The sequence below is a fragment of the Melanerpes formicivorus genome, unplaced genomic scaffold (genome assembly GCF_026170545.1).
Source record: "Melanerpes formicivorus ecotype bairdi unplaced genomic scaffold, bMelFor1.0.p_v2 SCAF_16, whole genome shotgun sequence".
Taxonomy (NCBI): Eukaryota; Metazoa; Chordata; class Aves; order Piciformes; family Picidae; genus Melanerpes; species Melanerpes formicivorus.
Window position 1 is genome coordinate 7,008,968 of NW_027142368.1, and position 117,816 is coordinate 7,126,783.

The 117,816-nt window shown below is 39.3% G+C and overlaps 3 protein-coding genes and 1 long non-coding RNA gene across 12 annotated transcripts; 3 read left to right on the forward strand and 1 right to left on the reverse strand.

The window, feature by feature from the left end:
• The first annotated feature begins 2,174 nt into the window (after window positions 1-2,174).
• On the forward strand, window positions 2,175-4,623 carry PTH (parathyroid hormone). 2 transcript variants are annotated; one of them, XM_068148590.1, is made up of 3 exons: window positions 2,175-2,225; window positions 3,342-3,432; window positions 4,183-4,623. In XM_068148590.1, exons 2-3 carry the CDS (start codon window positions 3,347-3,349, stop codon window positions 4,442-4,444), a joined length of 348 nt encoding a protein of 115 aa, XP_068004691.1. In that variant the 5' UTR covers window positions 2,175-2,225; window positions 3,342-3,346; the 3' UTR covers window positions 4,445-4,623. The 2 variants fall into 2 exon arrangements, with proteins under 2 accessions (XP_068004691.1, XP_068004690.1); XM_068148589.1 differs by lacking the exon at window positions 2,175-2,225 and having other exon boundaries at window positions 3,202-3,432.
• Window positions 4,624-7,845: 3,222 nt separating this feature from the next.
• On the forward strand, window positions 7,846-35,160 carry BTBD10 (BTB domain containing 10). Of its 3 annotated transcripts, XM_068147949.1 has the most exons (9): window positions 7,846-7,951; window positions 15,028-15,186; window positions 26,310-26,503; window positions 27,150-27,435; window positions 29,680-29,782; window positions 30,488-30,608; window positions 31,624-31,821; window positions 32,731-32,841; window positions 34,031-35,160. In XM_068147949.1, the coding sequence occupies exons 2-9, from the start codon at window positions 15,086-15,088 to the stop codon at window positions 34,339-34,341; spliced, it is 1,425 nt and encodes a 474-aa protein (XP_068004050.1). In that variant the 5' UTR covers window positions 7,846-7,951; window positions 15,028-15,085; the 3' UTR covers window positions 34,342-35,160. The 3 variants fall into 3 exon arrangements, with proteins under 3 accessions (XP_068004050.1, XP_068004051.1, XP_068004049.1); XM_068147950.1 differs by lacking the exon at window positions 15,028-15,186 and having other exon boundaries at window positions 7,848-7,951; XM_068147948.1 differs by lacking the exons at window positions 7,846-7,951; window positions 15,028-15,186 and adding an exon at window positions 20,425-20,742.
• On the reverse strand, window positions 35,092-80,488 carry BMAL1 (basic helix-loop-helix ARNT like 1). 6 transcript variants are annotated; one of them, XM_068147945.1, is made up of 19 exons: window positions 80,305-80,488; window positions 57,999-58,122; window positions 57,528-57,675; window positions 54,883-54,903; window positions 53,843-53,881; window positions 53,138-53,179; window positions 52,244-52,401; window positions 50,823-50,902; window positions 49,731-49,823; window positions 48,554-48,671; window positions 46,396-46,545; window positions 45,277-45,520; window positions 42,482-42,588; window positions 41,986-42,136; window positions 41,296-41,384; window positions 39,618-39,726; window positions 37,803-37,896; window positions 36,424-36,526; window positions 35,092-36,117 (listed from the first exon to the last, which is right to left on the reverse strand). In XM_068147945.1, exons 3-19 carry the CDS (start codon window positions 57,665-57,667, stop codon window positions 35,957-35,959), a joined length of 1,899 nt encoding a protein of 632 aa, XP_068004046.1. In that variant the 5' UTR covers window positions 57,668-57,675; window positions 57,999-58,122; window positions 80,305-80,488; the 3' UTR covers window positions 35,092-35,956. The 6 variants fall into 6 exon arrangements, with proteins under 6 accessions (XP_068004046.1, XP_068004048.1, XP_068004042.1 ...); XM_068147941.1 differs by having other exon boundaries at window positions 35,094-36,117; window positions 45,277-45,523; window positions 80,305-80,487; XM_068147943.1 differs by having other exon boundaries at window positions 35,094-36,117; window positions 45,277-45,523; window positions 80,466-80,481.
• On the forward strand, window positions 45,424-48,565 carry LOC137445851 (uncharacterized). The gene is made up of 4 exons (XR_010988502.1): window positions 45,424-46,679; window positions 47,070-47,323; window positions 47,667-47,994; window positions 48,476-48,565. It is a non-coding gene; the product is annotated as an uncharacterized lncRNA (long non-coding RNA).
• Window positions 80,489-117,816: the final 37,328 nt, after the last annotated feature.

The window sequence follows — 117,816 nt, forward strand, 5'->3', positions numbered from 1 at the left end:
AGTTTAGGAAATAAAGATTACATTGGGCAAGTTGTTAGTGGCTACATTTGCAAATGACATAATTTCTGGATATCAGAGACAATAATCCAAATCAAATAAGTTTGTTTTGGTTTTTTGTTTGGTTGTTATTGTTGTTGGTTGTTTGTTTTTTTTTTTATTAGTACATATCCAGATAAAGTTATAACAACTTTGAGCTGTAATTTAAAGTTTCTTTAATTACCATCACAGGCTCAATTTGTTTACAAATAGTAGGGTATATATTTTATTTTTAAACAATTTTTGTGTCTTCACTCCTCTGAGGCAAACAGTGCAATTCCAATGCCCTCTGTATTTGTTCACATTAATATTTTTAAATCCTCAAGTTTAGCCATCTTTTGATTTAGATACAATCTATTTAGTACCTTTGAATAAAAGTGACAATTAATAAGAAATTCTGTTTCATATTTGTTTTAAACCTTAGCTATGCAGCAAATAAGCTAAAAATACATATTGTTTAAGGGTATCTGCACTATCACACTGTAAGTTATGTGAACTGAACTGAATATTTTCATTATATCATGCTCTAGTGTTTTCTTCTGTCTCAGTTTCATGCAAAGCTCCAGTCTGGGATCTCTTCTAGATTTCCCTGTGTGTTGCATGAGATGCAACTACAAGAATAAAATCAGCAGCTCAAGTCTGCTATTACTTATTCTGCAATTGCTACTAGTGGCTTTTTGCCAGCTTTTGCTATCAGTGGCTGCCAGTTTATATGAAAGCATGATTTTTTAATCTTTTTTTGTGTACATACACTAGATATTCTAATGCTTGTCCTTTAGTTAAGATTTTGCTGTCATGCTAAAGGTTCCATCAGTGCCAGGCCTCTGTATAAATACTAGCTTCAGGCTTTGTGTGAAAGAGTTATGGTAAAATCTAAAAACTGGAGCCTTTCCTTACCAACTCTATAGAGACTTTTCAAATCCATCTGTGGCGTGTCATGTCTATTGTACAGTTTTAGTCCCTAAAGCCTTCAGGTTAGCATCCCTAGTGGCCACATCAGATAAAAATGTCCTAACAAAACGTATTATCCCTATAAACCTCTGTATGCTTTCTTTTTGTAGGAGCAAGAATATTGACAACTGCCAGAAGAATTCTGAAAGTATTACAAATATATTACATATGTATTAAAAATACATAAATATATTATAAAATACCTTTTTTGCCTCTTGGTGAAATACAACAGGTATAAAGAGCAAAAAAGGCATTCATGGTAAAAGTAATGATAGCTTCCAAATGGTGTGTTAAAATGTGCAGATGTAGACTTCTTTTTTTCTGGAGAAATACGTTGAAACTCAGAAGAAGCATCTAATGTAGGAAAAATATCTTGCAGCCAAAAATAATCTTTCTTCTTACATATGGGAATGTATTGCTGATTTACACACTTCACTTTTTAGAATGTAGGCAAAGTGTTCTATATATCTTTTCCAACATTTATAAAGTACTAATTTATATTGCAGCCTCTTTAAATGTCTCCATTTTATCTAGTGCATTTGAGACATTTGGGAATATTTATAAATCCAGGTATAACAGAACAGTGATGGACTAATGCTGTATTTTAACAACTTTTCAATATCATAGTCTCTTCATAAAAAACATAATTCTATATCATCTTGAGGCTTCTGCTCCTTTCCAGTATATTCTTTCACAAAGAAATCTATTATCTGACCTGAATTCACTATTCTTATTCCCCAAAAGTTTTATAGATGTTAGTTTTTCAATATTTTGTTTTTATCTTGCATCTGTAGATGACTAACCTCCCTGCCTAATTTAAGTTTTACCTGCCTGTATTTAACAACATAAAGTTTTCCTTGCAAATCCTTCCAAAAGCTTCAGAGATGAAGTTATCTTGGGCACAAATCTATGAGTAAAAAGAAATCTGATTTTAAAAGATAAACTTCTTCGCATCTGCTCAGGATACTTTCTTTTTTGCTGAGACCTTTTCTTTTCCCTGCAAATGCCAAATTAACAGAAGCATCTGAGGGTGGGTACGTGAGGGTCAGGAGGGTGTGTGTTGAGAGTGACATCAACTGAGACAATAAAAGGGCTTCCAAGTTACTTAGGAGCCCTATTTTAAAGTTACATTTAAGGGGTTCACTAAACCAATTCAGTAGTCTTTAAATATACTTGACATCAAGAGACAGTCATCTGCCGACATACCCAAAGCAGAAATCTGTTGAAGATACCAACTGGTAAGTATACTCTATTTTATTTCTCTAGGAGACTCACTAAGAAAACTTTATCATTGATTGTTTATTCATGTATACATAAGCTTATTTTCAGACTATCTTAAAAATAAAGTGAATATTAGAAAGATCAGTCTTTTTTATTATCTGAACCAAAGCTGTGAAATTAAAACATGTGAGAGAGTGAGTTAGAAATATCCTGAAGTGAATCCAAGTCCTGAATTTATATTATTGGGTTATATGGACTGCTAGGACCACATTCACACTATCATGAAAGAGTCCGCTTAATAAATCCTTTTCTGACCTAGAGTAAAGCTGGAGAAATTACTGAAAAAATGGCAGTGCGAAGTTTTCTCTTTCTTAAGTTTCAGCTACTCTGTATCAAATTTCTTAAGCTATAACAAAAAGCTGCCTTTTCTGGCTGCCAATACTGAAAATCCAAACTGGAAACAGTTTGAACTGTTTCATTTTTGCCTACTGTAGCATCATCAGTAAAAAATATTTTTCAATATGCCAAGTGGCAGTTTTGTTGATGATGCACAAAGCAGAGCAGAATTCATACTGGCCATGCAGGTTTAGCACTGAAAAACCTAGGGGCTCAGTAGTGATTTCTCTGATGTAATTAAACAAGGAATGACAGAACTCAGGAAAGTTATGCCTCTATGGAAAATTGTCAAGAGACATGTCAAACCTTGTATTCAAAAGAATATGCAAAAGAAACAGACGAAACAAAACTTTTCACTTGCAGTATTTCAACATAGCTGGAGCATATAAAGTATAAGTGGTTTTTTTAATGATAATAGCAACAACCACAACAATAATAACTGTAGTAGAAGAATACGGTGCTTTTCACCCAGGTATCCAAGAGATGGCTACTGAAGGCTGCCCAAAGTTCTTAGACTTGCCTACAAAGAGTAAGCTGCTTGCTCACAAAATTAGCAAAATTTAGAAATAAGTTCCTCATTTGCATCATTTGTTCTAATCTATTTCACAACAAAAATATTTTCAAAAATAATTTTTCTGATGTCTTTCTTCAACTTTTTCTACTAAAGTAAATTTCTTTGGACATAACGTAAACCTTGAAATAGAGATTTATGCATGTATTCATCTCTATCTTTGTAGACAAAATGACTTCCATAAAAAATCTGGCCAGGATTGCAATCATTTTATACACCATATGCTTTTTCACAAACTCTGATGGAAGACCAATGATGTAAGTACATTATTATACACTTTCAAAGATTGGAGGATGACTTTAGCTGTTATTGAGAACCTGGTTTATTTGTCCATATATAAGTTTATGCATATGCCACTCTTTCTGTCCCTGCTTTTGAACCCTTTGGCCAAGTTGGCCAAATTCAGTCCTCTAGATATAGCTGTGGAGATCTCAGATACTGAGTTCTTACACAATTTTCAAAAACAGGCAGCTAAGCAGAAGGAGAAAAATCAAACAACTGTTCTCCTGTGAATATCAATGGTTAAACTGCATTTCTTATTAGACACTTTTGGGGGTCTAGACAGGAGAACATCTTTTCTACTGTGTGACAATCTATCTGGAGTTGAAACCCAAATCCACAGCTAATCATGCTTCTTTAACTCTAGCACTCACCAAAACCTATGTCTGAATATAAGCCATAGTTTTATTCATCAGTTACCTATTATCTTATGAGCCCTAGGCTAATCTACAGCAGCTAAAATAAATAATAAATGTGTAGGCAAAAAATATTGTCACAAAACTGGACTGCTTCCCATTTTTAATGGCTTCTCAGCAATATATCTATTACTGATAACAAATCACCATCCACCCTCCTCATCTCCAGATGGTATTTCTATTAGAAAGGTGGGTTCTGTGTCTCTGTGTTGTGATACCTCTTGGAAGTTCCCAAGCCTGGGGTTTTGAGTTAAGACCTAGAATTCAAGGAGGGCCACTGTGAGACTCTTAATTTACTTTTCTTTTATGCAGGAAAAGATCAGTGAGTGAAATGCAATTAATGCATAATCTTGGAGAGCATAGACACACCGTGGAGAGACAGGACTGGCTTCAGATGAAACTGCAGGATGTGCACAGTGCCCTTGAGGATGCTCGGACCCAGAGGCCTCGAAACAAGGATGATATTGTCCTGGGTGAGATAAGAAATCGGAGGCTGCTCCCTGAGCACTTGCAGAAGAAATCCATCAATCTGGACAAAGCTTACATGGATGTAGTCTTTAAAACTAAGCCATAATGAAAAAAGCCAGAGCATTATGTCTGTCCAAGTAAGCATGTATCTGCATATCATTGATCAAGTAGAGCATTTTATTATTATTTATTCAAATTGCAATAAGGTTTAAAGGCCACATTCAAGATTATAGCCCCACTGAGTTAGATTTTCACAATCAATTAATAAAACGTATTTACAGTCCACCCATGACCATTGCTGCTAATTTCCAAGTATCTTTTAAAATATACCATAAATTTCCAGCACAAAAAGAAACCCAAAACAGTAAGAAAGTTGAAAATCATTTAGGACCAGTTTTACTGTTCTTACATGGACAATATTTGCATGTAATCACTGTTAACCAACAATGAATAAATGCAGTAGAACCTGTCTCCAGAACAGGGCATCATTTTGCCTAGGGTTAAATTTTGTTCAACTTTGTACTAATGAAAATATGTAATCTTAAACCCACATTTATTTTCAGAACAAGGCCTAAAATTAGTTGAACATTAATTACTTAGCAAAAACTGCATGATAATAATTTAGGATTAAAGAGTGAAATAAATGAATGAAAAATAATAAAGTAGGGAGGCAAAGCATAAGATTAAAATACAATGAGATAAAATGAAAGTAAATTTGGTATGACATAGAACCTATAATTAACTGCAGAAACAGTGGAAGCAAATATGGTAGCAAGTATCTTAGCACGGCCCTAACTATAGAACTGTATCAGACAATTACAACTGAAACAAAAATCTTCCAATATACATTTTTGTCCCTTATTTTCTCTGTAAGATATCTGTCTCTGAATTTCTGTATGTTGCATTAGATCTGATGTGTAAGTATCTTTTTTTTGTGAGACCAGTGACTCTCATAAATAAAATTACTCATTTTCATATGCAATTTTTCGTGCAACTGGGATCCCAGTTTGCCAGATCCCAAAATAAGAACCATTAACATGCAGAAATCAGCCTGGAGGAGGAACCACTAGCTGTAATACATTCAAACTCTAAGCAAGACTCAGAAAGAATCAGACATAAATATGGATGGGAAAAAAAAAGAAAAAGATTATGTTAATTTTTAAAAAGTAGCAAACACAAAGTTATTTTGAATTATATATGCACATATGTGTTTAGGACCATCAATCATTCCTGACTACTAAGAATGTTTTCTCAGTAGGTAATTGCTTCCCTATTTGTCATTGACAGAGCTCAAACCTAGACAAATTGATACTCAAAGCCAAAGTGTCTATTTGGATGCTCCCATATTGGCTTTCACTTGTTTAATGTCCAGCACACCTTGGGAAACTTAATAGAAAACTCATAAATCATTACAAATATAAATGTAATCTGCTGGAGGCTAGAAAGGTACTTGTAACTAGGGAACTGCAGTTCATAATCCTGGCTATACTTTTAGTAATGTAATGGCCCTGATGCTGCAAGCAGAAGGTATGTGCATGTGTCTGTAGAACTGAGGCCTTAAAGTGCACTTTCTATTTATTCCTTTATCAGACATCTGTGCTAACTTAATGAAATAAAACTGCATTTTTATACCTATGTCTCACTTATGTATTACCAAATAAAGTGGACCAAAAGCTCTTGGAGATTATTTCAAAGCATAATAACTGACTGACCTGTAACTTTTCTCGTATAATCTAACATTTGCTAGCAATTTTGCTTTCTTGGCTGCTTCTAACTTTGGCTACTGTACATATTACTGTTTGATATTGCTCAGCTCCCTGTTAAACAGCACAGAGCATCTGACTCCTCGCCTAGTTAGCGCATTCTCACAGCCTTTGTGCAGGCTGCTTGGCTGTCATTGTTCTGCTAGCAGATTTCCAGAACTGCATGGTTTATCTCTGTGGTTGTTGTTAAAGGATGGAAAAGAGAATCTGTTTAACAGATTCATGTTTTGCTGTATATTGTAGCAAAGATTCTGTCTTGTATCAGGCATTTCAAAGACACAAATCTTTGCACTCTTGCCCCCTCTTTCCTTCCTCTCCTGAATGAGGACAAGGTGTACAACTTACCTAATGTTCCCTGCCCGAAGCAGTCAGGCAAGTCCAGCGGTGAACACTCACTGAATCTTCAGCAAATCTTTCCCCTGAAAGTGGAGGATGCTCTGCAATATATATAAGAAGCACATAAGAGGCATTGACTATATAGTTCCACACTCTGGAATCTGACATTGAATTTGTCAACTGGTCTAACAGGGGCTTAGAATACCATTTTTTTGAGACTCAGAAAAAAGGATCTACCATACACAGTGGTAGATCTTGGAGGGACTACAGCAAAACATGTACCAGACAACCTGACAGTGCAGAGAACACATAAACATTCAAAAGTCTTGGCATAATTTTTTCTCCTTATCATTCTCCTCCCCATCTCTCCACCAATTTCAATTTGCTTCAATATATTTATTGCCTTATATGCAGTCCTTTCACCTTCTATGGAAGTCAAGCTCTGCATGTATTTAATAATGAAAGCATATCTTAGATCTGTCTTCAGATCTGAATACACCTGGAGCTTGGTAGTGGTTTATTCTCCTCCCATGAGGTGTGCAAAGGGCTTAAGTGTCAGCATAGCAACTGTGTCATTTCAGTACACTGAAGGTGCCAATGCTGTGGGACATCGCATTTCTGCTGGGGTATCATAGAATTAAAGCCACAAATCACACTGCAGATTACTAATCACGTTGCAGATTGTAATTTACAGTGTTGTGCAAACAAAAATTAGAGCTGTAATTTAAGTCAAGAATCAGTTTTAGGATGAAGGTTGAGGTAGCAGAGACGTCAACTCGTCCACATAAACTGTTATACCCTTCTTTGGCTTTTTCATCTGTGCCAGTCACGGACAGGCATATGCCAGAGGATCGTGGGGCTGTGCTAGAGGCCTGGGTGCAGGGTACGTGCTGCCATGTAAAAACTCTAACGGGTATTCCTCAGAACACTTTGGGTGTGAACGCAGACAGAGCTCTAGAGGAAAGACGCCTCCTTCGCCACCATCCCCTCAGTGCAAGTCCGGGGTGGAAAGCCTGCCCTCACCTTCTCCCAGCGCTCCGCGCCGGCAGACTGGAGCCCGCCAAGCACACCTCTTCCCGCCGGCGGGCGGCGCTCGCTCTCCAGCGCCTCCTCCCAGGCCCTCATACCGGCAGCCTCAGCCGCGGCGGAGGCTCCGCCTGTTTGTCCGCACGCTCTGGGGCGGCACCCGGCGGAATTGCACCTGGCCCACGCTCGCTACCCGTGTCTGGGACCCCGGTGGCGCGGCGGCGGCCCTCAGGCAACCCCGGGCTCGACCCACCGCCAACAGTATTGCAGAAACCGCTCCTGAGAGCGCCGACCCGCCCCTAGCAACGGCGTCTTCTCGCGCCGCCTCATCCCGCCCCTGCTCCTCAAGTGTCGTGAGATCTCAGCGCCGCGGTTGTCTACTCTGCGTGCTGGGCGGCTCTCGCGAGAGGTGGTTGCGGCGGTTGCCGGGCCTGGGAGCAGCGGGCGGTTGCGGCGGTTGCCGGTGGCTCGTCCGCGGCCCCGCGTCGGTGAGTGGGGGACGGGGGCGGCGCGGCGGGACGCGGAGGGGCCTGGTGAGGGCTGGGCCCCGTCGGGTTGCGCGAAACACCGCTCCGCGGAGGCCTGTGCCAGGGCTGACAGGCCGTTTTCCCGAGCCACGGTCGTTGCCGTTGCGACCGACCCGGTGAAGGGTGCGGGCGGCGACCTGTCTCTGCGGCCCGGCTCTCCGCTGCGGCTCCTGGTCTGTGCCGTCTTTGGTCTTGCGACAGAGCCGGCTCGTTCGTGGCCGTGCTGTTCGAGCGACTGCGGCCCCTACCTTTGGGAGGCACCGGAGCGGTGTAGCACTCGCCCACGGGCGTTTCATAGTGCTTCAGTCGGCCTCGTGGGCCGTGCCTCGGGTTTCCCTGTCGCCTGAGAGCTGTTACGCTTTAAAAGCATCGTACGGGCTCTGTGTCTTGCTAACCGTGTTATGTGTAGTGTCATGAGCAGACTGAACACTCCATGAAATACTAGTTTCACTCGTGTAATGTGTATTGGTAAACCCTGCAGTTGCTACGAGGGCTGTAGAGAAACCGTATTATTGATTAGGACTGCCTGACAGCTATCGTGTAATCCTGGACATCCTTTTTTCACAAAATGCCTGAGCTTTAATTTACTTCTTAAGTGATTTCATAGTGAGTTCAATATCTTTGTAGAACTTTTTCCACATAACCGTATTTTATTTGCAGAAAATATCAATTGCTTATATGATAAATCTGTGATAGTGCAATTATGTGTTGCTGTTGCTTAGCATTACTTAGTTTTCTTTAAATTCGCTTTTGTTCCTGTCTGTTATTTCTGTGTCTTTTTCCCTTTTATCTTTGATCTCATCAAATGTGTCACTTCAGAACTCTCTTCTTTCAGAATTTGGATCCAGCCCCATCACAGACCTTTTTCAGATTTGTTTGTCACTTGTCTGGTTCCTTTCTACAAAATATTGATCGAGCATTGCATCTTAGTTCTCTACTGCTGGCCGCTGCTTACAAGTGCTTACAATAAAGTAGAGGGATACATGCTTAAAACCTGGCTTCTCAGTAGCCTTTTGACTGTCATCTCCCTTCTCTTTAATTTTGTTTTGCCTTTTTTACTTCATGAATAGTCTTCAATAATCCATTTAAGGAGTACTCATGTCTGTTCTTGCTTCAGCTTTGGTGATCTTTTCCCTGGAAAACCCTCTCTTTCTTTATTCAATTTACTTCAATTAGATGATCCAGAAATACAGATCAGATTCTCAATTCCAGACTATTCCTATTTCATAATTTCACAGTTCATGCTCTTTTTTCTTTTAGCTGAAATAAAAATCTTTCTCTGCATCACCTAGTGTAGGTTACCATTAAGTCCTGTAGCCTGAACACAAGTATTGTCAAAAGAAAGTGGCTGGGTTTTTTAATGATTTCTCTGTAGTTAAGGAGACCTGTGCCACTATATCTGTTTTGCAGGTTTGTCAGTGTGGTTTTGTCTTTCAGTAGGTCTCTCTCTCTCACAAAAAGTCACAGAGAATTTTCAGACACGCAAATTTCCTGTCAAAAGCCTTTTGCATTTTACCTCTTGATTTGTACCATTTCTGTCTCAAAACCTCATTGTAGTCAATTACATTCTACTTGTGGTTGTCATTGCTGTCTACTGATGATGCCATTCTTTTGAGACTATTCTTAGCTTTTTCAGCACATTTTTGTGTTTGAGCTTTTGCCCAGTGTGTTAATGCCAGGGAAACTGGGGATTAAGAAAGACAAGTTAAAGCAGCTCTCCTATCAAACACTGAATTCCTTCCTGAAGCCCAGTTTTCCTTTTAGGCCCTATTGTATTTGAAAACCCTAAACAGCTGATATGTCATGAAACTGCTTATTGAATTAGTCACAAATATCATCACTGTTTGGTTTCCTGTCACCTTTTGTTATGAACTGTCGTGATTTTGTACGTTGTACCTTTGAGGCTGTGTGGCTGAGGCTGTATGCACACACAAAACACAGTCTCATTATGTGCCAATTTCTTTCAGCACAGCTTTCCTTTAGCAGTGTTGTTTAAATTTTGGCCTGGTGTTGTTCCTTATCAATAAACCCACGTATCTCTTTAAAATGCATGTAAGATCCAAACCTAATTTAGAATGCATTTAAAAGATGAAAAATTATTTGGGATTTTCTTACTGAGTTGTATTGATACTGCTGATTACAATCATGGGATAGATCCTGAGTGTTTCTTCAAGGAATCTACCTCTCTTTTCATGCTGTTCATCTTGTCACTGATGCTGAGTGTTACAAAGCTCTGTTCTGTGTTCTGTTTTGTATTTTGGAGCCACAGGGGATGAGGCTAGTAGTATCAGCAAGAAATTAGCTCTGCACCTTTTTCCTGCAGTGATAACCACAATTCTGCTGTTGTGTGGGAGAAGTTGCTCAATCCACTGAGCTTTTTACAGGTAGACCTAGCCTGATTTAACGTGATGAATCCTAATATGGAGGGGGAGTTGGAAATCATCTGCCTCTTCCTTTTTAAGCTTTCAGTATCAGATGTGTGTTTTATCATTGCATTCCATTTAGGAATATCATTTGCTTCTTGTGACTGCTCTTTTATTTATTGGTTTATTTCTACTGACTTCTTACTTAAGAGATGCTTCAGTCCTGACCTACTGTGTTAAGGTTACGACCGTGTTGCAAAGGATGCATTGTGGCTGATGTGTGCACTAGTTTGCAAGAAACTCACCTGCCATGCATAGGTTTGTGTGATATATGGTGTTTGCATTGTGAGCATGTGTACTTCGAACTGTACTTCTTAATTAGGATGTAATGTTTGCATTCCCACTAAATCTTAAGTTAGTTGTTATTGTTGCTGCTTTGTGCTTTGGTGACTAGAAGCAGTGAACAGCAGGCTGTTCACCCTCACTGAAAGTCTAACTAATCTTAATCTTTGAATTTCTCTGTCACAACTAATGCCAGGTTTGGTCCAAGCTGGTTATCTGTCTACTGGATCTTTGCATATATCCTGGTTCAACTTTACACTGTGTTTCACTGAAGGAGCAGGTTAAAGCCTATGAGCTTCTGAAACCTGTCCTGCTTTAGAAAATGCTTCTGACCAAAGCTTAAAGCTGAGGAACTGCTTGAAATATTGCATGTTACCTGAATGTTGTCTTCTGTACTGACAGCTGGAGCATCAGTTTTGTTCCACCTGATGAGCTGGTATCCAGAACATGGCATCTTGGGCCTTTGCCTCAAAACTTCAGGCTGTTTTAATAATGTTTTTCAATAAGACTCCGGAACTTTGCAGCCTTACATGTATTCCCAATAAATATGATGTGGCTGACTGGTATGGAAAATAATGATATTGCTAGAGATAAGCTTTACTTTAAATCTTTCCTGAAAGATTTCCAAAGAATGTTTGCATTCCCCACCCTCAGTACCTTGAGGAGTGCAAGTTCTGCCTCTCACAAAAGTATAGATCCACTCTGTCCAATGTCTGGTATTGTCTAAGTCTTGTTTAATCTGCTGTACATCTTTTGTTAGCTGTGTTTTGTTATGGCACAGAACTGAACATGCTTTAAGTATTATTTAACATAATCTGTTCTGCAGCTATCATAAGTTAGTGCATGATACATCCTTTCATGAGTGGTGCAAGCATGTTAATTAGTCTATTTTGCAACACCTGGGCTGACTACTACATCAACTGCAGGCTTCTCAAACTCAATGTGCATCTGTCTTTACAATTCCCTTGTATTCAGAAGTCCACAACTTTCATAAATTACTGATGATTCTAGCTTCAAGTTGATGTTAGCAAGTCTGAAGTGTTCTAGCTGTATGTGTTAAAAGCTTTGAAAATTAAAGTGCTTCTTGATTATCTGTTTTGCACAATTTGTCCTGTGATAATTCTCTGGAGTATTAGCTTTCTGCAGAGGGGTAAGAAATCATTCTTTGCACCTGGATACTTGCTTATTAGCTAATTGGAATGGCAGTCAGTTTGGCTGATATGGCAAATATTGACAGTATTCTGTGATTTACAAAGTATAGTTGGATTTGTTGTTGTGGTTTGTCTGGGGGTGTTGTTTGTTTGTTTGTTTGTTTTGTTTGCTGTATGTGTTTTGTTTGGTTGGTTTTGTTTTGTTTTGCTTTTTTCTGTATTTATGTGCTCCCAGTACCTTTCTGCCTTTGCCATCATTTCAAAAGCAGTTTCGTGGGAGGCATTGAATAGTATTTGGGGCCATGTACTTTTGCAAGTTTTTTTGTTTTATATGCAAGACCAGAATGTGCAGGAAAAAATGCTTACTTTATTGCCAACAACGTGAATATATTATAGAAACAAAAATTTAAAATATCATTTGATCCATAGTTGAAATGTTCACTTCTACTGCAGAAAAAAAAGTGGATTTGCAGAAGTGTTAATCAGGATTAGTTAGTTACTTTACAGAATTTATACAGCATTTGCTAATGGAAAATTCCTCTTCTCAGTAGAGAAGAGCATCTAAAAGTATTCCTTATTTGTAGTCTTAGATGTTTAAAACCTCAAATAAAATTGATAAATTACATTTGTTTATAATCCACACAGAAACACTATCACCAATGGTCAAGAAATAAAAAAAGAGGCTGTGTTGCAGCTAGTTGTTTCATAGGAAGTGTTATTTGTTAAGATCCTGTTAAGCAGAGGCTGGAGGAAAAACTTTCTTATTCACAGGTTCATAGAATTATGTTTGGAACTGCATTAGAAATCTCACAGGATGTGACTTTGGGCACTTCAGATTGTTTTGAGTTGTGTGCCAGTTTGGTACTTCATCGGTGACACTGCTGGGGATCCTTACATGCTTTAAGCTGGGAAAAGTGAATAGTGTTGTTCATGAGAAGCATTCCCATTTGTTTCTGTTCTGTGTCACCTATTGTTTGTAAAGGCTGAACTGTGTAGCTGCATAGCAAAGCAGATTGAGAAACTGATCCTAGCAGAATGAGAAATTTACACTCCATGAAACAGTCTGGGGAGAAGGCAGATAGTGTACGGCAATTTTAGAAGTGACTCTAAATTGTCCTTTCCAGTCTATTTCTCATAAAACCAGCTGTTGATTTCCTAGTACAAAAGCTAAATTCAAATGCTGACATCTCACCTCAGTGAAATGAATAAGAATTAACTCCCAGATAACAACCTGTTTCTGATAAGGCACCTGTTTTGGTCCATACCTGAGAGGAGGCTGAGGTGTTTAGAGATGATTTTAAATTGTTTTAATGTTTTAAATTATTTTAAAGAGAAGAGAGTGTTTGTGGGGAAAAAAGACTTGAAAAGAAACATGGTGATAAATTAGCCTGTCGCTATGGTGTTTCAGTAAATACAGGAGGGAAAGCAAGACCCAGCAGCAATCAGTAGCTGGTAGTGATTTCAGAATGGGAACTGTGGTATTCCTCTGGGAGATGGCTCATCTTTGCTGCTTATTCTAAGTCATGTTGTTGCCATGAGTAGCAAGACTGACTGAATCTTGCTCGGGTGACTCAGTCTAATGAGCACGATTTGTTTCTATTCAGGATAAAAGGTGTCTTTTTTATTGCTTTTGTGTGAAAATGATACATCATGTTACACCCAAGTTCTGAACGGCTGCTGCTGAAGTAACTCATGACTGGATTTATAAATCAGCCTTCCTTCCCCTTGTCTGATAATAATACTCTTTCTGTTCTGAAATAGGTTGTAGGTTTTTCTTTTATAAGCATCTGAACACACCTGATGTGTGTAAATTCTGTAGCCTTCTGTGTTTTTGTAGTATTATCACATGTTGACTGTGCTTTGATAATCTGAATTTCCACATAATACACAATGAGGCTTTATGGTTGTTTTTTTCACATAAGATATTTGAGTATTTCCTGTAATTTTAAGATTTTTTTTTTTTTTTTATACTTTCCTGACTCTGTATGGATGCCTGTCCATGAATCTTCTAGTCAAAGTGTGTTTAATTAAAGAAACTCTTAACAGGAAAAAAAACCAACCCTGTGGCAGAGATTGTATACTTGGTATAAAATGTATTTTCTTTGTTTGAGCTGAATATGAAGGAAAGATGCATATGGAACTAACATTTTAAAGTATGCTCTGTACTATTCCATTGTTATAAAAATGTTTGGTCCTAAATTTAGCCAAGAGAATTTAAATTCATCAGAAGAATTTTTGTTTTCCTGGACTAGAGTGGGACAGCTTTTTAAAAAAGAAGTCTCAATTCCTTTGGGACTCACTTGTAAAAGAGATAAATTCCAATGAAGATAATAATATAATAAAGGAAGGGGGGAGAGGGTTTCTGACATATTTAGCCTAAAATTTTACAGAAACATAATAGGCATATTTTTCCTTCATGGATAGATAAGCCTTCTAAGTAATTTGATTTATTTTTTGACTCCAGATGCTCTACAATTGTCAGCCGTTCACTTGTGGCTACCTTTTCTTTTTTGTAACCATGTCATTCTAAAGTATACAACTCTCTTGATACAAGTATCACTTATAGGTGTGACCTGAGCATCAGTCACTTAAGATTGGCCTTCTTTATTGACAGACATAACTGTTTTATCTATGAATGGATTTTAGTGAGAGTTGAACATAGTAGTGTCAGGAAATGATAGGCTTGTAATGGTCAGTGAAACTGAGCATTTCTAAGGATTGCTATTGATTGCCTTTTGAAGTAAGGACTCTCATATAACTATTTCATAAAGTTAATTCTATTTTCCTCTTGGGCAGCTATTCAAACAGTAAAGCTGTTGGTCTGTCTAATACAGTTGGGATCTTTGTTTGAACTAACTTTATACACTTGAAAGAAAATTATGATGCGTTTGCTTTGTGTTTTATAACCAGTGACTTTTCTGCTTAGATACAGTGAAATTAACTGGTGAAATCAGTTGTCTGCCAACTTTTACAGTTTATTTTGTTAGTGCAGGTATCAGCAAAATGTGTACAATATTATTGTCATGCAGTTTAGAGGTTGTGGTTCAGTATATCCTAATTTCTGTGCTCATGGTTTAAAAAAACCCCAACACCTAACACACTAAATTCTGCATGCCTAATTTTTTTAATCTTTTTAAATGTGTGGCATTATTTAAAGGTAAACACTGCTCTCTTAATGTAGGTTGTGAGTGCTGCATGTGTGCTTTTCAGAGCAGTAGTGTGAGGAAGCTGGCAGTGGAATGGCAGGACGGCCTCATCCTTATGACAGTAACTCCAGTGATCCAGAGAATTGGGATCGGAAATTGCATAATAGACCTCGTAAACTTTGTAAACATTCAAGGTAGGTGCTGTGTACCATCTGTTGCATCTCAAAAACTACAAATTACAGTTCCTTCTAAAGGATGCTGTATCTGGTTGTGGCAAGTCCTGTCATAAATTTTGTAGTTCTTAAAAGAAATGTTTCTTAATTCTCTGAAAAGGTGTTTTCTAAGCAAACTGGTTTGTCAGCTTCCCTAATCTGTGCTTAGATTTGTTTTCCTGTGTGTGGGATTTTAGTCTTTTCTAATAAACCTGAATGCCTTGTCTGTGTATCAAGACACCAGCTGAGTAAATAAGTAAATTATTTTTTGGGGGTGCTGTTAGGAGTTACTTCCCATTCATCACATTTTAGTTGTTGGTGCTCTCCATTTAAGTAGTGTACTTAAAATGTGCAACTTGTTCATGATGATAACTATTAGCTAATAGTTGCTTGCATGGAAGGAGAACACTCTATTGCCCTTTCTTTGTAAAGCTGTGTGTCAGATCTGGTTTTTGCCTGCATGTCACACTGTAAGAATGTTGTTTTTCCACTGCTTCTTGATTTGAGGACATTATGAAGTTAAATAGTGGGTTTCTTTCCAGCATATACTTTTCAAAAATGAACTAAGTAAGGCAGTTAGTCATCTAGCAAATGTATGTGAAGAAGCATGTTGCTGGAAATATATATAAGCATCCAAATAAGTGTGTATCTTCCAAGTACATTGCCCTTTTAGATTTGTTAAATATAACTAAAACATCTCTGTTCGCTAGCTAAATTTGTTAGTGATTTAAGCTTTCGCACTTGTGAGATGATGGTAAAAGAGCTAAGGCACACATTCAATTACAGCAGCTTAATTCAGTTTTTATTGTATAGATTTAGATAAATTGGACAACTGTTGCTCGAAGTATTCTGTGGGCAATTAATATTGTGAGTTATTTTCTTGTCATTAAGTCTTGGATAATTGAGAGACAGCCAAGAAGGCAGGAAAAAAGAATACACCAATAATTAAAAGGCTCACAGGGAGACCCATGTAATTATAGCCCTCTCTATGGTGTGAATAATGGAATGGTTAATGCAGAACTGAAGAGGGTGGCTGGTGCTTATGGTCAGCTATGGAGTATAGCTTTCTTCAGTTCATGGTTTTATTAAGATGATGGTATCTGGCAAATGCTTGATTTGTGATTTCTTATTTAGGGTCAGAATGTGACACTGTATCAGCAAATGAACAATATAGATATAATAGGGCATTGTGTGCTAGTTGAGGACTATTCACTACCAGGTCTCGGAGTGTGAGTAAAATGGGTGATTCATTGCTGAGTCTGGTTCACGTAGTCATCTCTGATCTCATGCTACCTCCCATGACTGGTCATCTGGAATAAAACCTGAAAGATGCAAATTACCTGGAAGCTGAAGCTGGGTAAATCCAGTCCAAAGAAACAGTGTACATGTCTTACCATGTGTGTTCTCTTGTGGATTATCTGGCTGGAGAAATGTTTAAATAAAAAGCTGAGCAGCTTTCTGAAAAGATGATTTGATGCAGATAATAGTCTCAACAAACTCTGTAGGCCATGCCTTTCAAAAAGGCTGCTGTTGATCCCTTTGATATGGAGCTATGAAATCTGTGCATCTAAAATAATTGCAGCTAAGTTGAACATAATTCTGGCAAAACACCATTTGTGTTTCCAGTAAATTATCAACAGCTAGTGTTTTATGAAAGCTTTTCATGTCTGTGGTCAAGCTAGTATCTGAACAGAACTGCTTTGTTAAAATTTTAAGTACTTGAGTCTTACTTGATTGCGCTTGTGAAATATGCCTTGTTATCTAAGGAAAAACATAGTTAATGTCTGCAAAAGGTAATGGTGAAATAACTTTATGAAAAATCTCAGCAAGGAAGTAATATCTAAGATAGATGTGTAGCTTGTCATTTCATGGTGCTCTGGAGTGTTTAATCCTCTAGCCTTAACATTCTTAAAATAGCTTAGATAATTTTCTAGACTCGTAGAAAATGTAATCTAGGACTGTGAGCTGTCCTCTGATGTGTAAGACTTATGCAGCAGCAAGGAGAGCCACAGGGCTTGGCTTCCCTCACTGTGCTGTCTGTTTAGAGCAAAGGATACATGGCAAAACTAACAGGGTGTACATTTTAGACAGTTACACAGGTGAGCATGGCATCTTTTTCTCTCTAGTTTTTGTGTCCCCTTTTTGAAACCTCTGGCAATTGCACTGTCTTTTTTTCTTTGTTTTTTCTTACTTGTTCTGAGATGGGCAATGTAATGAGAAACTCACAATGGAGAGATGCAGAAAATAAAGACTAAAAATACAATGCAAACTATGCCTGGTATAAATCTAAAGAGCCCAACAGGATGAAATTATATGGTGTCAAAGCTGACTGTAATAAATGATACAAACAGTCTTGCTTCTCCGAGCTATTACAAAAACCTTTGAGATGGGTTTTATTTAAGTACCCTAATAAGAGAGAAAAAAACTTTGAGGAAGCATATGTAAACTAAACTGTGACTAAGGTTAAAGTAAATGGTCTCTGAATGAATGTTTTCATTATTAGGTATTGCTGTTCTGACCTTTATTTTTTATTTTTCATTGGTTGTTAGCTTCCCACATATATTGTATAGTGCTGTATTTTTTGTTATTGTTGTAAGTCTTTAATTCTAGTGCTCTTGTACAAAGTACTTTCTCTGGAGTTGTGGATAAAAAAAAATCTGCATCTTTAATTTGCCTTTTCCTTAAGGTTTTGCCTGGATTAAATTTTCTAAAGTACTTCTGGTTTAGTCCCATTTGGTAGTTCCTTGCTTCTTCGTTCTGTTTAGGTAGTATTAGATTCAAAGTCCTGCCTGCCCTAGTGCATTAATGAACAAAACGTGGCTGTGATGCGATTCTGCTGTCATGACTCTTGAATCTTTGAAGATCTTCAAGATCTTGGAAAATTTTCCCGTATATGACAACGTATTATGTAGATGCCAAATACTGAGAACTTTTTCCCTGATATTTTTTTATGCTGGGAGAATGCATTCATGGGCTGTGAATTGAAATGCCACTTGCCTCAGCAGAACATGAAGCAGCCCCAGAAGGGTCCTTTTCTTGTATCTGGAATAATATCAGAATGTAAAATCTGTCCTTGACTTCAGGACAGGTTTTATTTCCCTTCATGTAGATTTGGTTTCTGCAGTTGAACATTTTATAGTGTGGAGCAGGCCTACAGAATTTGCAATGTGTAAATAATGAGGCCTGCTTTCGTCATGAACTTGGGTCATAGTCTGTGAATTAGTCTGCATCATCATTAACTACAAACATTCCTGCTCTTCATTGCAACCTGATACTGGCAGATCAAGAGCTCTCCATCTAGATTTTATTGGCACTGGGGTGTAAATTCCTAAGGAGAAATATGACTCTGAGTTTCTTAAACTTTGATTTTTAACACTCTCATCCATTTTCCAAAATTGAGTAGGAATTGGTGTTCATTTATGGGGGTTGTGTATTTGGATAGCTTGCAGAAGTCATAAGGTGTGAATGTATACCTGCCTAATGTCAATTCCTTGCTACCTGAAAAATCCCTTTGACAAATGAACACTCATGGGATTTCTCTGTTTCCTTCCTGAAATGGAACCGAATTACTGAGAAATATATTATTCTTGGTTGAGAGAGCCCTCTGAAGACTAAAATTGTGTGAATATGTAACTATTTTGGAGCAGGAGAGCGTTCACAGAGTTGTTGTGTTGAGCTCAGGGAAGATTCTATAGCACTGTCCACGTTTAAGTGGAGAGAACTCTTTCTGAGGGCTTCCTTATTGGAGGTGGAGCCCCAAGTTGAATGTGACTGCTGGTCTGTGCTTCTACAAGATTTTGATGAATGCATGTCCTAGCTTGAGGGGCAGTTTTGTGGGAATCTGGAGCAAATCCATCCATGGTATGTTCTTTCTACTTGAAATAGGAGTAAAGGAGAACAAAACATGCTAATTCTGCTACAAGAGAAGACCCTGTGTAGGAAACCAGTGCTGAAAGAACCTGAGTGTACTTGCACTTTTTCTTGCTGCTGGGGAGACAAAAACATACCTAAGAAAGAAGGCATGCTGGGAAGAACTTCTATATGATTTATTATAGCCATGTCTCCATGGCTTACTATGAAGAGAAGATAAGGCTTACAAGACTGTGATGGTTATTCTACCCTTGAGGCACGGGGGCTGTGGTTGTGTGAATCCTACCTCACAAGACCCTAAAAACAGGAGAAAATTCACTGACTCAGGCAGCTGAAAGTGTGTGATCAGAAATTTTTCTTCTACGTCTAAAGAGTTGACTCTTCAGTCTGAAATGCCAATGCTTTCCTGCCTTTTTAACCACAAGTGCCTTGTTTCTCTTACTGACTTCCTCTTTATAAAACATCTTTCGCTGAACAGTTCCCCTTACTCCTTCAGCTTTCATCGTATTTTAATTTCCACTCTACTGCTTATGACATCTTGATTTTTATTTATTGTAAGACTAGCTTTTAAACTATGCCTCCATTGTTTTATGACTCCTTAAAACAGCCTACAGATGTTCTAAAAAGAATCATTAAAACCTCTCAAACTGTACCATAATGCTTACTTATCCTCCCTCATAGAAAAATCGTATCCTACTGTGTATTAATTTGCGTGTTGTCTTTTTTGTGCTTGGTGGGCTTTACTTGTTAAGCATTTCATCAGCTATTGATGTGAAGATGTAGGATGTCAGGACTTGGTGAATGGATTTCTGATCAGTAAACATACAGATTAGTATAAATAGAAACAAATACTTAGATTGCCACAAAGTGTAGTACGCTTTTCCCTGGCTTAGACTTGCTGAAAAAGGGGATGTTCGTAGGTAAAACATGGAGGCTATGCTGCCTTGTTCTCAAAAGCTATTGCTGTACCTGCTGATGACTTCAGTGAAAGGTGAATTCATTTTAAATATTAATCCAGACAGACTTTACAGGAACAAATGAACTGTCCCCTGAAACTTGCATGGATTTGTCTGTCTGGAATGATCATGAGAGATGTGACAAGAGAAAGTTAGCAATAACCTTTTCAGATGTGGTGTTTGTGTGCTGAAACCCGACAAGCTGGCAGGACTAGAAATAGCTTCGCAGATGGTACTTGGCACGGTACCGAGCAGCTCTCCTCTCGCACGCTCCCTCCCCTGCCTGTCAATTGCAGTACCCAATGGCTGCTTAGAGATGGGGAAACAGCAAGTATGAATTCAGCTCACAGGAGGCTGTGAGGTCAGACGTCAGTATTGCACTACGCATGGCTGAGTCAGTGACTGTGAGAAATTGAATTGAATTAATATCTAGAGGGGTTTGCGTCTTTGAACACTTAATGGACTGTATAGCTACAATCTCTTATCCTTGAGGGGAAGATGATGGAGGAAAAAGTAAAGCTTGCTGACGGTGCAGTGAACTACTGAAGAAATGATGGAAATACCAAATATGCTGAACTTAACAAGTAATGCCAAAGGATGCTGATCTGGCTTTCAAAGCTGCCTTCTTGGAAGGAACAGAATTCCTTTGTGTTCTGATTTCAAAATTATTCCCATGCTTTTGTGTTTCTTCCCTGATAGATACAAGAGGAAGGTGCGTATCTGTTAACAGGAATAATCTGTGGGCATTATTCAGAACAAGAATGAGGAATAGGAAAAGTACTGTCCTTTGTGTGCACTGGTCAATTGAAACGTCTGCTGACAAAGAACAGACTTCGGGGGGAGGAAGAGGGGTATAAGCATTGTCATTGTGTAAGTCCTAGCAATACGAGCAGAACAGCTTTCTTTTCTTCTAAAGCCTTGGAGCGTTGTATCTATAACTTGGTGTATTAGGTAAAGCTCTGTATTTGACAAGTGTTGATTGTGTGAATCATCCCAGGAAACAATTGGATCTCAGTTTATATTTTAGGAAAATTTAGTTAATGTAAATTTTAGATAAGGGGAGAATAAAAGGGTCTTGGTTAATATTCCACTGCTGCATCATTTTCATTTATATAAGGTGTTAGGGTGGTTTGTGAGGATAATAACTATATTGGTTTAACACCATAATTCTGTGTAGACAAACCAGTTTTATAAACCAATCATCTTTATTGGGAGTGTTCTGTAGGATGCATATGAAGTTTTTGTATTCGAATACATGTTTTGACAGTAGAATTAATTCAGTTTAATGACAACTTTTAATAATTAGTAATATATTCAGAGCAGTATCTTGTTATGTATAAAGACAAACTGAAGCCCTCCTTGCACAGATGACTCCAAAGCATCACTAAACTGATGAGCATTTATGTCTTCTTTTTTTAAAGACAGCTCTTCTCTTACTGCAAAAATAGGAAGCATACCAGTGTGACAAGTGTGCCTTTTAGATGGTACTCTTTTTCCTCCTTTACATCACATTAAATAGGTTTGCTTAAATAAAACCTTGATCTTGGTTTTCTTTGAGGCAAGTGATTATAAAGGGAAGACATATTTTCTTTACAAAGGCAGAGCTTCCTTGGTCCCTGACTTGAGAGGGAAAACGAATTGACTTTAAGTTCTTGAGTGGGTGCAGTACTAGTGTCCCAGTGTTCCTTTGGAGCCAAGAAAAGCTGTATATTGAATTTGTGAAGATCCTCTAGATAAACATTCATAGAGTTGGTGCTTGTGAAGTAATTGATAAACTGAGACTCTTACCTTTCCTGTATAAATTTTTGAGTGCGAGGTGGTTACATACATGAGGCTTTTTCCAGCTTTAGTGAATGAGGCTGGAGGTTTGTTTGGGCTTTTTTTCTCTCATGCAGTTTTAATTTAAATGTAATATGTTGTTAAATATGCAGGGGAAAATTTCACTTGTAGACTGGTATTATGCCTCAGTCATTGCCCATAGTTTCCAGAGCACAGATTGCAGCTGGTGGTCATCAGCTGGGGAAATTAACTGAAAGTTGACATCAAGCACTTATTTTCAGAGTGAGATAGAGTTCTGAGGCTATAATGACTTTCTTGAAGGCTTGAAATCATGCACTGTGCAGAGCAGCATTGGCTGTTGTAGGCTGTCATTACAGATTAATACAGTGTGGTAGCCAGGTGCTTCAGGAATCCAGCGGCTTCCTAGCACTTGTCAGCAGTTCTTTGCTGCTTGAGAAGTATTGCTGTTACATCTGATCTGCATAGTGCTTCTGTGAACCACAATGCTTCCTAACAGTTTGCCAATTCTTGCAAATGGGGTAGCTCTGCTTTGCCATCAGTGTAGGTAGGTAGCAGCATCGACACAGCTGTGGAACTCCCTAGTGACTGCCAGTTTGACTTGCCTGCATTGCTGGGGACAGATACGTAGTTCAAGTCCACACATTGCCAGTATGGAACAAAGAGGTTTTGCATTTCCTGCAGAAACAACCTCCTGTCCACAATGGCTTTGTTAGAAGAAGGGGAAATGCTATTATTAACAAGTCCTTCTGACAAAAAAAAAATAATCAAAATTATTTGGTAATTCTGAGGTCCTAATTTTTTGGAACATTTGCATCTACTTCTAAAACTTCTTTGCAGGAAAATACAAGCCACAGATTTCCTTACACATACTGGCCACAGATGTAGCTCCTTTTTCAGATAGCTCAGTGACAGTTTTCTTAGTCAAATATTGCAGGGTAAAGCCAGTGGCCATCTCTTCTGTTATAGTAGATTCCACCTCTATTTTGTGTGTTGTTCAGATTTAATCTCACTTTAGTTCCCTTGTTCATTGTAGAACAGAGTTGCACTTCAGTGGTAAAACTTATGAGAGTATGCTGAACAAATGGAACCTCAGATTTTGTCAGATTATATATCCAATAAATCAAAGGAAAAAAAATGTATGTGCTGTAACTAATAGTGATGAGATTTAAGATTGACATTTTAGATGGCTGTTATTAAGATAAGATTCATGATGCAGATGGTGCTATTGCAAGCCAAACTGCTTGAATCCTCAGAAATCTCACAACTTTGGCTTTTGACTTGCATCTTCTGGCTAATAGATAACGTGCCTGTCTCATTGTTAGCATTAATCTATATAGTAAAGGGAGAAAAGTACAACAGAAGAAGCAAGCACACAAATGGTGTGCCCAGCTGCAATTTGAGCAGCTCTTTGATGTTATTTTACTAATCTGTTTCAGAAGAATTTAATATTTAAGGATCTTATTGTCCTCCAGCTGGCGGCCTCTTCCTCTTCCCTAGAGTAGTGTAGAATTGATGTCTCATGTGTCTGTGCTCCAAGGGGACATGGCTGGCAGCAGGAGACACGTTAATCCATGCACACAGCCCTTCTCCTCCCAGCCCCACTGGCTGTATGTACCAGGGCAGGTGTAGCTCTGGCTTCCACACTGGGAAGGTGTAGATGAAATTGGTTGTGCCGTGCATGTTTAGTGCTTTATTCAAACATGACTAAGGAGGAAGGATGATGCCAGCTGAGTAAGTTTTTACTTCCTGTAGCACCTGTTTTTCTCAGCTCCCATAAAGAGATTATTAGGGTTTACCCTGCTTCAGTGTGAACTCTGAATCACTGCTTTGAGGGTCATGTGACTTTAGATGGTTTTCTGGATTAAGAATTTCATTTTAATTGCTTGCTTCTTAAAGGGTGATCATGTCTGCTCTGCCAAAATGCACGATAAGCCTGCATATCCTTACAGTGGATCAGTTTCATTTTCTAGTGTTTGCCTTATTTAAAGGAACTAAAGCACTTTAGCTATTGAGAAATAGTGAGTCATACATGTTGATACTATAAAATGTCATACCTGCAAAACTCTGTATTCTCACAGCGTGGTTAGAAATATTATCAGGGCTAGGATCACAGTGCTGCTTGAACAAAGGCCTCATCACATGGGGCTTTATTAGGATTTACTGAGGTATTTTGTCATAGGACTGCTATGTATGTGTTTGAGTAGTCCACATGCCCACACCCCAACCAACCCACCATGTGGGTGGGATAGATGGTCATATCCCAATGTGCAAATATAAATGTGCAGGTCAGATACAGAGGTTCTTCTGAAGGGGCGGGGGGGGGGGAGAAAGGTGAAAACTGACCATTTCTTGAGAAAGTTTATCTGCAGTAGTGGTGAATATCATCATGTATAAGCAGGAATCAGACTTTGCTTTCAAGTCAGGCTTTAATTATAGGTTGTAATCCACATTTCTAATCAGCTTGTGAGTATACCTTACACCTTTTAGAATAGTTCTATGTGAGTGTGTGTGTGTATATATATATATATATAAGAAAAGGTGCAAAAGTTTTTCCTAAATTGTTGATAGTTTTTGAAAGGAAGGTTTGTAGATCTCACTCTTTAAAACTTTTGCACATTTCACTTTCATAACTCAAAATTTACCTTTCTCTAATAGAGAAATAAACCAAGGAAGGAGATACAATAGCCATGCTGAAATGCTGTACTTCTTAATAAATTCAGAATTGCTTTGGGAGTCTTGAGGAAAATTCTGTTTCCTTTTAATGAAAGTGGTTGGATCATCTTTATTCTTGAATTGATCATTCCCAGCCATAAGCGAGGCTTGCAGTTCTTTTGCCTTATTCAATAGACCTTTGGCTGACTTCACATCCTAAAGATGCATGTCTTATTGCAGCATATTTTAAGCTTGGCAGGAAAGAGAATTGCAGTAGTTTCTCTCTGCACCAAACTTCTGCCTTATCAGTTACAAGATCTTTCCCTTATTCAAATGGGGTGGCAGGAAGCTTGTGTTCCTCAGCTGAGAGGTGTATTTCTTATTCTTTGCATTGTGCTAATACTCATTTTGTGCCAGTCTAAATGGTGTAAGTTCTGTCACAACCTTTTTGTTCTGATTTAAGCTCCTCTTCTTTTTGGTTGCTTAAACATGTCATGCTAGATGTTCACTTTTGAAAATGATCTTGGTTTATTTTTTTTCAATAATAAAGGAAAAATAATTTTCTTTCTAGGCAACTTAAAAAGAGGGCATTCTTCCCAGCTTGCTTGTACAGTTCATGCTTTTAAAATTTGTTGTGCTTTGTCTTAGCTAGGTCATTACTCTTTCCTCTTTGTGTTCTTGAATCCTGCAGCATCCCTAACAGTTGTATTTAAAGTCTCATGGTAAAAGTTGTGGGGTTGCTGGATTTAAGAAAATGGGGCATTGAGACTCCAGAGGGAAATAACGACCCTTCTTTGTCAGACCTTGTAGCTGTGCAGACTTCTGTCACAGTTCTTCAGTACCTGAGGCTTTTGGAAGGTTATTTAAACCTGTAAATAAGGAGGGTTGTCATGCCTGCGCTTGAAAGGCAAATAGCAAAGGGACCGATTCGGGAATTCCAGTGGGGTGGGAGGACACAGATGTCTCTGAGTTGTCCTGATACAACTTACTTGTACTCTTTAAAACAGAAATACTTATAAGTATTTTTGGTAAAATTCAACAATAGCTGTTGCAAGAATAGATTTAACTTTTAGGTAGTTTCTGAGAGTGCTGGATCTTGACATGGACTGGGTCTGTTGATAGGTTTAATAATTGCAAAATGTAAACAGTATCTTAAATGTAAAGAATGTAGCACAGCCACAGTCTAAAAATACTGTAAACTGTTACATTAAAATTTGCTAGCTTAAAACAAATGTCCTAATTGTTACTGACAGAGCTCTTGGCTTTAATAATATAGTTGGTGTTTGCTGTCTGGGTTGTGCTGAATTGCTATTGCTTCTTCTAAGAGTAACTGAAAATTTAAAAAAGCATGTGCAGAAATAAACCCATGGCTTGTGTGTATCAACTAGTTAGAGGCTGGCCACTGTTGTGAAGGGCAAGTTGTAAAGTAAAAAGCCTGTGCTCTGAGAAGGGTTTTCCAGAACAGGTTTCTTTAGAGAAATGACCCCTAACTTTTAATTTCCTGCTGGTGATCAGAATATTTAACATTAAGAATCAAAGGAAAAAATGCTTTGTTGTGTTTGACTTGCTTGTTCTGGTAGGGATTTTTGTGAACACAGGTTCACAGGCAGGCTCAACTGATCAGGCAGTGTATCTGTAGATCACATAGCAATAGACAGGTAATTCTTACTGTCTCCTTAACATTCCAAATCATTGTTCCTTTTCATAAATGTAAAATGAGTACAGCAATCTTCCAAACATATATCGAGTGTGAATGCCTTAAAATGGAAATGTATAATGTTTCTGAAATGATGAAATGCTGAATGTTGTTCTTGTTTCTGTTTTCAGCACCTCATCTCGTATTGCTAAAGGAGTAGACTACACAAAAATGAGCCTCCATGGTGCAAGTGGTGGACATGAGAGATCAAGGGACAGACGCAGATCAAGTGACAGATCTCGTGACTCATCCCATGAAAGAGCAGAATCTCAGCTCACTCCATGCATCAGGAATATTACTTCACCAACAAGACAGTATCATTCTGGTGTGTTCAAATCTATACCATTTCAAGACTGAAATTCTTGATCTTAATTTTGCTCAAATAATACACTAAAAACCATTATTGGTTGATGACACAACATACAGACTTCTTATGTGTGCTCTGGGCTGGGAGTACCCTTTTTTAATAGATCATAATATTTTCTTCAGTCTGCAGTGTTCATTCCTACACAACAGTCTTATTGAGTTCAAACCACAAGAAAGCTTTTTTTTTTTTTTTCTATGAATATAATTGACTGAATACTTCCCCTTTATTTGGAAGGGTGTAGGTATCTAGAAATACAGGAAACAAGTGACAGAACCCTGTTTCTTAGAACTAAAGCACTAGCATAGCTTCTACATTTTTATGCTGAGTTGCTTTTTCAGTACTAAACTGCTAATTTTTTCTTGTAAATGCTTTGGGGAGGCAGGGTGGCTTTGATGTCTAAAGGGTGGAAACCTCAGGACCTTATAAATGAGCAGTTTGTGTTGAAGGTTTCTTTAGCTAGATAAGTGAAATGCTTTCAATGAAATCTATCCAAGTTGCCATGGTTTGTGCCTGGAAAGACGTAAGTTTGCTAAAGCTGATATAAATCTACAATTTCATTGCCATTTTTTTTTTTTCCCCTCCTGCCACCTTGTCTTCACTGAAGATCGAGAAAAGGATCACAGCTCATCTCGACCAAGCAGTCCTCGTCCTCAGAAGACCTCCCCAAATGGTTCAGTGGTTAGCATGGGGAACAGCAGCAGAAACAGTAGCCAGTCAAGTTCAGATGGGAGCTGCAAGGCTAGCGGAGAAATGGTATTTGTGTACGAAACTGGAAAAGAGGGAGCTCGGAATGTAAGAACTTCTGAACGAGTAACACTCATAGTGGATAACACCAGATTTGTTGTAGACCCTTCCATCTTTACTGCACAACCTAATACAATGTTGGGCAGGTTGGTTTCTTTCCTTTCTTCTCTTTTCTTTAGTTGCCTTAATATCTAATTGTAGAAGAAAACCATAAATGCTTTAGCTAATGAACTCATCGCTATAGCTGATCTGTTAATGTTTAATATTGCCAGTTTGCAGAGGTCTTTAAGTAAAAATCAGATGTAAGTTCTCTGTTTTTGCAGATGCTAATAGATGTATGTTACCCAGAGACAGAAGAGTTTATAAGTAAACAAACATATTTTGTGATGTACTCATTTCCTTCTATCTTGCTGGACATTGCATCGCTGTTCAGTCTGTCTCATTCCATATCTTATTTTTAATGGTACTTGATTTGTAGAAGTAGTGAGTACAGGTAGTCATTTTTAAAAAAGCAAGCAAAAAACACTGGAAGGGATTTATTTTGCTCAATGGTCCTACCCTGACAACAGTCAAACTCAGCAGATTTATCTTCTGAAATAGGTTTTAGGAGCAGGGGAATGTCAAACAGATAGTATAACAGACCAGAGCCTCTAAGCAAAGAGACCCAGCATTCAAGATGGTCAGTAGTTGAGTGGAAGTCCACAGTGTGTGTGATAATTTGGGTAGAAACTATAATAAGCAACATATTTAACATTTTTATATGATGGGAAAAGATTCAATACCTGCTCAAACACAGGCTGGTTTTGCATTTTCCAAATGTAAAGAATACACTTGTGGCAAGAGACAGCTGAAGTTTTATGCCTGTCTCACTGGGTTTGGCTTTTTCATTCAAATGTGACTGTTTCTCAGATTGTTAATATATAATGATATTTAAAATATAAATAGAGCTGTTGTTTAAAGTAGGGGTAATAAATACTCCTTTTTAAAAAATCTACTTTGTTTAAATCACCACTGTGTGGGATAAATAGTACCTTGGTTCCTTCTTTCGTGAAAAGTTGTGTAAGAGTCACAGTGAAAGTAAAAATTGCTTCTCTGTGTAAATTGTAAATGGAAATAGAATAGAATAAACCAGGTTGGAAGAGACCTTCAAGATCATCGCATCCAACCCATCATCCAACACCACCTAATCAACTAAACCATGCAAATAAGTATAAAATAAGTAGAAGCAATAATTAATAGAATCATTAGAAGTCCTTCAGTGTGAAGTTAGGTAGTTAAGTGGTTAAGTAGTTTGCTTTTCCATGCCCAGTCTCACAGTAAGTAGTGCTGGCTAATGCTCTAGATTTTTGTGTGTGTGTGTTGCTGAGTTGTTCTCCCTTTAGGATTGGTTCATGGAACAAGCCTATTCCTGCTAATTCAAAAGTAGGTTAATAAAGATACAGAAATACTGCTCTGAAACACAAGTTATTTATAAACCCACTTTTCCCTAATGTCAGTTCACAGGGCACTAAACAGGAACAGCTTAGCTGATATGTTCTGGGAGGTAAAAGCAACTGCAATAAGAGTGTATTATTTGCCTTAAACTTATATTCTGTTAGACTGCCTTTCTTCTAAATGTTATTTCTTGTATTGAAGCTTGAACAGAAAATGTGTCATATCATTAAGTGAGAAGTTACTTTGAATGCACACAATACACCAGCTCTTAGTTCTTTGGGTTGTGTATATGAAAGCAAAGCATTACCATCAGATTATATTTGGAAGTAAAACAAAGAGAAGATAGGAATATTTTTTGTAAGCATAGGGTGCAATTCTGTATCAGAGTTGTGCTTTTCAAAAGTAATGCACTGTTTTTGACTTGGAGTTTTCTCTTTAGTCTACCTTTCCTTGCATCCTAGCAGAGAAAAATACGCTGTACATGCAAGCATTCCATTATGTGTACCTTCTGATAATGTTATTTTAACTTTTGAATTAACTAAATCTTAAATTGAGGTGAGTTGCAGGTGCTTGAACAGATGTGTTTAATGAGAATTCCACAGCAAAACTGTTCTGCAATGTCACCTCAAAAACACCAAGGACAGCTTGATTTGGGTTCCTTGCCACCATTGACACTGGCAGAAAATGGCCTGGTCTAACTTGCTTTTTAATTAAAGGATATTGACAAGTTAAGGTTGAAGAATAAAACTAGACTTTCCTGAGTTACACTACCATGCTTCCTGCTTTCTACCTTCTAGTAGTCCTGCTAAACACAAACCAAACTGAGCAGTGTACAATAGACTTTTTTCCCAGCTATTTAAATGCAATTTTTGTCATTTTACTTTCCAGATTTTGGAGGGGGGGGGTGGAAATCCTAGTAAGGAATTCTAACCAAATTACATTTTTTTCTTGAGCAGGATGTTTGGATCAGGCAGAGAACACAACTTTACACGTCCTAATGAAAAAGGAGAGTATGAAGTTGCTGAAGGAATTGGTTCCACTGTGTTTCGTGCTATTCTGGTGAGTTTTCAGGGGCAAGAACTGTTGGGACAAGCAATATGAGCATCCAGAGGCATAACATCTACTTGCATATCTAAAGTTTGGAATAAATATTGTTCTTTATTCTCTAAGGGGGAGGGAATACTTGATGCTCTTCAGTTTTCTAGACAAGTGTGACAGCCAGGAAGAGGGAAATCACGCATGAAATGAACCAAAAATAATACTGCCTGCCAGAAATTGGTTCACTTTCTCCTCTGCATCTAGTTCACTTAGTTCAGATATATTGAGTTCTTCTGTGCTAAAATTAGATGAAACAGTACCAAAAGTTAACTTGCCGCAGGTAACAGGAGAACAGGAACCTTCAGTCAGAAGAAAATGGCCCCTTATGTAATTCCTGTCTACACAAAGAAGTAGAGCTGCCATACTGCTCTATCAGCAGAATTAGAATAGAAAAAGCTGAATAAAGTGTAGGTAGAAGCCAGTATACATGCACCAAAATGGTCAGTATTACTAGTTGTCACTTAACAATTGTAACGAGCTCGCTGCTCTGAAAGCAGCTTAGAAAACTGACAAGTTTGAGGACAATGGCACTTATTTAACAGGTGCTGCTCTCCTACGTTTCAGAGGGTTTGCTTGTAGAGAAAGCATAATAAATGATGTAATGACACATTTCTGTCAGTGAATGTTGAAAAGCATTGTGGGTTTTTGTTTGCTGCATTGCTGCAGGATTATTACAAGACTGGAGTGATACGCTGTCCTGATGGAATATCTATTCCTGAACTGAGAGAAGCATGTGACTATCTCTGTATTTCTTTTGAGTACAGCACTATTAAATGCAGAGATCTCAGTAAGTGCAAACTTTATTATAATAATTTGAACTATGTAGCTAACTTAAGCTGGGAGGAGGTATTCCAAATGTTGCCCTTTATTGAGGCAAGGAGCATGGCTGCATTAGTAAAATCCATTACTTTTTTTACCTTTTATAAAGCCCCAGAGACATGGCTTTGACCTTTTGAAAAAGTGGCTGATTTTTAGATGTTCCCTGCTGGGCTCAGCTTTGTGGAATTCTTAAACTCTGTTGCTGCATTTGCAGTACCGATACAATAACATTAAGTAGTATACTTTTTTGCTGAGGGCAGGGAGGATAATTTATTCAACTCCTTGCAAAGAGGATTAAGCTCTGTTGCTAGGAACAGCAGCACAGCTTTGCTGGTGATGTAGTGTGGGTCATGGTTCCCTGTGTGCAGTATCTCTTCAACTCATTCCTTCCCTGAGCATGGATGAAGTTTTAGCTAGTGTTGAAGTGATCTGGCCTGTGCCTTTGGTTTCTGGGATCTCATGGTGTCTGTGCAGGGCCACACTGTGGCATTCCAGCTCTAAGATCTGAGCAGGGTACCTGTGCCTTCACCACAGCTCAGAGACCTCAGGGCCTTCTTCCTGCTGAGTCACTCTTGATGCACTTTGTCCTTAGCAGGAGGATTTATCAGCTCATGCTGTGAGGGTTTTGAGAGGCTTTGTTTTTAAGCTGCTGCTTATGAGAAGTGGGTAACATGCTTTACTCTTTCAGCACCTGGCTTAAATAATGTTTATTTTAGGAAGCCTGATAGGAGCCTTACTAAGCATTACCAAGTGCTCAGCAGTAGTAAAACATGAAAGAGGTCTCCTCGAAGGCATTTCTGTGTCTGCCCAGTGTTATGTTAGTATCTGCAGGACTGCCCTGGTAGTTTGAATTTATGCTGTTACTTCTTGTATATACTTGATAAAGTGTCCTTAAAGTTGTCTGCAGTAAACACTGCAAAATAAACAGAATTTCTGTTTCCTGCCTTCATTATTTTTTAATCAAGCTTAACATTTTCTTCCAGGTGCTCTCATGCATGAATTATCAAATGATGGTGCTCGCAAACAATTTGAGTTTTATCTAGAAGAAATGATTCTCCCATTAATGGTAGCCAGTGCCCAGAGTGGTGAGAGGGAGTGCCACATTGTTGTGCTGACAGACGATGATGTTGTTGACTGGGATGAAGAGTATCCTCCACAAATGGGAGAAGAATATTCACAAAGTAAGTTCATTTTCTTTGTTTCCACCAAGCCGCACTATGGTAGAACTAGCTGTAAATGTGCTGATGGACCTTACTTTGTATGTATGTAGTTAACAATGCCTTTGCAACATCCTTAATGCTTCACAAAAACACTCTTCTTTAATTTTGGGTAGTTCTGCTTAATATTTTGCTTCTCAGAAGTGTATGTTGCCTGTTATATAAAAAGGTTATTAAAAAGAGAAGTTGTTTTTTATTATCAAGGTCTTGTTAATGGGAAGAAAGGGAGTACTTTTGCAGAGCTTGATGAGAAAAATGGGTAGGAGTCATGTTTACTATGAGTGAACAACTAGAGAGTTTTACTGGGGGAGGGGGGAAGGTGTCTGTTAGTATTCTGAAAGCAGAACAGATTGATGTATAGATGAGTTAAAGCACCTGTGAATGTATGGGATTGATGGCTCAAGGCCCTTCTTTTGAGGTGCTGTAATCTGAACTTCAAAGGGGTCCCCCTTCTGCTTCAAAAGTCTGGGTTTTCTGAAACAGATTTGCAGATCTCTTTCATAATGGCAAGCAGAATGGAAAGGTGTTTTTAATGTCTGCAGGGATTCCATCAGAAAGGGTAAAAAATAGAGATGGCTTTTGTGGAGGTGGGGTTAGGAGCATGTAATGTGATTTGCTCAGTGAATTGTCTTACTGCATTTCTAAATCCACAAAAAAATGTGTGTATAAAACAGATTAAATTGACAGGGAAAGAGATGTGCAACCAACCCATTTCCCAGTGTCAGCCATTTTTCTCAAGAGTTCTTGAGGCTCTGCCCTTATTCTGAAGTAGAAATACTAAAGCAAAACACTTAGAGATAAAGCTTTGTTGTTTCAGAATGGAAAGTTCATATTTTGAGTATACAAATTTTCCTCATTGAACTGTATTTTTAGTTATTTACAGCACAAAATTGTATAGATTCTTCAAATACATTGAAAATCGAGATGTGGCCAAATCAGTTCTGAAGGAAAGGGGGCTGAAGAAGATCCGCCTGGGCATCGAAGGTAGGAGCAGTGTCGCTCAGCTGGGGGTGGGGAGGTGCTGTGCTGCACTTCTCTGCTTCCTGATCATTGCTGCAGTTGAAAAACCCAGAGTTGCTACTGTCTTTCCTATTAGGTTAGGTGATAGAATGGCCAGAGGGGGAGTGGTGCTAGATAAGGACTGGTGCAGCTGGAAAAACGGATTACAGGTTTATGACTGGTCTACAAGATGTACCTAGCTGCTAGACTGTTCAGAGTAACTTAGTTTTTTTCTGACTTAGAGCTTGCATCTCATGCCATTTGCCCTTTAGCTTTCATGCAAAATCTTCTGTACTTTATTTGAAATAACGAGGTGCTTTTACAGCTTTGCATAGTCTGTTCTTTGCCTGGTGTCCTTTTCAGGGCTTGAAATGAAAAAAAACTAAAAAATGAAGTGCCAGGTAAATATGTTGTTTCAGGAAATACAAAACTATCACATGGATCACTGAAGTGCACAGAAATGCTACTCTGAAATAATCCTGGAAGGCAGGAGGCTGATCTGTAAAGCCTTGCCTCTGACTTCACTAAAGACAACTACCTTAAGTAGTCTTAGAATTTTGCCATGAATGTAGCAGCTGGATTTGAATTTAGTTTTCCAGCCTTTACAAATGGCAGGATTTCTGCCATTCACTCACCAAGTTGTCACAGTTTCATTTGTTTAGACCAAGAACTAGTTGACTAAACTTTAATGCTAGTGGCCCATAATAATGTGTAAGGAAAGTCATTACATATTCAGAGGGAAGAGGTAACTGGGACACAGCATAACCAGAACTGCTAATTGGTCTAAACCAGTGCATTTGCATCATGTAGGGAGCTGGGAGAAATGCACTGGGGTTCCACTGGAGAACTTAACCACAGATCAGTCACACTGTTCTCTGCTTCTGAGATCTCATGTCCTGTGTTCCAGGTCATACTGCTTTAGAAGCAGCTGACTGCCTGTGAAGGTTACAAGAGTTGTCATTAGCACTGTAGTCTCTTTCCTTACAACATGCTTGGTAGTTAAGCTGCTGCATTCTCCTCATCCAGACAACATGAAGAGCATGATGGTGCCTGTTTCCATTCAGGAAGTTGATGTGGTGGCAGCTGCTGATTTTTGCTATGCTTCCACAGGCTGCCTTTTTGTAAAAGAAAACAGTGATGGAAATGCTAACTTGGGCCATGCTCTGCCTCCTAGGTTATCCTACATACAAAGAGAAGGTGAAAAAGCGACCGGGCGGAAGGCCAGAGGTGATTTACAACTATGTCCAAAGACCATTCATTCGGATGTCCTGGGAAAAGGAGGAAGGAAAGAGCCGACATGTTGACTTCCAGTGTGTGAAAAGCAAATCTATCACAAACTTAGCAGCAGCAGCAGCAGATATACCCCAGGATCAGCTTGTGGTAATGCACCCTACCCCCCAGGTAGATGAGCTGGATATTCTGCCTATTCACCCTCCACCCAGTAACAGTGAGATGGATACTGAGGGACAAAACCTACCGCTCTGATCCAGACTCTCACTAAAATAAAAGCATGCTCCTTTAAAGTGACTCTGTACTCAGCTCATGCTACACTGCAATTCCAGTGTTTTCCATTGTGTAACAGTGTTCAGGATATTGCAGGATGGACCTTGGAAAAGGCCAAAGGGAGTACCCCATTGGTTTTGAGAGTACAGAGCAAACACCCTGGGGTTACAGTTACATACATGTATGTGTTTACCAGTAGGTTTGTGACATTGGTGATTCGTATGCTGGACTGTCCTCACTCTTAAGGCCACCAAAAACCAGTGGGATGCTGGTGGCTAGTGTACATCAGTGTTGTTCCATGGGGGTTAGAATGCAGAATTGGAATTGATAGTAGCACTTTATAAATGGTTGATAAATGGAATTTGAAGCCATTTTTTATAAATGCATTGCACAATACTAACAAAGTGCTTCTATCAAGTATTAACTGTAAATAGTTTTGCTCTGAATAGACTGACCCTTTTAAAGTTATTGTATATGGTTGAGCACAAAACTACTGTTGGGTTTTTGGATTGAAGACACGATTCAATTACCCATGTAACATCTTGTTAAAGTTCTTCAGTGAATTTTTTCACTTGTTTGCAGCGTGAGCCATGTTCAAAAATTGTGAACGATGGATAGGGGCTTTATCTTCAATTTTGCCTTACCTTACTCTGTTCACAGCTATTTATTTAATACATTTTTCATAAGTGTCATGAAATAGGAAAATGCAAATGGTTCATTCTTCATTTATTAATGATTGTAAACAAGTTTTTCATGCAAATAAAGTTTCCATTATTTTAATGGGTTTGAATTATCAGTGAATGAGACTGTAGAGATGATTTTTGAAAGTACTTGCTTTTTTTTCCTCAGGGAAGGATGGTTAACACTAAGTGAAAAACAAGTATTTCTTAACAGTAAGGTAGGCTGACAGGACCAGCTTTCTCTTTGTTTTTCTTGGTAAGTAATAATAGCTTCTTCAGAAATGTATTGTAGTGACAATCTTGTGTGTGCAAGGTTTTGTTTTTCCTCCCTTTTCTTCTAAGGCTAAAGGGAAAAGGTAGCAACTGCTTCTAGCATGCACCTTTGGCAAGGTTTTATCAAATTTATTTATCAAAGTAAATGCTCCATCTTAGAACAAGGGAAACATTTATTTTAAAAATATTTAACTGTCTAATACATTACACTTTAACAATATTTATAGTAAAGGATTCTTACAAGAAAGAATAAACAGCTTTATGGTACAATTAGTATAAGAAATATCCACATGGGGACTGTTTTGCAGTGTAAAAACACACCATACATCTGAAATGGTCATTTGCATATAAAAGCTACCACTGATGCCAGTGAGTTGCACAGTGATTTAAAAAAAAATCTCAAACAACAGAATCCAAAATATACAAGTATTGCAAGCTATACACAGCTAACCAAATCAACACAGAACACTGTAGCAGGTTATTCCACTTTGTCTGAAGTTACACATGGTAGGATGAGTTGCATTCTGATACAGCTTTTATGAAATTCATACATAAAAGCCTCTCAGTCCAACAGGTTTCACAGACTGTAGAACTCCACCAGTAAATGCACTTTGATATTTGGATGTTGAAGCCAGCTGCATCATTTACAAGGGCCATGGCAAATCACTGAAGTCCACAGGGCCACCAAGACCTGCATCTGCTTCAAGAAGGCTCATTATTACTGCCATTGCTGCTTCATCATTGCTGGGGCTGCTCGATCCTTGATCATTGTCAATCATATCAATGCCTATGTGAGAGTTCTCCCCTGAAAGTGTAAACACAGTTAGCAGAAGGTCACTTTTGTTTTGTTCACTTTATTTGTTGATTCACACCCATTCTGCAAGAATCACAGAGACTAAGGTTTCCAAATACTATCTAAAAAACTATAATATGATATTAAGTAAGCCAGTAAAATAGATTGCCAGGCTACTCTTTTTAGGCAGAGTGGGAGGTTATGGACTGTATGCTTCAGCACTAACCTGCAGATGCTGAAAGCAAGTTACTGCTAAACCCAACCCTCTTGTTAGTTGTCTGTTTAGTTGGTACTGAGCATGTTAGTGACTTCACTTACCAAGAATAGAGGAGTTGTCAGAATATGGGTAACCAGAGTTATCTTGGATTTGCCCAGACAGTAACCCAGCTGAAGAAATGTCTGGAGTGCCACCATTCAAGATCTTGAAAGAAAACACATAAGCCATAAACCATCAGGAAATGTTGCAAAGTCTTAAATTGTCCCATATTGGGATTTTTAATATAGGGAATATGAGCTTCCGGTGGGGGGAAAGGCAACACCTGAAAGCTAGCTAATCAGACTAGCTGTAAAGTAGGAGCTACTTCCTTTGCATTATGCCCATCAAGCAGATATAAGATAGATAGTACAATCCTTAATTTTAGGAGTATCATCCTCCCAGGTGGAGACAGACTGCATGAGCTGAGCATGGCTCCTGGATTGTAAATCTTAACCATTTTTGGTACAGCACAGGAGAGCTGTGTTCACCAGAGCTCACCAGAAACAGAACCACCTTTTATGGGATTCTTACATAGCAAGGGAATAGCTAATCATGAACCATTGAACCGAAGTTTTGAACTGCTCAGATGCAGGGTACTCTGGAAGGTAAGTACTTGAGAGGCCTCTGAGGGCAACATCAGTGCTTCTCTTACAGCAGCCCCTGCGAGAAGTAGGGGTTGAATTTTTGTAACAAGACGACTCCTAGAATTATAACTGTCTGTTCCAACTTGAAGTTCTATTTCAAAACCAAAGAAACACACACAAACATTTACTGTCAACTATAGGTTCCAGCACAAGCAAGTCTGATAGTCACGTTTTTCCCTAGAAATGATGATAATTCTGAGGCAGTGTTCAAATGCACAGAATAAGGGTTGGGGTAAGTGCTCTTGCCTTGCTTATAACTACCATAAGCAGCAATTTTCTGGATGATTTAAGTGCAGTCAGTACCAGTGTTCGGGTGGTTAAGTATTGGTAATGGTATGTGAGTGCTGCTCAAGCAATCACAGAAGATGGTATTGATTTAAAATAAACTGTCAGTGCACAGTAAAGCATCTAATTGTCATACTCTGTGCTACAGCAGTACAGTAAACCAGAGGGGATTCATTTGAGCAGTTGGTGCTCCAACAATAGCACTTCCAGTATTCACCAGTATGTGGTGGTCGAGATTTTCTGGAGGATCAAGACATAGGAGGAGAGCTGTCTCTCACAGCCCTATTAAAGTGAAAAAATCTAAAGAGTAGGTGGATTTCAAAAGCTGCCAGTGTCTCTTCACTTCAGGGACTACTGTAAAGGATTCCAGCCACCAGGATAGTTGGACTTGCTGGTAACTTTTCCAGCCAAGCAGCCAGTAGGAGTGCTGCTCACTCACTTTGTTTTCATCATGTTGTTGATATGTTGCCTGGCACTGCTGCTACAAGACTGTTCATCAAGCTTGTTCTTACCTTCTTGCCTCCTGGGGAGGATGTGTCAGGTGGTGGTGTGCTGGTAATGTTCAATGGACTTGAACCGCAGCTGGAAGGTGACGATCCTCTTATCCTGAAATGGGGGTAAAACAGGGAGTGCATTTATTAGCAATTTTGAGACCTGAGTGTCAGAGGCTGTGTTTCAAATGCTGACTTTAGTATCAAGTGGCATAAAGGTGTTAAAATAATGACCTCTGCATTTTCCTCACTTTTTGACTGTTACTCAGCTCAGCAATAGCAATGGTTTTGTTTGCCACTAGAGAACAGTTGTGTATAAATTGTCCAGCTTGCTCTGTCTGCAAACTTTACCTCCCCTGCTCCTTTATTTGTTCCTGCACAGTCTTCAGAAACAGAAGGAGAAGATCCTGGCTGCTGAGGATTTTGTTGTATTTTGCTTTACTTTAGACCAGTTAAGAATTTGAGCTGTCTGTCACAGTAACCTAGGCTCCTTAAGTGACCTGCTGCTACAGAAGTACACTGCAGAGTTGACCATCGGGTTTTTAGTTTTTTTTAAACTGTCCAAAGCAAAATTTTTCTCTTAAACTTTCTACAGCTTGATCAAACATTTTTTTATTAATGAATAATGTAAACCAAACAAGTCTCCAGACTAAAGGGAGAAGGCGTAGTTCTACAGAACAGCGATGAAAATGGGAATCTTAGCCTTGGCAGACTTCCCCTGGGAAAGCTGTGGAGAAGGCAGCTTTGGAAAATAGTAACAGCTGCTGAAAAAGGACTGGAACTAACCCAGGGTCTTGAAATTAAATTGAAACATGGGTGGCAAGCTATCCCACTACACTCACAAGCTAATTAAGTCTTTTACAGCTACTAAAAGCGTTAGTTAGGTTTTCCAATTTACTGAAAATTGTCAGCTCTGCTGCAGCTTTTTTCTTTCCTCATTATCCCTATTCTTATAGTCAGGAAAGAAGCCTTATGGGATAAGTCTGCTGTTCCCTTAAGCAATGCAGTAAGCAGTCTCTGGCCCGCCTGCAGCAGAAACAAAACCATGGGGAATGGACTGAATGTTTGTCTGAAGAGTATGGTTCAGTTACTGCCACTGAACATCTTCTGGAGGAGATCACTTTTACAGGAAAGAGAACAATTGTCAAGAGGAAATTGATGAAGAATGAGGCTTATTAGCTAGTAGAAATTGATACCCACTTAAAGTAGCTGCTCACAGGTGAGAGAGGTGAGATGGCTGTTCTGAGAAACAGCTCTGTATTTGCTGCCTTCCCTTACTGAAGGATGCTCCAAGACCCCTTGTTTAAACCAGGGACCTACATGTTGACTCTTAGAAAGACTGACCCTGGGGAGTAAGAGTCAGCTTCATCATGCACAGAGCTGTGGGAGAACTGCACAAGCTGAGCTTAGATAGCTAACAATTCTAAAAGCATCTTAGCAAAAGGGATCCCATGAAAACAAACATTGGCACGTAGTCAATACTTGGGCATTTGCAGGTTGTGCCACTTCCACCCTTAAGTCACTGGAAAAAGAATAGCCTGCAAAGGAACTTAAAAGAACAGCTAATGAGAAATAAATCTACTGTTTCTGGTAAACAAAGAATTATCACCATTATAAAAAAGTTCACATGTAGGTTTTACAGTAGGAAGCTGGAAGGCTGTAACTCCTTCATTCTTTCACTATGGGCTTTGGCTCCTTTAGGTATTCCAAATAGCTGTTACTGTCTACTTAAATACAATTGTATCATTCTGTATTCAGCCTGAAAAAAGACTCCCTTGGTTTATTCTTAAAGAATAATACTGAATTTCCTCTAACTTCATGTTATTTTTTTCTCACCTGTGAATCTCCATGATTTCTTCAGCAATCATCCTCCCTATTTTACCTGCTCCAGCTCTTGTTCCACCTGGAATTCCAGGCACAGTAGGATGGATCCTTTTTGGGCCACCTGAAATGAGTGGGTATCTTAAAGTCAGGGAGAAGTTTGCAAACCATTTATTAAAAAAAAAAAAAAAAGGGCATTTATCTTTAGACATGCTTTGACAAGCTGCAGGACCTTCTGAACTGTTTGTTCACAATTCCACTAACTGGTGAAAACCTTCAAGTGTACGGGAAGATCTGACTTGCAGTGGGCCATGCTATGTCTCTTAGACGTTTCTGCACCAGCAGGGAGATGAGATACCTGACACTTATCAAAAGGTGGCTGTTTCAAGCATCTCATAGTACCTCTTGTCCAGATTTGGTAGAAAATAGCTTGTCAGACCTGCTTTGTTCTGTGCCTGAACAGGTTCACCTATGAACATGTTTGTTCTTTGCTTTGTGTGAAGAACAGAGCAGCGCGCATTCCATTCAGTATGGGCTAAGCCTAAGCTACCTGATGAACATAAATAACCCCTCTCTAGGTGACTGCAACTAAAAATGGAGGGGAAAGTGAGGTTTGAAGAGTTAGAAACTCACTGTTACTTTGACATGATTTGACACTTGCACAACAATTAAGATGTAGTCAGGAAGAAGCTTGATGTATTCCACCACTTAGCAAAGAAGAGATACCATGAAAGGCCCAGAAAGCCCTTAGCATTGCTTACCTATAATGGATAACTGCTACCTTTTAGAAATGAATATTTAACAATAGCAACCCTTAGTATCTGCAGCTCAGACCCATCAGGAGCTGAGAAGGTTCACTTAAAGGTCACCAAATCCTTAGCACAGCCAGAATCACTGGAAATTAAGCTTCAATCAATTAACTTTCTTTTCTGGGGACAGGAACGATCAGTGTGATGACATTATTCATCTGGTTTCTTTCCAAAGGCTGTGTTGTGGCAAGTTTGTTCTATTTTTTTCCATTCTCAGACGGCCCAGGCATCACCACCTTACTGCCATTACCTCAGTTACTAACCATGGTGCCTACATGGCAGCTTCTCTTCCTACCCCTGCCAGCTGTCCCGTGCTTTGCTACCCTTCCTCTTCCATGGTTTCACTTAGTGAACCTCACTTTTCACAACAGAACTGATCTACTTGCACTACAGCTACAAAAGCAGAGCTGATAAAAGTAATATCCCGTAAAAAGGGTCTCTAAAAGCAGAGATTCCCAGCTCTTTGGAAAGAATTTCAGTGATAGCACCATCTTTCCCTGTGTGCTGTCAAAGCTTTCTTCTATTCTACTACTTCCCCTCTTCATTATTGAATGAAGTGGCCAAACTGTATTTATGATCTGTTCACCCTCTGCAGTGACCACACAGCTTGAAGTCACTCCTGGATAATGTACAAATAGCAAAGGCAAACATTTCTGTATCACTCCTCCAGCCCTGCTTATACTTGTTTCTTTCAACTGCCAAAATCACTTCTCTTTGACCAGCCTGGCAAAGTTTGTTGTATTTAAGTTGAACAGGACAAGAACTGCTTTTTTTCCCCTAATATTAACAAACTCTCAATGCAAAAGTGCATTGAATTTGGGCATGGAAGATTAGCTGATAACAAGGCAGGATAGCCAATAATTTCCTCACAGTACAGTGGTTACCTTCTCCAGCCTGAAGCACACTGTCCATGCTGTGTGGAGAAGCTGCAAGCTGTGGAAAGGCTGCGTCTCCACTATCAAGTACATTGGTGCTGTGGATTTCAAGAACGAGAAGAATCAGTGATAGAAAACCCTGCAAAACAGTGGTTCTGCCAGCGTGTCAGAACAGAATGCTTCAGAGTTTAAGTAGTTTGTGAGTCACCATCACCTTTGTGAAAGTGCTGTGACTGACACCAAGGCTAGATAAACAACAGAAATAAATCACTATGTTACAACTCAGTGCAGCACCCAAAAAGCTTCTCTCATAAGAAAATTCCTCTACAGCAGTTAGTCTGCTACGAAGTCACTGCACCTCTACAGAACTCTCAAGGCAAAAAAAAAGGGAGTGGGGAAGCCCCTAGGAAAGCAAAAAAAAAAAACTATAATCTCCCATATGTGCCAACAATGACTGGCACCCCAGGTTTTCTCAAAGAAATAAACTATTTACATTGCTGCAGGCTTTCATAAACAGATATTAAACCACTGTAATTACTAAGCTAATTCCCCTCTCCCCAGGTATGCAGTCCTAGGATTTATCTGGAGAAGATGGCTCTTGTCATACAGAAGATGTGCACCTATTTAGGTCAAATCTCATCTGAAAAGAGGGCAAAGCAGCCAGCACTGACATGCATCTGCTAAGAAGGAAATACTTACGAAACGATGGTATTTGTTGAGACAATGTATTCTACTTCTTTGGTCCAAGGGTTCATGAAACTGAACCAGCGACTCCGCAACGTAATAAAAGAGCCATCTTTTATTTTAAACTTGTAGCAGTTAGTTGTAATTTTTTCTCTTGTCTGCAAAACTGGAGACAGGCAGACAGTAAGTAAATCTTGTGTCAAACAAGATACCACAGCTACATAAGCGGAGCCCTTATTAAGGGAAACAGTTCGTTCCTCCCTTCACCCCTGAAGAAGAATGCTGTTTCTGCAGTCATCCCCCTCACCCAACCTGAACCTCAAATGTGCACCAAACCCCTATGGAAGTCTAAGATGATCACATTGCTTGGCACATGCAGTACAATGTTCTCAACTAAAGCATCTGCAAACAGAGAGACAGCCAAATCGTTTCAAGTTTCTTTGTTTTTCTTAATACACAATTTCCCCAATGTTTTCACAAAAGCTCTTTACTGAATTATTAATAACTGTACCTTGTCTATGGCATTCTGCAAGATGTCCTATATCATCTTGATGAAAATATTCATAACATGAAGTACCTAGAAGCTCCTGGGGTAAGTATGCCAGAATTGCTGTTGCCCTTGGGGAAGGGAGGGAGAGGGGAATAAAAAAAGATGAGGAAAAATACTCTTTTCAAGTTGAAGTATTAGTGTCAGATTACCAAAACTCAAGTAATGCAGAGAGGTATTTTCAGCTTAAATGGCAAAAACATTCATTAAGTATATTCTTTTTAGTTCTCAGGTAATTGAGCAGGTAAAAAACCCCTCAGGTATTATATTTGACCTATCACTACTGCAGAGGAAGTACAACTCTCTAAGTAGCTCTGGAAGCATGTTGTGATTTGAGAATTTCAATCTGACAGAGCTGCCTTGGAGCAGCTACAACATAGTACAAACCCTTCTGCATAAAATGCCATTGAAGAATAGACAAAGGTCTGCAGAATCACAGAATCAAAGAATTGTTAAGGTTGGAAGGGACCTCAAAGATCATGCAGTTCCAACTCACCTGCTATGGGCAGGGACAACTCACACTAGATCAGGTTGCCCAGAGCCACATCCAGCCTGGCCTTAAAAACTGCCAGGGGTGAGGCTTCTACCACCTCCCTGGGCAACCTGTACCAGGGTCTCACCACCCTCACGGTGAAGAAGTTTCTTCCTAACATCCAATCTGAATCCTTCTGCACCCACACTGTTGTTGCTGTAAAGGTCAAGGTGTACCCTAACAAGTGTTTCAGGAGCATTTTCTCCCCTCAAGTCACAACTCTTAAGAGTGGGACATAAAAAAAAATGGCCCACCAATGAGCACCCATAAAAGTGAAGGGTCAACAAATAGAAGTTTTCTGAATAAGCACTAAGAGACCTACTCTGTATCTCTGGTTTAAATCAAATAGGAGCATGATGGTTTCATCAGAACCAGCCACAAAGTCAACTCATTTTCTTCCCCATCGGTAATCTTTAGAATGAAAAGGACCTGCAATCTGCAACATGGGAAACACACGGATCTCTGATCTGATTCTCAGGTACTGTTCAAGGAGCCGTTGGTAAGGATAGAGAACATTTGTGAACCCAAGCTTTAAAATAAGTTCAAGAGTAAAAGGCAAAGCAACACTGCAGGTAAGTGGTAGTGGGGTACATAACCAAAGACAAGATGAAAGCTCATTCTTGACAAGGAAGAATCTACAGTGGGCCAGTATGATTAACACTGCATGTTAAAACAAGATGACAAGAATGACTTCCTGAGTTGTTAATGATTTAGAACCTGTAACATTAGTGTAACTGGTCTACCTCTGAATACCAACATGAAAAATAATGTGAGGTTAAGGAGAGGGGCAGAAGAAAATTGCTGTCACCTTGTACATTAAGGATGTATAAACCTGTCTCCAGAAGCTTTCAGAAGACAACATAGGACAGACTTCTGAGGGTATGTGGGTAGGGACAGTACATTACTTCTCCTAAAGGTGCACAGGCACTACCTGGGAAAATTGTTCTAAGCCTTCCTGGTGAAGCAACAAATAGTTGCAGGACAAGCCATCCAGGAAGACCCTGAAATGTGCACCATTTAATTTAGAAGCCAGAGAACGCAGTCAGAATCAAACGTGCAGAAGCCTCAGCGAAACTGCTGAAGAATGTCAGAATAGAAAGTAACACGGATGAATGTTGCCAGTTCCAGATCCTCACCAGAACAGAGGGCAAACAAAATTACTGAACTACAGTGAACTTTGATTTTGGGCTGTTCTTAAAAGTAAATTTACTGAAGGAAAATTAATAGTTCCTTGAAGAAATCAGAGTAAGAGTCACAATTCCAAACTATTCAAATACAAATTAAATAGGAAGGGTAATAGGGGAGTTTGGTAGATCATCACTCCTACCATCTCAAAAAAGCTCAAATTAAGTATTAGAAAGTGCAGAAATTAGTACATATTAATAACAATGAAGAACAACAGGGAAAGCACTGAAGCACAAACCCCATAGTATTCAAAGGCTGGGTATTTTTGTATTTTCCCCAGACACTAGAAGCATTCAGCACTAATCAGGTGGCTTGCACCTGAAGTCCTCATTGACAGGGAGCTCTAAGACTTTGGCCTTGGAGAAGGAAACCTAACAAAGATTCACATGAGAGAAGTTGGCTTCTGTCTGGTGAACCCTATCCTTTAAACTGCTGACAGGTCCAGAAATGCTTTGGTGAATTATCTCTGAGAGCCTGTGAAGAACCATGAAGCAGCAAAATGTAAAAGTCTATCTTTCAAAAGTTAAAACTAGGAACCAAGTCAGCCTTATTCCCATATTTTTCCAAGTACTTTTTTAACCAAACCTTTTAACAGCACTGCAGTGGTGGGTATGGTACATTACCCTGTATGGGTAATAATCAATATGAGCATCAGAAGCAACTTGTCAAACCTTCTTTTACTGCTGGCTAAACCAGGCTTTCTGGAAAGAAGATATACCAAGTCACAGCAGATGTCAAGCAACATCTGGTAAGCCATATTTTGGGAGGGTTTTGGCTTCTTTTGGTGTTTGTGGGTTTTTTTGTTTGGTTTTGTTATTTATTTCATCAGTGATACTGAATAAATACACAGTAATACCTTTGAGCTCAACTCATACCCCAAAGTACCTTGCAGTCAGGCATTAGTGAAAAGCTGAAAAGTCATTTCGTTTTTCAGTAGTATCTACAGTGCTTTAAACAAAGCTGCCAGTAAACAAAGCTGCCAGTAAACAAAGCTGCATGTTGGACAGTGACTTATTGTGGAAGTTATTAGATGTATTCTTACCTCTGATCTACAAAAACAAATTTCCCATCTATTGCATGTCGAGAAACATATTCTGTAGGTTTCACCCTGATCTCGCCGTTGACGGGCTGTGGTACTACATGAGGATGTAGCCGCCCAATCGCAACAAGACAGCTTAAATTACAACCCTCGTTATCTGGCTCATTATCTTCATCGAGTCCCATTTTTGTTGGTGGCCAGCTTTTTAAATATCCTGTACTATGAATAGTGCAAAAGCTTTTGCGGTCTGCTGTTAAAAAGAAAAGAAAAAAGAAGGGGAAAAAAAGGGCAGTTAGGGCGTGGATATTGCTTTGGAGAACTTCATCTCAATTCCGCTAACAACTCCTCTCCTCCTGTTCAGGAAATTTGGGATACGATTCACCAAGGGATTGATTTTTCAACACTCCTGCTTCAAAGCAGCTAATCTGAGATAATTCAATGAACAGCTGAATAGTTTTCTCTGCAGAACCACCATTTAGACTGAAGCACCTCATAGTTCAGACCTGGCTCACTTTTGATAATGTTTAAGTAGAAAAATAAATAAAAGGATTGTTTGAAGAAATTAGTATATTAATAAATGACACCACCTTTTTCATCTTAGCTTGAGGCTAATGCTGAGAACATTATGACCAATGTCAAGACTTTTAGGGTAGAAATGCTCTATTTCCAGTACTTAGGATGTACCAAAACCATAGATGAACTCAGAATACACTAATTTCTTTTAAAGCTGGATATCCATCCAAGTATCACTTGTCAAATGTGAAAGAGAAATAGAAGCAGTAACAGCTCCCCTTTTTTGAGACATTGGCTAGAAAATCATGACTGAATGTGGTATGATCAGTGTCTGAAGAAGTTGGAATTTTTGCAGGCAGTTTGAGGTTATTGCAAGAAAGCAGAGAGGAGAATTTGGCTTTATATGCTACTACAGTGTGTAATAGCTGGGGGTGGGAGAGAATATGAAGAAGTGAGAGACCTAGACACAGTTTAGTATCTTACAAAATACTGACAATGTTCAGTTAAGCATAACAAATTTAACCACTACAAATGAGCAATCCTATTAAAAAACAAATATAAAAAGCCTGACTGCCATTGTATTCAATAATAAAAATGCATAATCATTACCTTTCTTCTTTGAACAGGTTGAAGGAAAGTCCTTGTCTTCTACTTTCACTGAAGGTCTATTGCACTTCATCCTACAAAAGAAGGACCGCCTTGCTCCAGAACACAGTCGTGATGGCCCAGGTGTTATATCAGTTTTAACTGGGAGTCCAGCTGTAGCAAACAGAAGTGAGGAAGCCACCTTGGTCAGCTAAATTTAACCATACAAGTGGTTACATCCATGACCCAGCTCTACAGTGTTCCAACTTCACTAGCAATTGCCAAAGTCCTGTTTTGGAGGCTTTCATGTAAGTATGTGCATGACACAACTGATCATATCAGCACTGGAATTCCTGATTACACTTCCTAGCCTTGACACAAGCTTGGGAATAGAGGTCTTTAAATGCAAAGATTAGCATATGATTGTACAAATCCACATGAGTTTGGTAATAAACATAATAATTTCTTTGCACACCAATCAACTGATTAAAACTAAGAGAGAGTATTTACCTAAAACCAGAGCCTTACTTCATACATATTTACTCTAAAGGTCCATGACCATTCAGACTGGAACGAGAGAAAAATGGTAGCAGGAACTACACAGGGACTGCAAATCCCCAAGGCATCCCATTAGGTCTGTCTAGCCTCACTGAAAGATGTGCCCTAATGACAATCCTGACTTCATCATGTTTTCACAGGAGATTCTTAGATTCATTTCTGTGGAAAGTGATCAGAGAAACAAAACACATTTCAACTCTGGGCGCCAACAGCAGAGCACTGGTACAAACAGAGCTCTGAGAAGATGCCTGACATGCATCTGGAGCACAGGTATCAGCAATGCCAGTGATGCAGCTGGAGCTTCCAGGAACAGTACTCCCAAGAGCTGACGGAGGATTTAAATAACATAACATTTCCACAGCTTGCTATCCACTTCAACCAGTTCTGCACGGGGGTATGTATAAACGAACAGCTATAAACAGGTACAGAAGCTTCTAGGGCCCTGCAGGCTTTTAAGTCAAGGGGGAAAGGAACAATGCCAGTATTTAGTGTAAAATGTGCCTCCTGTAAAATCAGACCTCAAGGAGGTCAGATTGTCCCTGCACCACATGCATTCTAAAGTGCTGTTCAGTGGCGAGAGAACAAGCTGTGCCTGAGTCACTTGTGCCAACATAAAAATACATACATACCAGTCCTCTTTAAGAATATGAGCTCTTGAAATTCTACCAATCAGTCTATCATAGCAGATGGGAAGACTGTAATTCATAGTATTTATTTTTGCCCTAACTTTGTCACAGGCATACCAAAGAAAGAAAAGAAAAGAGGGGCACTAGCACTGGATATACATACTCAACAACCAGCCAAAACCAGGAGCCAGAAAAACTTCAGCTGATCCAGCTGGAGCCTCGAGGCTCACTGCCCCAGAACGATCTCGCTCAGCCTCAGTTTCTGAAGTTGAGCTGGTGATTTCTTCAAGATGAGATCCTACAGATTTCTGCTCCTGACAAGGATGAGACTTAAATGACCTGGAAATCTGCAGTTTTAAGATACCACCTTCTACTTAAGCAATGCAGCCTCCTGTTATGAGAGTGAATTAAACACCCACTCACTTCAAAAGCAGTAGAGGTACAGAAACACTTTAAAATAACAGAGTAGAATAGAGCTAAGAGATATAGTAGGAAATTATTCCAAGGACCAGGTTAAAACCCTTGTAAGAGAAAGGTTGGGTCATTGATGAAAGTGGCAATAAATAATAAATAAAAGGATTCTCTACCCTAACTGACAGACAGCTAAGGATTACCAAAATAATACTGAGTTTATTCTGAGCATTCCTAATGACATAATAGAGCAAATGCTTAGCATTGTCTAATAGGAAAAAAATAAACCTCAGTGGCTGAAAAAGAGAGAAGTGAGGTGAGTTAAATGAATGCAGCTATACTGAGTGCATACCCAACTTGTCAGCTTCTACATTCAGGCACTGGTTTAGTACTTTTTTTTCAATTGGGGAGTGGGTGGAGGAAGGGTGGGTTTGGGGTTTTTGTTTGTTTTCTCTTAAAAGCTAAAACTTCCTCTGCATAACACACAATCCTATCCACACCCTCCACAGACACTTTTGACATTAGGCAGAAACTCAGCAGCAGTGACTCAGCTACATGACTGGTGTTCAAAAGGTGGTGACACTTACTTTTTGCATCTATAAGCCTCTCTCGCGGTGCCGTGTCAGAAGAAGAGAGCTGCTCCTTCACTTTCGCAATGTCTTTAGGATGAAGATAATCGAACAAACTTTGACCAATCAAATCATTCTGTAGAGATTGAATAGTCAGTTGAAAATAAAAGTAATTGTTCAGTATATTTTCCCAGCTGTAGCATCCATTTAGCACAAATCTTTTACCTATAGGTCTAACCAAGGAACATCAGCCATCCAGGAAGGTATGTTTGTTCTGGATATTTAAGTTATGACTACATTATGTAGTCTCTACAACTACCTGAAGGCCTCTCTACAACTACCTGAAGGATGCTTGTAGCCAGGAGGGAGTTGGTCTCTTCTCTCAAGCAACCAGCACCAGAACAAGAGGACACAGTCTCAAGCTGCGCCAGGGGAAGTTTAGGCTCGAGGTGAGGAGAAAGTTCTTCACTGAGAGAGTCATTAGCCATTGGAATGGGCTGCCCAGGGAGGTGGTGGAGTCACTATCCCTGGAGGTGTTCAAGAGGGGATTGGATGTGGCACTTGGTGCCATGGTCTAGTTATGAGATCTGTGGTGACAGGTTGGACTTGATGTTTGAGGTGTCTTTCAACCTTGGTGATACTGTGATACTTTATTTCATTATTTTTAGTAAGAGTTTTGCAGAACTCCACCACCTACATATTATTCTGCTTTCTCTTCAGTCTCATTTCATATGCTACATTTGAAGGAAAAAAAAAATTAACTGCAAATGTTCTCTTTCAACATTTTCATGATGATTAAATATTTAGTATATACCTAACTAAAGACTGGCTGAGGAAAACTTCTGAAGCTAATACAGGTTTTGAATTTGGTAAGCAGGGCAGATGACATAAAGAACATGGTGTAAGTTAAGCCTCACATTAAGCACACATTAAAACTGTGAGTTGGGTATAACTGCTTCCCAGTTTCCATCAGCAGGTATGCTAGCAAAACCAGAACAGGCAGAAAGAAAACTAAGTTGAAAAATTCACATGAAGCTATCGGAAGAACCTCAGACTGATTTTTCAGTATCAGAAACAATCTTCACTGATGACATGGCAGACTATTCAGATAAATACCCCTCCACATAAACTCATTAAAAAAAAAAAAAAGTTTCAAATCTTTAAGGCCTAACATTACTTAAAATGGAAAGAATACCTGACTGTAATTGAGGATCTTGAAGACAGATTCTGAAACAAACAGTATCTTCCCCCTGTCACAGCCTACAACAAAAAGAAATCCATCTGCTGCCTAATTAAGGGAAGAAGAAAAAAGGAAAGTAAATTACTAAGTTACACATCCTCGTTGCATCATTATAACCTTTAAAAACACTTTGTGTACAGCAGAATTCCTACACTAGGAGAGCTGTCTTTAACATTTAGAGAGGGCCGAGTCAACAGGCAAGATACAAAATTACAATACAGGAATTTTTTTGCATCTGCAAACATTTTTGGCATCATTCTGGGCATCATGCCCAGGATGTAAAATCATTTTTAGGGGAAGAAAGAATCCATGTCTTGTCCTATATTATGATGTTTAATAATGCCTTCCAAGTCAAATATTATTTTAACTATATTTATTCCATAGTTTCCCCATTAGAAACCAAACATAACCTGGGTATTTCTTTGTGTGCCTGTCCAAAAGTGACCCCCATTTTCATAACACTCTTTTTCAGTCACAAACATGCAGGATTAGGCTCTAATTTTATAGCTTTAGAGTCACAATGCTTCAGAAATTATATTCTGCATATGCTGTATGTGGACACTGCAGTGCTTCACAAATTATGCAAGCTAGTGGAAGAGCTTAACTGACAAATTATAAATACTCTCCATGCTATAAAAGACGTATACAGCAAGCATCCAAATGTCCTAAACCATGTTATAGCATTGACCTCATAAAAGCAGTTCAATATATTGTTATGCAGTGAAAATCATATCAAGGTGGCCCATAGCAGAAAGTCTGCAAGAAAAGTTAATCTAATTTTGGTTCATCCCATGAAATAACTGAAGATTCTGATGGTTACCATAAAAATAAGAGTTTCCTCAGATAGCCCTCTTGAATCTTTCTGCTTAAGAGACGCCTGTCATTAAAATCCATTGAGTTTATGCAGAGTCTTGCAGATTTCTTCATTACCCTCCATAATCAGAATATTCTTAAGCCAAGATACAAAGCAGAAAAATACTGGTGTTTTGCTTAGGGAGAGTAATGTACACAGCCAATAATATCTCTTAATTAAAATGTGAAACATACCCTGAGAATAAGATGTTTCAATTCATCATCTGATAGAAAAGCAGGCTTATAGTTTGCTTCTGTATATGGGTTTGTAGCACCTGAAGAAAACAAACAATCCCCGTATCACAAACTTAACAATACACACTTCAACGAGCCATTTTCTTCCAGCTCCTTCTTATACTGTTAGAGCCTGCAGGTGTTGCTTTTTGATTTTCTTTTACAATCAACATGACCTTTGTTGGTCTGAGCTTTAAAAAATGATGAAGTTTTTTGCTAAAACACAAATACTCCATTATGTAGTAATGCAAATTAAATGCCTTCTGAAATATAAAATTGTTTCTTGACATAATTTTTAACCTTGATTTCTTCGATTTATGGTTTATTCTCAGAATTATGAATGAAAAATATGAATTAAGGAGACTAAAGAACAAAACCCTTCAAACTATTTATTCTCTTTCTAATTCAGTAGAACGTGACAAGATCATGTAAACAGATTGTCACTCATGAACTTACAAATCAGTTCTCTGGTTCCATGCCAAAGACAAAAACCCAGCATCACAATGCCAAAAGCCCAAAATTAGCTACAAATGAGGCAAATATCTATTAAAGGCTAGTTCTTCTCATTCTATTCCCTTCATAAAGACAAAAGATAGTCAAATCCCTCAACAGTGCTATGAAGCACTAACCTAATCAAATGACAGTGGCAGAATAAGTTAAACTTTTCAAAATTGCTACAATAAATATGACTGGAAGACAGGTCTCCTAGAAACAGGGTATCTTCAAATTAGCTGCATCACTATCTTTTCTCAGGGGTGTACTTCTCTTTAAGGCTTAAGCTTTCACCATCATCCACGCATTTCACCAAGCACTGATTCACTCATACATGAAGCTTTAGGACAGAAAATAGTAACAATCTCAATTCTTCCAAATCTGCATATTTTCCTTCAGGTGCTGATTTCCCTTCAGAAACAGATTTAAGACTAAACCTGAATTTTCAAAGTACTCTCTCTTCTTTCAAAAAGCACTAAAGGTATGAAAAAAACCCAACCCCAAACTCAAAACTCCTGTAGGAATATTACACTAAAATCTAACCTCTCTATCCAGCAAGGTTCGCACACTGACTGCACTAACAGTGCTGTTGAGTGTCTCACTCCCCTAACCTGCTTCAGCTGCCTTGCTTCTAATAAACCTAGTGAAGGGGTCAGATGCTGAAAAATTATTCTTTTCTCATCCAGAAATTTCCCAGTCAGATCATGATATTCAACCATAAACTAGACAAAAATGAATGCGCAGCATCAAAGTCCTCCCTAAATGTATTAACTTATTCCTTCATGGCAGAAGAGTAAGAAAGAGAGAGAAAAAATAACTCTGGAAAATTCCGTTTTGCCATCCTTCTCCAGCCCCAGCATCCCCCTTCCCTCCAGCCCCAGTCAGCTTACCACGTAACGTTTTCATATGCTGGACAGCCATTCTCAGCACAGTGAGTTTATCTAGCTTTCGAGACATGGCGTTGCAGGTTGGGACCAAAGATGCCAGCTCGTCTATAAAACTGTTCATTTTATCTCTGCGTCTCTTCTCAATTTGACTGTGAGCCTCCCTGCACAAGTAAGGTGGTGTGGAAAAACAGAAAAGCATGAGAGAACAAGTTATTGTTTGAAATCCCCAAAACCAGTGTAAAAACCCACAAAAATAACCTCTCCTGATAACTGAGTTACCCTCTTGTTCTCATGAAAATGACATCCCCATACTGAATTCTTCAGATGTTTTATGTTCACTGTTTGGGTAACAGCTCTAAATAATAGGCAAGGCTGCAGCACACTAATTTACCAGAAAACACACAAAATGTTGGCCACACAGCTCACTGAACAGTACAAAATTATGTAAAGACTTCTGCTGTACACCATTTTTGTTCTTAGCATGTACTCTGAAACATCACTGGAATCACAAAGGGCAGAGAAAAGCAAATTCCAGTGTATAAAAATTTTGAACAAAGTATTCAATTATGAATTTGTAATAAACACCCTACATGAACGTACTTAAAACTACCTTTTGCAGTGGCAGCGTAAGTCTTTCACTCATCCTGCAGCTTTCCACTTGAAGGTACCTCTGAACTAGACTCTTCCTAACCAGGAAATGTGATGATAAAATACTAAATAATTCATTTTTATATTTTACCATGTCAAAAAGTTCCTGACCCAATTCATACTTTCACAAACCTATATGAAGTTTATACATGGAAAACATCAAAAGTATGAAGAGGTGAAAAAATATGAGAAGATAAGCAAGGAAAAATTATTTTCAGGACAAGAAACACATGCACTGTATGAGATTACCTTGCATTTTTTATTCTGCCTTGTTGGTCTGTATATTCCAATCTGTTGAGAAATGATATCACAAAGTTAGTGTTGGAACTCTAAAGTCAACTCTTCTAAATGCTTTTAGTGGCCTCCCACTACCTGAAAGGGGCTACAAGGCTGCAGGGGAACTGTTTCCAAAGGCCTGGAGTGATTAGACAAGGGACAATGGTTTGAAATTAGAGAAGAGTCCATTTAGATTGGATGTTAGGAACAAGTTCCTTACTATGAGAGTGCTGGAACACTGGAACAGGTTGCCCAGGGAAGTAGTTGAGGCCCCATCCCTGGAGATACTCAAGGTCTGGCTCAACAGGTCTCTGAGAAACCTAATCTAGTGGAGGATGTCCCTGCTAACTGCAGGGGGGTTAGACTAGATGACCTTTGGAGGTCTCTTTCAACCCAAACCATTCTATGACTTTACCTATCTATTGATCCTCATTAAAATCAGTTTTTAAAAAATGTGAATATTTTTCTTCATAAAAGATCATTATTTATAATGTTGTGCCTCAAAGCATTAGCATTTTTTGTTTATCTGCTTTAATTCAGTCAACAATCTTAAGCCTTTGTCCCAGCAAAGAAACAATTTGGGACACATGACCCCGTGACACCAAAAACAGGTATCTACAGCCAGGATCCTATGTCAGTACTGTGGAACTAACATTTTAGTGACTGTATCAATAGTACCTTCCATGTTGGTCATCTTTATCTGTATCCATACCTTCCCTGCAGAGAGAGAACAAAGCAATATATCACAGATTAAGCAAAAGAATGGACAAAATTTATCAAACTAGCATAAATTTAGAATAAAGTACTCCTGTCATCTTTAAATCATAAATACTAATTAAAAATATAGAAGTGAGAACCTGGAAGGAGTACAGAAGTTTTTGCAATATTAAAACATTTTCTTAAATTAGTTGTTTCTCCTTCAGAGCTAACAAAATGGCACAGTTTGATGTGTTTGACAGTAAAACATGCTGCAGTTCAAAGATATCATCTGTTACAAAAATGTTTTTCAGTTAACTGGAGGGGAAAAAAAAGAAACCCAAAGACACACTAACGCAGATATTTTTATGCCTTCATCAGAAACAGGGCTACTAACCTGCATTTACTACAGTCAGAAGGACAACCAGAGGCAGTTAAAGTGCCTAGCAGAAAAATCACAACCTGCCCTGAATTACTGTATGCTGAAGCCTGTGTGTTCTGGACTTCAGTTTGCCTTATGGTAGCTGATTTTCAGGTAGGAAATGGCAAATGAACCACTGGAGATGGCCAAATGCATGGACAGTGAGAGACTGCATGAAACTAACTAGGCACATTTTAAATTGTACATTTTAAGTGCAGTGTAGATAGGTGGCTTGCTTTGTCTCTACATGAAAAAAAAAAAAGCAAGGAAGCAGGCATGATTAATATAAAGCATCCCTCTTATTACAGTTTAGTATTGTAACCATATGTACAGAAATAAGGAAAGTGTAAGTTTTTATAGCCATATCTGGTAAGAAAATTTGAATGCCTAAGACTACAGCACTGTTAGACAAAAGAACTGGGAAGAAAGTGTTTTGATGTACACACATTTGTACAACTGCACTGAAAGGGGCACTCTTAAGCCTGGCTTGTTCTGGTTTAACTTTTACCTGCACATTTCAAGTAAATGGGAGGTAAAAGGCAATGGAAAACACCCAGCAACTTTTTCAAGTGAAACCAATTATCAAAATACTTATACTTACTCAAAAGGAAAGCCATCAAGTCTGAAAAGAAAGAAAAATAAAAGTACACCATATATAGAAAATAAGAAAAATGTCTTTGTTGTTCTGTTGACATTCTCAAGCTAATTTATATTCTAGCTGAATAGAATATTCTCAGGTTTTGCTTCTGCCCAGGAGGACAGATGAACATTTTCCTTCAGTTTGTACTCAAGTCCTAATTCTGAACTTTATATAGCCTTTATCATAAGGAAATTAAAGAGAATTTCCACATGCAAGCTAACTGCTGGCATTGTTTCAAAACTGTAAAGTGCTCTGGCATTAATATGTTAAGAGGCTATACTTTATAAAAACCTTATGAGAATCTTTCATATTAGCCATTAACATACTAGTTATTCCTGTTCAGCACTGGACATCAGCCTTCTTAAAAATAAATATGGTATTCTTTCATATATCATTCATTGCATTTTACAACAGTAATCTTCGTGACTGGTTTTTAAAGGAAGTCTGAATAATGCTATTGGTTTTCTTCACCTGTCAGTCTTCAGAGTTGTGTTACTGTCTTAGTCTATGGCTCAAAGCACTTCTGTTGCTCACAAAGAAATTGCATGCATGTCTAGAATAGGACTCAGAAACACAAATGAGGCATCAGTTTTCCACTGCTGATGCCACTTTTACTTACAGGGTACTTGTTTCAGCCTTAGAAAAACCCAGAAAATAAAATCTAAAAGAAGTACACAGTAAGCCACAAATGCTTCAAGAAAAGAAATTAACTGTTTATAGACCTGTGCATGAAGTCTCAGATTCCAGCATTTGACTAAAGTAGAGCACAGCAGAGAACATGCAGCTTTTGCTGAAGTAACAATAATAGGTTGGACAGGAATTTTCCTGGAGGAGTGGCAGGAGAAAGAAGCTGGTGCAGAGAGCTGAAAGCATAGCTAATCAATATGCTTCTACTTGAGAGGTGAACAAAGAGCCTCACTAGAACAGTCAGGTTCTGCCTTCCTTATTCCCTGACTTCAGTGGTAAATGAAGCATAGAACTAGAAACTCAGACAATGTATATAAAATATACATTGTTAGCAGGCAGCTAAAGCTGCACAGTAGTATTTCTGAATATTTCTGGTACAAACATAGTGCAAGAAGGTATCGAGGAAGTCTACCTTAAGTTCTGTTTCCATATAGAAATGTTTACTATCTACCATTTCCTTTGTACCACCACATGAATTGTGGTGCGACAACATTTGGTGTAAACTCGTGATTCAAGGGAACAGCATTTTCACATGGTTCTTTAAATGCACACACAACCTAAAGGGCAGAATTATAACTTACAAGAGCAAGCTGTCTTTTGGAAAAGAGGACTTGAGCAATGCTTCCTACCCAGAAGAATAAAGATGGAGAAATCCTTTCTAGAGAAGAGGAAGTTGGTAAGATTGAGGCTGAATTTTGTAGTAGTCAATGCAACTACAGGGAGTCATGTACTTTTCAGGAAGACTAAATATATATTAGAGAAGGTTTGCATGCAGCACTTTTGTGCCTTTAAAGAGTACTTAAAGTTTTGTGCACAAGTTCTCCTGTAAAGAAGTCCTATGTGCAGGGAACCTAATTCTTATCACGTTCAGTGTGGATTAAAAATTCTATCCCTCCCTGAAAAAAAGCAATGCCAACAATCCAAAGGCCCACAGTGACAACATTCGTGCTAAGACACATCAAAATGGAGTCCGGAGCGTTTGAATACTGGATGGGACCCGTTCATGAGTTACCCTGCAGCAAGACTTCATAAAGCTACCAGACATACCAGGTTTGCACAATGACTTAAAGTAAGTAGGCTGGTCTTGATGTACCTACTGCAGAAGACATTACAATTTGGCAAACTCTACTATGACTTTCACTATTCTCCAGCAGAATTGGTGTGACTGACTCTTTACTATTTCAAATACCTGCCCCAAACCAAAAGCAGTGGCTCGGACAGTGCTTCTGAGCGCTGCTGTTAAAAAGCCTCCCCTAAAAAGAAGCAGCATTCTTGAAAGAAAACCACATTCTACCACTGAATCAGAAGAAATCATCATTTTATTTTGTCAAAAATAATAGCCTACAGTCAAGAACCAACACAAGATTAAATCAGTTGATTAAAGAAAAGACAAATCTACTGCCTCAAACCAGAGGCTATTCAGACTCAACTGGGAGGTCAAAACAGCTTCATCAGGCTAACGTTGGTAGCACACTGATAGGAAGTGACTAAGAACACAAAAAATAGCTGAAGAAAAAGGAACTATTTCCAGTTTTGCTTCTGCTTTTTAATGAATTTATTATCTTCCCTCCTGCTAGTTAGACATTTCTTGTGTAAATGGTCAATATAATCAACCTTTACACGGTACATTCCATCAGTATTCATTTTTCTCCCCTCAGCAGCTAAACATTTCCTTCCTCAGCCTTACCCCATCTAATAGCCTTCAATTCTAGCTGCACTGAGATGAAGGCTTTAGTTTTTATTATTAAATAATAAAGATTCCTCTTCGTGCATAGATTTTTTTTCTTAAAATCTTTATGATAGGTTGTCAAGAAAGTGTTATTTTTAAATTGTTCTAAGTATTTCTATCATCTCCCCCACTGTATTGTTGTGCTACAACCTCATTTCAGCAGTGTTGAATCAAGATAAATCCAACTTACTGATAATCAGTAGAGCTTCCCTTTCTTTTCCTATTGCAATCCATTCCTGAAGTGCTAAGGGAACTGGAGATCAAGTCAGCAGGGTCTGGTGACATAAAGTCACTAATTGTAGAAGATATATCCATCCTTTGGTCTGCCATTGGATTGTCTAATGTTGGGAGAAAAAAACCACAACACAATACAAAACAAAACCACAGAAATTACTGCATTAAAAGAATCAGAAATGTGCATATTTAATTGAAATAAGCAAACCCAAAAATCATAACTTGCAACCTCTTTATATCTTTTTTTCCACCTCCCCCACTCCTCCCCAATAAACCAGGTAATAGTCAGTTTCCCCTTTGCAGTCACTGGTGTATTGAATATTGCACAAACCCCAAGACTACTCTCAGAACACACTACTTAACACAATTGTTTTTGAAGTTTAATCATTACTAAATGGTATCAACTGTGAAAAAGAATTGTTTTTACCTGAAAGCCTTTCTTGGAAGCCTAGATGCACCTGGGAAAAGATGATGATGCTCAGCCTGAAGCAGCTGATCACCTTAGAACTCTTCCATGCCTCATATTCTGTCAATCATGTACTTTCAAAAACCTGAATGGGAAGAAATCCAACAAGCTTAACATAAATATTCAAAACATGTTTCTTTAGAACAATTTTAGACACACCTTACAACTGCAAATAGGTGCTTTCTAAGGACTGAACCTGTGTTTTCTTACACAGTGTAGAAGCTTTATCCATCATCAAAAGGGTTAGACATTGGGATGTTCATCTCCAATGGACAAAGCTTTGGAGCAGAAGGAATCTCTTCAGCATCACTTCCTTTCTGGCCCTGTTTAGCATTCTTTGGCCTTTGCAGATAGTCTAGTCCAACGCCCCTGCTCACACAGGCACACTTAGATCAGGTTGCACAGAAACACATCCAGGCAGGTTTTGAAAGTCTCCTGAGGAGGAGACTCCACAACCTTTCTGGGCAGCCTGTTTCTCCTAAGGTCATGCCCAACTTCCTGTGTTGTAGTTTGTACCTCACAAAACCCAAAGCCTTTGGCATCGTTTTCTTCAGCTCTGTCAGAGTAACACATTCAGAACTTAATTCAAATGTTTAAATTATCTAAATTGTTGGTCCTACCATAGTAACAACAGCCACGACCACAGCTCTTAAATCTAAGGTCAGGCAAGTTGTTGCTCTAGTGCCACCAAATTTGAACAGATCATTGTTGTTCTAGAAGCAGAGCTTCTCACCTGACAAATTTTCCATGGTCCTTTCTCAGAAATGGAAAAGGAGTCCAGGTATTCGCAAACATGTGGATATATTGGCAGAGGGAAGTTATGAAGCCACTTTTTGTCACTGACAAAAACTAAAGCAGTATAAATTTACATCAGATTATAAATTTCCATTGACTCTGTAACTACAGCTCATTTTAGAAGGCTTTAATTCACACTAATATAGTTACTTGTGGACCAGGCCTTATTTTATTCCTGTATTGTCCTTTACCTAGTTGTCTGCTCTGTCTCTCTTGCTCAGTGTTGTCCAACAACTATAAATATGATCATGTTACTGTGGTTTATGAGATTACTGCAGCTTAATTTACAAGCCACCGGTTAAACCACAGTCAGTGACCACTTCTCTGTGCTTGGTTCAGATCCAAAAACACTATCTTCAATCTCAGCTGATATGCAAATGTTAGTTATAGCTAAACTTCATGTGGCCTGTGGCTAAGCCCCATGAATTCAGTGATAAAAGTACTGTCACATCAAACTACAACATCTCTTTTTAACCCTGTCTGATTACTGGGCACCCGTGATTCAAGCTTGGAGCCTAATATAAACCCCAAGCACTGTTTAATACACATACTAGAAACAAGTAGTTTCTGAAATTTCAGGCCCAAACAGACACAATTCATAGAATCATAGAATGATTCAGGCTGGAAGGGACCTTAGATATCATCTACTGCAACCTCCCTACCATGAGCAGGGACATCTCTCAGCTGCTCGACTGCTCAAGGCTTCATCCTACCCGACCTTCAACACCCCCAGGGAGGAGGCATCCACAATCTTGCTGAGTAACCTATTTCAGAGTCTCACCACCCTTATACTAAAGAACTTTTTCCTTAGATGCAGTGTAAACCTACTCTCCCTCATCTAAAAAACGTTCCCCCTTGTCCTACTCCTAGACACCCTTGTGAAAAGTCCCTCTCCGGCCTTCCAGTCCAAAAGTTGCTAAACACTTCTATATGTGAGAGTACTTGTTGAATACAGTTTCATGGACCATTTAAGATGACCTCAGACAGAAGGTTGGGATCAACTGCAATTAAAAAAGAGCTGGGGAAGGAAGGCTTGTAAGTTTAACACAGCCCTGTCCATTTAAGAATGCCTGCAACAGTCACCAATTTAGCTTAACTGTCAGAACACTGTACAGTCACCGGTGTGCTTTCATGGAAAAACAACACAAAAGGTTTTGTTGTTGACTGCAAAACAAAACTTTCAAAGCAGTTTTCTAGAAAAAAATCTTGAAATCAAGTATTCACTCAGCTGGTGCTGCTGTATTTTTAATTACAGCCAAGTGTCTACATGTGATAGTTTTACAGCAGATATTTTAAGTGTCTGGACCATTTAAGCACAACAAAATAAAAGAATTACACAAAACCTAGAATTCTCAATTTCTTTTCAAGTCAGCCCTTTCTCTGCCATATCCCAAATGCTCAGCCCAGTTAATAACCACAGTCCTACATTTTGGCATTACAAGAGCTAAGAATCACAGATGTCTCTTGAAATGAGGTTTAAAGTTGAGAAAATGTCAACCCAATGATCAGAGCAAAAATCAGCATGCCTCGCTATAATAAATAGTGAGCAGTTCAGAGAAACCTTTTGTTGCAAGGCTTTCTTAAAATTCTGAGAAAATGGAGTATTTTACTAGCTTTTCAGCCTCCAGCTGCTAGTTGTTCAATGGCTGAAAAAAAACAAGGCCTCTGTAAGGAGGATCAGGGAAGTTACCCATGTATTAGTAAAGTTCAAATCTTCCATTTACAATGCCCAGGCTGTTGCTAAGTACTCCAAAGCCCTACCTGAATGCTATGGAGTTCACTTCCTATGCATGAGAATCAAACAAATATATTGTCACTGTATCACATGACAGTGTCTCTCCACAACCTGCCTGGGACCACTTCCTTCAGGATTCTTCTCCCTTGCACTCAACCTTACTCCAAGCCCATGTTAACAAGGCTAATGAGACAATAAGAACAAATCTTAACTGTCCATCCCTTAAAAAAAAGTTAGATGACATGTGACTAACTTAATCATGCAGCAAAGCTGATCACGAGTACATAAACACCTCTGAGCAAATCAAGGTCAGAGCTAAAGTAGGTCAACTACATCTGACAAGCACCCATCCAGGGAGTCAAGACCTCTTTACACAAGCACCACCAGTTTCAATTACCCCTAGGCAAGAGTCAACTATCTCCAACATACAAACATATGTATTCTAAAAGAAACACAATGCATAACTTTATGAATCAGAAGTGTCTCATACCTTAAAAGCACTATTTTGCAATGACAGAGGAAAACTGTGGTGTGGTTTCCTTAAGAAGTAATTGAAAAGATACTTATTGTCCCTATGAGTAATGACTGCACCGAAAACAGCTACAAAAAGGAAATCATCTACTTCCCTTCGTTGCAGTATTCAAGTTGACTGTCACGGTATGAACTAGCAAGAGAGGAGCAGGGTTATTTATCTTCACTATCTGTGTTCCTGTAGATGTACGTGCACTCCAGAGGCACATGCACACAACTGGGGGGGATTTCTGCTCAGCAGCACAAGGACTGCAGGAGTCCCTGTGCTGGCTTCAGGATGCATACCAGCACACATGGCCAGTGCAGTTCCTGCACTAGAATCTGTATCTTTAAATATCTGTGGGAATCAAAGGAAGGTCTTTGAATTAAAGCAGTGGTGCTTTCCTCTTCCTTTGGTACTTAAGGAGCAGATGTTAGAATACTTCATATTTGCCTGATATATTGATACTGTTTTGTTGCAATGGTACATTCACATTCTTTGAAGTCCCTACCCTATTTGCAGAACACTGTAAATCCAGAAGATAAGAAGCCCTGTGCCTTCCTCTCATGTGTAGATACATCTCACCGCAACCTCTGGAGCAAGAAGTGATTTTTCCTTGGTTTGCTTGTTGAGGTCATCCTTTTACCACTCACTCATCAGCGTGCTCATCAACTCCTGGCAGCCTACGACCCACATCTGAGTTTTGCAGCTCTTCCTAACCCAAGCTCTTAGTGACATCAGTACCTCATGTTTCAACCACATCCTTAACCACACACAGAGCAGCAGTGATCTAACAGCCTCCTGCACCTCTCATATTAGCAGCTGCTGTTCCCCAACCCCTCACAACAGCACACATGTATCCCCTGTTCTGTGGCAGGCAGAGGCACAGCCCTCAGCAGCTCAAGCAACATAACTGTGCCAACAGCTGCTCCCCATCTTTCCTATGAAAAACACAGTAGGGTGGAGGGAAACAGCCCATGAATATAAACCAGCCACAAAGCTACAAGATTTATCATTTTGCAATAGGGGATGAGGGGTGGGGGAGAAGTCTCTAATAAAAAGAAAAACTCCACACAAAGATCTTTCAGCTCTAGAAAGTTAATGTAAAGGCAGCATCTCAACAGATCAATATACTGTCCACATGCACTACCCTACCAAAACCAAGTCTATTCCTCACTGATATCTCTGGGAACAGACAGAACAAATCATCTCATGGCATCACTTCACAGGAATTTTCCACATTATCATAGTGGTAATGGAGCCACAGGACCATAATCTGAACTTTATCTTGTTCATAGAATACTTGGACTTCCAGAGAGGAGAGGCCTCTTATCCCATCTCTGCTTGCTTAAAAGGGGAACTACTTACAAATTTTACTTCCAGCTCTTTTAGCAAAGGACTTCTTTGTTGCTCCCAAACCAAGAATAAGCAGTAACTGAAATAACAATCACTTGTACTAGGGAGCTCAGGACTAGACCCAGGAACAGAGAAGTGTCTCACCAGCACTCATTAAACGGGAAGGATCACTTTGCTCAGCCTGTTGGCAGCATTACTCCTAATACAATCCAGGAAGCTGTTGGCTTTCTTTGCTGCAAGGGCACCGTTGCTGGCTCACGGTCCCCAAGATCTTTTCTGCCAAGCTGTTTTCCAGCTGGTCAGCCCCTAGTTTGTACTAGAGCATGAGGTTTTTCCTCTGCAGGTGCAGGACTTGGCATTTCCTTTTACTGAACTCCATAAGGTTCTTTATAAGGTTATTGTCAACCCTTTCTCTGGCTTGTAGAGATCCCTCTGATAGGTAGCACACCCATGTAGTACATCAGTCATTCCTTCCCATGTTGTATTGTCTGCATCTCTAAGTATGAGGTTTCAGATGGCACAGAAAAGCATGAAAAGAAAGGCAAAGCTAGCTCACGCTCTTCCTGGTGAAGCAGATAAATGTTTTCTTCAAGGCTTGTTACAGTCCCATGAAAAGGCTTTACAGATGGAGATATGGACCACCTTCACTGGGTCTAGAGACTATATCATCATCAGAAGCAGAAGCGTCAGACTAACAGACTGACCCTGAGACACAGGAGATGCCACTTCCTTTCATGTCCAAACACCATTTGTCTCTCTACCTATTCAATGAATCTCAGCTAAAAGGGTTTCCAAGAAGCTTGCTGGTTTACAAGCATTATTGAAAGCTTGATCTAGTATAAGCTTCTCGACAGCCAAGATTAGACTCTTTGAGCTCTTGTTCTTTGAAGTACACTTGTGCTGACCTGGGCAGTCATCAAAAACAAGCTTCACAAGGGAACTAATCAAGCCCTTGTGAAAAGGTGGTGATGCACACTTCTGAAAATCAGTACTGACATGCTGCTGCTACCAAAGGAACTTGGCCTAATTCAATAATCAATCCTCTAGTACATGTACTCCTTAGGTTTCCAGAAACAGCTTTTACAGCTAAAACAAAATGGGCTAGCTTTTCTTGGAAGAACAAGTTTTATAGGACTTCTGCAGCACACCTACCAAACACAGCTGCTACCTGAACATGAATCAAACGGTAGCATCTATGCAGGCTTCTGGAAGCAACAAGTACTGGTCCTCCCATCACTAAATACCAAGTACTGATGTACTTCCTAAGCTCAGCCACAATGACCAGCATGAGTGTGACTAGTTCAGATGCCTCTGCTTAGAGCAGGAACCAGGGAATTCTGCCTCATAGCTGTGCAAACAAAGTGAGTGCCTTATGACATTTCACACCCTTCCCTCCAGCATGTCTGCTGCACCACACGGCTTGGTGTCATCAGCAAACTTGCTGAGGGTGCACTCAATGCCACTGTCCATGTCACCCACAAAGATGTTAAACAAGACTGGTCCCAGTACTGATCCCTGAGGGTCTCCATTTGTCACTGGCCTCCACTTGGACATGGACCCATTGACAGCCACCCTTTAGGTGTGGCCATCAAGCCAGTTCTTTATCCACTGAATGGTCCATCCATCAAACCCATTCTGCACCAGCTTGGAGACCAGGATGTGGTGCGGGACAGTGTCAAAGGCTTTGCTCAGATCCAGGTAAATTACATCAGTTGTTCAGCCTTCATCTATCAATGTTGTGACTTTGTCATAGAAGGCCACCAGGTTTGCCAGGCAGGATTTATCCTTGGTGAAGCCCTGCTGATTGTGCCAAATCACCTCTTCATTATTCTTTTGCCTCAGCAGTGCCTCCAGGAGGATCTGATCCATGATCTTACTGGGCACAGAGGTGAGACTCAGACATCCACTGCCAAACAAACTACAACTGAAGACTTTATATATCTTCAGAGAACAAAGTATGGAAACAAGAGGGCAAAAATATCACAAAAAGGACTGTAGACACAGGTGGTTACATTTACACCTGGAAATGAAAGTATAAGTTTTTTCACATTTCCTCTGGTCCTGATAAATTCCATCTCTGGCGGGAAGAAGCTGTCCCTGCTCTGAGCACTGTCAGTCTGAGAAAGAAAAGTTGATAGGCTATCAGGTTCCCTTTGATCCTGAAGTAGGCCTTGGGGAAAAGAAGATATTCTGAGCCTGCATGGAACCAAGCTGGGTATTCCCCGCTCAGTCACCTCTCTGTTGTTTCCACTCACATGCATATCCACAACACATTCCACTTTCCCCACTGATTTCTTAAAAGCTCCTTTTGACTTTAGACAGAATCAGCTGTCAAATGCAGGCATCACATTCATTTGACCATCAGTGTTTATTCCTTCAGACTACCTCAGTACTGTATTAGAGGCTCAACTTAATTTTTGTTCTCCCACTATACCACTGGGCTTTGGATAGGAAGGCATCACAGCTTTTTTGTTAAGGAGATGAGTAGGTAACCTGCTAAAAAATATTGCAGAATGTACAATGATGGCATAGCTACTGTGTTACAGTCTGTGTGTGAAAAGGGAGACATTTACAACTCAGTTATCCACACATCTCCAGTTTTAAGAGCATGACCCCTCTTGCAAATAGCCTCAGCTACCTGTTTCTGCACCTGGAGTCCCTTTGCTATAGGTGGAGCAATGAACACTCACATAAATAAGCTCAGCATTTTGGTTTTCTGAAGTGACACTATTTGCCAGTTAAATCCAAATTCAATGAGTGAAAATTGAGATACTGCAACAATTTAGCACTTGCATGTTTTCCATAAACCCTGCAAAGGCACGAGCATCAGAAAAGATACACATGCTATTTTAAGTCTTGCTCAATGTCTCAGAAATAATAACCTCCCCCATTCCCCAAATCCTGTTTTCAAATGAGCGATCTGCTGCTGACACTGAGAAAGGCAGCACTTCAGAGTTATGATAGCTCACACTGTGGCATTATCCAGCACTCTGCTCTTCAGAGACATTCACATAAAGCAGTCTGGAACCACAGTAACAGCAAACACTGAGAAGTAGGGCAAGTTCCCAATACCCACCTAGGGCCAGCACCAACACTGACACAGTGTGTTAGGAGCAGAATCGCTACAGCTGAAGATTCAGTGCCCAACAGCAGCACTCAGTATTGCTACGGGACAAGGGGAGCATAACAGCAGGGCAGCTTCTTTCAGTCTCGTCTTCACACTTTCACCAGTTTTACATGACTGTAAAACCAAAATGACAATTAAAAGAAGTCTTTTAACAGGACATTAAAAGTGACATCAGATGTGTCATCACACCATACACTGAATGCATAAGCAACATACTCTCAGCTTGCTCTGCCACAGCACTAGCTACCTTTTAAGTTTCCTACTCTCCTGAACAAACTGGAAGTCCTTTGCTATGTGAATGTGCTGGTTTGGGCTGTTGTAGGGTTAATAGTTTGGGGCTATGTTTTTGATTTGTGCTGAAAACTGTTAGTAATTCAGTAATGTTTTGGTCATGGCTGAGTAGTGCTTACACAGAGTCATTTTCTGCTCCTCACAGCACCCCACCAGTGTGCAGGCTGCACAAGTGGACACAGATGGGACAGCTGACCAAAGGGATGTCAAACTCAGCACATAAAGCTGGGGGAAGAAGGAAGGAGGGTGACATTTACAGTGATGTTGTTTGTCTTCCTAATTCACCATTAATATGTGATAGAGCCTGGGTCCACTGGAGATGGCTGAGCACCTGCTTGCTGATGGGAAGTGGAGAACGAATTCCTTGTTTGGCTTTGTTTATGCACACAACTTTTATATTACTTATTACATTGTCTTTATCTCAATCCATGACATTTTTTCACTTCTACTCTTCCAATGCTCTTCTCCATCCCACTGGGAGAAAAGTGAGAGAGCAGCTCAGTAGCGCTAATTTGCAGCAGATATTTTGGGTGCCCAATATGGGGCTCAAAGATTTTGAGATCACGATGACAAATTGATCAGAATGTACTAGTTTAAATTTATAGCTGTTACTGCTGTTTAGTTATTGACAGGCTCTTGTCCTTGACATAATGCTTGCTAGCCTTACTGTACATTAGGGTCTACTCTTCATTAGTGGCTGCTTTTTGCTTTCATTGCTTGATGTGCTACTGATCATCTTATTCTGCTGTGCCTGAGAACATTCTACTGAATGTCAGTGGCCATGGTCCTGGGCTGGCAGACGGCAGTGGTATTGATGCTATTTCTGTTCTGCGGTACTGGTCAGACTGGAATTCCAGTGTGATCTCACATCAAAGGAACTGTGACCTATGAATGAGTACATACAGGAGGACAACACCCCAAAGCATCTATGGCCATGCATAAGCCCATGACAAGGGCAGGTGCACCCCAAAGAGGTTGCAGCCATGGGCAAGACCATGTTGGAACAGGTTAACTCCTAGCTGTGGGTAAATCACTGCATTCATAGTAAGATTTGGTGGAGCAAATCATGTGATAGAGACACCATGCAGAGTATTCCCTGTCCTCTACATTGATGTCCAGAGTTTCGAGTACCTCAACAACAGCTACATGGCCTGGAAAGTCATATTTGTCTAGCTCAGGGTAAGCATGGGATACTATTGAAAAGCTCACAGCAAAGTTCCACAGAACAGCTGATGTAATGCCTTACAGGATGGCTTCACTCCCTTCTTCTCTTCCTTGTCACCTTCCCCAGATTTCCCTTGCAGTAGTCTAGCACAGGCTTTAAACAGTCCCCAAAGCTTATCTGTACTGTGTGTTGAATCAATCTCCTCATCAGGCTGAATAATAACTTGACAGAAAGCAGAGTCTTCTTCTGAGTGGTTAGCAAGCTCAACCATCTTACTGAAAGGTCAGATGACACCCAGAGCCAGTGCAAAGCAAGAAGGCGAGACATGCCAGAAGACAGGCAGAACTATCCCTTTCAACAGCATGAAGTGGTTAAAATATCCCTGTTAAATACCTGAGCTGCACTTCCAGCTTATTCACAGCACTCCCCTGGGATTTGTTTTCAACATGCAAATCGCTGCACGGTTTGAGCAAGGCAAGGTGTGCTAAAACCTTCCTACTGAACCACATCTGCACTGACATTTTCTCTGCTCGGCAGTTTGTTCTTTTGTGAATGACAAGTTATGAATAGACAGGCACAGTAGAGGAGTATTCCTAACCACTCTGTATTCATTGCTTCAGTGGGAGTACAAGCTTCATTTTCTTGAGAAAGGCCTGCAGCAGTAGGAAAGGCCTTTACAGAAATGACTGATAAAACATTCCCATTTTGTATATCAGCGCTGACATTTGGAACCACCAAACCTGTGACATCCATTCACCAGGGATACAACTGTATACAAGCCTCAGACCTGCATTTTTGCAGACAGGCTTTAAAATCTAATCTAATTTAAAATCAACAGTCAAGTCTGAATGCATACTTTTACATTTCAGTTGAAACTGGAAAAGTGTTTTAAAATTGCTGTTGTTTTTAGAACAAGAATCTCATTAACAAACAATGCCAGGCAGAGAAACAATCAGGGAACACCAACAATTCACTTAGTAGGGTCCTTATGCTGTGCAGACATCTTGATTGCTACCAAAAAAGAAAACCCAGCAAGTGGAGAAGAACAGTGTGTCATACACACACAAAATAAATCCAACCACCCCCCACCCAGATAAAAAATTCTGCCAACACCAAACATGGGCAAAAGAGAAAGAACTTGCTCAGAAAAACAAATACAAATTAAAAAAAGCCACAGCCACACACCCCCCACAACAGGGCTCTTGGTCAAACTGAAGGCTGTGGGGTTTATTTTTGTTAATGATTGTTTTTTCTTGGATCAGAGATCCACCCATGCAACGTCCCCTCCCCCTCCACATGAGAGGGGATACAATACAGAGCAAAGGGACATCTGACTAAGAGCTGCAAACAGAAGTTTTTCCAACCCATTGTTTTACTCCAAAAGAGAACATTCCATGACCTACGCAGTTTGATCCCAAAGGGCCTAGAAAAGATCACTAGACAGTTCACATTCCTCCACAAAAAGTTTAAGTAGGTTTAGATGATCTTATTTCCGCAAGTGACAATCTTGTGCCAAATATTAATAATGCAGTGCCTTAGTTACCACTTACAAGTGCTCATAATTATTTACAGCTCCTGAATAGTACGGAGGATGACTTGGATATCACCCAAACCCACAGCAAGTAAATTTATTAGAAAATGGAAAACTTTCTAGTTTCACTTGTTGGAACAAGACAGTCAATGAGTTCTGCATGAGGAATAATCAAGTAAGCTAGTATTCTCCAGCTTAGAAAATTAACAGGGCCAAGATCTACACTACAGGCCAGCCTGATCTAGTGTGGGGTGTCCCTGCCCATGGCAGGGGGGTTGGAACTAGATGATCCTTGTGGTCCCTTCCAACCCTGACTGATACTATGATACTAAAACCATCAAATGTCATACAAAGACAGGTTAGCAGGTACAAAACAACACAGCTTTTCATGCATGACATAAACAGGCCGTAGAAAGTCTCTGACAAGTAGCAGGGAGGCCAGGAGTTCTTGAAGTTTCTAAAGAGAGGTAGTACCGCTTCATGGAAAGGAATTCTTCTGAAGGTTACCACCACATCTGGTTTGTGAAGTCCCCAAACACGTTTGCCCTAATTGTAGTCTTCACCGGGCAGTTTCTCACAGCCACTGCTTGAGGCAGGACTCTACATGAACTGGGTCTTTGTTATGGAATACAATGGTCATTCTTACCTTCTTCCAATATTAGCAAAAGACCGTTATCTCAGTTTGTAAATATTCAGAGAAAACTTCTACATGCAACTACAGCATACCTGGAATATCCATAATCAAGGAGTAAAGTATACAACAGCCTTTTAAATATTTCCTTTCTAGCTCACCTCTGGTTTAAGTCAATTAACCTGCAGCTATGACCAATAACACCACTCAACACCAGGTGAAAGATTAAATTCAGCCAGTACACATTACACTGAGTTTATTTAGCAAGGCAAATGTGAAATAGCCTGCTACAGGAAAGAAGATTTATATGTTAGGTATCTGCTTGCATAAGTGGAATTTCAAACCCAGTTTAAAGAACTAAGTTCCTACGCAGCACCAAGAAACAATAGCACTGAGCAGCGATCCACGTAAAAGAGTGCAGGCACAAACCACCCAAAACAAACACTCGTGTCAGTCCCATGCTTCGCGTTACTAAGCACTCCAGTATATACACACTGTTCTCCACTCACCTTAAGTCTGACCTATACTATGAAGTTAAACTTCAAATCATGAAGTGGAGCTCAGAATTCTCATCTAAGGAGACTGAAGGAGCCAGCAGAGTAGAGAAACTGTTACTGGTAACACATGGGGAAAATCCCAACCAGACAAACATGCTTAGAACAGACCAGAAAAGAATCACATCATTTCAGAGGATTAATCACTAGATATAAGCATTTCCAGCTTTTTTCAGTGTCTGCAACACTCACTTCAGAATATGATCTAGACTCTCATGTGCCATTTTACCCCAACTTTAATAGAGATTTGGTTGGTTGGGTTTTTTTCATGCTTTTTTGTTTGGTTGGTTGTTGTTGCTTTCTTTTGGGGTCTTTTGCTATGTGTTTTTGCCTCAGTCGCTCATCTGGTGCTCAACTGAAACGCATTTTTAAGGATAACTAAACCCTTTCCAGCTGCCTTTAATGGTTGTGTCTCCTCTTCCATATGTACTGAAATTATTCTTTGTTCCTAGAGGTATGAGCTTAAGTTTACATTCCATAAATTCTAGGGTAACAGACTACACGGCAGATAGCTACCTTAACTAACAAATATAAATGTCCTTTCATTATCTCCACGTTAAATCACTGCATCTTTGTTTTCCTGAATATGAGCATCAGCTCCTCAGGTTTCTGTCCTCCTTTTGTCTCCACTAAGGTCTTACATAAATCACTGATATTAAAATTTGATATTTCTATTTCAAAACAGAGAAATGTTGTCATTTGCTCCCTTTAATTAGTAAGACTACAGAGCAAAGGTGAGGTTTGCTTTGCTTTTAGGTATTGCTGAACAAAACTCTTGGGTATTACATTCTGTCTGTGCCTTAAACAGAGTAACAATATGAGAATCCCCAGTAGGATTTTTAACCTTTTAACTTTTAAGTTGCTTCGAAGAAAGGCTGCAAAAAAAGTCATTAATGGTGGTCCCCTCCTGTTACAAGTCTTTCTGGCCCTCCCACTCCTTCAGAGACTGGTTAAGGATATATGTCCTTCAACTTCGTTCTACTCTAGCACAGAGATTAAGTACATTAAGTTTTATCAGAGTAGCACAGAGATAAGTACATGAAGTTTTCTCTTAATACCAACACCAGATTCATTCAGATTCATTCCCTTGTATGATAAGATGAGGAGGCAACCTCATCTACTATTTTATACAACTAACTGATACTCTGTAATTCAGGCCAAAGTTTATTTTAGAAAGATATACTGGGTGAACTGATACATTGCAAGGATCTATAACCCTCCTCCTATCTTTTCTGTTCCAATGTTTAGTTCCTATTGTTCAAAACTTCCAACTTTTCTAATATGAATTTGAGTAGGTCACCTACCAGCTACTTTACCTCATTTCATTTTGTCCTAACAGGTAACCTGAGCAGGTAATTACCTGAAGGTCAAACCCATTGAATTGCCTTTTCCTCCTCTGAGTAAATCTAGTTGAATGACTTTGATCTCATTCTGTAAGGCTACATTTGCAAAACACAGTTTTTTATAAACACTTCATGAAGTCCAGGAAATTATTTACATTATTACATAATTAACATAATACATAGATCAATCCACCTGTGAATCCAGCTTGATATCATTGTTTTCCAAGCCAAAAAATCATTTTTTCATCTCTCTGTAACACTACTCTAGGAACTCCCAGACAGTAGGGTCCTCCCAGTCTCATTCACTTTGAACCTCCATCCTTTAAGTTGGATATACAGATACTCAACTATTTGGCAGCTAGCAGAAATGGCACATTTCTTAAGTGAGATCTTACCAAGCAATGAAGACTGTTGGTGTGAACTAAACAGACCAACCTGCACTACTCGGCTCTCCTGCCAGTAGGAGTCTCTTTTGCCATTGTATAATTGATACAGATCCAGACTAGCACAACATCAGGGACAAAGCCAAGTGGAAGTTGCCAGAAACAATGCTACTGACTAATCTCTGCTTAGATCAGAGATCTGTATGAATCGGTTAGCTAGTTTATTTAATTTGGGCCTACATGGACTTTACAAGGCAGCACAGACCCTTCTTTAGGAGATTCATGTGACAGAATTCTCTTGCTTTTTTTTTTATGAGATGAGAAGTCTAAACATTTATCCCTTTGTAATTAAGTGTGACTGCAAGACTTGTTAGCCTCCTAGTTTCATCTCAGCTGTGTACTCCTCTTCAGCACTGGCATTTATCTAACCCCACAGTGAGCTGTTCAGAAATCCAAAATAGATGAAACTAATCCTGCCAAAAAATATCTTTTAAAAAAAGCTCCAAGTCTGAGTAGATCAGAGTAAGGTGCTTTAGGGAGCCAAACGAGTACCAGTATTGTACAAAGGAGGGGGAGAGATGATGATGTCAACAATAAGTGTACATATAATTTACCGAGCAAACACACACCTCAACACGAGTACATACAGGGCTATTATAGCAAGAATAAGCCTACAAAGCCTCCAGTGTAATAGAAGTGTTCAAGAAACAGTCTAAAAAATGCTATTTATTTTGCTTCCAAGCTGCCACTTTGAATAAACTTACTGCTGTTATGGAAGGTTCTTTTATCAACTCAAGTTAAAATAATGTCCAGTGCACAGGAACACAGTCAGGAAATAACCTGTACAAATGCTATTCAGCATCTAGGTAAGTGGGTTTATGAAACATTGCTCTGTATAAGAATGGCATAGAAAACCAGCAAAATTGTACTGGGATGACTGATGTCTACAGACTGAACAGAAAGAATGTGAAAACTATGACAATAAGCAGAACACAACAATACAGGACGCCAGCAGGAACTAACTGACCACCCCTTTAAGAGTGGAAGACAATGATTAGCTCACATGTGGAAATCATTCTGAGTACGCTTTTGGAAGGATGCATGGAAAATACAGAACTACACCATAAAGAATGATTGAAGAGAAGCTTACACACCAAAGACTCAGCCAAATGACATCATAGGGAGGAGTTAAAGGGGATATGCTGTGCTGTCTTTGAAGGTGGAAAACTATGATACTTCACTACAACATGCAATTAGGTTTATTAGAAAGGGCAACAAGTTAACTGTACTTATTCCTAATGTTTCTTCTTTAAGTAGAAACCTGCAAGTCCATCAAGATTCTTCCAGGTATTAGAAAGCCAGGAAAGTTCCTTCTCCTGCTCCCTGAAAGTCACCAGCCACTCCTACAAACAAACCTCAGAACTTGCACCAATGTTATCCTGTGACCTGGTTGCCAACACAGCATCATTCCAAAACGTCAACACCACCACAACACACATGAAAAAGCAAACAAAGTACTCACAGAACTGAGACACAATGATAACACGAAACCTCACACAGGCAACTTTAAGGGGACCATTTACCCAGTTTCCAGAATTCACCAAACAAAATTCAGCAGAAAAATGGAAAAGGTTTCATTGATGAATCAGTACTTTCCCAGGTTTGTCAAAGGATGCCATCATTCCAAAATACTTAGGGCTACAGTCAAACAGCAAGCCATGGAAATACCCTAAAACTAGAGGACAAGTCAGATGACTGTCAAAATATTTGCTTTAAAAAATAGTAAGTATGCATCTGAAAGCTGTGCCAAAGGAAGCAGATTACACAAGTTATACAGCACACCATGAATGAATCCATGGAAGCTTAACTACTTGTCTGGGCAAATCTAAAAGGCACATTAATTTTGCCTGAAAAGCATCCGGAACTCTCCTAGACTAACTTAAGCATTTAAAGGAACCTCAATAATTTTGTAAGGTTGTTATTATAATAATAAAAACACACCAGTTTGCCTAGAGACAAAAGACTGACAATATGCTGCAGTGCTACCTAGGTCTCAATGAGATTTTTTCCTCAAAGGGATTTTTCCCTTACCCTGAGTATTTTTTATCCATGAAGGATTTCTTTTTCTTGGGGGTCCTGCTTATTTCTGGCATGTGCAATAACTTGATCCTTACTAATGTTAGCATGCATTAGGGAAAAAAAAATAAACCACTAATTCATTTTAAGTAGAAGGCAAAAGATTCTCCTGTTATCTGCTGACTTAAGCCTTTTCCTTCTTTCCATTTCTATTCTGAATTAAGTTCAAAAGTATTAGTAAACCTAATTTAAAAAAAAAATGTAAAAGTTTTTAATGCAGAAAACAGATTTTCACATTACTGTAAGCAAGGACAACTCTCCTGAATGGCTGTTTGATAGAAATAGCCATTCAAAATCAAGACAGAGCAAGAAAACCCTGAAGCGCCAGCATTCCTCTGAGTAGGTTTTAGAGAGTTCTGCTTCCAGAAAACAGTGTATGTAGACCAACTGACAGCAACATGAGATCCACACTGAGTAAGAGAATCAGTAAAGGAAAAATTAAAAGTAAAAAAAACTTGAATTGCTTTTTTGTTTTGTTTTTTTTTAAGACAGCTCCCACCCCCAAAAGGGAGCAGAGGTGTGTGAACCCAAATCCAAACGACATTGCCTTGGTGGAAAATAAAATCTTCTTCCTTTCAGTCTCCTTCCTGTATTCCATTTCCTTCAGATTTCCTGGCAAGCCTAACTGGAGACATTGCTGGGATTCTGCCATTTTCAGATAAATTATCCGTTTGACACCAACTTGGACGTGTAAGTGTTCAGCTCCAGTAGAGTCCAGTGATTGTGGTGAATGAGCTCCTGAGAGATTTGCGTATCTGAAACAGTTCTATATTTGTTTATCTGGAAACCCAGGAGCCCATGGGCCAGTTTAGGGAAAAGGGAAAAGAGTCAGAGGTCTAGCTGAGTTACTCTGTCTTGATATGAACATTTTTATTAAATAAACAGTGAAAAGCTCAAGTGTAGAGCCTCAGAGATGGAAGTGAAAAGTTGCTTATTTTCCTGGCTTCTGGGTATCAGTATCAATATCAGATTTTTTAATCAAATTTTTATGTGTATTTATGAAAGAGATTACCCAACACAGCTTAAACCAAAAATATTCTGCCATAAATCCTCTCCTTCCATGTCAAGGTTGCAATGTAACATGTCTAAAACAGCACTCTTCACAGTTAGTGTTTTATCTACCTCTCCCTCTGGACAGCTCAGCTCATGAGCTGTGCTGTTTCCTAACCTACAAAGCCACAAGTTGTACCACTGAACTGAGTAATCTCAAATCAATCTCTGGGGTTTAAAAACAAACTTGTCCTTGAGCTACAGCAGATGCCTCAGTCCAGTACTTTTGCCCAAACACATATCACTAACAGCAGGGGGGCAACCAGGAAGGAGTTGAAGTGTTGAAGAAGGCTACACTATCCATGGCAACCCAATTCAAATGGTTATCAAAACTACTGTCCAGATTCAGCCATCTGACAATGGATGTTGCAAAAGATTCACGCATCACTACAGGACAAAATGCTGAGCACAAAAATTAATATGCTGATAGCCAAACTGCAGCATAAATTCCAAATACAGTTATCTGAGGTCCCTGAGTGAAGGATAAAAATGCCCAAAGCACCCCCTTTTTGCCATCACACTCAAAACAACTGCAATGCACACATACAACAGGAAGGAGAGAACTTTTATTACTTTAATATATATTTTTGCTTCCTAAAAGCAGAAGCCCTAAATTTTATAGCACTCCTAGAAAAATCCACAGATAACAAAAAAATATCTATTCATAACAAGTCAAGGAAAAAAACAAACAAACCACATCAAATTCAAACCAGTTCAAGGAAACTATAAACCCATTTTAAAGACAGAGGGGGAAAAAAATTCTTCCAAAAAAACTAAACCAAAAGTATAGAAGTTTTGAGTGGGTTTTTTTCTGGTTTGGGCTGGCTTTTTTCCCTAGGAAGTAACTTTTCTTTCTCACTTCCCTCCAATAATATTCTGCAGCACAACATTATTTAACAATTTCTATTACAGTCTTTCTGTTCTTTTCCTTTTCTGTTAAAAAAACTAGAAAAGGCAAAGCTACTTTAAGGAAGTTTCCAGGATAAAAATCCTCACATCAAGAGTAATAAGCATTTCTCAGTTCTCTGACAGTCTCATTTCATTCTTCCTCCAAAACCTACATCAATCCCAAATGGGCAAGCCTAAGTGGAGTCTTCTGAGTAGTCTTGTATCAAGACCTCATATAATCTTTAGAACACATGGATTCCATTCACTTATTTCATTTATTTAGAAAGAAATTAAGGCAAATTCCTGCATATATGACTTACTGTAAAATGCCTTCATAATAAAGTGACTTGAGAGACACACCAATACATACCACTCAGGTGTGTATTTCAGTTTGGAACTGCAAACTGGAAAACCAAAACACGGTCAAGACAACATCAGAAAACACATTTTAATATAAACCTCAAAGACCACCAGCTATTTTTTTGGCAAAGTATTCTGGAGCCCAGAGTTTATCGCTGAAAAATACACACCAATTAGTTGTGTATTCTCAGCACTACAACAACTGCACTTCCAAAGATGGGTTTCCATCACAGTCACCACTAAGGGTGACTTCCTTTACATAAAGTGCCACTAAATTGACTAGAACCTGTGGAAAAGAGAGATTACAAATATTTGCAAGGAAAATAGTGTCAACACACACATGAAAGCTGCAACTGTCTTCCTCAACTGCTTATATCCACATGAATGGCTTTCTCTAAAGTTAGTAGAGAACATCAACACCTTAGACCACAAGAACCGTGGCTTGTTATTGTACCATTCTAAAATCCTGCCAACGATATTTTTTGCTCTGTAAGTAGCCTACTGGCACCATTCCTACAGAAGACCAACCTACTAAACTACAGCATAGCTTCAGCTCAGGGTCACAAGCTGTTCTGACACCAGCAGCTGACCTAGAAGTGCATCTGACATCAGAGACATTGAATAACAGCTTCTCAAATGGCAGGAGAATGAAAAGGTTACAAATTCTGTATGCCTTGGCTAAGAATTTTTTGCAGCTGCAAAGGAGAAAAGATGACCTGAGCATAGAGAAGAAGGATGAATCCTTGCAGGCAAGGAAGGGACAGGAAACACAAACAGTCCTGCACAGTACACCTGATGAAGACATTAGTATCCACTTCTTGAATTGAACTATTCAACTAGTACAGGAATTTTAGCAAAAGTTAAAATAAACTGTAAGTAATGTCAAATGCAACAGAAACTATCGATCATCTTTGGGACAAAGACCAAAATGTCAGACTGTGGTTTTTAGTTAATGAATATTCCAGAATAAGAAAGCCTGAAGATGGTGTTTTGAGCTGTGTTCTTCTGCAGAATGGATTAAAAAAGAAATTACATTTCTCAACATCTGGTGAAAGATCAGGTTTCCAAGGAGATGAAGCCTGGGCCCTGGTAAGTAGCCTTACTGCATTTTTTTCAATAAACTGAGGTAAAAAAAACACCAACAGGTAGAATATGTAATTCAGGCCAGCAAGCAATTCACCTCAATATCCATTTCATTCAGTGCAAAGTTCTATTAAATACATACAAGTTATCTGGCAATACTCATAGTGATTAAATACAGATAAAAACAATTGGATAATTACAACTGGGATCTCTTTTCTTAAAATAGCCTGAAAGACCAAGACTGAAAGCTCTTTCACAGCTTTTGAAACTGCCATAAAGCACCTTATTCTTCAAGCAATCTCCATGGGCTGATCAGGCAGAGCTTTCAACAACTAAATGCAAAAGTTGATGCTGAGGTCAAGTCAGTGTCACCTCAACAACTACACTTATCAAAGACAGTTATTTTAGTCTGAAGTTTAAGGACCATGGCAGCCAAAAATGAGTTTCAAACCATGTTTAATGTATTAAATAGAGAAATGGTATTCTCTGCATTCTGTAAACTTACTGAGAACAAGGAAGCCACTCAAGCTTAACAATGTGTATTTATTTTGGGCTTCTCTTTGCAGTCATTTGTGTATTATATGCATTTACATATCTTTTATTAAAGACAACTAACTTCAGAGTTCTTTCCATTAGCTGGGGATATAGGTAACTGCTTTCTACTGTTTTTTCTGCCCTCTTTCAAACCCTAAACTATGTATAAAACCGGTAACAAAGGTTAAAAGTGTAAAGCATGCAAGTTATAGAATTAAAAATGAAAGACACTAAGGGATGCAGAAAATTCATTCTGTTTTACTTAAGAGCAATATACTCCTTGACATTTTCCTGTACCTCCTGTCCAAGTGAAGCTACACAAACCATTGGCTCTGTGCTGGGAACAGCTTAAAATATTGAATCTGAGCATGAAAACAGTGCTTCTGTGCTCATCTAAACTAATTAACCTACATGTCTCTTGGCATTTCCAGTGTGCTTGATATCAATTCACTTTGAAAAATGGTCTTACTCATCTGCAGCAGACAATCTGCAGCTATCACATTAGGGCTCAGCTTTGTCATCATACTCTTGGATAGCATTAATGAACTGTAACTTCAAGCTCTGCCACATAAATCCAATGAGTGCTCACTTATTCCTCATTTCCCAAAAGAATCTTCAAGAGCAGGTATTTGAAGAAAAGAAAAAAACATCTCAAATAAACTCCCTCTACAAATGTCACCTTCCTACTACATTCTTAGGGATGGTCCCCAAACATAGGTAGTCTCCGGGCAGCAGGTGGTGACAGTGACACGGTAGCAGGTCCTAACTATTCAGCTCTAGCTTTAGAGAATCCCCATGACAGCTAAGTTAGTTTACTGACACATTTGTGTCCACCTCAAAAGGACCTTGTAATAAAACAAAACAGCTGTCCTTATGTTCTCTGTGGCACTTTTCTCATCTAGAACAGCCTCTTGATGCACCTCTCTTACAGACCTTGGGTCTACACAGCACCATACACTACAACTTCTACGCAGACAATGGAAATAAGCAGTGTGGAAAAGAATATGGGATAAAACAGCATATTAACCTATAACCACAATTACTTACGTGGTACTTCAGTTTTACAATTAGGCATAAGAGAAAATATGAACCCACAAAACTCCTAAGTCGTAAAGACTTTCCTCTTAACTGGCAATCCTAGTTCATAATATTCAGATGGGAGGTCTACAGTTTCTGACACTTCAAGTAGCTATTTACATTTGCATATTCCTAGAGGATACAAAGCATATTCTTTCAAAGGCAGAGTGTAACTTCAGCCTTTTGCAATACCATGTACAGAGAGTGTCAGCCAGTATAAATAGTTAATTGAACAACCAAACTTTCTTTTTTCCCTTACAAACTTAGCTGCAGCCTTTGTATTGTCAGTCACTTCGATTCATAAACAGGCAGGACAAACACTTTAATACTAATTTATTATTAAAAAAAAAAGAAAGAAAGGAAGAAAAGAAAACATAGTTTTATTTTGAATGTCCAAAGACCAGAATCTGGGGAAGAAATTCTACTTAAAAGACCAAATGAGTTTTGTAAAGTGATTAGATTTGAAGAGATGATTGCTCTCTGCAGATGATCCTTTCTACCTTGGAGACTAAGAAATAAAAAATGCTGCAAGCATGCTTGCTTCAAAAGCAGGAAAACACACCCACTTGTTTCTTCACCGTTATTTTCAAGCACTAAAATCCTTCCAAAACTGTTATAATTGAGGCACTGGAGTAACAGAAATCTCAGCAATTAAAAATGCAAACCGATTCCCCTGCCTCCCCAAGCGCAAAATCTGGATCTTGGGAAGCCACCTTAATGTTCTCAGTGTTCTGCATTCGGTGGTGAAGAACAACGTCCATTCCCCTGTTGATGCACACAGAGCTGTCAGAAAGGGTGTAAGAAGCAACAGCACGCCCCGGGGTGCACCACAAAACATTCAGGGGGTGAATGAGCGGCACTGCTTAGAACCAGGAAGCCCACTGCTGTGGGGTTGGCAAGCTGGCTCTAGCTGTCCCAGCAAGGACTGGCTACCGTACAACAGCCATAACCCATAGCCATTTCCAGTACTACCATCACACACTCTTCGGGCCTCACCTAATACCACAAGGTACCCGACTCAATGAAAAAGATCCAAAGGATCAGCTACGGGACAGAGGTTGAAGAAATCGATTCCAGTTGCAGGCGAAGGGGCACCAACATCTCTGCTTAGATTCCACATCCCCTGGGGGCTAACTCAAACCCGGGAGGAGAAATAAGCCCGTCACTGCCTCCTCTGAGCTCCTGCACCCTCGGGGTTTGCCCCTTTCCTCCCTCCACCGAAATGAGGATGCACCGAACTCCAGCCCCAGCTCTGCCCTCGCGGTCCGGAGGAGATGCCGCGCCGGCCACGGGCCCGGGTTGGGATACAATCGGCCGCGACCCGCGTCCGCCCCGTCACCTCCGGGTTCTGTCACACTGCCGAGACGGTCCGTACTGTGGGCGTTCCGTCCCTAGCCCCCCCGTCCCGAATTAGCTCCGAGAGGGACAATCCACCACTGACGCAGGGGGGTTTCCCCGTCCCCTCCTCTCCTGGTCCAGCCCTCTCCCACCGGGGAAGCCGCAGCTCCCAAGCCCTCCCGGGGCAAGTAGCTTCATACGGCCTGCCGGAGGCAGCAGCTCCGAGAAGGTGGCAGCTCGGGATAGCCACTCACCGGCCTTTCCCCAGCTTCCCAGGGGCCGCTGCCTCCTAAGCCGGGGCCGTGGGCCGCTCTCGCCCAGCAGCCCACCGTCCGTTACCGCCCCCTCAGCGATCGCCCACCGCCCGTTACCGACTCACCGCGAGCTCCGCGCGCCCCAACGATGCGCCGCGCCCCGGGGGGGAGGGGGGTCGCCGTCCCTCGGCAACGCGCCGCACGCCCGGAGCGGCGCCCGGCGCAGGCAGCCCCCGTCCCTGACCTACTTTCCGCCTGGCTTGCCACCCAACGGCGCACCACTAACCTACTTTCCAGCCAATGGCACCCTCCTCCAGCCCCAGACCGGACGCGCCCGCCCGCCAACAGGAGAGCGGCTTCCCGGCTACCTTGCCCAATAGCCAGCCAGCAATCGGGCGAAACCCGCCCTCCTGTACGGCAGCTAATCCCCGGGAGCCCCTGAAGTGGCAGCCAATCAAAAAGGCGGCTGGGAAGCTTGATCCCGCCCCCTAGTCGACGACGGAGCTGATGGGCCTGGGTGGGAGCGCGTGCGCGGTGGTGGTGTTGGAGGCCGCCAGTGGCGACCCGGATGTGGTGCGGCGGGTGTTGGTTTGGTTGTCAGAGCCCTCATGTTGTCGGTTCCCTCCGCGGTGCCCATCTCGGGCCCTTCCGTGCCTCACTGCTGCTGCTGCTGGGGCTCGCCCATGCTTCTGCGATACTCTCGTGACGTCTGCCTCGGCCGTGACGTTACCCCCGGAGGGCTTGAGGTCAGCAGAGCAGCCGTGACGTCGTTGTGCTAGGCAGCACAGTGGCCTTCTGTGCCTGGGCCTCGACTCTCGCAGTGGCGACGACACGGCATCAGTGCCCAGTCCGACTTGGGGCCGCACTCCTGCAGGCAGCCCTGCTCGTCTCAGTGATATGGGACCCACTCGCAGCCAACCAGGTGGCCTTGTGGCCTCGTCTTGCCCTCTTGGTATGGGCTCTGCCTTTGTTCTTACCAGCATCACCTTGTAATGGCATGTGTGTTCCGGCCTACCACTGCCTGAGCTGCATCAATGGGCTGCAGCATTGCTCCTAATGTTGGCAATTTGTCTTGACAATCATGGCCTTGTGTCTGTCCTGCACATAGTAGGTATGTGTGTCTGTACACAGTATCAGGAAGCTGGTGACACATTATGCACCGTGTTTGAGCCCTTGTACAAGAGCCACACGATACTCTTCAGAATACTGTCAGCATTGCACATGCTTCCGAGACAGTTTCAATACCACTGCTGTTGTATGCAGCTGTATATTCAACCTGAAAAAGGCCAGTGCACCGTGTCTAAATTTAGATAATCCAGGCAACACTGATGACGTGTAAAGGGGATGTGTAGCAAGAACATAATCACAGCATAGCTACTTTCAAATGCGAACATTCGCTAAACGTGATTGTACTATTGCTACATCAGATTATCATTGCCACATTCTAATTGCCTTAACATTTCCTGTCTTGTGATGCCATGTCACAAATGTTTGGTTTACATTTACTATTATAGCATCACCAGAGAAGCTCAGATTGCAGCATTATCACATCGTAACATGGTTGTGATTCCAACCCACTATTGCAGAAAGTGGACTCATCCTATGACAGCATGAAGGTTTGGTTTCCTACTAACTGAATTGGGACTAAACATGGGCAACAAGTGGCCCCTGCTGGATGCAAATTTCCTGTTCACACCAGGATATTTCTACCCTCCAGCAGAACAAGTTAAACAAAATACTGTACATAAGCAAAATGGAGATACATACCATGAATAAAAAGGAGACAATGCATCTCTTCACCAACTGTTTTAGTGCACAGAAGTTGTAGAGGTAGGTGGAGAAGTCTCCTTGACTACTTTGTTCTCAAAAGCCTTTGTAGTTTTCATAATTCTTTTGCCGACCTGCAGACGTAGTCTTTATGGACTCAATCCCATACTGTCAGTTTTAATGAGCCCAGTTGTAGGAAATGATGCCAAGAGTAATGATCTTTATTTGGTTTTGTAGGAAAGCAGTTTAACAGGCCATATGTCATATTTCCCAGTAAATGATTGTTTTGAATTGTTTTTATACTGAAGTTTCTATTCATGAGATATTAAAGAAAATAACAGCATCTGGTTAATCAAATTCTGATTTTCAGCATATGATGATATATATCAATCCTATTGTACAAGTTTCTTTAAAATAGATTTTATGTTCAGCAGAGGGAATTTCTCTCTGTAGGTTAGTAAGGCATCTTATAGGTTACTGTTACACCTTGAAAGTTTAAAGGTGCAAAGTTTATCACTGAAGTACTAAGAAAGGATAGTTTGAAGTTTAAGAAAACCTGAGTTCAACTACTGTTGCCAGAAAATAATTTGCATTACTTTTCTGCCACACATTTCTAAACACAAAAAGAAGGGGGGAAAAAGAGCTCATGCTTGAGCAAAGGTACAACACTTTCTCCTTGAAGAGCAGTAGTTGAAGGAGCACTTGAAAGATCACACCATGGCATGTGGAACCTGCTAGGAGCAACCAGCTCAGCTGTGTGCTCTGCTCAGGACACTGTGCATAGGTGTGACTGATAACAAAAGCATTTCCTCGTCCTGTCAACTCTAGCCTGATTAATTTTCAGATCTTATTCTATTTTTAAAAGAAAGTCTTAAACTGAAATTTAGCTGCCCCCTCAACTATGTTAGTATGTTAGGGATAATACCTTGTTTAAACACCAGCATCTAGGCTCATGTGTGGTTTAAATTTATGATTTAAAAGCAGGAAGGGAGTGTGCTTTGTAGTGACAGTACTGAAATTTGTTCTTCATGAATAGAACATTGGACCAACTAGCCTATGTTCCGACCAGTTGATTTGCTTCAGTACATTCACATTTGAGTGCTACAGGACTTAGTGTTAGGGTTTGGACGTTGTGTCAAACAGACCAGGATTATCTTCATTAAATGCAGCCTGCCTAAGTTACAAGGTGGGCATATGTCAATGGTTTCACTTTAGAAATCTTCAATTTTTCATTCTTTAATCTTATGGGAGTTTTGGTTTGATTTTTTTTTTCCCTGGGAACGGGCTGCCTTCAAACAGCCCGAACTGTATCTCTCTAACAACAGCAGATGTGCAGCAGTAACCTGCCAAATTAGTCTGTCGATGTTTTAGTTGTGTTTTCTCTGAAACATGATTCATAACCCCAATTAGAGATACAGAGGGTCACAAATCTCTTGAGCCTTTGGAGTGTGAAATTTTGGTAATAGTTCGGGGACAGTATTTTACATGCTTATTTTTTAATGTATTCCAAAGTATTTCCAAGGTGTGCTATATATTTTGGCATCTAACTGTGGAAGCAGCTGCCTTAAAACATCTTGAAATAGCTGCTTTTTGTTTAAAGGTTTTCAAACATTCACAGATTCAAAGATTGCATTGGGATGGAAGTGACCCTCAAATGTCATCTTGTCTAGCGCCCCTGCAGTGAACACAGAGACATCTCCAGCTAGATCAGCATTAGCTTTCCTCCTACCTTTTGATCCAACCTCTTTGTCCATTCGACTCTTGACAAACAAGCTATGATCTTGCCTCCAGCAGAAGTTACAGCTTATAGAAAATTACCAAGACTTAATAAGCTGCATACTTGAACTTGTTCTGTCTATACTTTAGAAACCCCAGACACATACTGAGCTGTATTTCTCACCCTGTTACACAAAGCTGGTGCTATGGTTTCCTCATATCTGGAAAACAGCTAAAACATTTTGTGTGACTGATATGAAAAAATAACAAGAGGTATTGAGTGGCTTACCAAACATTTTAGAAGATTGCCAGTGACTACTCCAGTTCTGACTGTGGCTTTGCATCTGACTTAGCATGTGGGTGTAACCCTGGCCAACTCATTTAATCTCCAGGCCTGTTTTTCCAATTTATAAAAGGGAGTGCATTAGGCTTAATTAATACAGTCTATGGCTGTTAATCAGTTGTTTTAAAATTACCCTTAAAATCTTTAGATGGCTTCTAGAATTTTCTACTAGTTTTTGTGGGAGAAGACAAGAATTGCACACTAGGGGACTCTAGGTTTATACATGATGTGTAAAGAAGAGGGAACTAGTATGGTGTTAAATCAGAATTACTCCAAGATTGGAGTAAGTTTTTTTAATCAAACAAATGGTAAATAACATTTTAGAAAACCACCAAAAAAACCCCAAAAACCTGGAAGACAAACCCCTAATGGAAAAATGTTATTTGAAGACTGGAGTCTTCAAGATCTTTAATTTAAAATATTTTATTCCCTATAATTTTATGGACATATTTTAAACTTGCCATTTCTCATTCATGTTCAGACTTAGTTTCTGAAACACTGATTACATTCCATGTGTTTTAAAGGAAGTAAAACTCTCTGAAAGTGTTTCCATGAACTTTGAAAAAAATTAAATTCCATAAAGACTGAAAAAGAATATTGCAGAGAAGTACTTAGAATTTATTAACTCCCTGGGTTTAGCCTCATTTTCCTCATTAGATTCTTTGGGCTACACCTTGAGTATTGTGTCCAGTTCTAGGCCCCTCAGTTTAGGAAGGATGTTGACTTGCTGGGACGAGTCCAGAGAAGGGCAACGAAGTTGGTGAGGGCTTTGGAACACAAGCCCTATGAGGAGAGACTGAGGGAGCTGGGGTTGCTCAGCCTGGAGAGGAGGAGACTCAGGGGTGATCTTACTGCTCTCTACAACTACCTGAAGGGAGGTTGTAGACAGGCAGATGTTGGTCTCTTCTCCCAGGCAGCCAGTACCAGAACAAGAGGACACAGTCTCAGGCTGTGCCAGGGGAGGTTTAGGTTGGATGTTAGGAAGAAGTTCTATACAGAAGGAGTGATTGCCCATTGGACTGGGCTGCCTGGGGAGGTGGTGGAGTCACCATCATTGGAGGTGTTCAGGAGGAGACTTGATGGGGTGCTTGGTGCCATGGGTTAGTTGTTTAGGTGGATTGGATTGGTTGATAGGCTGGACACGATGATCTTGAAGGTCTCTTCCAACCTGGTCTGGTCTATTCTATTCTATTCTATTCTATTCTATTCTATTCTATTCTATTCTATTCTATTCTTCCTGTTCTTGTTACGCTGCCTGTTATTGAATTGCAAACTCTTCCGAGTTCCTATTGAGTCTCAGAATATTAATTGGTGTTCTTGGAGAGCACAGGGCTGAAATCAATGGCTTGTCTAAGAATCTTCTCTTTCTTCTGAAACATGCTTCTCGCCCTTGAAATTGTGACAGAAAGAAGTTGGAAGGATGAAGAATGGATTTTAGAAAGCTCAGAAGAAAGCAGGCACATGAAAAGTCAACATTTACTGCTTCATATTCATAAATTTTTAATGCTTGAATTTGGAAATACTGTGGTAGGACGTATGTTCTTTAACAAGTAACACAGAAGCAGGAAAAAAGTAGTGGCCCCTGGTTTAGGTGGTGTAATAAATTTGAAGGGCCCAGAGAGTGGTGGTGAAGAATGTCTCTTTCAGTTGGCAGCCAGTCACTAGTGGTGTCCCCCAGGGATCAGTGTTGGGCCTGATCCTGTTCAATATCTTTATTGATGACCTGGACAAGGCGATTGAGTCCATTATCAGTATAACACCAAGCTGGGAGCAGGTGTTGATCTGTTAGAGGGTAGAAGGGCTTTGCAGAGGGACCTTGACAGGCTGAACAGATGGGCAGAGTCCAATGGCATGAGATTTAACACATCAAAGTGCCAGGTTGTACACACTGGCCACAACAACCACATGCAGTGCTACAGGCTGGGGTCAGAGTGGCTGGAGAGCGGCCAGGTGGAAAGGGACCTGGGGGTGCTGGTTTGATAGTAGGCTGAACATGATGAGCCTGCAGTGTGCCCAGGTGGCCAAGAAGAGCAGTGGCATCCTGGCCTGTATCAGGAATAATGTGGCCAGCAGGAGCAGGGAAGTCATTGTGTCCCTGTACTCAGCACTGGTTAGGCCACACCTTGAGTCCTGTGTCCAGTTCTGGGGCCCTCAAATCAAGAAAGATGTTGAGTTGCTGGAACCTGCCCAGGGAAGAGCAACAAAGCTGGTGAGGAGTTTGCAGCACAGGCCTTATGAGGAGAGGCTGAGGGAGCTGGGGTTGCTTAGCCTGGAGAAGAGGAGGCTCAGGGGAGACCTTGCTGTCTACAACTACCTGAAGGGAGGTTGTAGCCGAGGGGGGTTGGTCTCTTCTCCCAAGCAGCCAGCACCAGAACAAGAGGACACAGTCTCAAGCTGTGCACCCAGCACCAGAACAAGAGGACACAGTCTCAAGCCGTGCAAGGGGAGGTTTAGGCTTGATCTTAGAAAAAAATTCTTCACAGAGTGATTGCCCAGGGAGGTGGTGGGGGTCAGCATCCCTGGAGGTGTTCAAGAGGATACTGGATGAGGCACTTAGTGCCATGGTCTAGCTGATTAGGTAGGGTTGGGTGAATGGTTGGACTTGGTGATATTGGAGGTCTCTTCCAACCTGGCTGATTCTGTGGAAACATGATGTTTAGGACACATATTCTGAAAAGAAGCTATGAAATAGTCTAGTCATGAGGTCTGTGTTGATAGGTTGGACTCGATGATCCTCGAGGTCTCTTCCAACCTTAGTTATACTGTGATACTGTGTGAAATATTTAAAAACTAGGGCCTTGATTCTGTTTTCAGTTATTGCTGGTAACTCTAATAAAAGCTTAGTGTTCCATGGTTTTGTTAGAGGATGGTGTGATTTGAATCCAACCCTTTAGGATTTCCAGATTGACAGGCTGTAATATGGCAGTGGGGGCAGTGGGCCAGGGATTTTATTTTTTGGTATTTTGTCTAGTACATCTATTAGACCTCTTTTTGAAGTTTTTACATAGTTCTCACTCATTCAGCACTGATTTCATACTGATTCCATTAGGTATTTGGAGTAAGGCCTTGCCCTGGTTTTGAGCCACAAGCTGCCCAGGGCAAAAGGACAGAAAATGTTTTTACCCCTTCCCTAGGAGTAAGATAAAAATGCTCCACACTGGTTGGATGTCAAATGGATATTCTATTTTCAACTATATACAGAAGGTGTTCAGGTAGAAGGAATACATTCACAAGATAGGCTCAGTCCTTCACCTGGGTCTACCAGGCCAAAACCTTCAAGAGATCTCTACCCCCCTCAGCCTCAGCAGGCCCAAGCACAGGCCAAACTGTCCCTACCTGCACCCCCCCCCCCCCCCCAAACTCAGGCCTACCACTGCTACACCAGGCCCAACTGCACAGCTGGAAATTCCCAGCCAAGCCCAAAGCCATCTCTCCCCCCGACCCTAAGATACGGCACATGCTTGTCCCAAACCAGAGAGAGAACAGTAAGAGCTGGCTTTGCACCCAGCTTAAATAGAGTAAGATAACAGAATTATGGGAATGAAATACCAAAAAGTTACTCCCTGGACCCATCTAGCCTCTGGAGGCTTGTACTTCATGGTTCTCAAAGGCATTAGCCTTAACCCATTGCAGGCCTGCAAGGTTAAGCACACAGGAGTCCCCTTGTTGTACTTCCCCTCAGCATTACGTTTCTGTACTCCTGACAGTTTTAAGGTGACATGCTTCCAAAGTTGTGATTAGCTGTAGACAGGAGACATAGTTTAAAAAGGGCAATGCATCTTTTATGCTCACAGTGAGCTATGATTTCTCCATTTTCTTCAGACAATTAGTTAAGTAGTCTATCAATATTGCTTGGATATATATTAACATTTGATGAGATTTTTTTTCCCCAGAGAAAATGCATGGTGTTTTAAAAACAGAGCAAAAGTAAACTATTTCCAAGGCTTATGGGTGTCTCATCCAGTAGGTGTGCCTGGCATGTTGTAAATGGGAAAAGTAGGAGGACTCCTTCATGTTATTAGTACATGCAGAAAGACAGGAAGTACTTAGGGAAGGTTTCCCTCTTGTTCTGAGTTCCAGGAAAGTTATTCAGCCAAACACATGAATCACAAAGCAGCCTAGAAGGGAATTTCCATGTAGCATGAAAATAACAGCTGCATTTTAAAGCCTGAGAAGTCAATTTGGTGCTTTTGTTCTGCTCATTTTTCAAGGAAAATAGCAAACCCAGGAATATTTGACAATGAAAAGTCTTAGTGCATGAAATGTGAAGTTTATATAAGAGACAGCATCTTACTCATCATCTGTGCTATTTTAAGCCCTGCTCAGCATGGGGAGTTTCATTTTGTGATCTATTTGGACAGCAGCTGGTACATTAGAGCTTTACGTTAGCTGACATCTTTACGATCTAAAGGATGCTTAACATCATCCTGTAAAATCTAGTCTCATAGTTGTGCTCAGTCACTCATATTCCATCCTAGTGTCTTGTCTTCTCTCACGTATATTTTCTGTCCATTTCATGTTTAAAAAATGGTTAGTGTATCAAAAGGATTGATGTTAGTCCACAGTAATGTTTTGCTGTGATATGATCAAAATACACATACACAGCATATGCCATAAAATGGATGTGCCATTTCAGTGACTGAAAAAGGCAATAAAAAGGAATCCATAGTAACATATGTTGGTGATAAATTCCAGTGACTTGCACAAATAACAGAAAAGAGAGTCTGTGTTAATTAATTATGTACAAAGACAAGCTACATACATGATTTAGATCTGCTTGAAAATATTTACATTGTGAAAGTACGAAATGAATGCCAAGTTGCAACCTAATCTCAAGTCTGGCAAATACTGAGTAGTTTGCCTATTGCCATGAAGTCCTAGGGCTTCTTCTACCCCTTCATGCAGAAATGAAAGTCTTATACATCTCTGTGGATTTGAAGTCCCAGTCAGCTCTTAATAAATGACAGAACAGTCACAACAGAAGCTTAAAACACCTGTTCCTGAAGATGCTTGATAAAAAGGAAAAAAAAATATGGATACTACTATAGCAGGCATTGGACTCTTGTACACAATGTGAAGTGGGGCTGCCTGTCTGGCCACCTTGCAATGCTTTTCCCTAACTTCTCCCAACTTCAGCCCTGGGCCTCACCAGCCCTTGAGCCCTGATGTAGTCATCTGACTTGCATGCTCAGGATTTATGTGCTAAAGTGTGTGAAGAGTGAGAACTGAAGCTGGAGGTAGCAGAATGTCATGCTGGTGAGTTCAGGTGCTGTAAGGGTAGTCTCACTCTTTTCTCAGCAAGATTTGTCTGGGAAAGCTACTTTTCTTTGCACATTTTATTTCATGCATAAGTGAACTGGCATATGTTTCATATGTTTAGCTGATCTTGGTCTTTGACATCTTCAGTGCCAATGCCATATTCAATCGATTCTCTCCAGCACTGCTACTACAGTCTCCTGGTTTCTAATCATAGGGATTTAACGACGGAAACAAGGGGACCACTTCCTCACCATTAGTGGTAGCCAAGAGTTTCTGTATCATCACTCCTAGTGTATTCACATGGTCACGCATGCTTCCATGCTGAACCACTTACTTCTCCTGCAGTTGCCCAAAGAACTGCAGCCCCAGAGTAATATAGACTGATTGATCTTGAAGAGAGAGATTGAAGTTCCAGCCTGCTTTTTGCTGTGTGTAGTATGTGCTTCAGGGGCTGCTAGTCACAGGAAATGAAGTTTGCCATAAGGCTTGACCTTACTCTGCTGTAGTAAATTTGCATTGGAAGCAGAGCTACCACATCTGATACAGGTCCCACCCTCTCCACACCTACTTCAGTGACTTCAGAAATCTGATTATTAATTATGTGCATGTCATTGGGAGTGGCATAAATCTTACCTGTTATTGTATATTGCACTCTATCTGCTCTTTATGCTTCCCTGTGTGGCCACAAACATGAAAATTAGGGCCTTTATAGAATGTATAGAAAGTATTTTTCTGTTCTTTGCAAGTTCTTCTTCTAACATCTGAGAAGAACACTAGTTCTCAAACAGCATGAAGAGCAAGAAGATACTCCTCAACACTGGGGGATCAGAAAGATGATGAATGTGACCTGCTATACTATTAATCTTAGACATAGCATAGACCTATCCATTCATCCACAAACGTGTTTGGAGACAAGCAAAGGCAGGGACTAATATTCATACTGTCAAGTCAGTTCTGTTTGAGTTTCTCAGAAGTATGATAATGCAGCTTGTGCCTGGATTCAGTCAGAATGAGTAGAGGGAGCAGGACAAAAAAGTGTTCATCATTACCAGATAATGAATGGACCAGGGGACTGCCTCACAGGCCCATGGCAGTGCAGGTGGTAGAGGCTAAGCAGAGGGCTGTGGCTTGCTCTGACTGCAACAGATTTCTCAAGGATGTGTTAATCAACACAATTTAATAAACTAACAAACCCTGCCATTTTTTAAATAAAAAATGGCTAGCAATCACTTGTACTTCTTGTCCATTATTACTTCATTGATTTTCACCTAAAGTCAATTAAATTTAAGATAATTTGTTTATTGATTTACTGTGTTTATTTTTCCTGCCATTATTTGCTTGCTTTGATGTGTGGGAAGTTGTCTGTATTTTAAAAGTTTGTATCATCTTTAGGTGTCTTCTGGATCGATGCATGGACCAGAGATCGAGAGGTAATGCATGAGGTTACAAGGAGTCTTAAAATCTCCATGACAGACAAACTTGCAACACCTAACAAAGTAAAACCTTATTCACATGCTCCTCCTGCAGGCTGTCTTGATCAGAGAGCTGAACCAAGACTCTATGTCAAAGTTGCCATGATACATAGACCTCTTTTTCTTTCTATGAAAAGAAATTCTCTGCTAAAAGTCTCCTCTGACTTTTTGGTATGTGTTTTTTCTACTGTCATTTTAGACCTCATCTTTCAATTAATTCAAACTCCCAAGTTGGAAGTGGCAGCTTGGGGTGGCCGATTATTTTGGGTTTGCTCCCATAACCCTTATGTTGCTTCATACTTAATTATGTTGATGGCCTAAAGTAGTGTACAGTTTTCACTGTATACTTATTTTAATTTTGTCTTGGAAAATGCTAAGCCTGTAGTAAATAAGACTTATGTAATTCCTAGTATAATTTTACTTAAATATTAGCATTAATAGTACAGTTTTATCAAATCTACAGAGTTTAGGGACCCTGTTTTTGACTGTTCTCTAATGTATTGTTTATGTTTTAATATCAGCTATTGGTTACATGACTCCAAAACCTATTAAAAATAGAATATTGCATGTAAAAATAGAATATTGCATGTATGAAAGACAAGAATGAGAGAATTGGTGAAGGTGGATAAATATATTAATTACAGCACACACTTTGCTGAAGTACTGAATTGAGTGTCTGCTTATTAGAAGTCTGATCTGCATATCATTAAGTCAATTGAAAGCCTCCTCTAAGTGAAGTTTGGCGAAAGAAATATTCTTCTGTGTTTCTTTCAGGCTTTTATGTTTTGGGAACTGGATGCAAAGCCGTTCAGGCCAAAGACAGCATCTGTAAGTGTGCAAATGGAGTTATTAGTGAGTAATAAAATGCAGTCCACAAAAAGAGCAGAAAGATTGCCAATGTTCTTAGCTTGTGTCCTGGTTTTAACTCAGCTCAGGGCATCTGAGCCCTGGCAGCATAGGAACGTGTTCCAATTCTAAATATTTTGCCTGGCTTAGAGATAAGCTTGGCTTTCTTGGAGTCAGGAGGGGACCTGGAAGAGAGTTCTGATTCTGTGAAAAGAAGTAAGGCAAAGAGAGAGGTCTGACCAACTAGTTTATCTAATGATGCTAATTGGAAGAGTATCTGTTTGATTATGCGTATCCTTTATCGCAGCAAGGGATATATGTTTTCTTCCTAAAGATGTCTCTTATTGAGCATGACAATGTTTAAGGACTGTAATTGTGGCTGGTTAAACAATGTTTTGTGGGTTTGGGCTGTCACAGAGAAGGCAGTTAAATACACCGAAGCCTTATTATAAAGCAGATCTTTTGGTTAATCAATCATCAGCTGAGTTATTGCTTGTCTTGCATATTTCTCTGTGTGTTAAATTTGGGGATTTCTCCAAAGCATGAGAAAACATTCTTGATGATGCTTGGTACAGGCTAACTCAGATGTCACTGGCCATTTGTTGCATAATCTCCATACCTACAATCTGAGTCGAAGAAAACCCTTCTTCAGTGTGGCCTTTTTTAGATGTTTCATGCATAATACTGTTCCTATTCAACTAGTAACTATTTTTGCCTCATTTTGTCTCTGCTTTTAAACTAGTTCAGATGCACTCAGTACTTTGTACACAAACCTTTAAAGGCATTCCCCTTTGTTTTCAGTGAGAAGCCATAGTAAATGCTGAATGCTTTTAAGCATTCGGAAGGCTGTGCAGGCTTTGCTTTATGTGCTGCTAATGCAATTGGTACAGATTCAGATAGCTTTCATGCGTAGCAAATTCATCATATATCTATTTTCTGTCTCTCAGCACCTCTGTTAGTTTGATGTTGGGCTCTGACTAGCTCTTTATATTTCCATGGTTACAAGTAGTCACAAGGGTTCTGTTAACCCCCAAAGATAGAGTGATTATGTCTCTCTTTTTTTCTCTCTTTTTTTCTGCTGTAAGAAGCATAACATTAACAAATTAGAATATATATATATATGAAAATATTATTTTTAACATTGCAATAGGAACTTCTAAAGTTAATTTTCATTCACTCAAATAGTGTTTGAGCCTTTGCCACCACTATAACTATGCCACATTTTCATGAAGATGAATTTCTGTTCAGAAGCTTGGAGGAGTTTAATTTCTTTCCCTTTCAGTTTTGATTGAAATTTGCAATTGATTTTGAAGGCAGTGGATTTAGAACAAACAGTGCAGGTTCAGACCTATCCTATAATTAAATAATCACCAGTGAGCATTAATTATTAGTATGTGCACTGTTGTTTGTTTTTAAAGCTAGAAAACATGGAGGTAAGAAGCACACTGACTTGCTGGAGAACACAGATGTGGACAGATCCAAACTAGACTGAAATTTCAGATGTGAAAATGCTATATTTCTTTCTAACAAAAGACTGACAGGAAGCCCTTTCTGACTTCCATATCTAGTCAAAGCCTAGATTCTTGCCAGTACATTAAGTTCAGAGAGTTGTGTTTTCTGGAAGTGAGTAAGAGATCTTACAGACCCTTAATAAGAGAAGGTAGCTGGAAGAGCAGTTGTTTTCTGAGCGGCTTTCTTAAGTAAGACTAAAGCAGTAGTAAGTTTGAGGTTTTTTATAAAGAATAGGCTTATGTAGCTGTGATTTGTTATACTCTCTTGTGATGAAGAGCTCTGAATCAAGAAGATTCTGGATCTTCCCTGGACAGGTCAGTGAGTAACTGAGGGCAGAGGGATAACAGGGAGTGAGAAAAGAAAACTGGAGCAAAGTCTGCCGTAGGAAGATGAAATTTTATGTACAATAGAATTTTATACAGTGAAGGAAGCATGAAAGTGGCCCTGCTAAGTAGTGGAACAAAACTCTACCAGGGAAAGAGATGGAGACCCTGTCATCACACATACAGAATTGTTGCATCAATGCATACAGCAGAAGCACTAGCCTCTTCCTAATTGAAATGGAGAAAACTCTTCCTTTTCCCTTTCTTTTTACAAGTTTTCTTTTAGCTGGAGATAGTAAAATTACAGAATCATTAAATCAGTAGCAGCATAAGGTGCTTCTATGGTAAAAAGAAGTAGTAAGTCTGTAAACTAGTTGAGAAAAGTATATTAATGGGGGAAATGAACCAAAAAACATATGCTATTTGTTAATCTGAAAGATAGACAACAGTAATGACACAACATTCTTCATCCTCAAAGTGTACTATGAACACTAATGAATGTTCAGAATCTCAGTGAAGTACATGGGCACACTGTCTGTATTCATATATAATCTACAAGGAATTATAAATGTTTCATTATCCAAGGTACCTAAACAATTCTGAGCAGAAACAGAGCCCAAGTACACATCTAAATAATTCCTGAAAAATGGAACAATAAAACTCTAATGTGTTAACCATGCTGCCTACTCTCCACTGGTCAAGAGTTTAACTGTTATTTATTTCACATGTTAGATGGTCAGAGAATGTGTGTGTGTGTGTGTGTGTGTGTGTGTGTTTGATGGTTTAGGTGGCAAGGATGATTTCTTAGATGCGGAACAATAATAATTATGTATATCAAATTAAGACCATACTTCCAATCTGATGGTTAGTTCAGGTATGAGCCCAGGGAGTAGGATTTGTGAATCTGACTAAATTGTGGTGGGATGCCACAAGTACCAGCAAGCATCTGAAAGGGAGCATAATAATGGAAAAGTTTGCTGACATGACTTTCTATAGCCTGGTTCAGATCCACCTGTGACTTTCCAGCAAGGTCTGCTGAATGCTGAACTGGATGACATGAAATCTGTGGACCTTAGGATTTTCCCTCTGCCAGGTTCAAAGTTCTGACAACTGTAGATGTATTAGTTTGCTCCCAAGAAATGTTTGGGTGTCTTTAAAGACAGGAGTTACATGTCTGTAAGTTGGTGGCTACTACTACCTTCATCATGCAATTGTATTCTTTCTAGAGTTTATAAAAGAAACATTAGATTCAGAGGAAAAAAAAACTATTTAGCAAGTATAAAATAAAGATATTTCGGCAAATAAACCAACAGCAAAACCAGAACTGCAGTTCACTTTTGCTTCATAAAGATATGATTGAAAGATCCCTTTCTAACCATAAACTCTTAATGAATGTTAGATCAGAAACCAGAGACGTGATCGTAAACCAGTTTAGTGTCCTGTAACCTCCAGCAAATTACCCTGTGGTTACGCTGCTGGATTTGGATTCTCTGGGTTTGCAGTATCTCCTGCATGTGTCGAGTAGACCAGGAGGGGGCAGAACCGCCTAAGTGTAGTCACTTAGATGTGGCGTTCAGACATCTGTCCTGTGTGGTTGAATGAAAACGAATTGAAAGCTAATGTGTGAAAAAATATATCATGATAACCGTAGTTAATGTTTACCCAAAATCAATTACTCAGATATTCGGAAACTACTTATATGTATTTTCTACACAGGTCTTTCCTTGCTGGATGCTGTCAAATGAACAATGCAGAAGGAAATGCTTTCTGGGCATCAGTAGTGCTGCTAGCTCAGGCGTTTAACTGGATTATTCAGTGTACAGTTGAAGCAGAATTGTCATTTTCACTATTGAAGGTCACTGTAAAGCTAGTTTATTTTTGCTTAATTTGTGTTGTTTCAAGCTGTAGTCTGGTCTCTCTTACAGTTTCTAGAGCAGTTAGTTTGAAAGTGGTTTTTGTGTGGTGGTTCTGTTTGTGTTTTTTTTCTCCTTTCCAAATTTAGAGTAGAAGGTTTTAAGCCAGAGTGCTTATTGCTAATATATAATAAAATGTTAGCCACATCAACTATAAAGCAGATTAAAATCAGTATTTCTCTTGGAAACTTTAATGGAACAGAATGCAACAGTTATTTTTGTTTTCTATAGATAACCTCATGTAAAGAGCATTAATTTAAATCAATCAGTGTACTTTATGTAAGCTAAGCTGTTGATACAGCATTGGGTGCTTTTTCCTTTCCAGAACAAAGGCTGAGCTTTTTCCCAAACACTTTGCAGTTTGAGTAAATAGAAGGTATAACAGTCACAAGGAAGGTCTTGAGGTGAAGGGGAATGAGCAGATGAAGGAAACTGAGGACACAGTGAGATTCACTGTTTGCTTTGATACAGTTCTTTCTTTATTGTCAAAGGCTCTTTCTAGCAATAGTTTTTCTACTGGGAATTAGTCTGAAACATATAATCAAAGAATCCTAAAATTTTTGCTCAAATAAAAAGTATTCATTCTAATGGTAAGTAGCTTCTGCTGTATTAACCCTTGTTTTATAAGGAAGCTGCAAGTATTGGTTTTGAGCCTTTTAGTGACTTTAAAAAATGGCAGGAGTGCTTAAGTTCTTGAATTCTACAATGCAGCATAGTTAGCTGAATGTATTATCAAAATGAAATGGCTACAGTGGTGTCATCACCTTCGTAGTCTGGAGGTGGAGCACGGAGAAGGATTCTGGAGATGTTTCAGTCACTCAGTAAAAGTGAAACAATCTTTTGGAGGCAGATAATACCAATATTACACTATGCTGCAGAAGTGCTTTTAGGACTTAGAAGTAGTTAATCTTGACCTGTGTCTAAACTAAGAAAGAATGGTTTGATTTTCAGTTAAAATTGTGGATCAAGAAGTCAGTCTTTGACATATATTATGATCATATAGGGGCTGCCTATATGTCTCTTCATCTGCCTCTTCAGCAAGCTAGAAGAAAGTTTGGTCGACTAGAATCTCTGTTCCAAAGTGATGCCAGTTCAGATCTTTGTGTCTGGGCTTATTGGACAAGTCTTATGTCATCTGTCTGAGCAATTCTAACCACAGTGCTGTACCATCTACTAATTTGGAATGATACTACTGCTGTAATTCCTTGGTTACTTTTTTAAAATGAGCAATAAAAATATTGCTAGCATTGTGACTTAGATGCCTCTAGTAGCAAATAACTTGTTAGGGGTTGTGTGACCTCTGTTCTCAAAATGCATTCAACAAACTGATGTAGCTGTGTAGTATTTTGATACCAACCCCATTACAGTACATCTATATCTGAGGGATGCAAACCTTGTACCTATCTGATGGGAAACTATTAGGATCCTTATTATATTGCAGGCACAGAATGCATATTTTCCCATAGAACCATGCACCAGCATCCAGCTGGTCATTTTAAGAGTGTTATTATGTGGGAGGACAAATCTCAAGAATCTGAACTGAGTGTGAACTGATACACTTTGTGTTCCTGCATTTGCAAGCCAAACATTTTGAAAGGGCATCCTCCTTTGGTTCTTGGCATGTGAACTTGGCAACCCAAGCTTGACAATTGCTATACCCACATTGATTTTCACTTCAAATCACTTTAGCTAAAGCATCCAGCTAGAATTTAAAAAGGCTTTTAATATCACCTCTCTTCTTTGGCAAATTCACCTGTCAAAACTTCAAACTTCCTGTTTAGCATTTGACAAGGAACTGTATTATGAAGGCTGAAATTGTACTGTACTAAAATCTATATAGAGGAATCCAAATAAATAGAGCATGTTGGGCTAATTTTCAGTTGTTTGAAATGCAGATAAACACACATCAGTGTAAACTTGCTGGATGATTCCGAAGAACAGATGAAGCTGAGGCTGTAATTCTCTGAAAACACTATTTTAAGAATTGAATCTGTAAATTATTTAAAGCCTTTTCTTCTACAGACCTAGGACAGAGGGGTTGGTTTGTTTTTGAGTGGTTTTCTGTGTCTGTGTGTATTTGTTGCAAGCATCTTAACAGGTTTAGTGCACTATTCAACTTTTTGATGTAAAAATATTGCTAAAATTAGTATTATCAGCCCCTAAAAGTGAATGCTTTTTCCAGTCACATTCACTGAATGCTCTTAATACTAGAATGTTATAGTTCTTCTTTTTTGTTTGGTGGGGGTTTTTTGTGATACCTATTTGCATGAAAGGACATAAACAACACTGTAACTGGCAATTATGAAGGCAGCTTTCCCTTCTCCCCAGATAAAATCATGGTTTATTTTGCAAGTCACCTACACAGTGAAACAGTACATAAATGTACAAAAATGGTGGTTTCATGTAGAAAATTACTGAGTAATGATATCTGCTCAGATTTGTCTAGTTTCAGAATCTGTAACTCCTTGCATATGAGGGTGCTACAAATTTCCTAAGTGGCTATAGATTTATTACTCAGTCTCATAACAGACGTGGTCAGTATTATCAGAATGATAGTAAGAAAGTGAGTAGAGCTGAGCAAAATTTTATTAAACCTAGAAAAATTGGTGTCTTTCTAGGAGCTTTGGCTTCTTCAGAGAAACAAAATCATTTCTGTTCTTAAAGGACCTCATGTAGCCTCAGAATGATAAAAGTACTTTTTCCATAACTACCTTCTCCTGTGTCTGAATCTCAAGAATTCAATGATAGCAACAAGATCTCATTATTTCAGTCTAGATGGTCATGATTTGCATCCTGCTTGAGTAGTTTTTCTTTCTTTGTGAGAAAGCTACAAGATAGGAGTTCCTCTCTGCTTTGTAGTTTGTCTTCTCCTGTCTGACTATAATTGTAGTAGCATAAGGAAGTAAAGATATCCCTATGTAAATATTTCTTTTGTTCATGACTTCTAATTGAAAATGTTCTTCTCATATAAATTGTTAATGAAGGAATAATGTCTGAAGCCATGAACACTTATGGTTGGTGTATGCAATTTACTTTCACCTGTAATCTGGCATGTTGTATATTACCTGTTTGGAATTTTAAAACCTTAAGAACTGCCTCAAGCATTTCCTCTCATGATCTTCTCTGCCAGATAAACTGCCACATAACCTAATGAACTTCAGAGAAAGTAGCTTGTTGAAACTCCTTTTATTTCACAATTACCAAAATTTGTACTACAGTCCCCATCAGGGTAAAAACTTACTAGCCACTATCAAATTGGCCTTAGCCAATTTTCAGCCACTGATTCATGGAAAGGCTTCCTGAATGAATGGAAATTTCAGGGTCTATTCTCAAACACAGTGATTTGGCTGTATACTGCATTGGTGACTGTTCAAGAGTTGATTTTAAAATGTCAACAACAGACAGTAGCTGAGTTAGTCCTTTATCATATGAAAATGTTGATTATGTTCTTCTCTTGGATGATGAGAGTGTTTCTGTGATAGCACTCTTTATTCTTGCATCCTGAAAACAAGTAGATGTTGTACTGCTAGAGACCAGTACACTTTTTAGCACTTTCACCCTGTTCAGGAATGATCAGAATTCTACCTGCATACTTCTATTATTTCTAAAAACAATAATTTGTTTCCTTGGGGCTGTATAATGTATTTGTTTAATTCTGTATACAGACAAAGAATAGATGTCCACTGTATCTTGAGAAGTTCTCAGAGCTTTTTCTCGCTAGCTACCTTTTAGATGAGTTGAATTTAGAATAGAATAGAGTAAACCAGGTTGGAAGAGACCTTCAAGATCATTGTGAATCTGTGCACTTTATGGAATCTATCTACTTTATACTTGGCTTCAAGTCTTACATTTTATCTTTTCTTTTTGACATGAAGTGGGATATTATTTTCATTTTACATTTCATGGACATAACTTAGCATTGCCTTTTAAAAGCTCACCTCCAACTTGTCAAGTGTTGGAAGGATAAAAATTTCCTGAGAGTTTAAACAAACTACATAATCCTTAGTTGCTTCGCAACTTCATTTGCTGTCATCCTTTGTTCATGACTATTTGTAATTCTGCCTACTGAAATACCATCTCACACAATTTACAGTGAGTTGCACCTTCTCTTTGTTTGAGATCAGATGTTCTGCTTCTCAAGCTGGCATCATTTTCAGCTTGACATAGTATTCATGGGGTCCGTTTCTGAGTGGTTTTGCTGTTTTAAGGCATCTCTGTTTGCACATCTGTTGAAAACATATGAAGCTTTTGTAGGGGAATGATACTGTGATGTTTGTTATGAAACACAAGGAAAGGATCATGCCCAGCTGACAGGAGAAGAGAATTCAGACCTTGAGTATTGAATCCTGATAAAACTGCCCAGATTTTGTCATAATAACTATTTATATCTATTATGCTTGAAATATATTCATATCTTATATTCCTCCTTGGTTTACTGTCTTCCCCCCCCTTTTCATTTTAACCTATTTGATCAGTTACTAATATGGTTATTGAATGTTACTGTGTCACATGAATATCACTGACATCACAGTTAGATGTTCTGTTTAGCAAGCAGAACAGCTGTACAGTATCTTCAGTTTTACAGTTCTTGAAGCATGTGATTACTAAGTACACAATTCTAAAGACAAATGCAGGCTCTGCTGCTATTCTGGAGTTTCTGATGTAGTTTTGGTTCATTAGAACTGGTACTTTTTTAGGTGACTTCTATGATAAATTTGTCTCAGGCTAACAGTCGTAAAAATGAGAGCAGCACAGATCTGCTATTCTGCTCTGTGAACAGCATAGGGCCCACTGCAGCATCATCTGTTCAAAACTCCCCTCTGCCCTGCCTGTAACTTGCCCAAAACTTTGGTCAATAATGTCCTTGGAAGCTTTGCAGTATGCTTTGCTACATTCTCAGGTTATATGAGCACACAAGCCTGAAGTTACAAAGCACTGCGTGACTTCTGCCTCAATTCCAATTGTACTTGTTGCAATCAAAGGGCTCTTTCTCTTTTCCTGTTCTTGTAAGTTGAGAGAAGTTGCTAGGCCTTTCCAGGTATCAGTCATGGCTCTGTGCCACCACATCATTATGCAAATGTAGGGCTTAGAGCAATCTTGATAAATGGTATGTTCATGTAAATAGTTAAGAGCTGCATTTCCTCTTTGTTTTTCAACAGTAACTCCCTTGTGAGCATCCCAGGTATGGCAGGTATCTAGTGGATTCCCTATAACTTTAAGCAAAGCTTTCTCTTAGTCAATTATATCCTCATTTTGATGATTTCTGACAATAAATTATTTTGGAACCCCTTTCCCAATGGGTAGAGATACATGATGGTTTTAAAAGTGTTAGGCTATCAGCTGCGCCAAAAAGTTCTCGGGCAAACAACTAATTATGTCCACTGATAGAGTCTGACAAAAAATTTGCTTCAAGCCACAAGTCAGAGGCTTAACCATTGTTTGTGTCAAGTTACTTTACAGCTCGTGATTTCGGTTAGTTGGGTGGGAATGTGGCTGTGAAGCAGTGCTCTTTGTTTGAGACACAGGCCCCTGATTTAGCCAGCTTATAGAGCCATACGTAAAATGGCCTCTTTGCTTTCACTTAACAGGATGCCGTTCACCTTTCTGCTCTGCTGAGCACCATTTCATGACTTCACAGCCCAGGAATTAAACCCAACACACAAAGCAGCTTTACCAGCGATTGTCTGCAGATTAAATTAAAAGCCTGTTCTCATACAGTGTATCTGAATTGTATCAGACCCACTTCTCAGTTTACACACTTGTTCCTGTCAGGAAGAGGCAGCCGCTGAAAAACACTGCGGTCCTTGGGAGCTTGCCTCTCAGTGATTCGATGAAAGTACTGGGGATTTTGTGTGTTCAACACGATGTTAATTCCATTGTGTTTCAAAATGACAAAAAATAGCTTAGTCTGCCAGTGTAACAGCAATGTATTTCATTGATGTAGGTAGTGTCAGTAGCACTGGTTTATGCCACAACTTAGAAATTCCCACTGTTGCAACAGGGTTTGGTAATTTGAAACTTTGGATTTATTTATGTTCAAAAGTTTGAAGAGTGGTTGTTTGGTTGTTTTTTTTTTAAATTATTATTAGATGAATTGGCATAAAATAACCCTGGGTAGTTTAATTAGGTTGTTACCTTTTCCTTCACATTTGTGCAATTACATTTTCATGTGGACTATATAAAGGTAGTAAATTTAGGAGGAAAACACTTAAACATAACAAAATTAAAAGACCCAGTCAGTTTCTGCTGAAGTGTATCTCTGTGTATTTCTTCTACTTTTGTTTGTGATTGTTTACTGCATGACTGAATTGTGCAACTCTTTCAGAAATTCATGACTCAGAATGTGCTGCAGCCTGCTTTTTGCTTAAAAATTTTATCTCACCACTGACTGTCCAGTTGGTGTAGCTAATGAATAAGACTTTAGGGCTGATCATCTTTTTTAACATTTCAGAACCTCCAAGTTCTCATTAATAGTGTGCTTCATGGGGACAAACATATCCCACCAATCTTTCAAAGACCACCACATTGTCACATTACTCAATACAGTCTTTGCATACTTTCTGTATTGATATTATAAGTGAAAGCCAACTCAAAATTTGAATTTAGTGCTGCATTCCATAAAGATGCAAAGAGGTGATGGACTTACCTTCCATTTTCTTAATGCAGAGGGGTCTGGTGAAAACTTGACCCCAATTATAGAATCATAGGATTATTTCTGTTGGAAAAAAATTCTGACCATTGAGTCCAACCATTATCTAACTACCAAGAGCTGAGCCAGATTTTCCTAAATGCCCCTGAGTTGTGATGGTTTGATCTATGAAAAATGCCAAAGATCACTCCTTTCAAAAGAATAGTGCAGTCTTTAATGACCAGCCTTTGGAGTGAGCTGATTTTTAACATTAAAGTTTTAATTCCTCCAAGTCTTAACATGTTCTTGTGAAACAGTTAATCGATTGGACAACCCTGAGTCATTTTAGGAGTGGGTCAAGAATTAAGGTACTCTGTTTTTAATTGCACACTGCTTCCTCGTTCAAAAAGGAGATAGATTTTTGAAAATTAAATGCAGGTTGCTTGTTTTCTCATAATATTTTACCTTTAAAAACCAAACAAAAACCCCAAACCCACACACACAAAATCCCACCAAAGAAACCACAACAAAAATGGATAAAGCTTTTCTTAATGCATAGAATATGGAACTTTACATGCTAGAGGAAAAAAATTGTCTTAAAATTGATTGAAAAGCTTTCATACGTAATCTCATGTAATAGCACTACAAAGAACACTTACAGTAAATTAAGTGTTTTGTTTATGAGTGTGCAGGCATCCTCAGACCACTTTTCTTGCCTTTGTTTAAAGTGCTACTTCTGGAAATAACTGGTGAGTAGATGGGAATGCACGATCCTCTCTGAGGGCTACTGAACTTAAAATGTTTTGGCAGAAGACCTTTCATTCCAAAACCATGGCCAGTTTTTATGAAGTGGCTCTACAATGAGAGAATATTTATGTATTCTTTCCTGAACAAAGTGTCAAGGTCTGTCAGATCAGTATCAATACTCTTTAAGGTCATGACTTTGTCAGACTTTGGAGGGGAATATTGCATTGTAGTAGTGAAGGTCTGTATCATCATAATGAGGAAGGCATTTTTTTCAGCAACACAGGAAGGACTACAAGAAAGAAAAGGAAAATATAAAGACTGTATTTCTACTAGGACAGTGATATCAAACTTCTTAGGAAAAACCTGAGGATGTATGTCTTGTGTCTGTAGAACCAGCTGTATAGACTCCTTCCAGAATATCACTCAGCCTGCCTTTGCTACAGTTAGGAAGCTGAAAATATCAGCAGGAGAATCCATGAGAACCAACTTGTTACCTTAAATGCCACGCTATCAGGGCGTTACGTACATGATCATACATGTTATTTCATGCTACACTTCATTTCATTGCCTTTTTTTTTTGGTAATTGCTAACATGACAGGTTTACTTCCAAACTACTCAGTCTCAGTCTGATTCAGCCTTGGTTCTGCATTCACGTCACCAGAACTCTCACCCAAGACCTTATCACTTCATGTCTTGACACCTCTAGTAATCTTCATTCTAGTCTCAACAAATACTGACTTGCAACATTTGTATCTTTTTAGATATTTTTCCTGGTGTTTTGTTGTTCCCTTGTTCCCTCTCTTATACTGTAGGATTGTTTGCTTTTACTTTTTAGACCACACCTTGCCACCTCTTATACACTCCAGCTACTGACCGTATGGCATCTGCAGTGCCAGCCTGTATCATCCTTTTAAATGTTTCCAATAAGTACCTTTAAATTTCTCCCTATGCTATTCAATGCATAGTTTGTTGTTTGGGACCTCTAAACTCTATTTCAGTTTGACAACATAATAATAGTACTGACCTATCATAATACCTGACAAAGCATGTGGGAATTCTTGGTTGCTACAAAATGAAGTTCTGGGACTAAATTTGACCCATGCTATAGTCAGCCTGACTCATAAAATACATTCCAGTTGCATACCTTAAGTACAACTTATCCAAGACTGTTACTTATATTAAAGCTTACCAGGAAAATGTTAATTGAATGTCTCATGCATATCAGTCCATCTAATGTATTTTTCTTGACAGTAAGTTGATAGTGAAAATACATTTGTTGTTTTTTTGTGTGCATTAAGATAAACAAGTTATTTTTTTTCACATATGGCCATGGTCTTTTTCCTTACGCATGCCAGTGTGGTATAATCACCAAATTGCTCTTTAGATATCTCAGGCTAACAGATTCCTCTGAAATCCTCAAAACTACTTACTAACAGATTAGAAATGACAGACACCCAAATTCTCTGAATTATCTATTCCTTTGGATACCAAGTAAGTTAAAAACTTTGCCATACATGATCAGCTCCTGTGCACCATGCCAAAGTGCAGCAGGCAGCTACGCTCCTTAGGATTTTTACCCATAAGTGTTCAAATGTCTCCTTTCCTCCAGGTAGAGTTGTCTCCACTAGCATGATGGATGACGGGCTTTTGAGGCTGACATGCTATGTGCTTTCTTTGATCTGGTAGGGGTTTGCTTTGGGTTTTACTCCTGTGAGGAAAGTGTTGACTTGGCTCAGATTCTTGGTGCCAAGAGAAGATTTTAATTTCAGACAGATCAATGAGGCATGGAGCTGGATATGATCTATCATTTATTTTCTATATTTTTTCTAATCACTAGCATAGGTAGATCCTTCACTTTACTTTGTGTCCTTGGTGATCTCTTTGTAAGGTACTTTGCTTTGCCTAGGTGTTTTGTACAGGTCCTGGGTGTCTGTCTCAGCCTGCTGATTTCCATTATGTAGTCAGACACTTACAATTAGGCACTGCAGTATTGACTGGAACAGCACTGAAACCCTTCTGTGCATTCTAGCGTAAATCTCTTCTGAAAATCAGAATTAGGATCATACTTACAAGGATCTAGAGCTGTCTAATGGTGAAGGTAGTCAACGGTCTTTCCAAAGAAATATAGGCAGCTTACAGTTTTACACATCTGGATAATTTAATAATATTCTAGGTCATTCTCCCTGGTTTCTGTCTGCCTGTGAAACCCCAGTCTTCTAAGTCAAAATATTTGGATGAAGAGCAAATGGAAGAGAAACTTATCTACAATTATCTACTTATGGATCAGAGTGGCTTTGAACTACTTCATTATGTGTTCATTAGTTCATGTTACAGTTGATACCAAGTTAATCCTATTAGTATTTAGTACATTAGACAGCTTTGGAAGTGATAATATGGGAGGCTCCTGGAAGGAGGCATTTAGTTGCCTTAGATTGCTATGAAAGATTTCTTACCTTCATTCCAAACTGTTAAAAGGAAACCATGGGCAAAGTCTCTTAGGGTCATGAAGACTATGTTATTACAGAAAACACCAGTATTTTTGTTATAAACAAATATACTGTAAGCTACCACAAAAGGGTAATGTATTGAACTACTCTTAAGTAAATTGCCCACACAGGGCAGTGGAACTCTCGCCTCTAATCAAGAGTAGCATGATTGTGAACTATCAAATTTTAATTGATTTAATTTGCAAATGTATAACAATATGTCAGTTATTTCTGACAATTTTAAATGTGAAAAAGGCCTATAGGAAAGTCATCTAAAATTTAAATATGTGGATAAATATTGGACCCAGAATTAGTGTAGTATTGTATGAAAAGTAGAAAGTAAAGAAAACATAGCACTAAAAAATGGTGGGACAGGGGCTGTCTAGAAACATTCCCATGTCTGTAATCATTAATAAATGCAGTTTGTGAATAGTCCTCAAAAGTTTTTACTATATGCTAAGACTAAGCAAAACTTCATTAGAAAGTGTTCATGTGTAAATGTAGCATATTTAAAGAAATATTCCTTAATATTTGGGGTCGAAACAATGTAGACAATGTGATAAATGCAAGAGGGATATCATGGGAAATGGGCCTTTATTAGACATGGGAAATGGGCCTTTATTAAGCATGATCATGGCAAAATAAAAATCCAATTAAGGTATTGACAAGATAAAGACAGACCATCTGTGAGGGAATTTGCCACAGATACAATGGTAAGCTAATTTTTCAGATGAAGTGAGTGCTATACTATGCAGGGCATGAAGTAGAGAAGTTAGAAATCATTTTAGATTGAGGTTTTTCCAGGAATATGAACAAATGGGGTAAAAGCAGTGGAAAAAAATACTAAAATACTTGCAAGTCAGTTAAACACAAGGTCATAAACACATTCCTTCGTTCTAGATGGTGACATTGCATGCCATCCTCTTTCTAAAAATACGTGAACAGTGTTGTGGGAAATGTCTCTCTTGCCCTGAGACATCTTACCTGATTTCTAAAAGCCAGCAGTGACCTTAATTTTGGCCCAGAGATTATACTAGTGTGCACGAGTTTCATGTGATGGAGCAGAGGGAGCTTTGGATTGCTCAACTGAAGCTTGTTTTCCACTAACAAACTTGTTCCTGGTTGAGTTTGTACTAATAGAGAAAGTCATGTTAATTCTTTTGCAAGTAAGTGTTTGAGTTCTTGTAAACAAATTCCTCAATCAAGAGAAAAGGTTGTGTAACTTCATAGAAAACTAACCAGGAAGCAAGTGCTTCGCGTGGTCTAGTTAAGGTTACTGTAGCAGTAGCTACGGTAGCTCTGGCTACACAAATGAGGCTGCTGAGAAAAACAGGCATTTGCCTAGAGATTAGCCTGGATTAGATGAAGGTAACAGTATGGTATTGTGGGTACTTTCTCAGCTGCTGGGTTTTGCCTGTGCAGATTGATGTTATGTAAACAAGAGTTTGATTTGTAGATTAAAAACTTCCAAAATTGTCCTATTAGTAAAGGTAGGAGATTTTTTCATTATAGTACATATCAAAGAATTGTTGATCTTCTGCACTCTAGAACTGATTTATTCAATAGCCAGCTGCTCGATACCTAGCAAGTATGCTTTAAAGACAAAGCATTATTTAAATGCTATTTAAGCCCCTAAATAGTGGCAAATAGCATACACAGAAATTTTTGGTTCTGTGCATTTTGCATGAGAAATTGTATTCAGCACAATCAGGACCAGTAACACTCCTAAAATGTTATTTAGCTCCTGTCTGTCTGGAGGTGATCAGGAAAATGAGGGCCATGTGTGAAATTCTAAATCCCAGCTTTTATTTGCCTTATCTCCCCTTCTCTTCAATAAGCTTTACTAAAGATCTTTAACTGTTTAGCTCACACTAATATTGCATATTTCTATAGCAAAGGGCTTGCCTTGGTCTCTAATAAAGATGCAAAGACTTAAAAAGAACATGTGGAAGGACCCTGGCATGAGAAATAAAAAGATTAAATATATTGTACAAGGAACCTAGGTATGGTAGTAAACATTGAGGTATGCATTTAATCACTTTGTATAAAATCAGCATGCTTTTGATAACACCTTTTTACTTTGCAATAATGTTAAGCCTACATATGTTTTTGTACATCTATGGTGGTAGTTTTGTTTCAAGGGTTTTGTAATTGGCTTCATTATATTAGCTAAGATTTTTAGGTATAGTTAAATGTTTTCCTATGACAATCAAAACTACAGGTGCCACCTGCCGTGGCAGGACTCATAACTAATCCAGTATTTGCTGGTCAAGTGAAAAAGAATTAGTATTTCTTCAAAGAAAATACTTTACATAAGTAAAGTACTGTAAAGTAAATACTTTACAAAGTACTTTGTTGCATCCATCTGCTCTTTCACCATCTTTAGTTTTTCCCCTTTTTTACTTTTTCTTTTCAATATACAGCCACATTCAGACCACAGCTGCTTTTGATCCTGCCAGCTATTGTTCATGTTTATCATCTTAGGAAAAATTGTGTTAGACACAACAAGTGAGGTATGTTTTGGACAGAAGTTCTTAGGTGTTGAAGAGATAATGGAAAGGATTTGATGATAACTGGTCCTATCAAAAGAGAAATCAAACTATAGGAACTGTGTTTCTGCACTAATAGAAACTGATATAAGGTCTGGTCTGTCTTATTTAGAAGCCTCTCACATTTCTTTGTGTTGGGCTCAAAGATGTCTAGTTGAAAATGTGGTGTCAGTAAGCCTACTGGCATTTTACAAGCAAAGATGATCCTTACCAATTTCAGATAATGCGCTTAAATCTATAGTATGAAAGAAAGACTTGGGTTTTAATAGTAATAATCCTTTAATTGACTGGGTGTGGAAACACCACAGGGCCTCTTCTGGCTTCCCTGGAGAGAGGCTTTCTGTGCTTAATCTGTTGCAGATGTTTTAAAAAAACATCTCTGTTACAAAGCTCAATAAGTTTTAAATCTTTTATTTGAATATTGTAAAGCAGTTATGTTCAATACATTTAATAACAGAAACGTTCTTTATGCAATAGATAGTAAGATGGAATAAGAGTTTAACGGAAACTAGGATCAAGTTTTGTTCACTGGGAAAAACAATGATTTAGAACCAAATATAAAGAAAATATAAATTACTTTGGAAAGAGGAATAGAAGATAAGAATATAGGCTTCTTTGAATTAGTTTTGGTCATCTTGCAAATACATGCAACAAGTTTGCAACAAAGTTGGTGAGGGGTTTGGAACAAAAGCCCTATGAGGAAAGACTGAGGGAGCTGGGGTTGCTCAGCCTGGAGAAGAGGAGACTCAGGGGTGAACTTATCACTCTCTACAACTACCTGAAGGGAGGTTGTAGACAGGCGGATGATGGTCTCTTCTCCCAGGCACCCAGTACCAGAACAAGAGGACACAGTCTCAGGCTGCACCAGGGGAGGTTCAGGTTGGATGTTAGGAAGAAGTTCTATACAGAAAGAGTGATTGCCTATTGGAATGGGCTGCCCAGGGAGGTGGTGGAGTCGCCGTCATTGGAGGTGTTCAGGAGGAGACTTGATGGGGTACTTGGTGTCATGGGTTAGCTGTTTGGGTGGGTTGGATTGGTTGATGGGTTGGACGCGATGATCTTGAAGGTCTCTTCCAACCTGGTTTGGTTTATTCTAAATAAAGGTTTATTCTAAATAAAGGTTTGTATTAAAATATTTTCTAATAATACTGTTTGCTGTGCTGTCATTTTGAGCACCTTCAAGTAGCCTAGGAATAACAAGCAACATCTTTTTGACACACAGCAGGTTGAACCAACAGAATAATACAGTTATCCTGGCTCTCAAGAGCAGGAAACATTATATTAGCTCAGGAAATCTTATGCAATTTCTGTGCAGTGTGTGATCATATTACAGTACATAAAAGTGTGCTGAATTGTACCTTATTTGGAATGAAGTGCAATGTAAGATATCCATAGGTAGTGAAAGTATTCTTTGTAGTCCCAGAGTTTCAAAGTTCATTTTACTTGACAGCTGTTTATTTCAACTTCACAGCAAGTTTGTGGCAGGAGTGACTAGAGTTAATTTTAAAACTGGAAAGAAGTACTTTAGACACAGAAAAGATTGTTGGTAAAATGGAAAAGGTACCATCAAAATTTTCATTTTAGTTACTTTTTGTAACTAAATTTCTGCATTTGTAACTAACTTCTGTATTGTAGAAAAAATTTCAAACACTGATTTCTCTCTCTGTTGAACTTTTCAAATATGTTTTAAATAAATAAAATAGGGTCATTTTTCTCAGTGTAAATCAAGAGGCAGTATGTATATTCAAAAGATCATACATTTGGTGCTCATTACCTTTGCCCTTCTTACTCCTTTTCACTCAGACTTTTTTTCCCTAAGCCTCACAATTCTGCATATTAATTTATTTGTTGGTTTTTTTTAATTTGGAATGGCCTAAAGTCCAACCCACTGTAAGTGGCTGACTACAACATTAAATTGTTAAATCCATAAAATACCTTGTAAGGAGAAATCTTTAATACAAAGAATAATTTAAGCTTGTTTGCAGGTTTGGGGGTGGTTTTTATTGGTGATATTTGATGATGTTTTGTCAAATACTATATATAATTTTCCTGTCACACTCCTTTTCAGGGATTAGAGTTTAACTGTTTAACATTCTCTACCTGTTCAAGGTACTTTTGCCAAGATAAGATAATTTAAGAGATATTTTTAGCCTCAGTTTTATATACTACACCATTGGAACTAGAGAAGATTTTCATTCTGTAATAGATATGTGAGAGATTCACCTATTTGAGAAGCTATTGATTCTTGAGGAATGTGCTAGGTTTACAAGTCTGTTCTGGGAAAAAGATGCAATCACGTCAAAGAACTAACAGGAAAAGTCTTACATGAATGTTATGTGCATCTTAATTCAATTTCAAGCAACATGTTTCATAGCTATCACTGAAGTTGATACTTGCAAAGTCCAACAGCTTGCCATGACAGAAAAATTTGATGTGAAGAGTAGCTGTTCCCTTTCTGTGCTGCCTTAATGCAAGGATCTCAGCAGTCTAAATGAACAGGACCTACCACTTTGGATGGTTTGCATTCCTATTGACTGATCTGGGGGGAATTCTGTATAAATCAGCATTTTAATTAAATAGTTCAGGTAAATCTTTCTAATCTGAGCACAGCTGGTTTAATATAGATGTGTATCTTGTGCATGTATTGTCAAATTAATCATAAATTTATTTTCTGAAAGTTGGAATTCTTCATGTTGAAACGTGAACTTTTCTTTGCGTGCCAGAAAAGTGAATTTTTGGACTATGCTACCTTTTGTAGCTGTTAGAGAAGCATAGTAACAGTGCAGACACATGCATGTTTATGAATACTGCTTTGAGGAAATGCCTGTATCAATTTCCAGTTGTTTGTGAAATACTTCTGATTGGTACTGTGGTTCTACCCTTTAAGTACTTTGTTCTTTTGGTGTGTTTTACTCTTAAACATGGGAACTTGAAATAATTAGCCAGGCCAATAGTAAAACTCATTTTATTTTGCTGGATGTTTTGCTCTGTTAAAAGAGTAACATGGCAGCACAGATTCACTTCACAAGACACACCAGATGTACAAAAGGGTCTAGCTCAGCTGTTGGATTGGTGTTTGTCAGTCTCAGGGAAAGGAAACAGAATGCCCATGCTTAATAGGATAAGGCTGTCTCTTGTCTTACATGTCTCTATACAAAGCATTACTTGTCTCCTTTCCAATGTTCTGCCTTTGTTTTGATTTGTCTTGTTTATGACCCCAGTAGTTCTTTTGTATTTGGTCAATCAATACAGGGGATCTCATTTTTCATTATGCATAGAAGTTTGTCTTCCCCCCTAGTTTAGTGAAACATTGCTTCTCTAGAGCCTCAGTAGCTGTCCTTACTCCCATCAGCACTGAGCAATCCACATCATCATCTCTGAATCCTTTACCACCTCCACACTATCAGTATCTGATGGTCTGTCATCTGCAAATTTACTGATGATGGACTCAATACCTTCATCCAGATCATCAATAAACCTATTGAACAGGATGGGGCCCAATGCTGATCCCTGGGGGGCACCACTAGTGACTATGCTTTGTATTACTCTAAAGCATGTATTTATATCATGCCTTATACAGCTGTGCGACACTCTGTGTGTTAGACACAGAAAAGTGAGTGAGACCTAGTTTGCATTCCTACATCTTGAGTAGGACACATCTGCTCTGATGTTTAATGACTTCTGTCATATACTTTATAGTTTGTAAATGTTTTCTAAGACATGAATCAATTACCTTTTAAAGAAGATATGAACAGATTACAGAATAGGTGTTGCTATGCATTCTTGACACACTGAGAAAGCTTGTCTAACCTGTAATACTGCTATGTGCTTCTCTAAATGGTAAGGCAAAATTCCTGATTCTGGTCATAAGTTTGCATTGTTTGAAGAGATAGCACAGAAAGTAGTTCTACAAAGACCTTCAAAAAGCCTCAATTTATGCTCTTGGATGTAATTACTGCTATGCAGGCTATGCAATAAAAACAACAGATAGCTGGTATGTTGTGGCTTACTGGTATGCATATACCTTTTGCTGTATCTTTGTGACTTAAGGCCTCATTTTAGAATAAGCTCCTAGTGAACCATTCCTTTTCATTGTGTAAATGTGTGGTAGCCCAGATTCTGCCTTAGAAAAGCAACTTTTTTAAAAGCCCTCTGTCAATGTGGTTGATTTCAGATTAGTTTTCATGTAAAAGTTCTTTAACTGCCAGTGCTGCAAACATATTCTTGTTACTTGGAGTCAAGGTTGTGCAGCTTTCATTAGCAAAGGTGCATCAGACAGAATGTAGGTACCAGTCACAGAAATTGCTTCATGCCACTTGCAGAATTGGGACACTAATTAACAGTTCTGTAAATTATACACAGACAAAGGATCTGTATAGATAAGACCAAATGCATGGAGAGCAGCTGTCTGTGGTAGGAATGTACTGTTTTTATAGAAACATTTCTCTGACTGTAGTTCCATTTTACTCTTATTAGTTTCATAAAGAATAACAAATTTTCCATTTTAAATTATGCATGACAGAAAATTAGTAGAGGTAGGACGAACTTTACAAAAAGGAGGGCAGAAGAAAGGCAGAGCAGGGGTACAGCAACTCCCTAGCACATGACTTTCTGTACACACAGCATGAGTCAATACCAACAGGGGCCTTAAGTCTTCTGCACCCCTCCACTCCTGGTAATTCCACTCCTTAAGTGTGTTGTCAGCAGCAATTAAAATGACATTTTCCTATTGAAGAAGAGGAAAGAAAAATCTGCTGGGCTTTACTCAGAGCCACATTAAAAGGAGAGCTTGCTTCCTCATGGCATTACTTGTCACTGTCTAAGCATGTTATTCTTAGTGTACACTAAATCGTTTGCTTTCTATGTGTCATGGCTCTGGAGCATGGGAAATAATACAAAAACTGGTATTACAATCTTAATGTATGAGAAGAGTTTATTAGCTGACTTGGAAGGGATTTCTTTTTCTAGCAGAAAAGCATCACTCCTTGGTCTATTAAACATGAAAAAAATAAGATCACAGTCAAGAAAAAAAAACACAGGATCATAGTTTATTTTTCTCACAGGTTTGTAATAGGTGATGTAGCTTAGCTGCTGGCATTTCCTTAGGTCAGTGTATTTCAGCAGAAGCTTTTGTGCCTTATGTAGACTGTGCCATACAGGATCCCTACTACTGTGACATTGGAAAACTTCCATAAGTCTTACAGATCAGCAGACTATTGACACGTCTCATTCTGTACATGTCAGTCAGCTCAGAAATCAAGAATAGTATTTTCTCAAACATTTACAGACTGTTGTAGTGCCCACGTGAAACAACATCAGTGATGTAAACAGTAGGTCTGTTTGAAACATCACAGCTAGTTAGAGAAGAACCCCTCTACATCTGCTGTCTGCCAAAGGGGAGAATGTGTTTTTTAACTGGCATTTCTTATTAATATTGTAGGCAGCAAATCTTGCAGATAGGACATGAAACAGGAGTAGGACTCATGGTCTGATCCTGACTGATGATGTTTTGTGCAGCCCTGGGAAATGGCTTAAGCATGGCCTATGTGCTCCTTAAGTTATCAGAACTATTTTATACTGTTTTGTCATTTTCTGGTGGGGAAAAAAAAAAGGCTAAATGTCTTTATTTACAACATGCTGTGATGAAAAGCTACCTATGAACTAAAATACTTAATGTTTTTGTAGAAAAATTCAACTGTATCTTTGAAACTTTCAATCAAAGTGAGCCTCACTTATAATAAAGAAGGGGATGTTGATGATATTCCTGCTTATCCCTTAGTTCCCATCATAATTAACATGCTTGGTGCCATGGGTTAGCTGTTTGGGTGGGTTGGATTGGTTGATGGGTTGGACACGATGATCTTGAAGGTCTCTTCCAACCTGGTTTGATTTATTCTAATAAAGGTTTATTCTAATAAAGCTGTGATCCTAAGCCTGCTTTTACAGTCAGTATCACTGTGCTGTGACCTACAAGAGATCTGTCCACTGCCTTCTACATGTACTCTCCAACAGCCATTGTAACAGTTGTTCTTTCCTCTAGCAGCAATGCTTTCCCATAGAAATTTGCAGAGAGCAAAGAATTGCCTTACACTAGGTTAGTATTTAGACTGCAGTTCAAGGCTTTGAGATTCTTCATCTAGCACTGATGATATCTCTTTGTAGCTCATTAAGCTCTGTATCCCAAATGAAAGATGCCAAAGGAGTTGTCTGTGAAGCAAATGCACGCTTGATTCTTGCTATGGTGTTATGGTGAACTTAATGCCGTGTGGTTATCTCGAATGATAACATTTGGCAGAAAAGAAAACTCTGGGGAGACGGTAGGGAGAGGTTAAAAAAGTCTTTTTAGTGTGAACTCATGTCACCCTTCTTTTTGTAACTTATTGTCTGTTGATGAATTTTAAAGAAGCCCTTAAGGATTTGGCACAGAATAAAAGCATTTTGTGAGCTTCTTAAGTCAGACTATCCCTTCACCCTACTGCACACCCAAACCTGGTTTGTGTTGCTTGTTTTTCTCTCAGCTGGACTGAAGAAGGAACTTGCATAAAGAAGAGGAAACTGGAAATGGTTGACATCATTCTGAAAGTCATGTTTTCTGACATGCTAATTTGAGCTAATTCTGTCAAACTCTCTCCACCTGTTATAGGTAACCTGTTTTGTAACTGGTGCCACAGGCACCTTAAGCGATTAGTACCTCTTACAGACTGATCTTCAGAAGCCATCAGTTTGTTCTGGCAGAATTATATGTGCTTATGATGAGTAGGACAAGGGCTGGATTTAACTACTAGTTTCAGCATTGCTGAATTTTGCTTTTCAAACTGACAGTGCTTTGCCACTTAATAAATACATAACCTGTACAACGGGGTACAGCTATTTGAACATCAGAAGTTGATTTGTATCACTTATATATAACTTATAGGAGAAATTTTTGCCTCTATTTTTCACCTATGTTTTAAATTATGATATAGTAAAGACTGTTTCCCTTTAGTACATAATCCTGCAAGTACCCAAGACCTGCCTGATTTGCTTTTACAGTGCCTTTCCACTGCCAATAATTTTACTGTCGCTTATGACCCATTTTTACCAGAAAGCTTGCTAACCATTTAACAACCACGGCAGATTTACAGACTCTGTAGTCCTGGCACTGGCATCAATACATTTTGATGTTTGTGCTATACATTCAATCTTTGACAGCTGCCTTTGAGAAGTCTGGCATAGAGCATTATGTGATAGAGAGGGATAAGAATACCTGGAGCAGAAAGGCTAAATAAGAAGTGCAGTTTCCCTTTAGAACAGGAGCTTCTCACTGTACAGACTTTAATGCTACTATTACCAAAGATGACTTGTCTTTAGTGCAGACAATCCATTCACCAGACAACTAAGTAGTGCCTTTTCTGCTGTTCTTTCCAATGTTCCTTCCCACTTCTGGGCCCTTATGACTCCCTGGCAAAGGTCAGGGAAAGCCCCTCACCTGCTCTAACGAGGTACTTAATGCAAAGCAGGTGGGCACACTTGAGCCTGAGTGGAGAGTTGGGCTGGTGTTTTTCAACGCAGTGGCTGATCTTCTGTCTTAGCTGTGTTACAGATTTGGATGCTTACTGGACTTTGCAGAGACAATATCAGCTCTTGAGGTAAGAAAGGACTGACTGTGTTTTTGTTCTTTTTTTTTTTTTTTTTTTTAGTTAGCAGATAGAGAATGCAGCTGGAAATAACCAGAAAGTGTAGGATTTTAAAGTTTCTGAGTTGATAAGCAGACACTTTGTGTATCTTAAGTATATATATTCAGCTCTTCAGGGTTGTTTAATGTTCTCAGTTTGTTTGCCCTTGAGAAGACTTGAAATTATTCAGTATCTCTGGAAAGTGCTGAGGCATTGTAGAGGTTGTGCTTCATATCCTTGTGGGTGTATTTCACTTTATTAAAATGGCCGCCTTATTGCTATGGACTGTGGCAGCTTAAGAACAAGTACAGACATGTTGGTGTGCTAACTGTTAATAGATAAATTGGTCCCTTCAAGTCTATCTGTATTAGATACTCTTTGGAATAATTACTTGTACTACATTAAAATAAAGAATGAGCCAGAAAAGGAAACAGTTCCTGAGAGACATCTACTTGATTGGTAGCAGAGCTATGATCAGGTAAATTCAGGTAAATTTTAGAACAAACTAGGCTTTGAAAACAGCACTGTGTTCTGGGAGAGTTAACCTCACCTTTTACCACATCCACATAAAGCTCTCTGCTCCATTTTTTGCAATCTTTGGATTTAGAGATTGACTTACTGCCTGGAAGGCCTGAATTGCTGGTTTATTTGATCTTGTTCTAATGTAGTGCAGGGGTTATGCTGGTGGAAAAACTGCAGTGATGTGCCTGTGATTCAAGTCTAGGTTGTGAGCGCTGTAACTGGCATCTGGCTTTGTAGAAAGTGAAAAAAGGTTGAGATTCTGAAGGCTGTCTATGTTTGCGTTCATCTGACTGAAACAGTGGATGTGTTTTCATTCATAATATTGCTCAAGGAGTAATAAAGTCCCAAAACTTTTTTCAAACATGGAAAGATTCCATTTCTGGGGAAATGTTTCTGGTAATATTTGGTACAAGACTTGACTGATATCAAAGCTTACCAAGTTTCCGATACTCTGCTAATCCTTTGGGAACATGACAATTACAATTTTAAACATTATATAAGTAATGAGCATGTTCACAAGGGTTTATCATCTCTCCCTCATTCTCTTCCCTGTTTGAGTAGGAGAGAAGCAAGGAAAATTGCCATTAGCTACTGAGGAGGAGGAATAAAGTGGAATTTCAGCTCTTGATCTCACAGCTGCTAGTAGCTAGGAGCAAAGCAAAGGTGGTCACTGTGGAGCTGGGCTGGTTTCTGTTTCCCAGGAAAGAAAAACTTTATGTATTTCATGGGGGACACATACTACATGTCCCCTGTCTTCCCAAAGCACTTGAAAGTGGAGAAGTCTACAGAGTATCTCCAATCTCTGACATTAAAAAAACCCAAACCCACGACAGGCCGAAACGAGACCCCCAATCCCATTTTCCTTGAATCTCTGGCCGTAATGAATTTTGTTAGATTTTCTTGTGGGTTTTTTTTGTTTGGTAGTTTGTTGCGCTTATTTTTTTAAGAGTCAGTAAAGCTGTAAAATTTTTCTTCTGCTTCACATTTTTCTTCTGATGGGATTTAACATGAAATTCTGGTTTGTTTTACCCTTTGATAGCTCGTCTCAGTGATTTATAAAAACTTTTACTGAGGCACCACCATCTTTGATGCTTTGTTAGGAAGCCAAATCCCTCCAGGTGGCTTAGACAGATGCTAGCACCTTGGCTACGCCCTAGTTTGTATACTGTTTTAATGGTTACTAATTACCTATTCAATGTCATTACCACGTTTCTGGTTTTGGCATGAAATTACAGAGCAAGTTACAACAGTCACACAAAGATCCCTGTGTATTCTGCCAACAGTAGAAAATAAGAATTGTTAGGATGCTTGCAAGGTATGTTGAGAAGTTGGTGTGTGTACTTAGCTTTTAGAATATGTGTTTATTTTGGACTTTCTGCATTCTTTATGATTTTGAAAGTGAAGAACCTGAAAAATTACTTCTTTTTACGTGCTAGAGAGCAGACCCACTTTGGAGAAACAGTATATTCCTTATAGTTTGGGATCTGTCGGCAAACAAGATGAAATCTCTTCAGATATCTGTGAATTTTCAAAGGATGTAGTGCCGAATATTATTCTAAGATCAAGTTAAGGTCAAAACTCCCCAGAACAGTCACTTACATTGCTAGAAAATATTCAGTTTAGTTAATTTACTGTGGAGGAAAATAATCCTTAACAAGGTATAAAGAGCAGTAAGGGTTTTTTAAAAACAAATGTTGTGGTGGTTTCTCTCCCCTGACTGCTGCATATGTCAGACCCTTTCATAACTGGAGTTTTAAAAACGGTTAATTTCCTTTTTCATACCTCTTTCTGAAAAGTTTCCTAGTGAATGCCTTGTAGAGGGAGATGATTTCAGCAGGTCTAATTACTTTGGGAAGAGCACCATGCTAAAGCAGATGCTTTTAGTTTTAGCACTGCCT

Bases quoted from the DNA above. Each gene is read 5' to 3' on its own strand.
- PTH (XM_068148589.1), top strand. From the start codon at position 3,314: ATGCATGTATTCATCTCTATCTTTGTAGACAAAATGACTTCCATAAAA. The intron at 3,433-4,182 runs GTAAGTACATTA...TCTTTTATGCAG, and splicing joins TCTGATGGAAGACCAATGAT to GAAAAGATCAGTGAGTGAAA.
- BTBD10 (XM_068147948.1), top strand. From the start codon at position 20,618: ATGCCAAAGGATGCTGATCTGGCTTTCAAAGCTGCCTTCTTGGAAGGA. The intron at 20,743-26,309 runs GTGCGTATCTGT...TTCTGTTTTCAG, and splicing joins CTGATAGATACAAGAGGAAG to CACCTCATCTCGTATTGCTA. The intron at 29,783-30,487 runs GTGAGTTTTCAG...GCATTGCTGCAG, and splicing joins CTGTGTTTCGTGCTATTCTG to GATTATTACAAGACTGGAGT.
- BMAL1 (XM_068147941.1), bottom strand. From the start codon at position 57,667: ATGGCAGACCAAAGGATGGATATATCTTCTACAATTAGTGACTTTATG. The intron at 52,402-53,137 runs GTAATCTCATAC...TTACTTGTGCAG, and splicing joins GGCAGAATAAAAAATGCAAG to GGAGGCTCACAGTCAAATTG. The intron at 48,672-49,730 runs GTATTCTTTCCA...CAATCTCTACAG, and splicing joins AGATCCTCAATTACAGTCAG to AATGATTTGATTGGTCAAAG.